The sequence below is a fragment of the Dreissena polymorpha genome, chromosome 5 (assembly GCF_020536995.1).
Source record: "Dreissena polymorpha isolate Duluth1 chromosome 5, UMN_Dpol_1.0, whole genome shotgun sequence".
Classification (NCBI taxonomy): domain Eukaryota; kingdom Metazoa; phylum Mollusca; class Bivalvia; order Myida; family Dreissenidae; genus Dreissena; species Dreissena polymorpha.
In genome coordinates this window covers 105,397,757-105,517,756 of record NC_068359.1, presented here as the reverse complement: position 1 = coordinate 105,517,756, position 120,000 = coordinate 105,397,757, and the positions used below count along the sequence as shown (strand labels likewise).

General features: G+C 35.2%; 1 protein-coding gene and 2 long non-coding RNA genes across 4 annotated transcripts; 1 reads left to right on the top strand and 2 right to left on the bottom strand.

Annotated features, from left to right (window-relative positions):
- Positions 1-758: 758 nt before the first annotated feature.
- Positions 759-2,134, bottom strand: LOC127832634 (uncharacterized). Its single transcript, XR_008027039.1, has 2 exons — positions 2,013-2,134; positions 759-1,149 (listed from the first exon to the last, which is right to left on the bottom strand). It is a non-coding gene; the product is annotated as an uncharacterized LOC127832634 (long non-coding RNA).
- Positions 2,135-8,654: 6,520 nt separating this feature from the next.
- On the bottom strand, positions 8,655-22,823 carry LOC127832633 (uncharacterized). Its single transcript, XR_008027038.1, has 3 exons — positions 22,707-22,823; positions 11,040-11,225; positions 8,655-10,252 (listed from the first exon to the last, which is right to left on the bottom strand). It is a non-coding gene; the product is annotated as an uncharacterized LOC127832633 (long non-coding RNA).
- On the top strand, positions 22,300-106,690 carry LOC127832632 (transmembrane protein 26-like). 2 transcript variants are annotated; one of them, XM_052358198.1, is made up of 5 exons: positions 22,300-22,401; positions 26,541-28,229; positions 99,745-99,934; positions 103,861-104,064; positions 105,110-106,690. In XM_052358198.1, exons 2-5 carry the CDS (start codon positions 28,039-28,041, stop codon positions 105,749-105,751), a joined length of 1,227 nt encoding a protein of 408 aa, XP_052214158.1. In that variant the 5' UTR covers positions 22,300-22,401; positions 26,541-28,038; the 3' UTR covers positions 105,752-106,690. The 2 variants fall into 2 exon arrangements, with proteins under 2 accessions (XP_052214158.1, XP_052214159.1); XM_052358199.1 differs by lacking the exons at positions 22,300-22,401; positions 26,541-28,229 and adding an exon at positions 86,704-86,750.
- The last annotated feature ends 13,310 nt before the right edge of the window (positions 106,691-120,000 follow it).

Genomic DNA, 120,000 nt, shown 5'->3' with positions numbered 1-120,000 from the left:
CATTTTAATACATTACGACCGCGAAAGGAAGATTTTATTAATTTTATTTTCGAAAGAAAATGATCAAAATCAAATATGGCGGCGATTGCTCCTGACAAAATGATGTCGATGCCAACTGAACTTACACACAGAGTCGTTCTAAACATAAATTATCAAAAAACTACTCGCCTTATCAGGCCTTGACACTAACTTTTTTGACAGGGTACCCGGAGGGAACCCTACTTTCAACTTTTGGTGGCCCTCACCCAAACTAGGGAGTCCTCTTGTTTCAACACACAGCTACTCTCGGCGTAAGGGCAAATAAGTACAAGAAGCATACTTGTACACATTTTTATTTCCTATATTCAATTCTGTTGCCATTTAAAGCAGACCCATTAAAAGCTCATAACCTTGTCTTGTAAACTTTTGATATCATGTATTTCATCAATATCATCAGCATCGTCATCCTTGTCATAATCATCTTCAGCATTATCATCTTCAGATTTGCCCTTCGCCGCCAGAACTTAGCGTTTCGGAAGTTCTTATTATAAACTTTTAAGAAATAAAAGGTAATTACGCGCATTTAGGGGTTTCACTGGCTCAACAAAACTTGTTGCAACTTTTTCGCGCCGTGAAAATTGTCGATTATTCCAACCTTATTAATAAGAACAATCATTAAAAAAAAACCTTACTACATTAATGTCATTGCCTATATTATCACTTCAAAAAGTATATTATTACATAAAAAACAATAAGTACCTTCATAAGTCATACCTTCATAAGTCTTAATAAGCTTTATTTGTATATAAATACCATTTTTTTCAACTTGATAAACAACACAGATAACCAAAATAATATAACAATGTTAACTTCAATGTATTAAACAGTATGCTGCCTAAATGTTTCAAAATTAATTATTTAAACATAGAATCACACCAATTTACATCATTTGAAAGGGAAAAAGAAATATAAAACATCAGAAAATAAATCATCTCACTTAATTTGTTAAACAGTTATATATGGTCATTTGGACATGTCATACATCAGCTTCTGTTGTTAAAACGTTTTCTGTTAGTGGTGGATGATTTCCAGGATCAATTAAATTATAGTTGTTCACGCCTATTTCCTGACAGAAAGGCCCAGATAATTACCGCCATCTATTCTAGTTGCCTGAAATAACATTAAGCATATATTTTAACATATCCGAAATATAGTACACCAAGTGAACGATATACTTTTTATTTAAGAAATTGTTGGTATCTTAATCAAATTATATCCTTCCAAGGTCATTATAATAATGGAACTATTAAACAGAAATGCTCACAAATACCTGTAGAAAAAAGTATATACCGGCATGTGTTAATATACTCTCTGCACTGTAGGTCGCTTACATTCGTCGAAAATCAATATTTACAACTGACAGACGCTGGCCGCTAAAGCTCAGTCGCGTGCTTTCGATTCGCAGTACATTTTCGGATAAGATTTTAGCGATTTTTTTTTATACGCCGCTCTTTAAAAATTGGAGGCACTTTTAAAAATTCAAATGGTCAATCAAGACAAAGTGGTTCTAAACATTAAGGGTTCCCGGAGGACCACCCAGCTTGAAAGAACTGGTGGTCCTCGCCAAAATCTGGGGGCCTCGGGTCCCCGGACCACCGTTAGTGTCGAGGCCTGCTTATTTGTTCATGGACGCTGCAGATTTTGATGGCGTCTTGATCTAGCCTTCACATCCTTTAGTTTGCGATCCAAACACAAGATAATCCGTAAAAATTATATAAAGCTTTGAAAATTGAAACACTTGTTGCAAACGGGACTTTCTTTGATAAAATCACAAAGACAAAGTTTATTCATCAAAGAAAATACCCTTACGTTTACTTACTTCTAAAAGCAAAACGAATAGACTACTGAACCAAAATACACACCATCAGTATGCTCTACGCACACAAATTCACATCAAAATAGGCACGCTTTTTCTGAAAATCAATAACACGAATTAGCTAGATCTACATGTAGATCTAAATCCTTCGTCTCACCGGTTCCATCCGAGGTAAGTAGTCCATAGAATATGCACTTTTTCATAATTACATCCACGAATCAATACATAAACACGAAAAATGCGAGTCTTCAATGTTTTATTCCCACTCCCAGACATCGCATACTTGTTTCGTTTACACCTAAAGTTTACTAAAGATGACATCACACAAATGACGCAATACGTATGTCATTTTATGACGCAATCAATCAGCTGATTAATTTTACGGATGGCGAAAAATTATGTCCAGCGACTAGATCTAAAGGTTGTAGGTTGTATTTATAATTTTAAAGCCAAAGTTTTCTCGACTCTAGAGATTTCTTTCGAAAAATCATTCAGTGGTTGAATAATTAAAAAAGTAGTCCGTGCACGCGACAGGTATATCCCACAGTGTTGGAGACAGGCTAGTATATTCCATAAGGTGTTATACCGTCAATGTCGCGGTGAAAATGGGATAAAAAAAATATATGTAGAGTAAGGTCGGGTAATATCGCCCGGTGGTATTTATCGGACACATTTAAATTATTGTTATTTCTATTACGTATTTGATAAAAATAACGTCATTTATGATGACATCATACATCAAACATAATTTCTTAGAACGACTTCTACCAGTTCCATTCAGCGCATTTTGTTTTCGGTCGATGAAAATCAAAACCGTATCTTAATGTGAGCGTCTTATCAACATCTGTAAGGTAGGTACCAAATAATTGTTAGTAATAAAACATCTGTTTAATGCTATAAAGTGCTAAAATAGTGAGAAATGATAGTTTGTATCCTTAATATAATGACTGTTAATCGTTAATGCCAAAAAAAATCACCGTTGTCTGTTTACTTGGATGGACGAAAATTGCCACTCAGATTGTCAATTGCGGGAAATATCGTCCGTGCTGAAGTAAGTATACCCCAACTATATATCTATTGCCTCTTTTATTTTGCAGAATCATGGCAAAGCAACTAAAAGTTTTAAAAAAGCGACAAACATATTCAGATGCCTATTTAAAACTTGCCATAACTATGGCAAAGAGTTGCGCTGTGTCGAAGCGGAAGGCAGAAGAAATGTTCGCGATCCCTAATCCACTCTAATGGACAAACTCGCAGGTCGGACACCAGAGCATAGAGCGAAACTTGGTCCTTCCACCGTCCTGACAGCAGCCGAAGAAAATGCATTGGTTGAGTACTGTTCAGGGAGGGCATCCATCGGTTATCAAGTAACACGCAATGAACTTTGCATTGAGGTGAAAACTATCATTGATTGTGATGGTCGCACAAACCTCATTCCAAACAATACTACAGGTAGGGATTGGTTTAATGCATTTGAATAGTGTGCACTCTGAATTAACTGAAAGAACCCCCATGAAGCTTGGACATCAATGAACTAAATGCATGCCCGGGTTGTATATCCGACGAAGGAGCTGCCGGTGAGTGGGTTCGCTGTAGTTCCTGTGGATCAGCATGGCATATTACCTGCACAGGGGACGCAATGATCTTAGAGATACCCACAGAGCAAGTTTACAACTACCCATTCCACTGCGAAAGATGCTTGTAACTCAATCGTACAATGCTTCTTTGAATTGTTTTGTGATTTTGTTCAGAACCAATTTTGTGAAAGAAAAGAATAAAACAAACCGTCAATTTCAGTACAAGAATTTGATTTTATTTAAAAACTTGTAAAGTGGACGATAATTACCTCAAGTGTCCGAAAACTGCCACCATACACCTTGTATTTTTGTTAGTGCATTCTTGCATCAAACACATTAAGACTATAGTAAGCATATCGGCATTTTCACGTTCAACTGCAAAATAACCTAAGTGTACAAATTGATTGCGATTAAATCGCAAGTTAGTGACATTTAATGCAAAAACAATGTTAAATGGGCGATAACTACCCACTTTACTCTAATGGTTATCAGGGCCGGATTAAGCTGTTTTGGGGCCCAAGGCTGCACATGTTACGGGGGCCCCTTTCCCTCTGGTCCCCTTCTGTATGTTGAAAATCATACTTCATACTACAACTACAAAGTTTTCAAGTTTCAAGTTTTTTATTGGAACATCGGCAAAATGCCTTTGACCATTTACATATTCAAGTTACAAAGATAAGAAAACTTGTATTTGTACACAGTTATTGACAGTTCATTCTAAATATAGGAAAACAAGTTAACCAATGTATAACTATTTTATTAACTGAACTTAACACACATGTTACATGTAACAGAGTCCAGCCTATAAGTCTCTTCTACGACACTTAAGTTGGCCAAAGTCATCGATCAGCTGTATAAAGTCTAGTTCTCGGACGACTTGAAATTAAATAGACAAAAGCCCCAATGCTGTCAACCTTTCCTGACTCATTGTGTTCCTCAGTTCATTTTTTCACACGTGATAATGTTGAAAATTACCTCTCACCTTGACAGTTATTAACTGAAATTGTTAAGTATATTCGTACAGCGATGGCAAAGATTGCAAAAGTTGGCTGTAGATAATCCCCATCTAACTTAAGCAGTACATTCATGTGGGTGATGGTTCTGTCTTGGTCCGCTTCTAAGATGGCTTTGAACTGAACGAACTCGTCAACAAAAGACGCCTCAATGTCATCTGGATAAGACTCCATAAGATGCGTTGCACATTTCTGTAGATCATCCAAGGTGAGAGACTCAAACTCTGTCATGAAACCAAACCGTTTGTGAAGACCAGAATATGCGTTCAACCGCTTGCGAAGTTCAACAATGAGACAATCAACCATGCCGTAGCATGTGCGAATTCGAAAATTGTCGCGTGCACTTAGCTCCGAATTCGCATCTGGTGTCACACTCTTGTCACGAAATAGTTCCCGCCGTTTCTTAAGCTTATTAGCATCCTTACATTCCTTTTATTGCAACAAACGCTTTGGCCTTCTCTTCAATGTCGTCAAACGTGTCCAGATGTTGTAATGACCATACGGGCAAGTCGATTATTAAACAGAGAAACTAATGGTATTGAAGTATTGAATGGACATACAACTCAGAAACAAAACGATAGCATAGTAAATCAAAGCGAACTGTAGGGCTTGCAATTGGATATACATCGGGAAACTGGTAAAATCACACAGGCAATTTCTACTGCAATCCCGATATTGCGTAATAGAGAAAGATCATACATTGGGAAACTCCATGGCATGCCTTTGGGGGCCCCTTAAAATTCGGGGGCCCAAGGCTGCAGCCTTGCTAGCCTAGTGCTTAATCCGGCCCTGTGGATAAGGTTGCCTTCGAGTAACCAGAAGGTTTCAGGTTTGCTTCCTTTTCTGGGAGCATTCTTCAGATCTTCCCATCAGACATACAAGAACGAGTTCTACACAGGAATCTTAAACTTAATAGTTATGACATAACATATATAAATTAGAGAACTATTTTTTATAACACTCATTCACTCTGAATTTCGGAAAACTGTTATACACCATATCAGCAGCACTTGCAACCGACAGAAGAGAGAGCTAGCATACGATTATACAATTTTACTCTGCATTCTTTATGTGTTAAGCAAACATGCAATGTCTACCTGTTTGACACAGTTTGTCAAAGTAGTATATATGATTGTATAGTATTGCTTGCATGTCTTTACGAATAACTACATAAATATTTTTAAACCAAGTACAGTGCGACCTCCTATTTCAAATCTAGGTACTCACTAACAAGCATTTGTTATTGAAAACATAAAGTGACATTTATTAAATTAACCCCATTTTATATGAATATCCAAGTAAGACAAAAGCACACGGTTGCATAATCAAAACAATTATATTAAACAAACAATCTAAGATAATCAGAACGAAATATCAAAATGCTTTTGCCACTGAATATCTAAATTTTTCCGGAGCGCATGGTATTTGTACCATAAAAAAATAGCGATGCGCAGCGTCCAATTATTTTAGCCAGGGCATATATTTACGACCAAAATACCAAAAGTGCATTTTATACATTCACTGCAGACATTAATTTAACATTGTTGGCCTCTAGTTTTAATGCAGTATGCAATTCTTAGTGGAGAAAACATGTTTGTCATTATTGTTGCATCTATCAGAATGTAGCAGTTTGTGCCCACTCGAACACGATCAGCCATCTATCATTATTAATAATCAAGTCAATAGATCTCTGACAGGAGTAGGTCAGGCAACATGTGAACAAGAAACAAAACTCATTAACTGAAGTTTTTTTAGTGACAATTTAGTTTATGTTAACCTCAATGCGTAAGTTGCTTGGGTTTTAAAATTCATAAATCTTGTGATATTTTAAGCTTATAATATTCAAGTTTAAGAATGATTGATGTTAATCGAGATTTAAACCGACATTTCTCCTCATGAAACATGTGAAGTACTTTTTTTACTTAACTACTAAGTATTGTAAGTTTCAAAAACTTCATTTGAATTCCTACACATTGACCAATAAGTATTGTTTCAGTATGTTTTGAGTTTCATTTTTAAACGTGCAAATAACATACGATAATGCATTCAATTTTTCTTTTCGACGAAAATGACAAAATCTGCGGACATGTCTCTTAATGGCGACCCGATCACACATTGATACATTGACATTCTTTGTCAAAGATTGCATTGAATAATTTGAAATTACTAATAAAGTTATCAAAGTACATCACTTATTATAACAAATTACATTAAATAAAAAAGGACCAACATTTTTGACATAGTCTATATAAGTTGCCATATTAAGTCTGTTGACGATTTGTGTATGGATAGATTTATAAAGAATAATTACAACAACACATTTCTGGTAACAAAGGTCTTATATGGATATGCTTTTTACATCAATTAGTCATTGTATAACAATGCTTGTAATAAATAGAACGGTAGTATCAGTCCTCCTAAATTATTCCTTTTATAACTAAAGTTAAATACATGTGACGTTTAACATTATATTTAATGAAACATTTTTCAATGCATAAACATTAAAATCATCATTTAGTCGTGCAAGACAGAACATATTATAAAATTTTGAAAATGACATTCTCACTGTTTCTGCCATACTATTTCATTTTGCGGTGTTATTGCTGATTAATTTAACGCGATGATAATATATGCAGTACGACTCATGTATATTTGACAAATGAAATCTCTCTGATATCAAAATTTACTTTCGAAAGCATGACATGTATTCCCAGATGTAACAATAGCTGCACACAGACGTGATGAAAATATCGGTGACATTTTACTACATGGAAAGACATACAAAGAAATAAACACGCGTTTTTTAGAAATACCGAAATCATGCAAGACAAATTGTATAGTTTGTGGAATGTTAAAAGATGTTTTCATAACAACCCAAGAAGTGAAATTTCAAATGAAACAATACAACATAACTGTTACTTTGGTAAATGGTATTTTTTGTAACATTTATTTTGTGCTTATTTAGGCCATATATAAGGTTTTCTAAGCAGTTTTCACTGAAAGGTGGACTCACGAACCATATAGTTTTTTTGCATGATCACCAGGTTGCTTTCGACAGGCAATCGCAATATATGCATCAAAATTCGAAAATTAAACCCCATTTCCATAACTGTTGAGCACAATAACCCCACTTTCAGTAACTGGTATTTATCCAAAAGACAAAGTACAAAGAGAAAAAAAACATGATTAAAATACGCATGTTTTGATATATTTTTTTAATTAGTGATGCGTTACTGTAATTTATGTAGTCACAATAAATTGTTCGGTGGCAAAGAGGAGACATGGAAAACATTTTTCTTTCCAATAGACGTGCGGACGTATTGCTTTCATTTACGCAGTAAATAATTATAGAAAACAGAGAAACAAATTCATTATTTCAAAATCAATTTACTCAACGTCTCGGTCAAAGACCTTCATCGGGAGTAAATCATTTGTAGTGAAGTAAAGGAAATGCCGTCACAATCACCTGACGTTAATTGCAACAATGTCAAAGTGTTACATACTTTTTGGCGTTAAAAATAACATGTAACCAAAATAACATATATCATTGTTACAAAAAGCATTTAGTTGATATATGTATATGTTATCTTATTAACTAGATTAATATGATTATATGTGCTACCTAATTTACGGGCAAAAGCTTTTTTTATAATCATGTATTTTTTAAATAAATATATGGACATTATTGTGTTTAAATAGAGGATATTTGTTGGATTCGGTGGAATATCGATTTCAATTCACGAGTGATCATAGAAAATATATTTATTCTTTGATCACGAGTGAATTAAAATCGATATTCCACCGAATCCAACAAATTTTCTTTATATTTTATGCCTTTTTTTCAATCGTTTCTATACATTGTTAAAGAGTTGAACTTAAGAATTTCGCTGGAATATTGTCGTCATTTCTACATTTCACAGTAAACAGTGAAAATTATCGATAATTTTCACGGTTAATTTTCACTGTTTGAAACAGCGAAATTATCAGTTTTAATTCACTGATATTTCTCTATAAACCACCGGAAAACATAAAATAAAATATTATAATTGTTTCAATAATAAAGTAATGCATCCAAAAAATGCAATCTTCAAACGAGTAAAATTTTCCTAGCTTTAAGATCTAGCATCTTATAATTTTGTGTGTTTTCTAGCCGCAGGAATTTAAAGCTGGTTCGGTGGCTGCGGTATAGATCTAACATAATATGTAAATAACTTTCTTATAGTTCCCTGTGCAAAAAAATAAGTCACAACAAATAATATACTGTATGTTAAATATTTATTTTGGATGAATAATTGAGTAATTTCGGTTTTCATTTAACTAATGACACTTTGTTCTAGTGGATATGGTGTCTGCTTAGTCACTGGGAGGTCTCTGTATTGATCCCTTAAGTGCGAGCGTTCTTTAGATCACCCTAAACACACTAAGTACTGGTCCTACCCAGGAAACAGTTTGTTTCATTAAATGTCTGAATTCAACTTAAGCTTGCTAAAGCAGTTGATTTTAGCATACATTGATTAAACATAATAAAATAATGTGATGTGTCAAATCAATTTTGATTGACAGGATTTTTTAATTATCAATGTATAATTATGTGGAACTGAATGACAGCACACTTGTTTTGCAATTAAAATATTTCATAAATACATGTATATTGCAGGGTTCTAATTTTCTTTCGCAAACTATTGTCGAATAGTTTTTAAAATTGTGTCGCCACTAAAAAACTAGCCATTTTGTAGCAATTCATAAATCACAGTCTAAACTGCATACACTTAGTTTGTAGCTGTATACATGTAGTTACAATTTGAATGCAATTAAACATAATGTTATATCATCTATATTTTTTCTAAATTTAAACATTCTAATAACACATGCAATAAAACATAGATCATCAGTAATCACATGAGCTTATTTATATGTCAGTCAATGTCTTTATTGGCTAAGCCGCTAGCAGAAGCATGTAAATGATATTAGTATATATATATTTAGTACATATATAAAAAGGTATGTGGTATTGTGTGGAGATACAAAACACTTCACATCATTTATTTGCACATAAAATAATAGTTACACAATAAGTAATACTTAAACACTGTCATCAACTTACAAGAATATTTACGTATATGAAATTACAAAGTGATGTTTTCTTTTGAAAAATTGTGGAATCAATGAAGTAACATTTCATTACCTATTACAAAATTAACAAATTATTGCTGGTTTTGCACTAGCGCATAAAACATTTATCATGGAACAACAAGTAACAACCAATTTATTAATTACACAATATAAAGGAAATCATATTAATGGCATTATGCATTAACTAAACAAGCTATTTGCTACTGTTTAGAATTTCACTATCTTACTAAAAATGATCACAATAGGTACTTAGTGCTTTTACATACTTGTGGTAAGTTTTGTATTACTAGTTTGACATTTATTGGCAGACACTTGTCGATATACAGACTAAATTTGCATGGGAACCATTATATTTCTTTAGCATAATTGACTTCAAATTGTTAATTTAACAACCCTTTGACGATGTTTGCACATCTGATCTTATAATGTCATAGCTGATTTTTGTTTATAGATAGACAGATATAGACTTTTCTATAAAAGTTCACACATGTTCCATCCATATAAACCAACAGAACCAATAAATAAGATCACCACAGCTAATAACTGTGTGTATAGCTTGGAAATTTTGATAGTTCAGAAATCCCTCCTTTGTTGATTTCTGGAAACCAAATCTGTCAGTTTTGCTCGATAGAATTGCTTGTGTGATGCCCAGTTTTTGCCTTGGCAAACAGCTTCTAAAAACGGAAAACAAACAAATATCTTAAAATTTGATAAATGATGCAGACAATTTATAAATGTCCTGTTTTTTTGTTGATTTCGAATCTGGAAGATTTGTTATGAAAGATTTTGGTACGAAAATTCAGAGGTATTAGATTGTGTGGTTTTGGGCCTTAACTTTATATAGTGATATGTAACCTTTCGGGATATCGGCAAAGTGCGAGCAGACGAAGTGTAAAATATACGTTAAAAATAAGCTAAAAGACTAAAAAGTTAAATCGGAATATCGTTAAATTTTGTGAATACATGTGTTTCTGATCGATAACAACCACATCTTACACGAATCTTGCTCATGATCACACGTAAAACTGTTTTTTTGAGAGCGAATGGAAAATGCGTCACGAAATCTGACAAGTAAACATTAGGGTGTCGTTATTGAAATACCGCGAGAAAACTGCGAGAATACAGATGCCAACTATAATGGGTAAAACAAATAATTTTGGATAATAATAACAATAAGATATCGAAAAGATCAAAGCAATTACATTCGAAAGAAATCGGAGATTCGGGCAATACATTTAAGACGGGTTATGTTTACCACATGTTATGTTTGGGAAAGACTGTCACTATCTGTAATGAACCAGTCTATGGCTTAAACCCACTGAAGGACGGGTAAAAGGAAACAAGATGAGTATTCAGGTTACAATATACCAAAAGATTTCCTACACAAATTCAATGTAAAAGCAATAACTTCAACAAAAAATAAAGTCAAACTTTTGCGCATAGAGACCCCCATAACCATACCTTTTCTTAAAGAGCATTCCGAGCCGCAATGATTTAGACAATAAAAAAGGGGGGTCATGCGTTTTGCAAGAAAGAACTCGATGCGAATCAGCGGTCACTGTTTTACAGCCATCAATTTACCGGGTTCGTACCAGTGGATGAGGGTTTCCCGCCATCTGTCAGTCAAAGTCTCATGTAGTCTTTAACCTTCAAGCAAATGAGTGAATTTCTGTTAAACATCAATGTTTTCCCTACCACATGCACAAAGAAACATTCTAAAATAAAGTCATGGCAAGTGCCCACACAGAAAATTGTGTCTTCTTATAAATGATGTTTTGGTTTTTAAAGAGTATAGCATTGCGCTCCCAAAAGATTTAGTATATTGTAACCTTCAGGGGAGACTTAATTCTGGAATGGTATATATGTAGCGGAGAAAAAACTTATAATACAAGAATATTTAGTGCGATTCGCTACACAATTATGATGTCATTTGTATACTTTTTCCTGAGGTATGTAGTTACATGTGATTAAGCATATGTCAAAGTGTTTTGATTATTTCAAGGTCATAAATAGCATCGCGAAAATATATGTCGCGTGTCAAATTTTTTATAGATGCATCCCCTATGTCTATTGTTTTCTCTACGCGGGCTTTTGCCCGTAATATGACATAATGCAAAGCCTCAAAGCGAACTCGATTAATGCATAATAAAAGAAACTAACAAAAAACTTGAATAAAGATAATATTTGAATTAAAGGCACTTCCTAGCAGAAGAACATGGAGTTCGGAAAAAGATATACATTTTTTATTTTTATGTTAATCAGCTATTAAACCACAAACGGGCCATATTAAAGGGTTTCATGTGACCTGACGAACTGATTGTTCGCCCAAAACCCCGGCCAAAACAGATTGTTACACTATCAGTTGCAAGCCTTGCAACCACAAGTTTACCTACGAAAGTCAGATCGGGATTTGAACCCGGAACCACCCATGAGCCATCTAATGATACCGGCCTAGGTTGCTTTACCAATTAAGCTATCTGACCTTTTGAAAAATATATAGGTAAACTGCAATGCTGTATAAGAGCATGATTTCCTCGCTTAGGGAAATTTTACAAGAATTACATTTAATTGAAATTGTGTTATGATTTAGAACAGTATATTGTCAGTTCAAAAGCTCACAAGAAACATGAGGTAATGTTTGAAAAGCCCACAAAAGCTTCTGTTTGTAAAATGGTGCTAATTTGCCGACTGTGTAGTTTAGATAAAATCACCTTATTGTGCACAAATCTGGTAGACATATATATGTTTCGAATACCAACTGCGGATAAGAGCAACAGAACAGTCCTTGTAACTAAATAACTTCAATATTTTTTATAAGTAATTATCTTAACCATAAAGTGACCTATACTTAAATAATTATGTATACCTGAAGAGAAGATATATAGATGAAAGTTGCTGTAATGCATGAAACTATAAACAAATTGTGCCGCAAAGAAAGATTGGTATATACCAAGGACATAGATATAGTTTGTATGTCATTGCCATTACCTCCTAAAAACACTAAACAATAAACTAGAACATACAATATAAAAATTTAGAACAGCCAACTGTGGCTACCTTGTCAATTATAATTTTTAGGTGCACATCATCGTCACTGGCATCAGAAATGATTTCTCCATGTTGCATACTGTACTTAGATTTCACAAGGGCCAGGCAGCATATTTGTTTTATTTTCCTTTTTGAGCATTAAAAGTCAAAGTTAGTTCAAATACCATAATTAAGGAATAAGTGCAATGTAGGTCAGCGACAATTAAGTCATCCACCAAAACATGTTATTTAATACCATTGATATTACACTTTTTCTAGTAGTAGAATTTTGATGATTTACGAGGTGGCACATCTTGTACCAAATAGAGAACATTGTCTATTCTCTCAAATTTAGTAAGTGACATTTTCTGTTAAATGAAATGTTGTCTTTTTGTTTACTGTCAAAAAAATATTTAAAAAGTCCAACGATCGGATTTGTTTATTGAATGAAACGCAGATTGTATCAGTTTATAAAGACAGTTTAAGCTTCAATTGCAAGGGCCTGCAGGGCCAAATATTGATAATCGATAATCGGCACCGGTGACGTCACGGCCAACGCATTACGTAATAAAAAATGGTGTCCACATTCAGTCTCAGCCAACGGTGATCAATTCAATTAACCACAACTCAACGAAAGAATCGAACATAATGTTTACGACACGTAGCACACAGTTTGGATAATACAAATATCGATTGATATTCACAAATGGAACAATGAATCATTAGTTATTAAAAAGCAGCATATACGATAGTTAAGAACATTGCACTTCATTAATTTCAACACCTTCTCTTGGATACAAAGTTTGAGTTTACCGTGCAGTATCATATATTGACTTTCCTTGAAATAATTATGTTCATGGAAGTTGTGTTTTTAAAATCAATAATATATTATTAAACTGGTTTTAACACTACAAAAAAGACATCAAATTAACATGTCATCCAAAATATTTTCATCCGGATATATGGTCACTTTCGACATATTTAAATAAAACCCGACTTTTTTCAGTTTATAAGAAAAACATTCATAACACATGTTCTTACTTCAATGCCTTTGTAAGCAGTCACCATCTGACCTGAAATGGCACTAAATGACAGGGTTTTACCTCATGTTTACAAGATGTTGTTGTTGGTCACAGCCAAACGGCCGCAGTAATCTCCACTGGTAAACTTCATATGTTCAGTTTTGTGACCCCCGGGGCCGGGTCAAATTTGAGCCCAGGGGAATAATTTGAACAAATTTGGTAGAGGACTATTAGATATCACTACATACCAAATATAGTAGCCCTAGGCTCTATAATTAAGAACAAGAAGATTTTTAAAGTTTGCACAAAATAGGCCTTATTTAAGCATATGTTCATTTTTGTGACCCCTGGGGCAAGGTCAAATTTGTTCCTAGGGGCATAATTTGAACAAACTAAGTAGAGAACTATTAGATGTCACTACCTACCGAATTTGGTAGAAATAGGCCCAATGGTTATGGACAAGATTTTTATAGTTTGCACAAAATGGGCCCAATATAAGCATATGTTCAATTTTGTGACCCCTGGGGAACGGTCAAATTTGATCCCAGGGGCTTAATTTGAACAAACTTGGAAGAGGACTATAAGATGTCATTACATACCAAATTTGGTAGCCCTATGCCATACAGTTATGGACAAGAAGATTTTTAAAGTTTGCACAAAATAGGCCTTATATAAGCAAATTTTCGATTTTTTGACCCCCCAGGGCAGGGTCAAATTTGACCCCAGGGGCATAATTTGAACAAACTTGGTAGAGGACTATTAGATGTCACTACATACCAAATTTGGTAGCCCTAGGCCCAATGGTTATGGACGAGAAGATTTTTAAAGTTTTCACAAAATAGGCCTTATATAAGCAAATTTTCAATTTTTTGACCCCCCGGGGCAGGGTCAAATTTGACCCCAGGGGCATAATTTGAACAAACTTGGTAGAGGACTATAAGATGTCAATACATACCAAATTTGGTAGCCCTTGGCCCAATGGTTATGGACAAGAAGATTTTTAAAGTTTACACAAAATAGGCCTTATATAAGCAAATGTTCAATTTTTTGACCTCCCGGGGCAGGGTCAAATTAGACCCCAGGGGCATAATTTGAACAAACTTGATAGAGGACAATAAGATGTCACTACATACAAAATTTGGTAGCCCTAGGCCCAATGGTTATGGACAAGAAGATTTTTAAAGTTTGCACAAAATAGGCCTTATATAAGCAAATTTTCAATTTTTTAACTCCCTGGCGCTGGGTCAAATTTGACCCCAGGGGCATAATTTGAACAAACTTGGTAGAGGACTATAAGATGTCACTACATAGCAAATTTGGTAGCCCTAGGCCCAATGGTTATGGAAGAGAAGATTTTTAAAGTTTGCACAAAATAGGCCTTATATAAGCAAATTTTCAATTTTTTAACCCCCCGGGGCAGGGTCAAATTTGACACAAGGGGCATAATTTGAACAAACTTGGTAGAGGACTATAAGATGTCACTACATACCAACTTTGGTAGACCTAGGCCCAATGGTTATGGACAAGAAGATTGTTAAAGCTTGCACAAAATAGGCCTTATATAAGCAAATTTTCAATTTTTTAACCCCTCGGGGCAGGGTCAAATTTGACCCCAGGGGCATAATTTGAACAAACTTGGTAGAGGACAATAAGATGTCACTACATACCAAATTTTGTAGCCCTATGCCATACGGTTATGGACAAGAAGATTTTTAAAGTTTGCACAAATAGGCCTTATTTAAGCAAATTTTCAATTTTTTGACCCCCCGGGGCAGGGTCAAATTTGACCCCAGGGGCATAATTTGAACAAATTTGAAAGAGGTTCACCACAGGAACATTCCTGAGAAATTTAATCAGATTTGGACGAGTAGTTTAGGACAAGAAGATGTTTAAAAAAAAGTTAACGCACGCACGGACACACACACGACGGACACAGGACCATGACATAAGCCCCGCTGGCCTTTGGCCAGTGGAGCTTAACAGTTTAAAAAATTGCAAATTTGTAAAATTTGAACTTTGATCGTTTTTGATGGTAAACGCAAAAAATAAATGTCAAAAACATGCAAATTTCAAATTTTACAAATTTGCAATTTTTGTTTTAGGATGCAATAAGAGGAATGTATCGAGCTTTTCGAGCTGTCATTGAGTTGCATTCATTGCTACACACAAAATAATCATATTTGTACAGTCCCAGACATGCAAATTTAAAAAAAGTTCAAAAATTGCAAATTTGTTAAATTTGAACTTTGTTTCTTTTTGATAGTAAACTTTATTCAGATGCGAAACGCAAATAATAAACGTCAAAAACATGCAAATTTCAAATTTTACAAATTTGCAATTTTTGTTTTAGGATGCTTTAAGAGCAATGTATCGAGCTTTTCGAGCTGGCATTGAGTTTCATTCAATGCTACACACAAAATAATCATATTTGTATAGTCCCAGACATGAAAATAAAAAAAGTTCAAAAATTGCAAATTTGTAATTATGGCAAACTTTATTCAGATGCGAAACGCAAATAATAAACGTCAAAAACATGCAATTTTCAAATTTTACAAGTTTGCAATTTTTGTTTTAGGATGCTATAAGAGGAATGTATGGAGCTTTTCGAGCTGTCATAGAATTGCATATATTGCTACACACATTGGAAATTTGTAAAATTTGAACTTTGCTTCTTTATGATGGTAAACTTAATTCAGATGCGAAACGCAAAAAATAAACGACAAAAACATGCAAATTTTAAATTTTACAAATTTGCAATTTTTGTTTTAGTATGCTTCAAGAGCTTTGTATCGAGCTTTTCGAGCTGTCATTGAGTTGTATTCATTGCTACACACAAAATAATGATATTTGTACAGCCCCAGACATGCAAATAAAAAAAATAATGAAAAATTGCAAATTTGTAAAATTAGAACTTTGCTCGTTTTTGATGGTAAACTTTATCCGTTATTTTATATTGATTTAAAAATAATACTTTTTAAACGATTGTATCGAATGCAAACTACTTTTACCAAAAACACGATTTACGAAATCGAATGACTTGTCGGAGCGATTACACAAAATTTACTCCTAATAATGCATGACAAACACACACTCCGAAATAAGTTTTGGATTCGTTCGATACTAAAAAATATTTAACTGTTAAATATAAATTCTCCACGACGGCATTGTTGTCCCTAAAATCCAGACAGTCTAGCTTAAACTGTGTTTCGTCACAGAAATTACGTCACATGAGATACGTCATAAATTGCGTTATAAATTGAATGAAAATTAAAGTACGGAAAGCCGGTTCTGTAATAAATAGAACAGTTAACCGTGATTTAGTATTAAAGCATACCCGTAGCCAGGGGGGTTGCGTTGGGTGCGTTGGCACCCAATGCTTTTTGACAAGTATAAAAAATGCGTACTTTTAGTTGCACCCAACGTTATTCGACGCAAAAACGGTTATTTTTCTTTTCCCTGAATCCAGTGAGTCTTCGTATTTAAGCGTTACAATAATGCTGAATTCAATAGGCTACCGACAGGTCACCATATAATTGAATTTCTCTATGAAGTCATTTCCAAGATAGACCGTGATTTTTATTTACAATTTTTAACCGCAGAAATGCTGAAATCAATAGAAGTTTTGACAGAAACATGTGAGATGATCTATGCTGTTATAATGAATTTAAACCGTTATAACATTTGATCAGGTGGACGTTAATGTTTAATGTTCATTAATTGTGACGGATCTTAAGCATAATGGGCAAATACGTCCTTATTTTCAATGTCCTGATATACACTGTTAAGGACTTTGAAACCAAAGCGCCAGTAGTTTGTGGTTATATGGTCTTTATGAAGCCTTAAGTTCTATATATTTATGAAATTCGTTAAAAACAGATTTTGTTTAAAAAAGTTCACAAAAGTAAAACTAACCAGTTATACCAGTTTGTTTCTTTTCGGTATTCAGGGTGCAGAATAAGCCCCGGTTTTCAGGTATATACACACGGGCTGGACAGAATGTAAACACACCGTTCAGAACTTTATTTTTAGAAATATGTCACGTTATTGTAATACATTTGCAAAAATCTTTAGTGCATAAAAGACAGTTTTTCTTGCGGTTTGTGCCGATCCTTGAGAATACGTCTGAAATCGGTGACAAAAATTCAATGTGCGTGAAGGATATTTGTACAGTATAAACATGCTTATTATATAAACATGCTTATTATATAAATTCTGATGTATTTCACAGTGACATACGCAGCTTAAAAAGCTATCTTTTATGTACTAGTTGAAATTCGTAAGATTTTTTTAAAAGTTGTTTTGAAAAAAGCAGCACTTACCGGTGTGTTGACTTCCATTAACAAAGTCACGTGATCCTGCACCCTGGTATTGATGCAAATTAGAGATGACCCAGTTTTGTTAAACAGTGTTTGTTGTACAATACACTATTAGCACGTTTAGAGCAATGCTAGGCCTCTGGTACTATCCATAGTAGCAGAAAAACAATTGTTTTGAACAAAGTCATTTATTTCCTTTTAGTTTGCTTGCCTTATGAATAGTAAAATGTTGGTATAGTAAAGTACACTAATTTTATAAAGATTCCAATAAATAATGATATTTTATATCGTTCTTATTGTTGATTTTACTTACTATAAATGTGTATGTGCGTTCATACTAGTGTCGGGCTAAACGCCGTTTAAAATAATGTATTTCCGTGACTGGTCGATAAAGGTGGTAAATGAAAAACGGTAATGGGAATTCATGTATGTTATATCATATACATGTCGATAAGTAACTGAGTATGGTCAATGAAAGGAAAATTTCATATAAAAATGCTCTACAACTTCAGTCTCTTCATACAGATACAAAGTCACCAGAATGCAGCGTTTTACGTTTCAATTTCAAAATGTTTCTTGGGGGAGGACCTTCAAACCCCCGATTGCAGGAGGGGAATACCCCCTCCCGCACCTACCCCCTTCGCCACTCCGTTGCTCAATAACATTCGTTGATGGGAAAATTCGCACCCCCCCTTTTCAAAACGCTGGCTACGGGCCTGTAAAGACGTTAATACCATCGTTGATTGAGGGCCAGAATTAATAATCGGCCCGCAGAGTGAATAATCGCCCCAAAGGCCGTAGGCAGCGAGGTATTAACCTCTAAGCGCTAAGCAAGAGAGATAAGTGTGAAAGTAACCGCAATAACCAACGCTCACACGTCGATTATTTCGATTCTAACACGATTTCATTAATAAGTTCTCCGCGATTTAAAGGTAATAAATGAGAATTATAGCGAGCTCAAAGAGCGAGCACTACGGTAACACGTGTATTTGACTGTACAGCTTGTTGTTTTGAAAAGTTTGGTAACTGTAGATTTACAGGTTCTTGTTTTGAAAAGTTTGGCATCTGCGCGCGCAATATCCGAACCGGATATCCGAACCGGAGACCGGAACTGGAAAATTTCGAAGTAAATAACCGGCGTCTCCTGATTGATCATAATGATAAAATAGATAAAAATGATCAAATTTACGGCTTTTAAATATTCTTAAATTCTTCTCTGTATTTATTGTGACTATATTTCAAATAACGCATCAGAATTCTTCGTGTAAAACGCTAGTTGTCTTCATTCCGGGAGTTCCCCGTTCGATGACGTCATCGCAAATTTTGCACTTGAATTCCCTTGTTTTTAACAAAAAAAGATTTTTTTTCGTTTTTGAAATCATCATTTCACGTTGTTTTTCTTTTTGATAAAAAATAAGAAGTATGCCAATTTATTAAATTATCTCAAGAAAAAAGTAAATGAACTGGTGGGCGGAGTCTTTAGCGGCTATGTTACAGTATGCATGTCAGGCTATGACAATAAACTACCAGAACGAAATTAATCTGTTTAAATACCATCAATACAAATGACTGCATTTTGTGCAGCGTGTGGTTTTTCAAAGAGATATGACAGAATACTATGTAGCCTCTTTTCCTATACATTCGACCACCTAAGGATTGAATCTCGGCATGTGCGTTGTAAGGAAATATGATGAACTTAAACTGTGCTCAATTCATAGCCTGACATTCATTTGATTTTATTTCAACACAAAAGTTTAAAACAATCATTGCATAAATATCGATTTACTTGCCTTTTGACCTTAACAACCGGATGTCAAAATCAGCTGGAGTTTCCTATACATTCGTTGCTTTTCATTGGCTCGTTTATTTGCGCACTGTGGCGGTGTCCTCGACGGGGAAATAAGTTGTGATGAAGAAGAACGAAATGCTATTTGATTTTTGAAAAAAAAGTTTTAATCAATTTTAATAATCTAACGATAATGCGTAATAAGCATGACCAGCAGTAGCTAGCAGATTTCACACTTTCAGTATTCAAACAATCTTCTCGTGGATATAAGTTTAACAATACTAACAAAACAATTCGGGTAGTAGTTTTCACACCACATACCCAGTAAATAACTTAGTCAACTTGAAAAAACAATTTGAAGAAAACATTTTTAACAGTGGGGGCAGATGAAAGTGTCTCCCCTTCGTAACACAGCCTTCTCATGACAGAAAGAAAGGTGTACCCAGTGACCGTATTTATCACACTGTCCTCAATTGACAATTTTCAAGTGTGCGATCATTCAATCCTTCTAGCGAAAACCGTTCACAGACACAACAAACGTCTGTGTCTTCAACATCAGACCACTCGTCAGACTCTGACAAGTCCATCCTTTCTTGCTGAAGGCCACTGGTGCTTGGTTTGGGGCTTATGTGAGAGGCCACGGGTGTCGGCTTTTGCTTTTTCGTGCCTGCCGTAGACACGACGGAGCTCGGTGGCAGGTTTTCCTTCTGCGAAGCATAAACCTCCATTTCTTCCAGGAATTTGTCACTGGTGATTTCTTTGCCAGAGGGGTTCGGCTTCTTAATGGAGGGAGGCGACTTTTTCTTCTGGCAGTTGCAGGGGCAGGGACACGTTGCTTTGACGGTTAGCTTCCGTTCTAAATATGCATCCACCGCATGTTTTCCACTCTGGATGGTCCTGCACTTCAAGACAGGTGTCTTATCTCGAAAGGCCTTGAACATCGGAGATGGCCTGCTTGTTCAACGGAAAGACGCCAGTTTTCTTGAAGGCCGAAACAATGTTCCATGGGCTCATTGCCTTCAAGTAGGCCTTACATGCAATGCGGGCCATGTCATACCTCGTGACAGCTTTGCCTATATTTTCTTTCATAAAGCTTGCACACTCGCTGTAATAATACCTCTTAAATGGCCCAAAGACAGCGACATCAAGAGGTTGCAGCAAGTGGGATGAGTGCGCGGGTAGGCAAAACAGGTGCATGTTTTTAGACCTCGCCCATCTGGTCAGTTCTGGTGTCGTATGGGTAGTGTGGCCGTCTAAAAGAAGTAGGATTGGCTGGTGTTCGTCGGTTCTGGCTGCGTACTTAAGGAAATGGTTTTCAAGGTAGTCCTTAAAAACGTCTGTCGTTGACCATCCGGAATCCGACACTGTAGCCCGTGCGCCCGGTGTCGCGCCTTCCATCAGCTCTTCGTTGCATCTCTAACCTGCGGATGACAACGCGCCGTATTTTTTTAGTTTATATATAATAGCGATGTTAGATGGTGTTATTAAGTTTTATGTTCAATTACTTATTGAGAACCCAAATTATTTACATACTCCTTTAGAATATTAGAATATGTATACAAATGAAACAATTATTACGAACGTTAGTAAATGAATTACTCTGTGTGTAATTTCAATCGCTTAAAGGCTTTTGTATGTTAACTGTGCATTAAAGTATGCATGCTTTGATCGCAAACATCTGAGGTCGCGGTGGTGTAGTGGATATGGTGTCCGCCTTGCGATCATGAGCTTGTGGATTCGATCCTTACTAAATTAAATATGTTTAAAGTAAACCTTTAAACACGAAATATGGGGGTATACAGTCTCCAGCAGCATTAGCAGCAGCAATCACTGTTGTTGTAGCGGAACGTGGTGAGGTCACAGCATGGGCCTTTTCTTTTGTCGGTGCTACAATATTAGGGGGGGCGGTGTTCGGGGCTTATGCCTGTTTCGTCCATGTTGTAAATGAGTTCTGGCCTATCTTGGAGCATGTGCAGAGCTACCGCCTTCTCTAAGTTTTCAAAATATGCCCCAATATGTTCGGGAGTGGTAGCTTTTGCCCTAGTTGTCTCGAGTGATTAAGGTTTTAGTGAAGACACTCTGTCACCCCATCGCTTCAAGAACGTGTAGGCAAGTTCGCCGGCTAATCTTTGCATGCTGGTGTTTGAGTAGCCGTAGCCTAGTCTAGCAGAATTTTCAGCATGCTCAACTAACCCCAACTCTTCCTCCGAAGAGAACAGCGTCTCCTTTCCATAATTGTCACTGTCAATTTGACCATTGACCCTATCTCGCAGGGTGTTTAATGGAATGCCATATTCTTGGGCAGCCCGACGGATCGATAGTTGTTTACTATTTACCTCAACCTCTGCTTTGAGTACGTTTTCTGGCAAATTATTCTTGTATTTGGAATGGAATTTCCTTGGGCTCTGTTATTAAAAATAAAAAATGATTTCAAATATTGTAAGATGAAAAGAATTGACGCTTTCATAGCGCTTAAATTGGATTTTAATTAACTGTGTCGCTGTTAAAGGCAATGCGCAAAATACAAATACCCCGTGTGCGGCCCCAATACGTCATCAGCTTTTGCATCAACTTGTTCACGTGACTTACAAAACAAGTCGACACCAATGTGGGACAAAAAATGTAAACATTTGTGTTTAAAGCATACTATAGCTTGAATTATTGATTTGAAGGTGAGATTTACGTGTAGGATATGGTTTAAATAACAGTACTTACCGTTTTAGTGCGCATTTTTCAGTTTTCACACGAGCAACAAAGCTTCTGTCTAACTTGCAAAGAATTCGGTCACGCGCGTTGCTCGGATGATATGCAAATTAACACGAATAAAAAAATAACGAATGTATAGGAATGGTCGAATGTTTAGGAAAGAAGGCTAAGTATCATTGTGTACTGGAATTTGTCCGACGCGTCATTAGCTTCATACAGTGACTAACAAGAGTTTATATAAAAAACAATTTAGTATAAACGTCACGCTTACCTTAATGACAACGTTAATCCATTGTTTTATAACAATAAAGTTGACAACTTTAATCCACGATATGCACTTTCACGTCTATTCTTTCATGTCTTTATCGAAACTTAGTTTAAACCACACTATTTCATGGTATTCTTATCGAAGTTTACATTTATGCATGATAAACACGCAATCCGAAATACGTTTTGAATTCGTTCGATGCTTTTAACAAATAGTTTAATGTTAAGAAACACCGCGTTCAACATGTCCTTAAATTCCAAAACTTTTGTTTTTCACCACAGAAATAACGTCACACGATTTACTACGTAATACATTTCGGAATAAAAAATCAAAGCGCTGAAGGATTTTCAAAATGAATAAAATACTATCTTATGCAATCGTATGATGATGTTTCGATTAAAATTAAATACAAAGAAGTGTGTTAATACAGAAAATGGCTTTATGTTATTCTATTGTATTTTAGCTAAAGGTGGGGATGTCCGACAAACTGCAGTTGTTTGCTCTTTTCACCTTTTTAATATTATAGTCACGGGAAATGAAGTTCTACTTTTTAAGGAAGCTTATCGAGTGGCCATGAAAAAAAAATAAATTCTGCGAACATTATGGTTATCTATTTACTAATGCACAGAAACAGTTTGATTTGATTCGATCCCGCGAAACATTTAATTTTCCTTTTATAAGGCCCGTTTGTTGTTTAATTGCTGATTAACAAAATAATTAAAAGTTCATTTCCTTATTTTTTATACCAGTCTTTACGAACTCCACGTTCTTCTGCTAGGAAGTGCCTTTAATAATTTAATTCAAATATTATCTTCATCAAAGTTTCTTCTATAAAACATTAATGGAGCTCGCTTTGGGGCTTTGCCTTATTTCATATTATTAACCGAACATGTTCCACTTTTCCGCGAAAACGTGACGTCACCACAACAATGAACATCAAATGACGTCGTCTTCATTCATAAACAGTGCGCGGACAATCAAAGTGACGTCATACTTATCTCTAGATTGGTTACCTCCCCTTATCTATCGCATACTCTCTATAAAGGGATCGGTACAAGCTAATTATACCGTTAATTTTAGAAACATATCGCGAGATTATTCGAGGTTCAGGGGAAGTAATCCGTGTACCATTTCCGGTTTATTTTCCCGAACTTTTTGACAGCTGACAGGTAAGAATAAAAGCTCGTTCTAGTCAAATAAGATTCATAATACATATGCAACTTGAATACTACATGATACATAATATCCTCGCGTTACTTAAAAGTGGAAATTTTTCATTTGTGAGAATGCGTATCTTTGTATTTGATCTTGTTATCAACGGAATGATAGAGAGATTAAACAAGAAATATCTTTTAAAAGATTTTCGGCGTTGATGTTGTAATGTTTGCGACCATTGAAAGGAGATGGAATGAAGCGACCATGTATTATAATGAAGGTAGTGAGTGATAATAAGATAATATATTTTACTGAATTAACAGGCTGCCGCCCCCAAACCCCCGCCTTTGTCGATAGTGGTAAACAACTGCGTACCGGTAAAGTGCAATCTAGCCTGTTTGTGTAGTGTTTAGTGTGACCGCTACGGCATGTAAACAATAGCTTCTTTTAATTGTAGAGACATGTGATAAATGCTATACTGTTTCTTAAACTAAGGAGAAACGTTTCGATGATATGTTTAGAGGATGTTTTGTATAATGACAGTTTTTAATTTATTGTAATTTACATGTAATTTACAATATATTCATATTTCAGTTCAAATGCATCCAATGTTTACGGTGATTTTTGTATTAATAGCCGATGCACAATTCGGATTTATTCATTTTGGACCTATCATGAATGAAGGTCATCTAAGGAGTGACGTTAAACAGCTACGCTGAAAAACATAATCTTGGAAACCTCGCGTGCGAACCATAACATCGGAACGTCACGTCACGAACGGCGCTACCGATTGGTCTTCGCGTTATCCAATTAAAATCGCCGATACATTAGCCTTTACCTGTTGTATATTATAGTCAACGGAGTCCACGGTTATATTCAACGGGGGACCAGTTAAACTTATCTCTTAACATAAACAAATATTTTGCTTATTGATTCAAATAAAAGGGAAATAACCAGATGCGTTATTCGAAATAAAGTCATAAGAAATACAGAGAAGAATTTTAGAATATTTAAAAGCCGTAAATTTTATCATCAATCAGGAGACGCCAGTTATTTACTTCGAAAATTTCCAGTTCCGGTTTGCGGTTCGGATATTGCGCGCGCAGATACCAAACTTTTCAAAACAACAACCTGTACAGTCAAATACTCGTGTTACTGTATAGCTCGCCTCGAGCAAGCCTGCGGCTTGCTCTTCGAGCTCGCTATTAAGTAAATAACACTAGATGATGCACAATTTAAGTTATTCTTAATAGCAAATTGTCTACCAAATGTACAGCTGGCAAACCCATTTGTTTCTGTAATATAATTACAATGTGTGCATCGTTTTCTGTTGCACTTCATAACTTAATGGATTTTTCTATTTTTATTAAGATTTGTATGTACTAAGATATCCAGTAAGTTTCTGGGTCTTTTGAAAGCCATTAATGGCTTATGACTATATACTTGATTCACAGTCTCATTAAGAGATAACTTAAGCAGATTCTAGTAATTGTTTAGAATTTTCTCAATGTTGGGCAGTAAATGGTTGTAAGAACATATACATGGGATAATTTTAATATTAGCTGACTCTTTAACACTAACTTCTAATACATCTTCCATAGAAAGATACACTTACGCACGAATTGCTGTTGAATGCTCGCGAATGCTTTCACGTGCGCACATAATAGTGAATAAGTGCACACGTATTCACCTATACGTGCACACGCATAAACGTTTACTTGCGTATGTATTGATGTGTATGTACGCATGTTTTACGTTTTGCGTGCGCATGTTTTACTTGAATATTGATATATTTATCACATGCGCACGTACTGCTTTCTTGTGCGCTCGTAATGCTTTTACTGACTTCATGTCGGAACGATTCAAAGGACGTTAAACGATATGAGGTCGATGCAGTGTGCAGAATCAACGTGGTTTTCAGGGGTTAACACACAGGTAGGACAGAATGTAAACACACCATTAAGAACTTTATTTTGGCAAATATCTCAATTTTTTTATTCATTAGCAAAAATCTTTAGTGCATAAAGGACAGTTTTTCTTGCAGTTTGTGCCGATATCTTATGGTATAAGAATAAATCCTTGAATACGTCTGAAATCGGGGACAAAATTTCACGTACCGTGAAGCATATCCGGGCAGTACACGAGGAATTTTTTAACAAGAACACATGCTTATTCAATAGAGTAATCCTGATGTATTTCACATTGCTATAAGCAGCATGCAAATCTGTCTATTATGCACTTGTTGAAATTCTTAAGAAAAATTGTTTTATTTAAAAAAAAACAAGCACCACTTACCGGTTTGTTTACATCCATTAACGTGTAATTGGGAGCCCCACAAAGTCCCGTGATCCAGCACTCTGTATTTTTTGTAGGGTTAGTATTCACTATTACAATCGCACGTGGACAAATAAGTTATACGTGTGCACGTATTTGAATAAAAATTGCCCATGTCCCCTCTATGCCGCCGTGAAACGGTTTAAACCTTACAATTAAATAATATGAATCCGTATCGCGCATATTTTTGTAAACTTTAATACCGCACAGAGTTAAGACACACTTATTGTTCATGGAAAAATATAGTTGGATACATTGAGTGTGATATCAACGCAGTCTAACAAACTAATTTTCGTAACCGGTGAGCCTTTAATCATTTTAGGCCAATTATTTTATGTTTTATTGCAGATGGCATCGTCAAACGGAGATCACCTTCAATGCGAAGAGTGCGGTGTTGCTTTATCGCGCGCATTCTCTTTAAATCGGCACATGCAGCTTCATACTGGAACCACCTACGTGTGCGATTGTCCAGGGTGCGGAAAAACATTCAATTTGTCACATTCACTGCAGCGTCACACCCGTTCCAACACCGATAGTCCAAAAGTTTGTTGGAAGCGTGGGAAGGTGTTCACTACGACGTTTGGCTAAACAAGCATGAAAATGAGCTTCACATAGGCAAGGCAACGAACTATTCGTGTAAACTGTGTGCGAAGCCATGTCAGTCAATATACGCTCTTCAACAATATTTAAGTACACATTCTGATCAAAAATAATACCTATAAAATATTTTCAGAGTCGTCCAAAACCTCATGAATACTTCGAATGCACAAATGCGGCCTTCCGGACCATGGAGAAGGAAAGCATGCCTGTGCAACATGCACCAAAACGTTTAAGACAAGAATGCTATTGAAACAGCACTTGAATAAACAGGATGTTCCGAAATGTTCTTTCCACGTCCGTTGAAAAATGTTTAAATGGAAGCATTGCATGAACAATTATATTTAGGAATGTGTTGTGGCAAAAAAATCAAGAGTTATTCTAACATCCTTTGTTGTAAAACTACAACTTTTGCCAATCTTACACTCTGATTATTTTATTGTTTGAATTCCTGCATTAAAGTTGAGTACTGCTGTCAGTTTTTGTTTTTGTTTAATTCGCGAAATTTCTATTCAACTAAAATCACGACGTTTTCTTAAATTAATGTGAGCTTTATCGGCTGTAATGTCTGTTATATATTTTTCAGTAACATAATTTTAGACGAATCACCAGGATTTATATTTTACTGAAATGAAGCAGCTAAAAAGTATGAACGGCGTTCACAAACACAATGAGCATTTTAAAATGTTAAACAATTGATCTTGAAATGTGTGAACTCCGTCAATATGGGAATCTTTCAAAGATGTAATCAGAGGTCATAAATTGCTTTACGCATTTATTTATACACATATCCGAAAAGAAATCCTATTAGATAAATGGTACCTATTTGATAATTACGTTGCCGTGTTTAAGTGTTCAAGAGTGTTTTATAGCTTAACACGTTCCTATAAAGCAAAATTTCTGCCGCAATATAAATTGTAATTATCAGCTACAACAGGATTTCTATTGGATTGCGTCAGATGCCTTGCAGCCGCGGAACAAAATAATGCGAATCTTCTATTGGAAAGGAAAGCACCATACGCCACTTCGCATTTGTGGAGCTTGTTTAAAGAGTACTATTTGTGTTTATTGGCATATTTGAGAAGGAATTAAAACTTTCTTCTATTGAAATAAGACTTGAAACAAAACCCTCTTGGGATAAACAGCGCACCACTACGTGGTAAAATGAAAAATACCATATATCAATGTATTTATTAGATTAATTGTGTACTGGACAAGTCAACAACAAGACTTCTGTAAGCGCTATAGGATGGGGTTTCTGACGTACGTTCGCGCTGTTGTTGTACGCTTGCTGTTTGCCTGTCACGGGATAGTGGCCATCTGGCGTCTCTACATGGTTACCGGTAGTGTATGGAGCTGGTATCTGAGTGGCGCCCTCTTCCTTTTGTTCCTCGAAACACTCGTTACCATCGCGAAAAAAAGAGGCCACGAATGGAAATGGTATGTAATCAGTGTAAACTGCATTTTATTCTTATTTTTCTTTTTTTACGCTACACATTTAATAATTGGTTAGTGTTATACAAATTTTAGTTTATTATGTGTGTCTTAGACAACCCAAACCATGAGCATAGGCAATTTATTCAGTTTTTCGTGGTGAACAAATAAACTTATCTGTATACGACATACACCTATTTATCCCAATATTTGTTGATTCTTCTGCATTTATTTGTAAAAAGTAAACAAAATAAAATTACTAAAAACTCACAAAAACACCAAAAATGACACAACTATATGACGATGATGATAATTATAATAATATAATCAATATAATAATAATATTTATAATTAAAGTCATACAACTCCTACTTATCTTCAATATTTTGAAATAATAAATGTAACTTATTTAATGAGAGAACATATTCTGAATAATACAAGTTTATTTTATTTGTGACATTTACGTTTTAAGACAAAAAAGAACTTAACAGTTTTAGCACAAGGCTAGTATATGTGTTTAATACTAAAGAGTGAAAAGAAAGCCATAACTTTGCACATAGATCTACCTCTCATTTCACTGGTGGATAATGCACGCGTAATTTGAATTATTTATTGTCAATAATGAAACGCAAAAATATATTGTATTAGTAAATGATTATATATATTTACTTGACACCAAAGAAACACTTGCACCCGTGAACATATTTTTTTATCACCACTATTAAAAAAAGCTGGTTTTGGTAGATTTGGTAGATTGTTGATTTTAATGCACGAGAGATCACAGACTGGATCAAAATAAATCTATTGACACCAATACATTTTTTTTGTTTATTTTTTTTTCACCGTTTTAAAATAGTTTAAATCTGTATCATTGTACATGTACTAGCATTCAAGTGTCAGCAGCGGCCCTTGCTGCCGAACAAAGCAACACTATTTATTAGTTGATAACACGCTTTCGTTGTGGGATCTTTGAAATGACTTCTTGATTGGACTTGTGAAATGTTCACTTTGACAGCTTTAGTAGTCATTAGCATTGTGTATTTCGACATAAAATGGTAGTATAATATACTTACTAGTTTGTGGACATATTGGCAAATATAAAAAGCCGACAGCAATCTCATTTGGACGTTTTGTTATTGAGCAACTGGCTGTGTATTGATTTCCCGATATTCGGCCAGAAATACATGATATAGAAATGAATTGAGAAATGTGCGGGTAAAGCAACGTACACTCAATCTTACAATCCCATTCATCTCTTGGTATGAAAGTTGAAAACTCGGAAAAAGTGTTTTACCTTTAAGCTATTTGCACACCTGTCTGCAAAAGCCATTATTACGCTGGAAGAAAACCCGTTAGTGCGCCTATGTACTGAGGGTTTTGTGGATCATTTTGTAAGTAATGGGTGAACTATTATTATAATAAGTCTTACATATTATCAACGTGTGACGATTTCTCCTGGTAATGATACAGACAGTAAACACAGTCAAACCAAAGCCGAGCTATATTCGGTATCCCCTCTTTTTACATCTTTACGTGTGAAGGAGCAGTCTCTGGTATGAGAACCGAGGCACGGGATATAGAGAACAACGCCAGCTTATAGTAAAGAAAGTATGTCATTTGAAACAAAAGATAATGCAAACATCCATTTTTCATACTTCAGTATATACCCGTCGGAGAATATAGCATCAACCAACAAATGTACCTAGCACAATGAATACCTGTTGTAGCTGCTTGCTACTAGGGTCTGTGTGATCACTTCTAGGAAAATTTACAAGTTATTTTTTTTAACGCCACATGTTTACAGAATGTTTTTGGAATCTTGGCTTAACAGTGGTTATATGTTATTTTGTTAGTTGCGTAACAGCTCAGAAGGTTACCCTTCAATTTCGTAAATCATCTAAAAAGCATAAAAATGTGTGTGTTAATGTGATGTGTACATAACTTTCCCCGAATCTTTACTAAACATGAACATATTATGTATAACTATACAATTTGGATATCATTGATATTTATCCGAAAAGGACCATGTGTTCTTTAGTTATTTCTTGCCAAAATAAATGGTGATATTGAGTTTTAGTCCATTATATGGAATTTGTAGGTAAATGTTTTTATCATAAAGTGTAATTTTCACTGAATTTTACCAATTTAGCTTTACAATGTGTTATTTTGTTTTGAGTATACACTGTAAGTAGGTTAACCTTAAAATGAATTCGTCTTGAATAAAGTATGAACGTTAGTTTAAGCAGCCAAATGCACTCTAGTCCGTTTGGTTCGAGGTCTTCTCTATGCCATAGTGTCAGAGATCGCTACTCCACCGTGTTAATGAAATGGCTTATCTTTTTGCGAAGGATAAGCAATAACCATGAACAGAAATTTCTCTTAAGAAGGTTGCACTTGATAACCACGTCTCAATAAAAAATACAACGTCAAATGATTTCTAGATTGGCTAAAGTAGATCAGACAAATGAGACGAAATGTTTCATAGAATTCCGTAAGTTTTAAATCACATACACTGGAGGCCGAACTGATATGTAATCAGGTGGCTGAGGATCGCGCTTTGGAAGTATACCACCTACATGGGATTGAATTATAACTCATACTATGTATGCACTACACGTAAGCACAGATAATATAACAATCAAATGCATTGTATTGAGAATCTCACATATGATTGACTAATGCTGCTTTAATCATACGGTATATAGGATGTTTGATAAATAACGATTGATTATTTGTAATCGTAATATGATACTGAACAGGTATCAATCATAGAGTAAAACAATGTAGACATGGAAATAGTGTGTTAGTGAAGAAAGCGCAGTTTGTGGTCTTTGAGATGACATAAAAGCGAGAACACGGGGTGTGCTATGTTTGATCATTATGAGATTGACCTGATGAGAGCAAAGAATACCTGAAAAACTGTCATGTTGTCGTTTAATAAACATGAATGAGTTTTTACTTAGAATACATTGCTCCCTGGATTTCTGTCACAAGCAAAGTTGTAATGGGAGTAGAAGAGAATGATGAACTGAAATAATAAAGCGAACACAAACATAACTCAAATTTGGAATATCACGCAAGGATGATAATAAGATAATAAGTCCAATTAATCATGTTTGGTACACACACATGTTATTAATAAAAAATGTAGCAGAAAATAAGAAACTGCAAACAGTGGCAAATATCAGCAGCCAACTTATTGTAATTACAATGAGGAAAATGTAAACATGTATACGATTATGTAAAGATGTAAACATGTATACGATGATGTAAAGAAATCGCATTTCAGCCCCACAAATACTCAAAATCAACGAATAGTTCGTAAAATATTTTGTAAAAAGAAGTGTACCCATAAAAAATCAGTGTTCATTATAGCAATAGCCAAAATTTCAACGCTAGATGTGGTCTGTTAATAAAGATTTAACGAGATACAAAATGCTCGTTGTTATATAATATATGATATAATAAAAATCTCGAACACTTATTTTATTACTATTATTAGTTTGAGTCAGTATTATAGTAATACTTAAATTGCTTTGATAGCAATGGTCAGTTGTCTCTTAAATGCAAACAATAATAATTTTAATGTGTTGCAGAAACCATAGATACTGCCTATTTGCCTATTTTATGTAAATAAAATGCAACATTTCAAATAATTTGAACTATGTTGTATTAATGTTACATAAAGGCTTAAACAAACACTTGCATATTCCTAAAGGATATTCTGAGGTCTATGTAGCAACATCTGAAAATGTTTCATAGTTTTACTGCCTCACAAAGAAAATATATTTAAGCATACACCTTACACAAAACTGTAGCAGCACACAGAGTTGTAAAAGTATTATGAGTTGTTACAACACATATAGTTGAAACAGCACACATAGTTGTAGCAGAACACAGAGTTGAAACAGCACACAGAGTTGTAGCAGAACACATAGTTAAAACAACACACAGAGCTGTTACAGCACACAGAGTTGGAACAGCCCTCATAGCTGTTACAGCACACAGAGTTGAAACAGCACAAAGAGTTGTAACAGCACACAGGGTTGTAACTGCACACTGAGCTGAAACAGCACACAGAGTTGAAACAGCACACAGAGTTGTAACAGCACACAGAGTTGAAACAGCACACAGAGGTTTAACAGTAAACATAGTTGAAACAGCACATCGGGTTGTAACAGCTCGCAGAGTTGAAACATCACAAAAAGTTGTAACAGCACAAAGAGTTGTGACAGCACACAGAGGTGTTACAGCACACAGAGTTGAAACAGCACACATAGTTGAAACAGCACACATAGTTAAAACAACACATCGGGTTGTAACAGCACACATAGTTGAAACCGCACTAAAGGTGGTAACGACACACAGAGTTGAAACAGCACACATAGTTGTAACAGCAAACAAAGTTGAAACAGCACACTGAGTTGAAACAGCACACAAAGTTGTAACAGCACAAAGAGTGGAAACAACGCATATAGTTGTAACAGCACACATAGTTGAAACAGCACTCGTAGTTGTAACAGCACACATAGTTGTAACAGCACGCAGAGTAACAACAACACACAGAGTTGTAACAGCATAGAGTTGAAACAGCTAACAGAGGTGTTACAGCACAGAGAGTTGAAACAACACACATAGTTGAAACAGCACACAGAGTTGTAACAGTACACATAGTTGTAACAGAGTTGTAACAGCACACAAAGTTGAAACAGCACACATAATTGAAACGGAACACAGAGTCAAAACAGCACACAGAGTTGTAGCAGCACACCGGGTTGTAACAGCACACAGAGTTGAAACAGCACAGAGTTGAAACAGCACACATAGATGTTACAGCACACATAGTTGAAACAGCACATCGGGTTGTAACAGCACGCAGAGTTGAAACATCACAAAGAGTTGTAACAGCTCAAAGAGTTGTGACAGCACACAGGTGTTACAGCACAAAGAGTTGAAACAACACCCGGGTTGTAACAGCACGCAGAGTTGAAACATCACAAAGAGTTGTTACAGAACAAAGAACTGTATCAGCACACAGAGGTGTTACAGCACACAGAGTTGAAACAGCATACATAGTTGAAACAACACATCGGGTTGTAACAGCACACAAAGTTGAAACCGCACTAGAAGTTGTAACAGCACACAGAGTAGAAACAGCACACAGAGTGGTAACAACATGCAGAGCTGAAACAACACACAGAGTTGTACCAGCATAGAGTTGAAACAGCAAACAGAGGTGTTACAGCACACAGAGTTGAAACAGCACACATAGTTAAAACAGCACACATAGTTGAAACAGCACACAGAGTTGTAACAGTACACAGAGTTGTAACATATTTGTTACAGCACACAGAGTTGAAACATCACTAGGAATTGAAACGGTACACAGAGTTGTAGCAGCACACCGGGTTGTAACAGCACGCATAGTTGAAACAGCACACAGAGTTGTAACAGCACATAGAGTTGAAACAGCACATATAGTTGTAATAACACACATAGTTGAAACAACACACATAGATGAAACAGCATACAGAGCAGCACAGATAGTTGAAACAGCACACATATTTGTAACAGCAGACAAAGTTGTAACATCATATATAGTTGTAAAAGCACACAGAGTTGTAACAGCACACGGAGTTGAAACAGCACACGTAGTTGTAACAGCAGACCGATTTGTAACAGCATACATAGTTGTAACGGCACACAAAGTTGTAACAGCACACAGTGTTTTAACAACACACCGAGTTGAAACAGCACGCATACTTGTAACAGCACACAGAGTTGAAACAGCACACATAGTTGGAACATAGCGATCATTCTTCTATACTGACACTTAACATCTGAAAGCTTCACACTTAAGCAAAAGGAAGCAGTATAAAGAACTGTTTGTTAAAAATTACTTCGGTTCATATTAAGTGACTATTATCTTTTATTGACCACTGTTTAAAAATCCTTAAAAACAGGCAAGTATATTGCGCATAATCTTCTTATGCGTTGTCAGTATGGCAATTTAAATGAAAGTATCTACAAGTGGAGAAAAATATTGACTAGAGTATTATGCAAGGACTATATTCTTACATTATGATTTATATTCAATGATATTTTAATGTGTTGCAGAAACCATAGATTGAGGAAAATATATGTTGAAGTATAAATTAGATTGTACGTGAAATTAATTGTGGTATAGAAACTGCATTTTTGAGTGAGTTTTAAAATGCATTAACTCAATATGAAGAATTTGTGGTTGTTTGACATAACTTGCTTCCGAACTATTGCTTTTCGGGTGTACTAGTTCACGAGTGTAATAGTCATATTCCACAGCGAAAATAAGCCCACGATTCTCTACGATTTATCACATTTATTGAATCGGGAAGACTCGTGACAGTCTACGATTCATTTACGACACTGGTACGATTGAGTTATGATGAATCGTGGGGTTCGGTTGAAGTCTTGCGAATAGGGTCGCGACTTCACTACGATGTGTAAGAATCTACTGCGACTGTACTACGAACGATGCAGATCGATCACGACTAAGCTAGGACCTCACCGAAAGCACCCATGAATTAGGTGCCAATATCTATTGATATTGATCAAAATCGCGAGAATCTTAGCGGGCTCGCAACTCACTCGGGGTAAACTCGTGAGAGTCTTGGTCTAAATCGCGAGAATCTCAGCGGGCTCGCAACTCACTCAGGGTGAACTCGTGAGAGTCTTGACAAAGTCGTAGCTGATTCGTAGACAGATCACGTGATCACCGATTTCCCGATTTAGTCACGAATTACCTACGATTCCATTACGACGCCCAAGAACTCACTACGACGCTGTTACGATTCAACTGCGAATAAATTCAGTCTTGGAGGTCCTGGCCAAATTGTAAACACGTTTAAAATCTGGCCACGATTTTTCGGGAGCTTACGGGTTGCAGGAATCACTTACGACCGGCCTACGACTAGCTACGAATGAGTAAGGACCTTCGCCGATGGAGCTACGAATGTCCCCGACCTCAAAATATTGGAAATCGGGACAAATCGTGGGGAATCGGGTCGTAGTGGAATACCCCTATTAGTTAACCAAGGTTTTATTAGCGAATGATCACGTGATTTGGTCAGAAAAGGACGTTTGTTTCGCGCTCTCATAAAACAATAAAAATGAATTGGGTTAAGTTGGTAAACGAGCGTTATCAGATTCATTTTTTCGTTCAAATCATTTGAGTAATATATAGTTATGTAATCAATAATGCCAAACAACCACGGAAGTAAGCGAAAAGAGAGAAATAGCAGTGGAAATAGTGGATGTGTAACGAACAAAAGTAAACAATGAAAACAAAAAGACCTGGACACATCACTTAGTAGTTTGCTGCGCCAAATTAATTCTGCTTTATATGAAAGTGATTCAGACCTTAGACAACCGGTGGATATATATGAAGTATTTGTTAGTGGGATTTAAGAATGGCAAGCTGGCGTTTAACACTATTTAATGCTTTGACAGAAACCATCCAACCACGCGTCCAACGGATTGGTTCAATGGAGAAGAAACAAGACGGTATCCAATTAATGGAGAAATTGGTAACAAACTTCGAAAAGGAAATAAGGAAGGTATGGGTTGCAATCGGTGATCGGGCGAAGGCCACAGAATAGCGGGTAAGCCGTTTAGAAGACAGGGTAGAGTTTGTAGATATTGGTTTTACCCTGATGTCTACTCGGGTCAGCGAGTTGGAAATTCAACGAGACGAGCTGTATGAGGAGGTGACATACCTCCAATCGCAGTGAATGAGGAATAAACTTATCTTTACGAACATGATCCCGAACCGGAAATGATCGCGCGGAACTTTCAAAACACAAACTGAGAGATCACATGAAGTCAGGCCTTAAGCTCTCTACAGAAAACGTGCATGCCATCCGGTCTGGTCGAGTGCATCGGTCACATGGCCACCCGATTTCCGGTAAAATGATAAATATTGTGGCAAAAACTGCACATTTGTCCAGGAACGAGAATAAGTGAGAAAGGAGTGAAGGGTTCTACATATTAAATGTTCTAGCAATTTCCGAATGCGGTAGAAGACAAGCGCCTGAAACTGGTTTAATTAATGAAGGACGCTAGGGACAAGGGGAAAAGTGCTTGGCAGGTTTATGACACCCTATACGTGGACGACCAACCGGTCAGGGAATAGGAGGACTTTAAGGGTGAGCTGTCGATTCTTTCATGAAACATTATTACCGGTATGCCAAAAACCTGTTTAGAAAGATAATCCACAGTACGAAATTAAATACGAATGGAACGATGCAAACTCAGAGCGCCCTTCCTACTAGGAATTATTGGATGTTTACCGCGTTTTCACAATATTTCCCAAAGTATTGATATATCATGTAGGGAATCTTTGAATAAAACTGTTTAAGAGTTTTCTGAATACTTCGTCCGTAGCAAATCCGTAGTTTTCTATGTGATTATTTGTCAATAACAAACATTTTTACTCAGAAGATACTGTTTCAAAAAATTGGTTTAAGAAAATTATAATGCGCGAGAATAATATATTCAATCACAACGCTTCTTAAATTCTGATAAAAAAAAAACTGTTTAAGAGTTTTCTGAATACTTCGTCCGTAGCAAATCCGTAGTTTTCTATGTGATTATTTGTCAATAACAAACATTTTTACTCAGAAGATACTGTTTCAAAAAACGCAGATTGGTTTAAGAAAATTATAATGCGCGAGAATAATATATTCAATCACAACGCTTCTTAAATTCTGATAAAAATATAATCAAAATATAGTACTTTTAATGGGACGAAAATCCTTTTATAAGAAAATCGTAAGGAAATGTAAAGATTCCAGTTAGAGACAAAACAATGAAAGAAATTGAAAGTCTAAACATATCTAAACCCAAAGATTTTCGGAAATATTTAAAAAGTAAGCAAAAAAAGAGACTATGCTGGTATTTCTATTGATGCATTTAAAGAACAATTTGCTAATTTAAGTAATGGTTTATCTAACTGCTAAAGGAAAGAAGCAGAATATTGTTTAAAGGGGCCTTTTCACAGATTTTGGCATGTTTTGAAGTTTGTCATTAAATGCTTTATATTGATACATGTTAACATTGGATATAAAAAGCTCCAGTAAAAAAATTCAAGAATAAAATTAAAAAAAGAAAAAAAAGGTAACCCTCAGCAGGGCTCGAACCACTGACCCCTGGAGTCCTGGAGTAAATAGTCTCCGACTTTGACCACTCGGCCATCCTTCCGGATACAATGACAGGCGTATTTTATACTTCATATCACCAATCCTCGTAGTTTCACAAAATATAACGACACAACATAACTCTCCAAATTATCAATTCGTTTCGCGTTGCAACGCTTTATAATTTTCGGGTTTTTAAATCGTCAAAAGATGCATATAATGGCTATTTTAGAGCATGGTAAATGTTCAGTATTACTGTTCCCTCACAAATATCATAACTAAAACGAAAAGTTGCGAATCTGACGCAATTTTTTTCAATTTTGTCAATTAAACCAAACCTGAAAAGGCCCCTTTAACACATCATAATTTCAATAATTTATCTAAATGTAATACTGAATATTACCAGCATATTACCGTCAGTGAAATTCACAGTGCAGTTAAATTACTCAAGTGCAACAAAGCTCCGGGAAATGACCGGTTAAGAAATGTGTATTTCGTAGAATGAATTGATATTAATTTTAAGTTCAAGGTACTACCCAGGAAGCTCATAAAAAAGGACACATACACGAGTTAATAATATCCGTGCTATTACGCTTGTTAGATGTTACGTGGTATAACGCTCGTTAGATGTTACGTGGTATTACGCTCGTTAGATGTAACGTTGTATTACGCTCGTTAGATGTTACGTGGTATTACGCTCGTTAGATGTTACGTGGTATAACGCTCGTTAGATGTTACGTGGTATTACGCTCGTTAGATGTAACGTGGTATTACGCTCGTTAGATGTAACGTTGTATTACGCTCGTTAGATGTTACGTGGTATTACGCTCGTTAGATGTTACGTGGTATTACGCGTGTTAGATGTTACGTGGTATTACGCTCGTTAGATGTTACGTGGTATAACGCTCGTTAGATGTTACCTGGTATTATGCTCGTTAGATGTAACGTGGTATTACGCTCGTAAGATGGTAACTTGGTATTACGCTCGTTAGATGTTACGTGGTATTTCCCTCGTTAGATGTTACGTGGTATTACGCTCGTTAGATGTTACGTGGTATTACACTCGTTAGATATTACGTGGTATTACGCTCGTTAGATGTTACGTGGTATTAAGCTCGTTAGATGTTACATGGTATTACGCTCGTTAGATGTTACGTGGTATTACGCTCGTTAGATGTTACGTGGTATTACGCTCGGTAGATGTAACGTGGTATTACGCTCATTAAATGTTACGTGGTATTACGCTCGTTAGATGTAACGTGGTATTACGCTCGTTAGATGTTACGTGGTATTACGCTCGTTAGATATAACGTGGTATTACGCTCGTTAGATGTTACGTGGTATTACGCTCGTTAGATGTTACGTGGTATTACGCTCGTTAGATGTTACGTGGTGTTACGCTCGTTAGATGTAACGTGGTATTACGCTCGTTAGATGTTTGTCCAAGCTATTTATCACAGTCTTAAATACACGCATAGAACATTTATGTACGGACAAAAAAACTATTTCGGATGCGTAATTCGGATTTCATAAAGGGTGTTCAACAGCAGACCCAAATTTTATTTTACATTCTCTTGTTCAGCCTAAACCTAAACCTTGATGATTGATGAACATTAAAGGATCTTCGTAATATACGTGGACATGATGAAATTGTTTAATTCGGTTGATAGATTTTCACTTTGGTTGAAAATATTTAAAAATGGTAGCGACGGAAAACTACTTCGAATTGTTAAAGACATGTACCACAAAGTTAAATATTGTGTTGAAGTATGCTCTTCATATTCTGAATATTTCAATAACGCTGTTGGTTACCAAGGAGAGGTAATTTACCTCTATTGTTTTCATTATTTGTTGAAGATTTAGAGGTTTATTTGCAGTACAGTAAAACGTAGGCTTAAGTATTGATGACTTAATTGTTATTTTGTTGTTGGTTGCTGATGATATGGCTATTACAGGTAAAACTCCTGATGAAACTCAGAGACATTTAAAACCTATGAATTCATATTGTTGTACGAAGGCTCTTACTGTTAATATAACATAAACGAAAATATTGGTTTTCGAAAACGTTTTTTTCTCTTATTTATTAATGCACTCTTATGAAGTCACCAATAACACAAAGTAGTAATGTACAAAAATGAGTGGTTTTACATTTTCATAAAGTACCAACTCTCTTAGCCACACGCATGCACACACATATTCAAAAACACATACATAAACATGCACGCATATACAGGCGAGAAAAGAAGAAAACATATGAAAGTAAATAACACAATATAAAACATAGAAGTAGAAATTTACATTTCTCTTATGATAAGTATACTTCATGTCTCACATATGTTCATACACACACACACATACACGCACACACATATCACTCACACTCTCTCACACACAACATATATTCTATTACATGTTTAACAGTTTGTATTATGGATAAATATAACAAAAATATTAATTTATTTCATCCTGTGTTTCTTTACTTTACAATTAACAATACAGTTGATAAAGAACTAACGAAAAGGCGAATAAATACGACAACGATTTTTTGGTAATTGTATGGGCATTGTTATATGAAAACTGTATATGAATATTAAGTCTCACTTAAAAAATATTGATGTGGATCCATTTTTGTTTGTGTGTTTCAATTTTGTTTCTAAAAAGGGCAATATCTTCTTCTGTTTGTATCCTTAACTTCAAATAATTTAAGAATATGTTAAAGTTTGGAATACATTTCTTTATTTTCATATTGAATATGAATACGTTTTGATGAACGTTTTTTCGAAAACGTGGGGAGCAATTAGCAAACGAAAAATGGACCTATAATAGCCAACCAGTTATTCATCATTTTAACTATAGAGGTACTACATTTAAATACACTGGGCACTTGTGAACAAACATTTAACATCTCAAGGTGAATGCATTAAAATCCTTAAATGTTCTATTTTTCAAATGCAACGACTTTGATCTTTCGTCAAAAACATTTCTTTTCAACTATGCGATACCAATACTTAACTATTCTTGTGAAGTGTTGGGTTATACCAAATCAAAGGAACTAGAACGCATTCAATTTAAATTTTGAACAACTATTGATAGTAAATAGCAATACGTGTTCTGCTGCAGTCTATGGTGAGCTGGTCATAGATGCATTAGAATAATTTAATATTGGTTTAAAATTAAAGACAGTGATAATATTATAATTAATTTGGATTATAACGAGGCTCACAAAGCCTGTATTAACGGGAAGATTAATTGGGAAACATATGTTAAAATATCTCTTTAATGATTGCGGATTCGCGTACGTGTTTGAAAATTATCAGTATGTTAACAAAAACATGTTAACTGAATTAAAATACATAATCATATACTGTTTTAAACAAGATTGGTTAAAATCACTTGCATGTCATGTTTTAATGTTGTACAAATTACTCAACAACGTTTGAGTATGAAAAATACATAGATGTTTACTTAAACGTCTCAGATTTTACTTCTGTAGATTAAGAATGTCATCCATTTAGAATTCAAACGGGTAGGTTCAGTACTAATCGCATTGCTAGGGAAGAAAGGTATTGTATTTGTTGTAGCTAACGTGATATATAAGACGAATAGCATTGTGTGTTTATATGCCCTTGTTAAGCCATATCAGTAATAAATAGATAAAATCTGATTATTTCAAGCGACCATCATATATAATATAAATTACTAAGCCTAATGGGACTATGTAAAAATAAGTTATATTTTTTGTTTGTTTAAGAAGCCCTGTCTATAAATTTTTTGAATATTATTCAAAATACAAATAAGACCAACTGATTGTCGTGTTCCGTGGGTTTTATTGCTTGTTTGTTTGTGTAAGTGTTTGTTAAATCGTATGCATATAATCTAATATATCAAATGTGTATAATAATTTAATATACATGCTATTATAATAAGCACAGTGATCCGTATGTATGTATATGTTTTTGTAATTTGTTAGATACTCAATTGTCAACATGTATTATACGTAACTCAAAATGTATCTTTATACAGATATGTAACACAAATGTCTGATTATACCATTTGCTGCCATATGCAAGCAACGCAATATATATTGGCTATTTCCTTCTTTTAATTTACATAACAATTCACGTGATACACGAACAATAACCAATGTGTATGTAGTTTATTTTCCATATATATTAACAGCAAAATATATGATTAATACATTGTAAAACGCGACTGTTTTTTTTTTTTCAGTACCGTCATGTATTATGATTTATTGTTTGAGCACAACTAAATTCTGTCTTATCATTTCTTTCACATGACATTTAGATATGTCTATTATAATATGGTTAAGACTGACGATGTGCTATGTATAATGCGCAATAAATATATGTTATATTCTGTTCTGTTCTAAACAGACTGTATAAGTTACATGGGTTTGATCTCAATACATACTCGTATGTACAACCGCACGCCCACAGGCTCGCACGCTCAAACGTAAACTAAATTTAATATTTTGTATTTACCTGCTTTATACATTTATTCCTAATTACTTCATGTAATGTTCACATAATATATGTAACACAACATTCATTTTAATGGAGACATTCCAAATATAAAACTACTACTTAAATACAGTACATGACAGAAACGTTTGATATCACATATCTAAAAAATAAATAACTGAATCGAAGCGAATTCTATTGAATCTGGCTGCGTTGAAAAACATCATGGTGGTTTCGATTCCCTTGTTACCGAAAGAGAAAAGTAGCAGATTCTGGAAACTGTACTCACACAAGATCACTTGCTTCCGCTAACATTGTAAGGTAGTAGCAGACGCATTGTCACAAGCACAAGTGTGTTTTATTTTGTACTTATCACAACCTAATATCAAATAGACATTGTAAAAAATGACATTGTCATTCTTGTCAAACCACCCCCTAGGTAAAACAAAATACTTGGTAAAAATATCCTTCAGCCGACGTGATGGAATATTCAGTCGAAGCATTTATACATGATTAAAACTTGAAATTTCATTAATGTAGTATATATACATATATTGCTTATTAACAATTCATACATTTTGAACCGAGACAGTGTTCCGAGTGCTCAGTTTTGCCAAAAGATGTTTTAAATGATAAGGTATTTATTTCAAATGTTAATTGAAAATTTTATTCAAAACTTGAATGAGAGATTTTGCAACTCAAACAGAGACAACTAATAAAGAAATATTGCAATGTTTAAATGTCAGCCTTCTTTAGATTTTTGTACAATACAAAGCTGAATAAGTTGTTTTTATGTCCCCCACCACTATAGTGGGGGACATATTGTTTTTGCCCTGTCTGTTGGTCTGTTGGTTTGATCAAACTTTAACATTTGCCATAACTTTTGCAATATTGAAGATAGCAACTTCATATTTGGCATGCATGTGTATCTCATGGAGATGCACATTTTGAATGGTGGAAGGTCAAGGTCAAGGTCATCCTTCAAGGTCAAAGGTAAAAAAAATCAATGCGGCGCAGAAGGGGACACAGTGTTTCTGACAAACACATTTCTTGTTTTCTAAATTGAGATGCTTTTTCAAAAAGGTTACATGTAGAAAGTGGGAGATGGGCTAAACTTCCCGGTCCAATTGGCTAAACGAAAATGTAATATTTTTCATAAATAAGAATATAAATTTCACTTTGTTTTAGATTGTAGGATGTATTCATAATAACGATCTCAGAATATACCATTTTATTACAGAAACCGACCTTACGTGATCGAATGTATCGATTTATTAACATCGAAAAATAAAACGTTGCTGCACAAATTATGCTGGTACATAGATAAATCATTTTTGGTAAGGGTCAGTAATACATATGTACCCTGTTGATCTAAGTACGTGCTAAATTGTAATTTAAAATGTACTTTCAAAACTGTATTTGGATCTATTTTATCAACTGTCAGTATTATCTTTTCAATGAAGGTAATATAACACTATCGTGCCCACTTATGAATGTCTTCATCGACAAAATGGTTGTAGTATACTTAAAAAAGTGTAATGTAAGGAATTAACCACAGCTATAATATCAGATTAGACCACTGTATGTACAAATCCTATATTTTATACTGCATATAAAGCAACGTTCGGGCCATCTATATTTTATTTCATAGATAGTCTAAATATGCTTGGTAAAATGCTTGCCAATCGTTATCAAACGTCGATATTCGGCTGCTTCCCAATCGCAAAAATCAACGTTTTTTCCCCAATTATGTGACCCAAATTTCCCCCCAAAATTGCCAATTTTTCACAATAAACATAATAAGATTATAATGTTATTCAGCGATAATATCGTAGAACGAGTGCCGATCAACTGACTTATATATTGGTTCGCGAATGCAGCGGAATATATACGATTTTACATTGCTATCCACACATCTCTATATTGCGGAGGGTACCGGCGATAGTCGATATACGATTGAGCACGCCTGTTTTACGTCATTGTCCAAGATGGCGGCAAGCAGAAGAGAAATTTCGATGAACGGCGAAAATGATAAATAACATTCAAATTAACAACGGATATCATATGGCTATTAAGGAATACTTTAATGCGTGTTTCAAATAACGCAATATACTACATTTGGGATAAAAACAACAAATATTTATAAGAAATCTGCACAGTGAATCTGTGTCACGGAAACCAGTGTTGGAATATTGGAGTTGAGTCTACTCGCAGAGTTAAAGCATTTAAGATGAGTATCGTTTAAATTGGAAAGAGACAAACATGATTTGATTTATATGTAAGTGGATCTGTATATAATTAGATACATATTCATATTCTGCTTTATTATGTTTGTCACGCTGTACAGTTTACTGAAACAGCATTGAACTGCGGATATCAAATGCAAGATGTTGAAAGGTAAACAAGTTAAATATAGTATTTTTACTTTGTTAAATACATCATTAACAAAACAAGAATACTAAAGCATGTTTGTTAATATTTGTTAATGGTTTCCCCATATGATATATACTTTAAAAAAGTACTGTATCAAACCTAATACACTTGGCGAGGTTACATGGCGCATTTAAGAATCTATAGATTATTGCAAGTTAAATATGCATGTTAAAGGGTATAACTAAACATTTTCTTCACTGTAAGAAGAAATTATAGCAGCACTTTATAATATCAAAATTCTGTCAAATGTGCACTTAAAAACAATTGTAATTATGTTACTTATCATCAGATTTATAATGCTTCATTTTTCCCACTTTCATGGTTTATCGCGCTAATTGTCCCATCCAAATGGCACAGGCTGTAACAAATAAAAGCAAAAAAAAAATCACTGAAAGTATACAAGTAAAACAAGCATTTATTAATTGTGTCACAATTATTTTTTGGAATTTTTCGTTATAATAATATTTTAAATACAATGTATTTGATGTAATGTTGTAATTAATTATGGCGCCAAAAAATTGCTCCTTAAACCAAGATAAAATGTATTGAAGATCTAGATATTCAATTTTTCTCATAAGAATAATGGATATTGAAAAAAAAAAACAATTTGTTAGCAATGAACTGTATAATAATGGTTCGATAAAGGAATTTTAATAATACATATGTAGAGTATAATATAACAAGAACATATCGGCCTACTCCTGACCATTGGATAAAAGTTACATTATCTTTGTGTACAGTAGAAGCAATTTTGTAAAAGTTATGGTTTGTGTGATGAAAAACCACCGTTCTCATAAATGTTACAAAGCACATTATGTTTCAATTGAAACACCATAATATTCAACCTTTGTTCCCTAAGGTCAAGATCTTGTCACATTTTACAAACATCATGGTATAAAGCAGTATGTATACTTGTTTAGCTCATGTTGTGAGTTGTCATCTAACTAACGTTATGTTCTAATGTAAATATAAGTCCAGTTCCCATGTTGTTGTTTTTCAAACCAACAATAACATGATACATCTTTCCCTTATAACCGACACAGTAAGTTATCTAACGGGCATGTTTTGTCTGCTCATTGTTACATGAATTACATCATCACCTTTTGACAAGGGCAATAGAAAGTACATGGTAGTCGCGCTTGATTACATGAGCATCGAAGTGTTGAACATGGGCTATCGCTTGTACACCCACATGTTATCATTTTAAGCACATTGAGTGGAGCTAAAGCAACATTTGATGCTATTGTAATTGGTAAAAGGGTGTTTGACACCTCGTCCTTTCGCCAACCATAATCACATGGATCCAGATCTGGTATGTCTGCATCTAATGAGGGTTTCCAAATACACGCCTGTATTTGAGCACGTTTCACATTTTCATAGAATGCTTCCGTGGTTGGCGGCAAGGTTGCTAGCGATGGCATAGCCTTACCCGACTTGCCTACCCTGGCTGCCCAAAGGGTTGTCTCATAATAGACATTTCCTCTGTATCAGGCTTTCCATAGCATGCTGAGACAAATTTGGTCGCTTCCTGCACAACTTCTTTCATACAAGCTGTCATATCGCCTAACAGTCTGATGGACTTGCCTGTGTTCAGCATCTTAATTACTGTACTCTTACCGATACCAAAATATCCAGCCACAGTGTCGCATCTAGATATAGCGTGAGCAGACAGCAAGTCGGTCACGATATTTATATGCTTTTGTTCAATTTTGCGAATGTCTATAACTGCTCTTTCTTTCGCCGGCGATTCCATGATGACCAATAAGAAATGTCAGTGTGTTCTGCTTCTACAGCATCAACCATTTGCCATATCATAATAACGTCAGCTTCTTCGTGGGTTGTTTTTAAATCAGCTCGATTGATTATGACACCTTTATATATTTCAGTGGGCGTATCATGATCTCCTTAACGACTAATTTGTGTGTTTGAGTGCACAAGTGGTGGAATTCTTTATATGTGCATAATGCTTTAAAAATCAGAGAGATCAGCTGTTGTTTGTTCTCAGTGACACCCAGCATAACATTCTGTGTTGGTAATGCCATGTCATCCGTTAGTTTGTACACCCTAGACCGTGAAACATAAGATTGTCTCCCTGACCTCGCCACACTCTTGGTGCTGAACTCCATGTATCGGTCAAACACTAAGTAGACATCACATTAATTCAGATTTTGTCTGATACATGATGTACAGTTGTCAATATAGTCACGAATATTTCCGTCTAAAGGCCAGTGAATGACATATAGGACAGCAGATCAATCAATTACTGAACATGTGATCTGGCTTTCAACGTGCCGCTCACACACTTCTACTTTTAATCTACTTTTAATTGATTCTTTAGCACAGATTTGGGTTTTACTATTCTGAATTCCCCAGTTTCAGTAAACATAGCAGTAGGTACTGGAGCCAATTAATGGTTTAGTATATGTTTAATGTGAATTTCCATAGAACTAGCTTGTTAGCCAATTACTCTTGAATAAATCAGGTTGATGTCATTCACTTTGGTGTCTGCAACCCTAATGTGCTTTCTAGACACAACCTCTGTCTCAACCTTTTTAGATATTGACCCATTTAAATTGTCCGGCCATGAGTTTTCGAATTCAATCATTTAGGCTTTACCAATATCTATTGCTTGATCAACATTAGCAGACAACGGTGCTATTGTTCTAGTCACAATGTTCACTAGACTGTGTGGATGCTTGCTTGGATCCAACGGATCAATACATTCTGTCAACTTTCTCCTAAAACTTGCTTTATCTTAAGCATCTGCATTAATCCTCCATCACTTTTCTTCTTTGTATTGCTCATTAATGTCCACTAAATTGGCACTGCTTATTTCTCTCAGATCTTCTTCCAAACTGCTGCAAATAAGCAGACTCAAACTCCAAACCTTGACAGTTTCAGGTTTAGATGTTGAACCTATAATTACCTTCTTGCCATGGCCATATCTCATAAAAGTTGTTTCTATAAACATGTCGCTCCATATGGCATTCCATACCCCCGGAACATGTCTCATGACATGCTCACCCTTTAAGAACTTTTCTTGTGCGCTTTCAGGCATTTTCTCCATTGACCACTGGTAATAGAGGCCATATCTCCCGTTGTTTTAGTGTGCAGCGGCAAAGATGTAGGGTAATATTAGCTTAACTGATGCCAAGTGCAGCGGCAAATCACGTTTTCTGTCTGCCCGAACATACATCATTATAAGAAATACTGCCTTAATCAAACAATCAACCCACAATGTAGACGTTCGCCTGACAGATGCTGTGTTGCTAAGATACATTTCTAGATCGTCAGATGTCTGACAATTTATTTTCGGTGAATACCTTGCACAGCAATTCCTCTGTCACAATTCGTAATTTCCGTACACTTTGTGGATATTTCTTCCCATTTAGGAGTTTGGAGACTCCAGCAAATGTTGACTCAAGCAGCTCTTCAAACCCACTGTTTGCCATAAGCGTTCCCACTGACCCAACAAAACTCATCAGGAAGTGCATTCCACCGAGACGTAGTACTTTTCGCGTGGAATATGACAATTAACCGTCAGACTGCATCCACCGTAAATATTTAATTTTCAAAGAAATCTAACCGCAATGTAGGTTTTTCAAAACAGCCTGAATACGGCTTAATGTCAAACAGTATGAACTGCGTAAGTAAACACAATCGAAAAGGTCACAACATGCTGTTCGCAAAATATTTGTCTATATTTACTTTTTTCTCATGAAATTACTTATTTCACTGCTTCAAATTGTGATTCTACAGGCATAAATTAACATCTTAATTGATTGTATGTTTTTTATTTTTATTTTCATGCATCTTTATGCAGACTCGTTTTCTTTTGCATATACAAGCACTGCGCTTTACTGAATTCACGCAACTGCAAATACATGAGCCCATGAGCTCTAACTTTGCAAAGTATAAACACATATATAATAAATGATGTTGTTTTACTTACATGTGACACTGCATTTGCTAAATGAGCTGAAGAAACATTCACCCATATTATTTTCGACTAAAACGTATTTCCACTGAACAAATAATGGTGATAGCAATAACAAGGGAAGTAACAAATCTTTAAACACGTTCACTTATCAAAGGGAAGTAACGTGTGTTAACTGTAATCAAATGTATTAGGAACATTATTAATATTTATTATTAATGTATTTGTGTAGTCCATGCTAACCAGCTGTTAATCAAACGGGTGTAAATCATTTGCGCTTATAAACTTTTTGCATTATGCAGTACATCTGTATATTAATTATAGTTTCTTAGTTTCCATGTCTGTAATATCTTCATGTTTATGTAAAATAATACATTTAAGGGACTTTAGTTGCTAATATTGAATGTTATTTACAAAATGCCTTTGTGAAATACGATAAGTTCAGTTTGAAGAGCATGAAATTCCTTTTCAACGTTGTGGAATCAAATTTTAACTGAACTTATTTGAATAAGCGATCATAATGGCAGCCATTTTGCGTATTATTTGGAATTTTATTTCGATGTATTCACTTCCAAAAAATTAATCATCATAACAATATTCAATTTTGGCCTGAACAGATCCAAAAGAAGGATAAACTCATTATTATATCACCCCTTACTTTAAAAAGCTGAACACGGCGGCCATCTTGGACGCCATCTTGGATTTCTCAAAACCCTCAAAGATACCAGCCCGGCATCATTTGAATCTTTCATCAGGACCATGTCCCCCATCAAACAACACTTTAACATTTATTATACACTTCAATGTCGGGTATATGTAATTTTCTGCCGGACTATGACTTTTTTTCTGTCGAAGAACCTGTATAATCACCGCAAACTGCTCGCAATAATAGAACACAAAGCATATTCAGAATTCTAGCAGTGATAGTGATCTTATTATGTTGTAAAACTTTACACGACTCCACGGAGAAGGAAAACTTACGATCTTACTGCTGTTATCCAGTGATCAGCATATATACCCTTGCATTTTTTTTAAATGTAAGGCATGTTTTGTAATAGATGTAAAATAGGAACAAAGTAAAATTGAAAAACATTTTGACCCTTATACCGCTTTATCGTAATTCAGCGCTCGTTTTGCACGTTGAGAGTAAAGATCAGCGGATCTGATAGACAATCCAACGTCTTCCAATGTGTCTTATAGAGAATACTAGGTCGGTGCCGAATAAAGCAAAGTTTATTTTGCGAGGCTTAGAAAATCTGAACCACGAGCCTTGGCGAGTGTTTCAGATTTTCGTGCCGAGCAAGATAAACTTTGCTTTATTCGGCACCGACCTAGTATTCGATTTATCCCATCAATTTTCTTAGTCGTAAATTATTTCTTTAAACATAGAATAGGAAAATCGAACTAGACGGAAAATCCCAAAGATATTTTAAGCAAACATTGTTTCATTATTTTAATCGTGTCGAGCCTAATACATTACAAAAAGATCAGTAACCAACCTGTTTTTCGTTTATCATACCTCTACGTCCCCGATTTTTAAGAAATAATGAAAAAAAGACACTAAAGAACTGCATCTTTAGCGTGAAACAACATGCATTGTGTCGTATGACGTATTAATAATGACGTCACGAGTACGCGCATAAATGAAATTATAGATGCACTGACTGATACTAATAAAGATCGATTGTACCACCGACCATCACTAGATTATACGTAAGGCAATACATGTATGTACGTTAATTACAAGGGTAAATGGTTAATAATATTGAAATATTAAGTTTAAGGAATAAAACGGTATACGTACGGACGCGGAATTCATTGAATTTACACTCTAGATAATGCAAGCCCCATGATCGAAAATTGGCTTGAGCGGTTAAGAGGAAGAGTTGAATGGCTATTTTAAATGACTTAATAAAATAGATGCCCATTAGACAAATATGTTGGCTAATTGAACTATAACTTACCGGGAAAATTTTAATTAGTAAATTGGTGTTTCATTATCGATTTATTACATACACATATTCACAAATAATGCAGTTTCAGAACTACGTTCAAACATGTCAACACATATGTGTATATTTTGATGATTTCGTCTTAGTCACATTAATAGAATATTTGAACAAGTTTTTACAATTTAAATTTACATAAAACATTCATTTACAAATGTATCAAACCGAAAGTGAGATCGTCTGTAGAAAGGCCCATATTAATTTCATCGAAAACGGAATAAAACAGCATAAGAGACGTCTGTAAACTTTAAAAAGTGTATTTACATCATACGAATTCCAGACTTACCGGTATATACATTCATTAAATTTTATAATAGCTGCATTAAACCGAAATCCACATCTAACCAGTAATATACAGTCAATGTCAATAAGTAAAGAATAGATTAAATGGGTATAAATAAATTAATAAATACAATTTAATAAATAAATAAAGTTTTGGGGCGCGGCCCTTAGTTATCTCTAGGGGTGTACTTTATTTACTAAACGGAAAGATAGAAGTCGTCATTTTAAAATATGGAAAATAACAACATCTCGTTTACACTAAATGTTCAGTATCTAAAAAGAAAGATAGCACTTAGACAATTTCAATGTGGTTAATATTTAAACATTCTAATATTTCAATAATTATGCACTTATAACTATGTACAGGAAGTGTCAGTTTAAAGACACTGAGTATGATATTCATATTTCATAACTAAGATTTAAACTTCCCATTTACATTACAATATGAAGTATGGGATAGAAAAATAATCAAATAAACTTAGCTGCTCCAGACTTAAATAAAAAAATATTGATAGACTTTCACAGCAAAAGAATTGGTTCGTGTTAGGATGCAATATAATATGATATAAGATTTAAATCTGGACTGTAGAAACATTAAATAGAATTTCATTATTGCAACATTAAACACGTAAAATAATATAGCCGCTTATTTAACACTCTCGTGTTCATTACGGGGCGGGAGGGTGGGTTTATCACCTGTATCCCATTTTTCTCATTGTCCATAACTTTTTCCTGTCAAATACACACCTCGAATGGCGAATACACGTGCAGCTTATATAACCCCCAAAGCGAGAAATCAGCGCATTTTTCGTTCTAACCAATTACAATACTCTTTATGTTAAAACATGCACAACACCAAAATGATACCATGTTTATCCATTTGAAATAATTTCAATATTTTTATATTTATATTGTTTGATAGACACACATTCTAGATGATTATTATAACACGTTCTAGCGACGCATGGTTGCAACAAAGCCTGCTCCAACGGAATTATAACTTGAACTTCAAGAAGCAAACGCGCTAATGCGTTGTTGCGGCAATGACGCGCGGACATAAAATGTATTCGTCAAATACTTGAGTTCTACAATTCCCTGATAATCTGTTCTTACAGCGGTGTTATGAATGCATAATAAAGAAAGTGCGTACTTTTAGCGATCAAACTCGCCCGCATATTCTATTCGGTATTAGTTGGAAATATGCATACCGCCGAACCTCATAAGCGGTGACTCTAATATCTCTTATATCCTTTTTAAATATACTTTTCCCTATGAAAAAAAAAGAACAACAACAAATTTTAACTGTTATGACAGATTGAAATACAATGTCATTGGCGAATACATGCAGTAAAAATTAACTCAGTACACAGTTCAATAAATAAGATATCAATGGAATACAATTAATAGAATTGAGTTTTATAAATATTCGATATGAGTCAAATATTTTTAAGATAATTCATTGTGAGTCAAAATGGATAGTAAATTTATTATTATTCCTACTACTGTTTAGCAAAAACTTACACATTCCTTAAAAGATACAAACAACAACGACAATCTAAATCATGAATTCATATAATACATTTTACAACATGAGTGGCATTCAGTAGCAGGATTTATCGATAAAAATCACTAAATATATTAGTTATATTGATGCTTAAGAAGAACATCCACCAAATATGTCATAGTCTGTGACTAGTTCATATCAGGTTAGTCCTTTTTAATGATACATTTAGACAGTACTATACATTAAGATTTAGTCGTATTTTAAATGCAGTCGGTCTATTATAATTACACCTTTTCAAAAAGCGGTGGCATACTTTGGTATTACAATTAGTTATAATGACAAGGAAGAAATCATCCTCTATATATTAACTGTTGCACAGTAATAATGTTCTGTTCTATGTAGAAAGTTAAAAAGACAAATCGACCCATTGCTATCCCCAAAGTATGAGATACTGTCGTAAGCGAGACAAAACGAGGCGGTTAGTCTCTTTTAGCAGTGTATATTGTACTGCTCTAAATAATTTTGTTCAATGCATATGTACATGGTTTAATAATGCTCTAGATCCGATGTCGGTTCTAAGTTTACGTTTACGTTTAGATATTCGCAAAGATTCACATGCTATATTGAAATAGATTTGATTAACTGTCAAAGAAACAATACTCATTTCAGAGTTGCAAACACGTGTTTGCTTATGATTTGTTTTATGAAACAATATTTTATTCAAACAAACTATGTAATCAGAATGTATTATTCTGGCAAACTATATGCATACATTTAAAGCGAGAGTGAGAAGAAATACATAAAGAAGAGAGTAGAGACAGTACAGGCAGAGATAAGAGAGAGAGTACAGACAGAGAAGAAGCGAGTGCAGAGAGGAGAGAAAGGGTACACAGATAAAGGAGAGTAAAGCCAGAGAGGAATGAGCGTACATCTAGAGAGGAGAGTGAGTAAAGACATGGAGGAGAGAGAGTACAGGCAAAGAAGAGAGAGAGAGTACTGACAGATAAGAGGGAGAGAGAGAGTAAGACAGAGTGGAGAAAAAGAGTACAGACAGAAAGGAGAGAGAGACAGAGAGAGACAGAGGGAGAGGCAAAGAGAGAGTGAAAGAAGAAGAGAGAAAGGGAGAGAGGGAGAGGGAGTGAGGGAGAGAGAGACAGAGGGAAAGAGATAAGGAGAGGGAAGGAGGGAGGTAGGGGAGAGAGAGAGAAGGAGAGAGAGTACAGGCAGAAAGGAGAGACAGTACAGACAGAGAGGGATGATAGCACATGCAAAGAGGAAAGACATAAAGGAGACAGAGAGAGAGAGAGAGAGAGAGAGAGAGAGAGAGAGAGAGAGAGAGAGAGAGAGAGAGAGAGAGAGAAAGAGAGAGAGAGAGAGAGAGAGAGAGAGAGAGAGAGAGAGAGAGAGAGAGAGAGAGAGAGAGAGAGAGAGAGAGAGAAAGAGAGAGAGTACAGACAGAAAGGAGTGAGAGTACTGACAGAGAATACAAACCTATTGGAGAGAGAGAGAGAGTACAGACAAAAGGGAAGTGAGAGTACAGACAAGGCGGAGAAAGACTACCGTCATAGATGGGCGAGAGTACATGCAGAGAGGAAAGCGAGTACATACAGAGAGGAGTGAGAGTACAAACAAGAGGGAGAGAGACTACAGAGATAAAAAAAGAGTACAAGCAGAGAAGAGTGAGAGGACAGAGACGCGCGACAGAGAGGATTGAGAGTACAGATGGAGAGGAAAGAGTACAGACAGGAAGTAAAGAGAGAGAGAGAGAGAGTACAGCCAAAATGAAGAGAGAGAGCAAAGACGGAAATGCATGTAGTGTAGAAAGAAAGAAGTGAGAGTGTAGGCAGAGAGTAATGAACTTAAAGACAGAAAGGCGAGAGCGTTACGCTAGATGAGAGAAAGAGTGATGACATAGAGGAAAGTGAGAGTGAACACGTAACAAACAAGTGAGATTGATAATGAGATCAGGCCAGACAAAGTGAGAGCGGTATTAAGAGGTGTGAGAAGAGACAAATATATGATAGACGTCGGGTCACCACGAACAGTACCCGATGATGTTTGGTTCCAAGAGGAGCCCGGGTAACTCCGTCCACTGGGCAGAGTTGATAGATCCGCAAAAGCGGACTGAACTATGAGTAGCGCACATGTGACGTAAAATAACTGTTTGGTTAACCTTTTAATAGCATTTCTCTATATTTTTAACTAACATTTGAATTTCTAAACATAAATGTAGAATTTAGTTAATGCAGAACGGCATATTTACCATTATATTACAATTATGGTTTCTGAATTAAATTGTATGTTAAATATGCATTCAATAGTTATTCGTATTTAACTTATCCACTGCATTTTGTGTTTGTTAGTTCATCATGCAGAGTGTTATGTTTCTGTTACTATATAAAATGCTCATGTAGCCTTTGCAAATGCGAATAAAAGACCTCTTTGTACGAAAGGATGTAGTGTGAAATGCGTTGTTCGCGGTAAAATTAAATTCACTTCCGTCTGTCGTTTCATAATACTAATTTCGTGGTTTAGTGGTAGCTCACTGGTAGCTCACTGGCGTCGCAACACCTTATATGGCAGGTTCGAGGCCGCGTTCCAACCTAAAGCACACGTAATAATGGACACTATATCGAAATTATTTCTTTTACTTATACTATTTATTCTAATATTTTATATAATTAGACTTAATTAACTTACTAACTATAAAAGACATCTCGGATATTACATTGCCCTTGGAGGTAAACTAGTTTATAAAGATTTATTCAGCAAATTAATTATTAACCCTTTCGAAGACCATTTCTTGCATGAGTTAATTAGTGCCATCTTGGCCCTCGTTTTATGTTTTTCCTTACCTGGTGTATTGAATATGCTTAGTTTTATGTTACTCAGTATCCGAATTAAATTGTGATTACTATCCGTACTGAGTCATGGTTTCATTCTCATGCTCAGTATTCATGCCCGGTGTAGCGTGAATTTCATCAGATCGTGAATAATGTCAGATAAACCGGAATTCTGAAGATTCTCACAGTTCCCCCGTGAAATTCTTCATATCAGTGGTCGTGAAATATGTCAGATCGATGCACACTAATAATTAACGATTTTTTGTCACAATCCAAGCCGATTAGGCGAATAACAAAGCGTTATTATGATCCTGTAGTCGGATATCAGTATGTTTCGGACGTTGAACGTAAACAAGTTTTCACAACAAAATAACAACACTAGTTATATCTCCATGCAAACCTTGATGAAATTTAAACGAATTTCGTATGTTATTTTATAAACTCGATGGTATATCTGTATTGAATGGTAAATACCAATTTTAATTCTTCGTTTACAGTGTAGCAGCGTTTAAATAACCGTATCTTTAGCCAAATTAATGTATCATTATTTAATATATTATTTGCATATAAACACATACACGGCAATTAATCACGGGCGCCACTACGTTTTTGAAATACATCATAAAAAGACCCAAATGAAAATAACTCCCAGTATAGAAAGTTAAGGTATATGGTTCTTGTGCACGGCAGTTCTCCTGATTAATATCTGAACACCCATGAAGTTCCATGTTGGAATCATGTATCGTATCTGATATATAGACCTGAACATTTACATCATTCAAAAGTAACAAAAGGCAAGAACTCTTATTTAAGAAGGTGAATGGTTATGGTTCTAATTGATAGCACTTCTTTTAATTGATATCTATACATCCATTAAGTTTTATGTTGAAATCTTGCATATTTTTCAGATTTAGCCCTGAACAGATACACCATTAAAACAACAAAGGGCAAGAACTGTTATTTAAGAACTTGTATGGTTATGGGCTTGTGCACAGCACTCTCCCTAATTGAAATCTTTCACCTATTAAGTTTCATGTTGAAATCTTTTAGCGTATCTGAGAAAGTAACACCATACAAGAAAAAAAGGCAATAACTCTTATTACATAAAATGTAGGGTTATGGTTCTTGTGCAAGGCGTTTCTCCTTTATATCTTTAAACTCATGAAGTTTCATGTTAAAATCTTAAGGTTTCTTATATATAGCCCTGAAAAGTTTGTAAAGACTGATGGGCGGACAACAACGACAACACTATATTAATCCGCCTTTGGCGGAGGATAATAACAATATTCAAGCAATAGCAAATAACACATATCGACGATATACTCTTCTTTTATTAAGACATCAACATTATCAACAGGTAAGCAGATGCACACATAATAAGTATTTTCCATATATTAGATTAGCAATGTTCTTTTTTTTATAAGTCAAGAAATGTGTTATTATTTTTACAAAGAAATGAACTATATTTGACTTCAATATCAGTATCTGTTTAATATCATGGTATAAACTTGGAGACTTTTCTTACGTAACACTTTTCAAACTTGAATAATTCACTTGTTAGTGAAGATTTTGATTTAAAATTTTACATGTAGTCATTGAAACGCAAAACTATTATAAATTTATTGCAATATCATCATTTAAGTGGGTTTAGGAAAAAGAAGTCTACTTTTCACAAACCCAAAATATTCTCACATGCGGTTGTCTCAATATTGTGAGGCAAGCAATTTCGAAACACTGAAAACAATAAAATAAAATTAAAAGAAAATTAAAAGAAATCGACATAGGTTTATAATAAAATGTTATACCAGCAAATTATGACACTGAAAAACAAAACTTTTACTACAAAATAATATAATGGAGAAAAGAGAATGCTTAGTTCATTATTCAAAATGTATAACACATTAATTGATTTTAAATTGTGTAGTCATTCTGTGTAACCTTATTCTCAGGGCCAGTTGACAAACAAAGTGGGACCCCATAACACAAATCAATTCGTTTATGTTCATTTTATAATGATTTACTAAATGCTTTATATATAATATGAAAATGTCAGGCTCTTAAAACCTATACATCAACAGAAAGGTATGCTGACTATGCTAAAACATTCCCCAATTATTTTGTTAAATTAAAATAAAGTAAACGAAGATTTTCATTAAGCATACATTATAATTATTTACTTATCAGTTTCAAGATAATTTATTACCAGCTAGAAAAATTTCCATTACGCTTTTTGCTGTTGGGTGATGATTTGACTCCAATGTTCATGAAAATTGGACTAAGTAAGTTACTTCGATAGTATAAACATGCTTTTTTCTTTTAACCTATTGTTTAGCTCACACGTCAGCCTAGATTTGATTGGGACAAATGTTCTGACCAAGTTTCATAAAATTCCACAATTACCAGCAGTGTTTTTACAAGGTTTCACTATAGCCATTTAAGGACAACTGCCCCCCCCCCCCCGACAGCTTTGTTTTCCAATGAACCGAAACAGTTTGTTTAATTTCAGACAAGATATAATTAGAACAAATTACACGACCTAGTTTCGTGAAGATTGGAATGAAAATGTGACTTCTAGAGTGTACAAAAATCACATTTACAGTCCAATCTTCTATACTTCACTATAGCCATATGCGGAAAACTGCCCCGCCCCTGGCAGCAATGGTTTTCAACGGACCCCAACCATTTGTAACTCTGACTAGATATCATAAAAAACAAGCAAATTTGTTGAATTGATATTCCCCACCAAATAAACTTTGTTTATGGATCGGTGTAAATCCCTTGGTATGGAGTAGAATCATTATGTGTAGGGTAATAATTATAATAATTAATAGGTAATAATTAAGTATAGGGTAATTGTTTTTAAGAATTGCAATTCTCCTCATTGACTATCTACATATCCATGAAGTTTCATGTTGAAATCTTGTAGAGTATCTGAGATAAAGCCTTGAAAAGTTACATCATACAAAAACAAGAAAGGGCAATAACTCTTAGTTAAAACAGTGCAGGGTTATGTTTCTTGTACTTGCACATGGCATTTTTTCCCATTGATTTCTACACACCCATGAAGTTTTGTGTTGAAATGTTGTATAATATCTGAGATATAGCCCTAAAAAGTTCCATCGTACAAAAGCAACAAAACCAAAAAGGACAATAACTCTTATTTAAGAAAGTGAAGGGTTATGGTTTTTTAAGCAAGGCACCTCTCCTCATTAATACCAATACACCCATGAAATGTCATGTTGAAATCTTGCATGGTATCTTAAATATAGCCCTGAAAAAAATCATCATACAAAAAACAAAGGGCACTAAATCTTATAATAAAACGTGTATGGTTATTGTTCTTGTGCATAGCACTTCTCCTCATTAATATCTATACACCTATAGAGTCTCATGTAGATATATTATATATTGATAGAGCCCTAAACAGTTTTGTGGCACAATGAATGACAGACCGACGTACAGACGGATTGACACGCCTAATGCTATATCCTCCACATTTGGCAGGAAATAACAAATGTTCTGAACAAGTTTCATGAAGATTAGCCTAAAAAATTGACTTCTTGAATGTTAACAAGTTATAGCCGTATACTGAAAATTGTCATGCCATATGGCCACCATGTTTTCCAATGAACAGGAACAATTTTCAAACTCAGCCGAGACATAATTAGAAATTTGTTCTGCCTAAGTTTCGTGAATATTGGACCATAAATTTACTTATAAAGTGTTAACAAGGATTCACTACAGCCATATAAGGAAAACTGCGCCGCCCCTTGGTGTGTGTGTGGGGGGGGGGGGGGGGAGGGGGCCCTTGGTGTGTGTGTGTGGGGGGGGCATCTTTTTCACTTGTTCAACAAACTCAGTGCTCCAGCTAAGATTTTTAAAGGGTTGGGGGCTAATCTTTTTGGAAATAATTTTGTAATATGTTTAAAGCGCAAGGGATATAAGAATTTGCATATCTTCAAAACAGCTTTGATTAGAAACTTCGAAAGTGTTGGGCAAGTCCTAAATATTGTTATTTTCAGCCCAAATTGTGTATACAGCTTTTCTCTAACTAGCATCATGTACTAGAAAGTGTAGGGTTGTGGTTCTTGTGAAAGGCAGTTCTCTTCATTAACATAAAAAACTATACGAAATCTTTCGAAGGACAAGAACACAGCAACATAATGTACTAACTAAGTAATAGAAGTAGTAGTAGTAGTAGCAGTAGTGGTGGTGGTAGTAGTAGTAGAAGTAGTAGTGGCAGGGGCAGCAGTAGCAGCATCAGCAGCAAAAGCTTGTAAAATGAATGGTACGTGATATCTGGATACTATTCAGTTAACCGAACCGGATATGTGCAATCTTATGCGCATATTTTTTTAGCGAAAGTCATTTATAAATAAGGAGTTATTATAACCGTACATGCACTAATATCGCTTTTATGTATTATTTCAGATAACATTTAAAAAATCCAGAAGACAATTAATGGTTAAGTACTAGTGTTTTCGCAACATATGCAACATCTGATAATGTCTACTATAAGTATATGCATATCTCCAATACAGCTTGTACTAGAACCTTTGAATGCGTTGGGCAAGTTTTAAATGTTATTTTCGGCCAAAATTATGTGCACATCTTTTCTCTAACTAGCATCATGTAATAGAAGGTTGGAGAACAATGTCCTGATACTTTCATGTTTAAGAGCACCCTACAGTGTTCATTCTAAATAAAAATAAAAATGGCAGGCCCAATTGACAATTGAGTACTGGAAGTTTCAATCTCTTTCATTCAGCCAAAATGAGCTTAGATAATGATCAAAGGTAAACATTAAGTCCCATGTGAAAAGAAATGGATTATCAAGAGCATACATGATGTCAAATATGGATTTATTAGAAAAGCGCCCAGCAAGTGGAGGACATGAACAGATGGTGGATATATATGGTATCAGCTTGGACCTGGTTACCTATAGCTTGACTGGATATACCTGGTCGCATCACTGCGATCGAAAAACAAACACTTAGGAGTGCATTCAGATCGGCTTGAACATGATCAGTTTTCAGTTTCATTATTAAGGTGCTATTTGGTAACAAACATGCCCATCTGTCACGAACGGCAGGGCGCGTCTTCAGAAGGGCAGGGCGGAGCAACCTTCCATTAAGGCCAAGCTAGAGCACTGGCAATCTGGAACCATTTTCGAACTCAGCCGAAATATCATAAGAACAAATGCTCTGATCAGGTTTCATGAACATTGGATAATAAATAAGACCTCAAGAGTGTTTACAAGGTATTACTTTAGCCATATAATGAAAGCTGCCACGCCCCATGGCTGCCATGTTTTTGACGGACCGAAACCATTATCAAAATATTGTAAAATAACTAAGAATTTTAACAAGATAAATGTTTACGATAGACAATGCCAACAGACAAAATTTGATCACAAAAGCGCACAATAAGCAAGCACGATTCGCTCAGGTGAGCTTAAATAAAATTGTGCCTAATTTAGTGTTGTTGCTTCATCTCTTTGATCTTGTGGTGATCATGAGGTATCAAATATTTTAATAAGTGTTAGAGATAGGACACACAAATAATTAGCATTGAATAAGTACACAAGCTGATATACAAATACTGCTTTTCATTTTGGTAATTATTGGTGTGTGTGGCCATTACACCAGTAAACTTTAAGGTAAACAATGAAATATCAAGAACACTTAATATAAATAAATTGAATAGCTTTTTTGTAAATTGCATTATGAATGATAACTGAAACGGTCCCTTAACCCGCAATCCGCTACTTTGGAGTTTATATATAATGCTCACTCCTGACTATCCAAACAAAACTATTAAACTAACAAGAGGGCCATGATGGCCCTGTATCGCTCCACTGCTGAAAAAAGGCTGAAACAATCATTCTCTGCATGTGCAAATACTTAAATATAGGCCCTTTATAGACACTTTTGTGACCCCCTGGGCTGGGTCAAATTTAACCCCAGGGGCATACTTTGAGCAAACTTTGTACACGACTTCTATATCTCACTACATACAAAATGTGGTAGCCCTAGGTCCTAGAGTTAAGGACAATAATATTTTTAAAGTTTTCACAAAATAAGCAAGATATAAGCGTATATAATGTTCAATTTTGTAACGGGTCAGGGTCAAATTTGACCCAAAGGGCATAATTTGAACAAACGTGGTAGAGGACTATAAGATCTTACTGCATACCTAATTTGGTAGCCATAGTCCGAATGGTTTTCGACAAGAAGATTTTTAAAGATTTCACAAAATAGGCGCTTTATAAGCGTTTATTCAATTTTGTGACCCCCCGGGGCAGGGTCAAAGTTGACACCAGAGGCATTATTTGGACAAATTTGGTAGAAGTTTATTAGATGTCACTACATACCAAATTTGGTAGCCCTAGGCCCGATGGTTATGGACAAGAAGATTTGTAAAGTTTTCACAAAATAGGCTCCATATAAGCGTATGTTTAATTTTGTGACCCCCAGGGCAGGGTCAAATTTTACCCCAGGGGCATAATTTGAACAAACTTGGTAGAGGACTATAAGATGTCATTACATACCAAATTTGGTATGGTACATACCAACGGTTATAGACAAGAAGATTATTAAAGTTTTCACAAAATAAGCCCTGTTTAAGCATATATTCAATTTTGCGACCCCTCGGGGCAGTTTCAAATTTTACCCAAGGGGCATAATTTGAACAAATTAAGAAGAGAACTATTACATGTCACTACATACCAAATTTGGTAGCCCTATGCCATACGGTTATGGACAAGTAGATTTTTAAGTTTTCCCCGTGACAATAGGCCTTATAATAGCATATGTTCAATTTTGTGACAGCCGGGGCAGGGTCATACTTGACCCCAGGGGCAAAATTTGAACAAACTTGGTAGTGGGCTATAAGATATCACTACATACCAAATTTGGTAGCCCTAGGCAAAATGGTTATGGATAAATAGATTGTTAAAGTTTTAAAAAAAAAAGCCCTCAATAAGCATATATTCAATTTTGTGACCCCCGGGGCAGTTTCAAATTTGACCCCAGGGGCATAATTTGAACAAACTAAGAAGAGAACTATAACATGTCATTACATACCAAATTTGGTAGCCCTATGCCATACAGTTATGGATAAGAATTTTTTTTAAGTTTTCACAAAATAGGCCTTATATAAGCATATGTTCAATTTTTTGACCCTCGGGGCAGGGTCAAACTTGACCCCAGGGGCATTATTTGAGCAAACTTGGTAGAGGACTATAACATGTCACTACATTCCAAATTTGGTAGCCCTAGGCCCAATGGATATGGACAGAAAGATTTTTAAAGTTTTCACAAAATAAGCACTTTATAAGCATATATTCAATTTTGTGACCCCCGGGACAGTTTAAAATTTGACCCCAGGGGCATAATTTGAACAAACTAAGAAGAGAACTATTACATGTCACTACATACCAAATTTGGTAGCCCTATGCCATACAGTTATGGACAAGAAGATTTTTAAAGTTTTCACAAAAAGGCCTTATATAAGCACATGTTCAATTTTGTGACCCCCGGGGCAGGGTCAAACTTGACCCCAGGGGAATAATTTGAACAAACTTGGTAGAGTAATATTAGATGTCTCTACATACCAAATTTGATAGCCATAGGCCCAATGGTTATGGACGAGAAAATTTTGAAAGTTTCCACAAAATAGGCCTTATATAAGCATATGTTCAATTTTGTGACCCCCGGGGCAGGGTCAAATTTGACCCCAGGGGCGTAATTTGAAGAAATTTAGTAGAGGACTATTAGATGTCTCTACATACTAAATTTGATAGCCCTAGGCCCAATGGTTATGGACGAAAAGATTTTGAAAGTTTTCACAAAATAGGCCTTATATAAGCATATGTTCAATTTTGTGACCCCGGGGTAGGGTCAAAATTGACCCCAGAGGCATAATTTGAAGAAATTTGGTAGAGGACTATTAGATGTCTCTACATACCAAATTTGATAGCCCTATGCCCAATGGTTATGGACGATAGGACTCTTGAAAGTTTTCACAAAATAGGCCTTATACAAGCAAATTTTCAATTTTGTGACCCCCTTGGCAGGGTCATATTTGACCCCATGGGCATAATTTGAACGAATTTGAAAGAGGTTCACCCCAGGAACATTTGTGATTAGTTTTATCAGAATTGGACTTGTAGTTCAGGAGAAGAAGATGTTTAAAGAAAAAGTTAACGCACGCACGCACGCACGGACGCACGCACGCACGCACGACGGACACAGGACCATGACATAAGCCCCGCTGGCCTCTGGCCAGTGGAGCTAAAAACCAATCTTAAGGGATGTAAATACTGTTCAATCTGGCCAGTGTTCAGTGGCTTGTGCATGCACAAAAAAACATCATTACATTGCTATCCTCTTGAGGAGATCAACTGTCTGACATCTCGCTGGCTAGCAGACTAAAATATCCATCGATTATCTAAATAAGGATTAAATAAGGATATGGTTTTCAAACAAAGGTCATGTGTGATTCATAACTAGTGTGTCAACAAGGTTTCACAATAGCAATATAAGGAAAACTGCTTTGCCCCCCTAGCCGCCATTTTTTTTTTGACAAACCACAATCATTTTCAAACTTGGCCAAGATAAGCCACCACATGAGCACCCTTATCATAGTTATTTCATATATTAAATTGATCTGACAACTCTTACTTCCATAAATAAAATTATACTGATGAGAAAGATAAAAACCACTACCACCTTCATCATCATGATTATAATTTCCTTCATATTGTTGGTCTGACGAGTCACATGTGAAGAAATAATCATGTACTCATAAGAAGACAAGTCTCCGCCACTAACACTTTTATTATCATCATTATTGCATACTTAAAGTTGTTCTGACAAATCTTACCGGCAGTGATAATAATGTTATCATGAGAAATACAAGTCACCACCACTACCACTTTCATTATCACCATTATTGCATACTTAATTTTTTTCTGACAAATCTTACCGGCAGTGATAATTATGTTATCAAAAGAAAGACAAATCACCACCACTACCACTTTCATAATCATCAGTATTGTATACTTAAAGTTTTTCTGACAATTCTCAGCGGCAATGGTAATCATGTTATCATGAGAAAGACAAGTCACCACCACTACCACTTTCATTATCCCCATTATTGCATACTTCTTCAAGTTGTTCTTAAAAATCTAAAAGGCAGTCATAATTATGTTATCATGAGAAAGACAAGTCCCCATCATTATCAACTTCATCATTATTAGTATTGCATACATGGAGTTAGTCTGACAAATCTCACTGGCAGTGATGACTATGTAATCATGTTATCACCACTACTACCTTTATCATAATCATAATTGCATACATAGGGTTGGTCAGACAAATCTCTCAGGTAATTATAATCCTTTTCAAATGAAAACGATATTAAATGCCTGTCATTATTAATGTGTGTAACATGACTATATATTGAATGTGCATTGTATTAGGACTTCGCAAACCATGTAAAAAGACATTCAAACTTCGCAGTAAACATATAACATATTTCTGTGGTACATGTTACTATTATATTCGGAATTTGAAGATAGTTATTTTATTTAAATATATATTTTAAAACTTGCCATTTTGCTTAGAAATTATTACACTAAAATTGTATACGTGTATATTTATCTTGATATTGAAAATGCTAGTGGTGGATATTTGATAACTAAGTGGTTAGAATTTATATTGTTTAAATGTAACCTAGTCAGAGGTGGATAATTGTTATAATTGTGGCAGGACATGAACCTTATAAACATCTGAGTAAGGTGCTGTTTTTGAAGACTTAACTAAGTCTCTCTAGAAATTACTTTAAAAACATCTGACCACACAAATTTACAATAATATTCAAATTAAACAGCCTTTACTTAAACAGATTTTTTCTTCCATTCCTTAATGAAGGTCAATTCTCAACTGTCCCTAAAATGGCTAAACACTGAGAACTGCTCAAGTATCTGGTGTCTGTAATATTTCAAGATAAGACAAGACAAAGGCACTATTTCAAGGTGAAGCAGTATGGACATTTTCTCTGATAAACCTAAAGAGAGAGAGAGATTTAAGAAATGTATAACCCATTGAACAAATAAACAGAGCCAATTAACAAAAGTTGATAACCAAAATGAATGCAATAATTTTAGGTTATAATAATGATAAAGGTTGTAATAGTGATGACTTTTCTTTCTAATGATAACATGATTATAATTACCAGTGAGTGAGTTATGTCAGACCAACGGAACATGTGCCATACTAATGATGCTGATGAAGGAGTAAGTTGAAGTTACGTGTCTTTGTATTAGACTCTTAGTATATGATTATTACCCAACTAGCACACATTTATCGGGCTGCAGTCGGTTCGATCTTGTTCTTATATATTGACCCAATATTGGCAAAACAGCACTAGGTCATTATGGTTTTTCCAATAGGCATTTGCGCAGCCCAATATCAGCGAGAGTATTTATTGGATCGTTATCGGTTATATGCAATACTCTCATCGCTCAGCCCATATCAGCGAGAGTATTTTTGGGCCGTTATCGGTTATATATAATGTTCTCAACGCTCGGCCAAATATCAGCAAGAGTATTTATCGGGCCGTTATCGGTTATATGTAATGCTCACATCGCTCAGCCCAATATCAGCAAGAGTATTTATCGGGCCGGTATCGGTTATATGTAATGCTGTCAACGCTCAGCCCAATATCAGCAAGAGTATTTATCGGGCCGTTATCGGTTATATGTAATGCTCTTTTTTTTTCGCTCGGCCCAATATCAGCAAGACTATTTATCGGGCCGTTGTCGGTTATATGTAATGCTCTCATCGCTCAGCCCAATATCAGCAAGAGTATTTATCGGACCGTTATCGGTTATATGTAATGCTCTTTTTTTTTCGCTCGGCCCAATATCAGCAAGAGTATTTATCGGGCCGTTGTCGGTTATATGGAATGCTCTCCTCGCTCAGCCCAATATCAGCAAGAGTATTTATCGGGCCGTTATCGGTTATATGTAATGCTCTTTTTTTTTTCGCTCGGCCCAATATCAGCAAGACTATTTATCGGGCCGTTGTCGGTTATATGTAATGCTCTCATCGCTCAGCCCAATATCAGCAAGAGTATTTATCGGGCCGTTATCGGTTATATGTAATGCTCCTTTTTTCGCTCGGCCCAATATCAGCAAGACTATTTATCGGGCCGTTGTCGGTTATATGTAATGCTCTCATCGCTCAGCCCAATATCACCAAGAGTATTTATCGGACCGTTATCGGTTATATGTAATGCTCGTTTTTTTCGCTCGGCCCAATATCAGCAAGAGTATTTATCGGGCCGTTGTCGGTTATATGTAATGCTCTCCTCGCTCAGCCCAATATCAGCAAGAGTACTTATCGGACCGTTATCGGTTATATGTAATGCTCTTTTTTTCGCTCGGCCCAATATCAGCAAGTGTATTTATCGGGCCGTTGTCGGTTATATGTAATGTTGTAATCGCTCAGCCCAATATCAGCAATAGTATTTATCGGGCCGGTATCGGTTATTTGTAATATTGTCATCGCTCTGCCCAATATCAGCAAGAGTATTAATCGGACCGTTATCGGTTATATGTTATGCTCTCTTTTTTCGCTCGGCTCAATATCAGCAAGACTATTTATCGGGCCGTTGTCGGTTATATGTAATGCTCTCATCGCTCAGCCCAATATCAGCAAGAGTATTTATCGGACCGTATCGGTTATATGTAATGCTCTTTTTTTTCGCTCGGCCCAATATCAGCAAGAGTATTTATCGGGCCGTTGTCGGTTATATGTAATGCTCTCCTCGCTCAGCCCAATGTCAGCAAGAGTACTTATCGGACCGTTATCGGTTATATGTAATGCTCTTTTTTTCGCTCGGCCCAATATCAGCAAGTGTATTTATCGGGCCGTTGTCGGTTATATGTAATGTTGTAATCGCTCAGCCCAATATCAGCAATAGTATTTATCGGGCCGGTATCGGTTATTTGTAATGTTGTCATCGCTCTGCCCAATATCAGCAAGAGTATTAATCGGACCGTTATCGGTTATATGTTATGCTCTCTTTTTTCGCTCGGCTCAATATCAGCAAGAGTATTCATCGGACAGTTGTCGGTTATATGTAATGCTCCCATCGCTCAGCCCAATATCAGCAAGAGTATTTATCAGGCCGGTATCGGTTATATGTAATGCTCTCTTTTTTTCCGCTCGGCCCAATATCAGCAAGAGTATTTATCGGGCTTATATCGGTTATATTAAATGCTCTCATCGCTCAGCCCAATATCAGCAAGAGTATTTATCGGGCCGTTATCGATTATATGTAATGCTCTCATCGCTCGGCCAAATATCAACAAGATATTTTATGTAGCCATTATCGGTTATATGTAATTCTCTAATCGCTCGGCCCAATATCAGCCATGTATTTATCGGACCGTTACCGGTTATATGTAATGCTCTCATCGCTCAGCCCAATATTAGCAAGAGTATTTATCGGGCCATTATCGGTTATATGTGATGCTCACATCGCTCGACCCAACAGCAACAAGAGTATTTATCGGGTCGTTATCAGTTATATGCGATGCTAACATCGCTCGACCCAACATCAACAAGAGTATTTATCGGGCCGTTATCGGTTACATGTGATACTCACATCGCTCGACCCAATATCAACAAAAGTATTTATCGGGCCGTTATCGGTTATATGTGATGTTCTCATCGCTCGACCCAACATCAACAAGAGTTATTATCGGGTCGTTATCAGTTATATGCGATGTTCTCATCGCCTGAATAAATAAATTTAAATTACACCATGATATTTGCTTATGGATTAATAAAAAAATAAATATAATTCCAACAGTTTTGTTTCCAAACAAAAACAGGCATTTATAAGGACAATCAATAATAATTTAATAACATGATTCTATAGTTTCATTATAGGGAATTTGTTCTCTATTGTATAAGATTTAAGGTTTATTTCAAATTATATACAAGGCCAATAGCTGAAGTGGACAAAGTTTCACATCACTGTTAACAAATAGAAATCATATGAACCCGAATATAGCATACCGTTGAATATACGATTTCAATATGACAACTTGAATAATTTCAACCAAATAAAAAGAAACAAAGAAAAAAGAAGGTGAAGTACTACAATTTTATATTTCAAATGACAGTTTAGGATATCAAGAGTATTTTATAAGTTATAGATTTTTCAGTGCAATAACAAATTTAAAGTTTTATCAAATTATCTTTTATTTCAACGAACCTAAATAGAAATTACTAGATGAAGAAAAATTTCTATTTTTTTTCCATAATATTTATTAATACTTCTTACATTTGTTTAAAACATTGCTTGTATGACAATATACAGTAAGTGTATCATACTATTCTTTATAGCAATGACAAGTTTATAATGTTGATTTTATATACTGATATTAACGCAGTATTCTAAACTACCTATTAGTCTTGAAGCAAAAAAAAATGAACGATCAAATTCCATAAATAAAATAACCCCAACCATTAACGGCATTTTTACAGTAGTCTCATAACTCCTCTTTCAGATTGTCTGTCCCAAAGAGTAAAACAGTATTAAAGGGATCTTTTCACGCTTTGGTAAATTGACAAAATTGAAAAAAGTTGTTTCAGATTCGCAAATTTTCGTTTTAGTTATGATATTTGTGAGGAAACAGTAATACTGAACATTTACCATGGTCTAATATAGCCATTATATGCATCTTTTGACGATTTTAAAACCTAAAAATTATAAAGCGTTGCAACGCGAAACGATTGAATAATTTGGAGAGTTCTGTTTTTGTCGTTAAATTTTGTGAAACTACGAAGATTGCTTATATAAGGTATAAAATACGTTAAATATGTGTACTCGGCGGAATAGCTCAGTAGGCTAAAGCGTTTTTACTTCAGGACTCTGCCAGGACTCCAGGGGTCACTGGTTCGAAACCTGCTCCGGGCAATGTTCTTTTCCTTTTTTAAATTTTATTCTTGATTTTTTACTGGAGCTTTTACGATCCAATGTTTACATTTATCAATATAAAGCATTTAATGAATAAGTTAAAAAATGCCAAAATCTGTGAAAAGGCCCCTTTAAGGCTAACTGCACGATATGTCATAAGATTTACAGTTATGTCTTTATAAAACTTGTAGACGCAAAAAAGTAATGAATTTTACGACTGAAAGGTGCGGAAAAAAATACGTTTTAAGTTATAAAATTAAAACAAAGGTTTAAGGATTGTTGTTTTTATTTTTCGCTTAAGTCACATATCCAGCGCATGAAATGTTTGTCACGAAGTGCACGTATATTAAACCACATAATAATGTTCGTATATACAAGTTTTAGTACATGTGGTTACATCATGTGTCCTCACGTTGCTTATTTTTAATGTATTCTTTTGTCATCTAAACATTTGATATTTGATCAAGATGCAGTTGTTTTTTTTCAAGAACTTCAAATGACACTGTTACATCTGTGTCATGTGGATATTGGTCTTATGGCATATGCAGCAAGTGTAGCTCAAGCCAAGCCTGCGCAATTGCATAGTCTTGTCAGGTTCTACGCTTTCCGCTATAAAAAAAGTCACATTTTCGCACAACGTGGATCTTTTAAAATCTCATTGCGTCTAGTAAATGGAACATTAAACCATCATACTTTCCGAAGAATTTTGAAGTAACAATGTGTTATTTATAGCAAACAGACAATTGTTGTAAGCCTTTTCTGGCTTATTTCTGATCGACCTATTTCGAAGAAAAACTCAGTCAATGCAAAAAGTACGTGGAGTTTGAAGCAAAGTGCTTGTTTAGTTGTGAAAAAATCGACCAAATATCGCCTTCCGTCATAACTGGCATTTGGACGTCGAGCATCACACTCTTCGATGATTTTAGGGTCATATTTGTGAAACTTTAAGCTGTTTTGGACATACTGGGTGGATTTTCATGAAATAAACGGTGATTAATCATAGATGGACGCTTCCTGCTGGCAACCACAACGACATATGTGTGCATTGTTTGATCTTTTATGTTGCTGCATAGTGTTATTCAATACACCTGTGAAATCATCGTTCGATACCTTTTCTTTTATTATATATATAAGGCCCAATGTTGTGTTTTTCAAGAACCTGTGGAGTATTTGTACCAAAGGATATTCCAGTCAAACATTATCCGCTATGCGCAAAGGGCAGTATCTTTATGTAAATGCTAAATATTTTGTTACTTATATAGAAAGTCATCTACGAAATTGCTGAGTTTTCAAGTAAAAAGAATACGTGATTAACTATCCAATGTACTGTTTACATTTATTTCAAATAGTTATCTTGAGTTGTCTGCTTCATCGTATAACAATACTTTTCTGGAGGTCAGTACTTTTAGGACAATAAAAAATGTGGACCACTTAGTTCAAACTTTATATATAATGTTTTGCCAACTGCCTAACCTCATAAATACCGACTTAAATTCTTTGATTGTGGAATTTATGTTTTACTTGGTCTCAGGTTTCATGTACACTACAATGTTACTTTAAATCTATGCCTAAGGATATACACGTCGTTATAGACTGCTTTTCTCTTTATCCAGTTTCCCTAGTGGTATTTAAATGTTTTTATTTCTATTAGGAGCTTAAAGCATAGATGGTCGTTGAACGTGTTTAAGCCACAGGATATCATCAAGCAAACCCTATGAAATATATAGTTATACAAAGGATACCGTCTTACATCTGAATAAAAAGCTACTGTACCATTTCATTGTTTAACAGTATACCCGTTCAATTTTAATTGATTTTTCCAGATCTACACACCGCACTAGAGTATATTAAATTTCATGTCGCAGATATAAAGGCTTATTCAATTCAAGTATTATGAATTAAATTGAATGAATTGATTCAATTAAAGAATGTAATTTAGAAATGGCGTCGACAAATAAATCTGTAAAGAGACATTTACGAACATTTAATAACGTAAGTTTGTTTTATAAATTATTTTCTGTAAGGACCTCACCATAAAACAGTTTACACCATATCAAAATACTATTGATTAACTGCATTGAATTCGTATCAAAGTATGTAAACGCTAAATGGTCATTTTAATTTGATTTTGTAAGGAAGGGTTTAATTATCGGCTGAAGAAACGACACATGTTGTGGTTCCGATCAGATCTTGTAAAATTAGGTAGACATATGTATAGGTTAACATTTTTGAAGTCGTAAATGCACCATATCGTTCTAATGTGCTGGAATGAGAAATGGTAATGTAAATGGTGTTTATAATAACTCTCAGATGAGAAAACATACCGTTACTGAAGGATTGGAACTTTCTTATCGTCAGAAACATTGCTTTTTATACGAAGTTTTACATCCGTTATTTTTTATATTTACAAATTATTAGTAAAAAATAAATAAATCAATAAACGCAGTTAAAATGATTTTACTCCATTTGAGTAAGCTTGTATGTACTTCTTTAATCCAGAAAAAGAAATTGACGTGTCCATGTTAACCATAGAGCAGTGCTTGTGATACAAACATTTTAGACAAATATTTACATTCATACCAATATATAATGAAAGACACGCTTGCGTGCGAAAATAAACCAAATATTGTACAATCTAAGTTTGATGTCTTATTCATAATCCACAAAAATACAGTGTTTCAGGCATTTATGCATTCTGGACCGTATCAGGCATTGTACAAATGTCAATTCTAGTTGCACAAATATATCAGATGTAACACAGAAAATACGATCTAACGAAATGAAATGTTTTTTTTTTAATAAAGCTTAATAAAGCAAAAGACTTAAACACTTAGAAACATTATTTAGTCATATATAACAATTTAAACCACTTACCGGAAATATCTGCCTTGGTAGGTTTTCTTACATAAAATACAGGCACATACATTTACTTATAGCATGCACACACATCTTTATGTTAACTTATTTAAACAAAAAGGGCATTTTTGTCTGAAATTTTGTAAGATATAGGCCCTTTTCCGTGCCCTAAAATTATGAACACAATGATATGTATGACGTTTTATACAACATCTTTAGTAAAAAAAATACAGATACGGAGCTGATGCAAGAACATTTATCCCAACCATGATTTGTTTTACGACTAAGGACATGAAAAAAAGTCATAAACAGGTTAAAATTATGATTCAGCAAACATCAAACATGTTACTGCCTCAGTGCTCACAAACTTAAGCAATATCTACTACCTAAGTCGATTTGATCTAGTGATTTGTTTTTCTTTCATTTATTATCAAGTGTATAACTTACTGACTATACTTACAGATCGTTGAGACCAATATTAAGATTAAGATTCATGAAGACACGGAAAAAGTGGCTTCTGAAATATTTTCATTGTTAATATTGATGATTGGCGAGGATCGCCTAACAACAAATGACAGTCGACTGAAAAAGGGATCACAAACAAAATACATCAAATACATAAACAACTACATATAAAAACAGATAAATTGCTGTAGTTTTTTAATTTAAATATCACGGTTTATATTTCTAATGGACTTTATCTTATTCATGTAAGTAGGACATTTTTGCCAATGAATTCTCGAATGGTTGAAAAGCAGAAGGAAAGCAAGACGTGTGGCCGCACGGATAATAATACGCCTAGGGTTCAGGATCAAATCAAAGAATCCACAGCAGTAACTTAAACGAAACCCGAAAAACCCGAAAAAGAACATTCATTGCTTTGAATAAGACTGAATACATGTGTAAGTACATCGCGACAATTATTACTATTATTTACAAAATTCTGCGGTTGATCAGTAATCGCCTTCCGATATGAAATTTGAAAGAAGCTAAATCGAAAATAAGAAACAATTGTTGAATAGTCAACTTAGCAATCATGAACATGATATCGTTTTATTTAACTAGATCATTCCTATAAGTAGACACCTCCGCGGTTGGAAAAAGTCACATAGGCATCAATTGTCTTTTTTCTACAATAAGTTGATGAAATTACAATTTCACTAGTAAATGCCATGTTCCCAAAATAGTTCCTCAAAAGTCCATGAGCTTGATTCAATAAATATGAATTAGTAGCCGACATGTGTCATTTACCAATTATTCCTCATGTAGTGTAAATGTATATTGATGATATAATATTCCATTATGTTTTCATAAATGAAGTAGCCATTGTTCAATATAAGTTATCAATTATACTGATTCTAGTTGTCAATTGCTATTAAGGCAAAACAAAAAACACAGGTGGGCCGGTCAACTCATACCTTAGTCAACTCGCTCGTGTTTTTTGGTCAACTCGCACTTTTTGAAATATTCAGAAATAAATGTAGGATATAATATGATCAGTAGTTTATAAGTATCAATCATAGATATGATATGTCTTGTTTAGTTATCTGAATGTACGGTTGTCACAATTTACGTCTCTTTTACACCCGTGGTCGGTCACGGGTTAAATGTCTGTGTTTAAGAGGTGTGAAATGTTTTGTATTAAACGAACAAGAATTAAAATGGCCAAACATTAATCAATTCAAGTTAATTGGTATGATAAATAATCAGTTGTAATTTAATGTTTGTCACAACAAGGATAATGGTGTAAAAGGTGTTGTGTACCGCGTGTATAAAAGAAAAACATGTTTTATTGCTATAATGACTACAAAAGTTATATTTATCATACACGTTTGTGTTGCAATTTTTATAAATGTAGACAATACATGAATGTTATTTGTCATCTTATGACAGCATTATAATGAGTGCAAAATTAAATAAGCCAATTTCATTTATTAAGTTTATTCAATTTGGTGGTTTCTTGACACAATAAGTAGGTCACTAAAGTGCCTGTACTGTCGCAAATCACCACGCCAACAAGGCATGGAAGTTGCACCAAGAGGGCAGAATTTGGTGTATTACCACCTTACAGCTGCCATAAATCAAGCTGGTGTCATAAAATAGTCGGTCCTGTTTGTTTCTGAAGTAATGTTATCAGTGATCTACTGTTATAAATTTTATCTGCACAGACAGTTATAAAACAAGCAGATTATCTGTCTGCAGATATCATTGCAACAGAATATACAACATACTGCACCAGCAGGAGAGTATTGACAACTTGATTTGAAATAAAATGCAAAATAAATAAATGTTGACATGGTATTTTTTTATGATATAAATTCACGAGAGTTTAGAACACTATAATTTCGTCATATTTATAGAGATCACGGCATATCGTTAAGACACATTAAAGACATATACATCAATAACAGAAATGAGATAATTTTCACTTTGAAGTAAATGGCGACAACAACGAGATCAATTACGCAAAAATACAAAATCGTGTGAATGGTCAACATCGGGTTTCAACGAAATGGCCCTGTTCGGATAGTAGTAAAAGAAATTAAACACATAGTCTAGACAATTCTAGTTTTGATGACGCGACATTAACTTATGATTCATTTATTTCAAATAAACATTATTTGTTTTGGCTACGTTGTTTAAGTGTTAAATTTGAACGGTTAGTTTGGACTTAAAATCGAACATCGATCTGTTCATTATTTGTCATTTATAAGTGTCTGATTAAATCATAATTCAATACTTAAAAATCAATCAAGATACGCCGTCATGCGTGTGTACTAAGAAAACCATCGATATATATGTCGATCTTTACTATGACAACAGCTGATATCGATTCTGTTGTTATAAACTACTGCAAGTGGTGTTTGATTACGTCACTTCCGGTTTGAACAAAAATGTCGACTCGATCGCGAGGTGCGAAAATACGGCATAGGTATCGGCTGTATACCCGCTGAATACGTTGGTTTTAATCGAAAAAATGGCATGGATATACATTAAAACATTATAATCTCACATAAAAATTGTATATTTAAGGTTTTTAAAACCGCTGCCGAGGATCTTTTAAAGTTTATTTCGACAAAACAAAAGTTGTTTGGGTAGGTAAAAACAAGTTTAGTTTCAAAAGCATTAAAACTAGATGGAATTAAATTGGAACAAACACACATTGACATGCTTTGCTTAAAGTTTCAGGTTAACATTAAAAAATAATAGAACTTAATTACGCTTACACAAAAGGAAAACTCAAAAGATTAAAAATGGTCTATAAAGTTTTAAACACCGATAAAATGTGTTGTTCAACTTGTTCAGACTTAAGCTTACCGGTGTAAAATCATCTCCTTGTGTTTTTGCTACACACATGCTCTGCTGGCTAATATCAATGAACTGTTGTTTTTTTCATGTTCAGTGGATTTGTAAACCAAGTATTTGCAAAAATATTCTAATAAAATAATATATAAGGGAGGTTTAAAGATGACATATATGTTACCTTGTGTCTGTTCTTTTAAGTGTTCATGGATGCGTAGACTTTTCACTGGGAATGGAAAATGAATACGTATTGTTAATTCAATAATTGATTTTCAAAAATTATACAACTGTGGCAGTCACTATTCTGAAAACTTAATTAACAAGATACAAAATGAACTTTGGAAAGATACATTTAAATCATTTGTTGAACTTAGTAGAAAAGATCATCTTAAAAATCAGCTTTGGCTTCAGAATTAACTATTATATAACAAAAGCATTTATTGTGTTTGGGACCTGATTCAAAATGCTGAACTTTTAGCCACTTGCAGTTTTAATGTGTTTTGCCAAGTTTATAACTTCAAACCAAACTTTTTATATTTCTATGGCATTATGTATGATACAATTAACTGTGAAGCTCTACTGGGAACTGCTTTATGAAGCCGTTAATAAGCCTATTGTCCATCTTAGTGTATACAATGGTAACAAAACCGATGTATGGACAATTACGAAAAATAAGTCCGCATAAGTATGTATTAATAAATTGTCGACCTTTTTAAATTGTATAGAAACAATTTAAAGAATGATGACATATTTTTCAGTGTCTTTTCGTACAACGCGAGATACCAATTTACAGGGGTTTCAATATAGAATCGTAAATAGATTCAGCCAACTGCATCCTTTTTACTGACTGTTAAACTATATATCATATATTTTGGTAATGTAAGGATGTCAATAAGTTAACAACATAATTATTTCTAGATGAAATCTTTTTTCGAATTGTCAAAATACGCATTTCTATCTTTTGTGACATGCAAATGCAAACGAATCCTTAAATTTAATGTTTGTTTTGATCAAAATGTTTATTTACAATTGAAAAATGAACCAAACTAGACCTACTCTTAAAGCACCTGAATCACACTTGTCCTTTCATTGCCATGTACACAATTAAATTAACTATTTGAATGATTAATGTCAAAGGAAAGCTATGGAAATATTGCTAGCTCTTGAAGCAGTAGCTGTGATAGGGGACTTAAGAGGTCACACATCGCCAATTATTGGTCACACACATATTTGTGTACTGTAATGTAAAAGCTATTGACGATCAAATGGTTTAGAATTTGTTATACTATGCACAATTTGCTTGCGATCTAAGTACGGTGTGGAGTTGAATGCCATCGACCCTCACAAATATTGTTTGTATTTTAATGTAAAATCTTTTGATGATACACTGATATAATATGCATAAATTGCTTTCAAAATGTGTGTGGTGTGGAGTGGGATGCAATAACACACATATATATGAAGATAATAACATATATTGAACGGTAGAAAAAGAATACCATAACTTTAAGTAGTTCATAAGAAGTTCTTATGTATTTATATATATGGTGTGTAATAACGCATCATACAGCACGCGGTCACTGCGGTGTTAATGTGTTTTTTAACGACAATATGTTATAATGGAATATTTATCACAATATTTGTATTTTAGTCGGAAATTGTTCTGGTATGTTATTTCTGACCGCCACGGGGCAGGGTAGTTGTCAAGTTATGAGCATCGTTAAACCATGTGAACTATTAACGTCACTTGTTTACGCAATTATCACGAACATTCATGCCATATAAAATTGTATTGTTATGATATAATGAGATTGAAAATGCTTCTGGCCATTAAAACACATTAAATGTCTATCAAGTCTTAGGTTAGCGCCTTATGGCCCATTTCCATCTTGTATAAAGCACACACATATTAAATGTTAAAAGTTAAATTTAATATTTAAAGTTGGCTCTGGTTCACCGTTCGCCAGCGAGGTAGAAAGGTAATCGTAAACCTTTATTAAGTATGCTGCAGTTTTAATGAAAAATTTTGCTATATCTGAAAATATTGTTTGTTATTTAACTAGAACCATCTGTTGTGAATAGAAAAATAAAATAACATAAAAATGATGGGTCACCAGTGTAGTAAATTTTTATTCGCACTTGAACAACAAGCCTATTTCAGCATAAGAACAATTCACCAATAAGGTGATAACATAAAAACTTGAGTACATTAATGAGAAAACTGTTGAAACAACCTGTTTTTCTCACAAAATATATAAAACTGATTTAATTTAAATACAAATTAATTTTTTTAAACATGAATCGATTGATTTATTCATGTTTTTTTTTATATCAATTTTGAAACAAAAACAACAGAATTTCACATATAAAAATTAATAAAATGCATAAAAATCATTATTATTTTTACATGCCTTCATGTAGCTAGATTTTGTTCAAATTTACCCAAATGTTTTATGAGTTATAAATTAATAAAAATATAGAAAGAAAAACATTGGTCACCACGTTCGTTTTGCAGTTTTACTGCATGAAGTAAAATACTATTAAAAAAAACATCGGGTCAAAACACATACTAGAACATGTATTGCTGTATGCCAATGAAAAAGTAGATTAACATGTAAATGAAACCACACATCATGTAAAGCAAGATCATTAAACGTAGCTTAATAAAGCATCCAACTGACAACAAGATATACATCATTCATTTAAATGGGCATATCGGCGATATTGATAGAAATTTTTGACATGTCTTGACCAGTTTATTAAGGTATGCCAATGCAAAAATAGATTTGAATTTAAATGAAAATATGTGTAGCAAAATCGGTAAAATTAGGATGATACAGAACCAAAAACAAAAAAAAACACAAAAACACACACACTTAAAAACACAAACAAACTAGATGTATAGAATACATGTAAAGGGGCATATCAACATTATTTAATTGTAATGCTTGACATTACTTGATCAATTCATTGCTGTTTGCCAATGAAAATGTAGATTTAAATTTAAATTAAAACACACATTATTAATAATGTGTATTGAGAACTTAAAAGTTAGCTTAATTACGTATCCAACTTCAAACAATACGTACAGAATACACTTAAAGGGGCACAGCAACGATATTAGTTGCAATTCTTTACAAGACTTGACCGATTCAAGGCATTCCATTTGTATGCATAAATATATTTTTATAAGCAGTAACAGATTATTGAAAATGCCATGAACCATTTTTATGTTCACAGTTCGCTTACGATAAAAACATAATCCTACACAAGTTTTGCATTTTTATGAAAACTGTTACATACTACAAATATGTTTTCATGTGAAGAGATATTACAGAAAGCATTGATCTGATCTACATTGACTCGCATTTTCTAGAGCACTAAATGCATTTAAAGGACGTGCGCGGAAGTTTACATAATATTTTTGACATATAGAATATGTTTTAAGTGTGTTCAGCATCTTTTGCTGATATAAAAATGAAATGTAAAATCGTTGGTGACTGGTATGACTGGTGTTGTTATTTTGTATTGGGCCTTAAATAATACGATTATTTCAACGTGCGGGTTCACGTCACAAATATTTAAAGGGTTGAATTGAGCATAAAAGTGAGAAAACTGTTGCAACTAACGTATTTCTCTGTGTGTATATATATAATTATTATTAATATTTGATCTGAAACATCAAATTGATAACAACAACTGATACGTTACAATTGAAAACAAAACTCGCAGTCAAACAATAAATGCTAAGTTACAACACAGTTCATCACAACTGAAAATGCACTTAATGGTGTTTCCAATGCCCGAGGTTCCCGTGTGCTACACGTGGTTGCACGTCGAAGTACAAGGTGTCACAAAAACAGAAAGTAACATTTAACAATATCAATGTTTCTTTTAAATCAATTGCTAACAAAAAATCAACATTTTTTTTGCGAATCAAATTGTTTCGAGAGAAAAAATATGCGAACAAAAATCAATAATATTCGCATATATATATGGCAAGATGCAACCACACCCGCACATGGTCCAAACGTCGTGGATAAATGATTGTATTCATCAGGTATTCTAACTAGTAAATGATCTTAAACAACACTTCGTGAAAGTTGCTATCTTAAGCTGTTGTCTGAGAAATTAAAATGACAAAAGTGTTCCGATTTATCTTTAAAGCATAACATTTAATGTATATAAAGATTTTAATTGTAATTTATATGTAGGCAAATATATTTTGATTACATGTTTCAAATATATGATGATTCAATACCAATTTACTTAATTCTAAGGAAAACTGTTTTAAACAAGTATTACTTGCGACACATTATTGCTTCATTATACATTATTTCTTGATAGTTTTCCTTTATTTGACATGCATCCCGTTTTTAAACAGCTATCCGAAAAAGCATACACCTAATGCGCAACCGGTGTTACAGTAAAATAATTTGCATGAAACTAAACTGCCGCGTACGTCCTTGTGTTTATTAAGTATCGCTTTACGCATGCGCATTATCGATAGCAGTTATTAAATGCATTACAATCCTCATTTTATGCGATTATTGTTCGAACGATTTCAAATAATCAAGCTCAAATTTACTTTTCATTTGAAAATTTAATTATAAACCTAACTTTTTCTGTTCTTACACCGCAGTAAATGTAGTTTGACAAAAGGTTATTTCGACTTAATTCATTCCAAACGATCTTTATGATCGTCGATTATGTGCCCCCAAACGTATCTATTATACTTAAAAAGCATAAAAGTTGTCAGTGTGTTGAGCAATTTACTACCAAATTCCTCAAGCGCTTGAATTCAATTAAACATATGTCATCGTCATGAAGAGCATATGTACATGTACATGATCCTATTGCAGCAATGCCACATACATGATTAACTGGAACAACATACCATAAATAAACAACATTAAAACACGAGCTGCAGGATGTTTGAATTTCCGTTTCGTCTAAATGTATCGAAATTATTAGCGAGTTGTTGAATGGTGCTCATGGGAATGCATGACTGGCACTCAATGATTGATTGAGTATTGTGCTCAATTCTCCTATTACATTATCTGGCGGCGGTCCCTCTCCTTGTGGACGCAACCTCTGCGAGATGATAGGCCCTCAGCAGAGACACGTATAATTAGTTACAGTTATTATACCGTCAGTCCTACTAGTAGTAGTACGGTACATGAAACCCGAATTGCACTTTTTTCTTGAATATTGGTTGGCAAAAAGTCCTATTCACGTAGGTCTTAAACAAGTTATTAATTTTCAGTAAAAAGCGAACATAACTTTGATTAGACTCGACAACTACAGAAGTGTCATAATTTATGCGTAGTAAATCGATGTTGTTCTGAATATTGTTTTTTGCATTTTTTGCTGCATTTCATCAGAATGAAATATAAATAGTTCCATGTTAGTATCAATTTTAATGAGGTAGTAAAGGTTGTCGTATAATATTATAATTTGATATCGATGACTATAAATTCAAAGCGCATTTTAAATCTATTATTGGCTTCCAGATTATAGTTATCAATAAATAAACTTAACTTTGTATTTACACGAATTTTACAGACTAAATTCCTGTTTACGAATCCTTGGCGAAATTGCAAAAGTCAAGATGTATCCCTTGTATATATATTCTAGTATATTATAGAAATAAATGAATTCCCTGTTGTCAGAATCCTTTCCTTGACAATATCAAAGACATATTTGAATAAGTGATAAATATCTAGGTCACCAGTTCAATAATGCGACAAGGTGTACCTTGAACTCAGGTTAGCGCATTAGAGCCTTTATTGCACTCTTGCTATTTCTAACTATTACTATATATATGTTTATGATATTGTTTTTTTTGACAAAAAATAAGTTTGTATGCGTAAGTTATATGTGAATAATGTGAAACTACACTTCCAACAATCGTCCGTGTGTGTGTGTGTGTGTGTGTGTGTGTGTGTGTGTGTGTGTGTGTGTGTGTGTGTGTGTGTGTGTGTGTGTGTGTGTGTGTGTGTGTGTGTGTGTGTGTGTGTGTGTGTGTGTGTGTGTGTGTGTGTGTGTGTGTGTGTGTGTGTGTGTGTGTGTGTGTGTGTGTGTGTGTGTGTGTGTGTGTGTGTGTGTGTGTGTTTGTGTGTGTGTGTGTGTGTGTGTGTGTGTGTGTGTGTGTGTGTGTGTGTGTGTGTGTGTGTGTGTGTGTGTGTGTAGTAGACTCTACCAATACCGTGAGCGTGCTTGATAATATGTATGGGCATGTGACCAAACCAGTGAACGTGCTAGATTATATGTATGTGTTATTGAACATATATTCATACACCTACAGCAAACATAACCTTCCCGTCTTGAGAATTTTTTACAAAGGACAATTCGCTTCTTACTTGTGTATAAAAATACAAAAAGAAGAGAGAAATAAATAAAATAGTTATTTTGACAATCTGTCATCTTCGTTAGCATCTTCTACAACGTTTCTGCCATCATCGGCATCATTTAAAATACATATCTGCCTACTACGGCATCAATTTTTTTCGACGGGGTCAGTTTGGACGCCTGTGACATGTTCATGAAACAACTCAATGGGCGGATATTCGGCTTACGTATCCCTAAGGGATAAATGCGTAAGTATATACAACGAATATTAGTCATTTATTTCAAACTTGAGATATTTTGGAAAAAAAATCAGTAATTTTCAATGATGTTTCGGAAACTGTCACTTTTAACTCGTTCACATTTCTTTAAAAACTTGAAAAACGAGTCCAAATTTACCTGGTGGCGTCCTCAGTCAATGGACAAGATGTTCGTAGCAATGAGTTTGGCCTTACGTGCGTGATATAATTATACCGACCGAATTTATAACCTACCTATTGTTCGCGGTCGAGCCCAACTGTCTGTCTTCGACGGCACACTCTGTCATCGAAGTGACGCGTAATACGGTGTGTCAAATGTCGCAGCCTCCAGCTAAACGCAGAAGCGTAGAGCTCACGTCGCGTAGGTGGAGAAAATTAAGCTGATCACGGAATCAACTTATCAACAAAACCATCTTTGAAGGTAAAAATTAAGTCTCGAATTACGTAAACGAAAATTAAAATTTGATTGCAACTGCTATAGATTTATCCATTTTATTAAACCTTTTAAATCTTTCTTCATTTTGAAACGGGATCAATGGGATAAAAAAAAAAGATCTTTGTTTTTTAGTTTTACCATTGGCGTCAAAGGGGCAGCGTATTTTTAACTTTATTTCCTTTTGCAGACACTCGGCGAGCGCTTCAAGATCGGGAAGTCAACGGTCAGCGACATCTTGAAGAAAAGAAACGTCTACCAGGAGCAGTGGGAGAGGAATGCGTCCGGCTCCAACTTCCGTTTCGTCAATGAGTGCAAGTTCGACCGACTGAACGAGCTGACGTGGGAGTGGTTTAGTCGAAAGCTGGCCCAGAACTTCCCTTTGTCTGGACCTGTGATCCAGGAGAAACAAGCAGCTTCGCAAATGAACTGGGATACCACGACTTCAAGGGGTCCAGCGACTGGCTCACCGTCTGGAAGTCCCGCTACTCAGTAAAGGTGTTCAAGGTGTCCGGGGAGAGTGCTGAGGTGGACCAGCAGACAGTCAGGGACATCAAGAGCCGGCTGACATCATACAGGGATACAGCCTGGAGAACATCTTCAACGCCGATGAGACCGGTCTCTTCCACAAGGCGTTACCTGACAAGACCCTGGCTGTGCGCGGAGACGGTACAAAGGGAGTCAAAACACAAGGATAGGATAACCATCCTCTTCGCTAACAGCGCCACGGGAGAGAAGCTGACACCGCTGGTCATTGGCAAGGCAGCAAATCCCCGCTGCTTGAAGAACGTGCGACGAGAGCGTCTTGGTGTAACTTACGTCAGTAATAAGCGTGCGTGGATGACGTCAGCTGTGTTCTCTGAATGGCTCGGGGCGTGAATTCAGAGATACGGAGGAAAGGACGCAAGATCCTGTAATTCCTGGACAACGCTGCGTCCTACACCGCCGACATGAACCTGAGCCACGTCCAGACGAGCTTTCTTCCGACAAACACTACGTCCCAACTGCAGCCGCTGGACCAGGGAGTTTTTCGAGCGTTTAAGACTGTCTACGGGAGGTTCATGCTGCGAGCGCTGCTGGCAACAATAGAGGAGACTGACGACGCTGTCAGCGTTTGTCGCTCAGTGACAATCCTGGACGCCATCAAGTGGACAGTTAGGGCGTGGCAGGCAACACAAGCGTCAACGATCCAGAAATGTTTCAGAGCCTGCGGATTCACAGCGGAGACCACGGAGACGAGTACCCCGACGACGACATCTCTCTCGCGGACCTGGTCTTGCATTTCCGGTTCCAGTTGGATGGGCAGACATCATTTGACACAGACGTCAAGACTCATGACACCTAGTGGGAAGCAGACATCGTTAACTGCTATAGAGAGGACTCCCCCGACGCCGCCGATGATGTGGACCAGACTCAAGAGGAAACGCCGGAAGTGCCTCCAGTGACTCTCAAAGATATCCGCGACTTTGCTCTCCGTCTGTAGCGGTACGGACTAGTCCATATAAACGGACTGCCAGAACCTTTGATAATTTTTGCTATGGCGGCTCTGGCAGTCCATATGCACCCCTTCATAAACATGGGTGCAGTTCAGCGCAGAGAATCCGTGCGCTTCACTAAACAGACGTCGTTAGAGACAAATTAAGGAAAATAATGAATAAACTTCATAAACATGTTAAATTTACCTGAATGGCAACCTACAGATGTTATCCTTTGCATGCACCCTATAAAAAACGACAATGTTTCAACACACTTTCCTCGCTGACATGTTTTATGTTTAAATTTGAAACAGTGTATTCTGTATCGAATAACACATCGTTATCGACTTTGTAGGCTCCAACACATAACCCGACGTGCAAAATATTGGTGTTCTGCGACCTAACCAATATTGGGTAAATTTTCCAATATGGCGGATACAGCGTACGAAAGCAAAACTAAGTCAATAAAAAGCAATTATTTATTGTTTTAATGGTACCATTCGTATGAGTTTGTGGTTTAGACAGGTACACGTTGATAAGATCTTGCAGTTTCAGTGTTCCTTTACCATTGCATTGTTGATTAAATTTTGCACCCATGGGCAAGAGCCGGCGCATTGCAACTATCAGCTAACCATTGGGTTATAAAGCTGAGAGTTGAATTATTGCAACTACGGTACGGACATGAGACGGATAGTAACATCCTGGCAACTGCAGACACCCTCATCAACAGTTCAGAGATTAAGATCGTGAAGCAGAAATGTGCACTGAAGCAGAGAGTGATCTCGGACTTTTTCAAGAAATCGTGAACTTCGTGCATGTGTAGGTTTTAACAAGACTTGCTGAGATTATGAATGTCTTGAAAATATGACGCTGTGTGTGTGTGTGTGTGTGTGTGTGTGTGTGTGTGTGTGTGTGTGTGTGTGTGTGTGTGTGTATGTGTGTATTTTGTGAAATGTGTTATGTCTTCAATAATAATTCGTTTGTCCACAACAATTGTATCTGAGTCGTAGATTTTAATTCGTCAAAATTGTCTATGACGCTTGGCGCTTCCTATTTGTAACAAATAAAACTTCATTAATTCAGAGCTATTTATAGCGAACTCGAACACGACACACTCGCCTATATAACAAATGTCACGTACGCTTGTACATGTATACAGCACCACGCTCACTTTGGGATTAATTAAAACAAGTCGGTATGGAATGGTTTTTGCTTTAAATCGAATAAAAACACAATTTTTGAAGAATACTTTAAACATAAACATGACATGAGTACAGTTATCACACGTTGCATGTAAATGTATATGGTTCGTTGTATTCTTATATGATTTTGTACACAATGCATGCAATGTATATTTCGTCAATATGCCTACTCTTTAAGAATATTACACCTCAGAGATATTGGTCCTTCTATATCTATATGACCGGTTTCAGTCTGTAAAATGCGATAGAGAAACCTAAGAGATATGGACCGGTCACTATTTTTGTATATGGACCGTTCGGGGTTACACTAAATGTGCACTGTGTTGAAGCGTTTTATTGAACAGCATTGACACTATTTCAGCTTTAACAAGAGTAAAAAACAACAACTTAATTTAGAATAAACGAAACGCTTATCTCAATGCCAACGTTAATCCAATGTTTATAACAATAAAGTCGAAACGATATCCCAGTGTGACCAAAATTCGACGATGTAACGGTTACATGAAGCAATATTTAGCAAATAATGAAAGAAATAATGTAATGTTTAATAGCACAAAATAATAATTTTAAACTCGGCTGTATTACTTTGAAATGATTCCAAGACAATATTCATCCATTTAATCAATACAAATAGAACATCGTCGAATTTAGGTGTCGTCGAATTTGGGTTGCGGTAGGATATTCACTTCCATTTTCTATTCCTCCATCCCTTTATCAAAACTTATTTTAAATAACACTATTTTATTGTATTCCTATCGAAGTTGACATTATGCAGACCTGTTTACCCTACCGATTGCTTCTCAGTAGTATGGAGGGCATCTCTCAGTAGTTTTGGGCTGTTGTCAGTAGTTTTAACCTTTTCAATCATTTTGAGCATTAAAACATCATGACTGGGTCACATATCAGTTTAATGGTAAATAAAGCATTAGATGAATTTACTTGCAAATAATTTAATCTGTTAAGTGATTTTTTTTTTGCTTTTATTTGTTACAGCCTGTGCCATTTGCATTGGGAAAATTAGCGTGATAAACTATGAAATTGGATAAAATTGCGCGATAAACCATGAAATTGGGAAACATTAAGCATTACAAATATGATAATAAGTAACAGAATTAAAATTGTTTTTAAGTGCATGTTTGACAGCATTTTTATATTATAGAGTGCTGCTTTAACGTCTTCTTACAATGAAGACAATATTTAGTTAATATCCATCCACATGCATATTAAACTTACAATAATCTATAGATTCTTAAATACACCATTTGATCACAAGCTCTTTAAGAGTAGCTATTAATTTAATTCAGTATTTTTTTAAATTAAATATCATAAGGGGAAAACATAAACAAATATTGACAAACACCCTTTAGTGTTCTTGTTGTGTTAATGATGTATTAAATGGAGTTAAAATAATATATTTTATTTGTTTACCTTTCAATATCTTGCACTTGACAACCCCAGTTCAATGCTATTTCATTAAACTGTACAGCGTAACAAACATAAAAAAGCAGAATATGCATATGAATCTGAGTATAAACAGATCCACTAACATATAAATCATATCATGTTTGTCACTTTCCATTTTCGAATGATACTCATTGTGAGTAGACTGAACACCAATTTCCAACACTCGTTTCCGTGACGCATATTCACTGTGCAGATTTCTGATAAATATGTGTTGTCGTTTTTTATCTCAAACGTAGTATTTTGCGTTAATGACCATAATTATGATACCCGTTGTTAATATGAATGGTATTTATTATTTTCGCAATTTCTCGTCTGCTTGCCGCCATCTTGGACGTGTGTAAAAACAGGCGTGCTCAATCCCGTTACATCGACTATCGTCGGTATTCTCCGCAATAGAGAGAGAGATGTGTAAACTGAATAGCAACGTAAAATCGTATATATTCCGCTAAATTTGCGAACCAATACGTAAGTCGGTTGTTGTTCGGTGAAGACTCGACAAGATCGATCAGCACTCATTCCCCGGGAGGTTTGAATTTTAACGTTTCTTACTACACAAGAGCCAAAATGATTATGATTGTTAAATTACCCGCAAACAATAAGCAAAAGTACGATTAAAAACTGAAATTTGACCATTTTGATCGATGGATCCGTAGTTTTTCAGTACAAATCCGTAGTGCGTAGTTTAGCCAAATAATCCGTAGTAACTACGGCGAATCCGTAGGAGTAAACAGGTCTGCATTATGTATGATAAACACACAATCCGAAATACGGTTTGCATTCATTCGATGCCGTACACAAATAACTAACTGTTAAAAAAACACCAGGTCCGACATCCAGAGAATTTAACCCCAACTGGAATATTTCGTCAGAGAAACTACGTCACACGATATACGTCATCGTTTGCGCATTCAGCTGCATGAAAAATAAAAGTACGGAAAGCCGGTAAAACACTGTACAATGATACAGGGGACACTCTTCGGTGTAATATAAGAAATAGTAAACTCCACTTCGGTCCCAATGGCTTCGGTCCATATACGGTTTGTGGCTGCCTGGCTGGTCACTATAATGCCATAGGGACCTCAATGGGGTTTACTATTTCTTAAATAGTGACCAGCCAGGCAGCCCCAAATAGTATATGGACCAAAGCCGAGCCTGAATTGAGGTTTTCTATTTCTTATATTATACCGAACATTTTTGTGCAGATAAATGTCAATAGAAATTAAAATAAATAACACAATATAAATTTCATAAATATTTATTAGTTACTATTAATAATGTGTTACTTGTACCGTATTATTGTTGTGCGCGAGTTGTCTCTCTGCGAAAGTTGGACACGGAAAAATTCGCTTCTTTATACATAATTCATTTTTATTGTAAAGCATTTCACATATGGTGATACATTTCATATAGAGATAACTAAAAATCTCGTACGAATCGACAGTCAGTGTCGCGTTTTATATCCATATAATGGTATAATGCACATCGTCAGTCATCTCGACAGTCATTACCGCGCTTTAGATCCATATAATGGTATCGTACACATCGACAGTCAGTGTCGCACTTAAGATCCATATAATGGTATCGTACACATCGACAGTCAGTGCCGGGCTTTCGATCAATATCGTGGTATCGTACACATCGACAGTCAGTGTCGCACTTTAGATCCATATAATGGTATCGTACACATCGACAGTCAGTGTCGCACTTTAGATCCATATAATGGTATCGTACACATCGACAGTCAGTGTCGCACTTAAGAACCATATAATGGTATCGTACACATCGACAGTCAGTGTCGCACTTAAGATCCATGTAATGGTATCGTACACATCGACAGTCAGTGTCGCACTTAAGATCCATATTTTGGTATCGTACACATCGACAGTCAGTGTCGCACTTAAGATCCATATAATGGTATCGTACATATCGACAGTCAGTGTCGCACTTAAGATCCATATAATGGTATCGTACACACCGACAGTCAGTGTCGCACTTAAGATCCATATAATGGTATCGTACACATCGACAGTCAGTGTCGCACTTAAGATCCATATAATGGTATCGTACACATCGACAGTCAGTGTCGCACTTAAGATCCATATAATGTTATCGTACACACCGACAGTCAGTGCCGGGCTTTCGATCCATATAATGGTATCATACACATCGACAGTCAGTGTTGCGCTTTAGATCAATATCGTGGTATCGTACACGTCGACAGTCAGTGTCGCGCTTAAGATCCATATAATGGTATCGTACACATCGACAGTCAGTGTCGCACTTTAGATCCATATAATGGTATCGTACACATCGACAGTCAGTGTCGCACTTAAGATCCATGTAATGGTATCGTACACATCGACAGTCAGTGTCGCACTTAAGATCCATATAATGGTATCGTACACATCGACAGTCAGTGTCGCACTTAAGATCCATATAATGGTATCGTACACACCGACAGTCAGTGCCGGGCTTTCGATCCATATAATGGTATCATACACATCGACAGTCAGTGTTGCGCTTTAGATCAATATCGTGGTATCGTACACGTCGACAGTCAGTGCCGGGCTTTCGATCCATATAATGGTATCATACACATCGACAGTCAGTGCTGCGCTTTAGATCAATATCGTGGTATCGTACACGTCGACAGTCAGTGCCGGGCTTTCGATCAATATCGTGGTATCGTACACATCGACAGTCAGTGTCGCGCTTTAGATCCATATAATGGTATCGTACATCTGTAAGTCACATGTAAGGCAGTGTATACCGCACTTAAGATCCATATAATGGTATCGTACACATCGACAGTCTGTGCCGCACTTAAAATCCATATAATGGTATCGTACACATCGACATTCTCTGTTCCATTTAAGATGAATATAATGGTATCGTACATATCGAACTTCAGTTCCGCTCTTTAGATCGATATAATGGTATCGTACACATCGACAGTCAGTGACGAACTTAAGATCCATATAATGGTATCGCACACATCAACAGTCAATGCTGCACTTAAGATCCGTGTAATGGAATCGTACACATCGGCATACAATGGCGCACTTAAGATCCATATAATGGTATCGTAGATATCGACAGTCTGTGCCGCACTTAAGATCCATATAATCATAATGGTATCGTGCACATCGACAGTTTGTGTCGCATTTAAGATCCAAATAATGATATCGTACATATGAAAAGTCTGTGTCGGATTTAAGATACATATAATGGTATCGTATACATCGACAGTCTTTGCCGCACTTAAGATCAATATCATCGTATCGTACACATCGATAGACTGTGTCGCACTTAAGAGCCATGTAATGGCATCGTACACTTCTACATTCTTTTTCTCACTTAAAATCAGTTTTTGGTATCGTACATATCGACAATAAGTGGCGCACTTAACATCCATATAATTGTATCGTACACAGCGACAGTCTGTGTCGCACTTAAGATCAATTTAATTGTACCGTACACATCGACAGTCAGTTCCGCACTTAAGATACACATAACAGTATCATTCACATCAACAGTCAGTAAGGCACTAAAGATCCATTAAATTGTATCGTACACATCGACAGTCAGTGACGCACTTAAGATTCATATAATGGTATCGTACACAATGACAGCCTGTGTCACACTTAAGATCCATAAAATGGTATCGTACACATCGACAGTCAGTTCCGCACTTAAGATTCATATAACGGCATCATTCATATCGACAATCAGTGAAGCAAATAAGATCAATATAATTGAATCGTACACAGCCACAGTAAATTCCGCACTAAAGATACATATAACAGAATCATTCACATCGACAGTCAGTACCGCATTTAAGGTCCATATAATGGTATCGTTATTATTGACCGTCTGTGTTGGAGTTGAGATCCATATAATAGTATCGTTAACATGTAATGTCAGTGCCGCACTGTATATTTATATTTAAGAAATAATATTTTTCTATTATGGTTTGTTGTCGAATAACCCACAGTAAGGAGTATAGATGCGTAGGAATCAAATCACGAGTCCGAAGCACGAGTGATTTGATAACACGCATCTATACAACTTACTGTGGGTTATACGACAACAAACCATCAAAGAAAAATATTATTTCGATTCTAACACGATTCTGATTGATTTGGTTCAAGCTTTAGGACGTGAACTATATTTTTCAATACTCCGCCCTTCTTAGTACAAAGTTCACTATTTAGTGACGTCATTGAATTGTACAAACATATGACGTCGTTTTCATTCATAAATATTTTGCAAATGACGTCACTTTCATTGAAAACAACAATCGTAGAAACTTAATGACGTCACGTTTATTGATGCTACTGAAAAGCTGACATGCTATAAATGTTTTCTGAATTACGCTTCCTAACCAATAACATTCTTTGTAGGTGTGGTTATGCCACTTATCACCAAATATACAATTTGTTGTTTCATTACATTTATATACATGCTACATTTATTGCATTTTTTTTAGGGCGGGTTTTAGCACGTGCATTTTACTGCAATATTTTCTTTATTTATTCGGAACTATTTTCGAAACATTAAGCTCCGCCCATAAGTTATTGCAGAATAACCCACACTTGATTTCCTTCTTTGTCTATAGAAAACAAGTCGCGTGCCGTGTGAGAATATGGTATAATACACATTGGCAGTCCGTTTCGCATTTTAGATTCATATAATGGTATCGTATACATCGATATTTAGTGCCGCCTTTAAGATTCATATAACGGTATTATACACATCGACAGTCATTCATACACGTTAGACTTATATTATGGTATCATACATATCGCCAGTCATTATTACATTTCAGATTCATTTAATGGTATCATACATATCGACAGCCATTAGAGCAAAGTACCCTAATTTCGACAGTTTAAGGTTAAAATGTGTATACCAAATTATTTGATCGGTATCCTCCTTACTTCGACATACCACTAACTTCACCTATTGCATCCTGTGCTTTTTACTGTATACTGTCAGGTAAGGATGCTTTATACGTATCGTACTTACTTACAATGTTAACGAAGTATGAGATCGTTATTTCGACATGGTGCCCCTTATTTCGACACCCCTAGTTTGTTTAAAAAAAAAAATGTAAATGAAACTTATATTCTTTCAATGGAACAGAAAATACACTTCAAATTAATATAATGGTATTATACATATCGACAGCCATTCATACACGTTCGACTTATATTATGGTATCATACATATCGCCAGTCATTATTACACTTCAGATTCATTTAATGGTATCATACATATCGACATCCATCTATACACTTCAGATTCATATAATGGTATCATACATATTGACAGTCATTCATACACTTCAGATTCATTTAATGATATCATATATATCGACAGCCATCCATACACTTCAGATTCATATAACGGTATCATACATATCGACAGCCATGAATGCACTTCAGATTCATATAATGGTATCATACATATCGACAGCCATTAATGCACTTCAGATTAATATAATGGTATCCTACATATCGACAGCCATTTATGCACTTCAGATTAATATTATGGTATCATACATATCGACAGCCATCCATACACTTCAGATTCATTTAATGGTATCATACATATCGACAGCCATCCATACACTTCAGATAAATATTATGGTATCATACATATCGACAGCCATTTATGCACTTCAGATTCATATAATGGTATTATACACATCGACAGTCATTCATACACGTTAGACTTATATTATGGTATCATACATATCGACAGCCATTCATACACTTCAGATTCATATTATGGTATCATTCATATCGACAGCCATTTATACACTTCAGATTCATATTATGGTATCATAAATATCGACATCCATTTATACACTTCAGATTCATATTATGGTATCATACATATCGACAGTCATTCATACACGTTAGACTTATATTATGGTATCATACATATCGACAGCCATTCATACACCTCAGATTCATATTATGGTATCATACATATCGACAGCCATTTATACACTTCAGATTCATATTATGGTATCATAAATATCGACATCCATTTATACACTTCAGATTCATATAATGGTATCATACACATCGACAGCCATTCATACACTTCAGATTCATATTATGGTATCATACACATCGACATCCATTTATACACTTCAGATTAATATTATGGTATCATACATATCGACATCCATTCATACACTTCAGATTCATATAATGGTATCATACACATCGACACCCATTCATACACTTCAGATTCATATTATGGTATCATACATATCGACAGCCATTCATACACTTCAGATTCATTTAATAGTATCATACATATCGACAGCCATTAATGCACTTCAGATTCATATTATGGTATCATACATATCGATAGCCATTCATACACTTCAGATATATATTATGGTATCATACATATCGACATCCATTCATACATTTCAGATTCATATAATGGTATCATACATATCGACATCCATTTATACACTTCAGATTCATATAATGGTATCATACATATCGACAGCCATTCATACACTTCAGATTCATTTAATGGTATCAAACATATCGACATCCATTAATACACTGTAAATTAATATTATGGTATCATACATATCGACATCCATTTCTACACTTCAGATTCATTTAATGGTATCATACATATCGACATCCATTAATGTACTTCAGATTCATATAATGGTATCATACACATCGACATCCATTAATACACTTCAGATTAATATTATGGTATCATACATATCGACAGCCATTCATACACTTCAGATTCATATAATGGTATCATACATATCGACATCCATTTATACACTTCAGATTCATATAATGGTATCATACATATCGACAGCTATTTATACACTTCAGATTCATTTAATGGTATCATACATATCGACATTCATTCATACACTTCAGATTCATATAATGGTATCATACACATCGACAGCCATGTATACACTTCAGATTCATATTATGGTATCAGACATATCGACAGCCATTCATACACTTCAGATTCATATAATGGTATCATACAAATCGACATTCATTCATACACTTCAGATTCATATAATGGTATCATACATATCGACATCCATTAATGTACTTCAGATTCATATAATGGTATCATACACATCGACATCCATTTATACACTTCAGATTAATATTATGGTATCATGCATATCGACAGCCATTCATACACTTCAGATTCATATTATGGTATCATACATATCGACAGCTATTAATGCACTTCAGATTCATATTATGGTATCATACATATCGACAGCCATTCATACACTTCAGATTCATATAATGGTATCATACATATCGACATCCATTCATACATTTCAGATTCATATTATGGTATCATACATATCGACAGCCATTCATACACTTCAGATTCATATAATGGTATCATACATATCGACATCCATTTATACACTTCAGATTCATATAATGGTATCATACACATCGACAGCCATTCATACACTTCAGATTCATATTATGGTATCATACATATCGACAGCCATTCATACACTTCAGATTTATTTAATGGTATCATACATATCGACATTCATTCATACACTTCAGATTCATATAATGGTATCATACACATCGACAGCCATTTATACACTTCAGATTCATATTATGGTATCAGACATATCGACAGCCATTCATACACTTCAGATTCATATAATGGTATCATACAAATCGACATTCATTCATACACTTCAGATTCATATAATGGTATCATACATATCGACATCCATTAATGTACTTCAGATTCATATAATGGTATCATACACATCGACATCCATTTATACACTTCAGATTAATATTATGGTATCATGCATATCGACAGCCATTCAAACACTTCAGATTCATATTATGGTATCATACATATCGACAGCTATTAATGCACTTCAGATTCATATTATGGTATCATACATATCGACAGCCATTCATACACTTCAGATTCATATAATGGTATCATACATATCGACATCCATTCATACATTTCAGATTCATATTATGGTATCATACATATCGACAGCCATTCATACACTTCAGATTCATATAATGGTATCATACATATCGACATCCATTTATACACTTCAGATTCATATAATGGTATCATACACATCGACAGCCATTCATACACTTCAGATTCATATTATGGTATCATACATATCGACAGCCATTCATACACTTCAGATTTATTTAATGGTATCATACATATCGACATTCATTCATACACTTCAGATTCATATAATGGTATCATACACATCGACAGCAATTTATACACTTGAGATTCATATTATGGTATCAGACATATCGACAGCCATTCATACACTTCAGATTCATATAATGGTATCATACAAATCGACATTCATTCATACACTTCAGATTCATATAATGGTATCATACATATCGACATCCATTAATGTACTTCAGATTCATTTAATGGTATCATACACATCGACATACATTTATACACTTCAGATTAATATTATGGTATCATGCATATCGACAGCCATTCATACACTTCAGATACATATTATGGTATCATACATATCGACAGCTATTAATGCACTTCAGATTCATATAATGGTATCATACATATCGACATCCATTTATACACTTCAGATTCATATTATGGTATCATACATATCGACATCCATTTATACACTTCAGATTCATATTATGGTATCATACATATCGACAGCCATTCATACACTTCAGATTCATTTAATGGTATCATACATATCGACAGTCATTCATACACTTCAGATTCATATAATGGTATCATACATATCGACATCCATTTATACACTTCAGATTCATATAATGGTATCATACATATCGACAGCCATTCATACACTTCAGATTCATATAATGGTATCATACATATCGACATCCATTCATACACTTCAGATTCATATAATGGTATCATACATATCGACAGCCATTCATACACTTCAGATTCATATAATGGTATCATACAAATCGACATTCATTCATACACTTCAGATTCATATAATGGTATCATACATATCGACATTCATTAATGTACTTCAGATTCATATAATGGTATCATACACATCGACATCCATTTATACACTTCAGATTAATATTATGGTATCATGCATATCGACAGCCATTCATACACTTCAGATTCATATTATGGTATCATACATATCGACAGCCATTAATGCACTTCAGATTCATATTATGGTATCATACATATCGACAGCCATTCATACACTTCAGATTCATATAATGGTATCATACATATCGAAATCCATTTATACACTTCAGATTCATATTATGATATCATACATATCGACATCCATTAATGTACTTCATATTCATATAATGGTATCATACACATCGACATCCATTTATACACTTCAGATTCATATTATGGTATCATACATATCGACAGCCATTCATACACTTCAGATTCATATAATGGTATCATACATATCGACATCCATTCATACACTTCAGATTCATTTAATGGTATCATACATATCGATAGCCATTCATACACTTCAGATTCATATTATGGTATCATACATATCGACAGCCATTCATACACTTCAGATTCATATTATGGTATCATACATATCGACAGCCATTAATGCACTTCAGATTCATATTATGGTATTATACATATCGACAGCCATTCATACACTTCAGATTCATATAATGGTATCATACATATCGACATCCATTTATACACTTCAGATTCATATTATGGTATCATACATATCGACATCCATTTATACACTTCAGATTCATATTATGGACTCATACATATCGACAGCCATTCATACACTTCAGATTCATTCAATGGTATCATACATATCGACATCCATTAATACACTTCAGATTCATACAATGGTATCATACATATCGACATCCATTTATACACTTCAGATTCATATAATGGTATCATACATATCGACAGCCATTCATACACTTCAGATTCATAAAATGGTATCATACATATCGACATTCATTCATACACTTCAGATTCATATAATGGTGTCATAAATATCGACAGCCATTCATACACTTCAGATTCATATAATGGTATCATACATATCGACATTCATTCATACACTTCAGATTTAAATAATGGTATCATACATATCGACATCCATTAATGTACTTCAGATTCATATAATGGTATCATACACATCGACATCCATTAATACACTTCAGATTAATATTATGGTATCATGCATATCGACAGCCATTCATACACTTCAGATTCATATTATGGTATCATATATCTCGACAGCTATTAATGCACTTCAGATTCATATTATGGTATCATACATATCGACAGCCATTCATACACTTCAGATTCATATTATGGTATCATACATATCGACAGCCATTAGTGCACTTCAGATTCATATTATGGTATCATACATATCGACAGCCATTCATACACTTCAGATTCATATTATGGTATCATACATATCGACAGCCATTCATACACTTCAGATTCATTTAATGGGGTCATACATATCGACATCCATTAATACACTTCAGATTCATATAATGGTATCATACATATCGACATCCATTTATACACTTCAGATTCATATAATGGTATCATACATATCGACAGCCATTCATACACTTCAGATTCATTTAATGGTATCATACATATCGACATCCATTAATACACTGTAAATTAATATTATGGTATCATACACATCGACATCCATTTATACACTTCAGATTAATATTATGGTATCATGCATATCGACAGCCATTCATACACTTCAGATTCATATAATGGTATCATACATATCGACATCCATTAATGTACTTCAGATTCATATAATGGTATCATACACATCGACATCCATTAATACACTTCAGATTAATATTATGGTATCATACATATCGACAGTCATTCATACACTTCAGATTCATATAATGGTATCATACATATCGACAGCCATTCATACACTTCAGATTCATATTATGGTATCATACATATCGACAGCCATTCATACACTTCAGATTCATTTAATGGGGTCATACATATCGACATCCATTAATACACTTCAGATTCATATAATGGTATCATACATATCGACATCCATTTATACACTTCAGATTCATATAATGGTATCATACATATCGACAGCCATTCATACACTTCAGATTCATTTAATGGTATCAAACATATCGACATCCATTAATACACTGTAAATTAATATTATGGTATCATACATATCGACATCCATTTCTACACTTCAGATTCATTTAATGGTATCATACATATCGACATCCATTAATGTACTTCAGATTCATATAATGGTATCATACACATCGACATCCATTAATACACTTCAGATTAATATTATGGTATCATACATATCGACAGCCATTAATGCACTTCAGATTCATATTATGGTATTATACATATCGACAGCCATTCATACACTTCAGATTCATATAATGGTATCATACATATCGACATCCATTTATACACTTCAGATTCATATTATGGTATCATACATATCGACATCCATTATACACTTCAGATTCATATTATGGACTCATACATATCGACAGCCATTCATACACTTCAGATTCATTTAATGGTATCATACATATCGACATCCATTAATACACTTCAGATTCATACAATGGTATCATACATATCGACATCCATTTATACACTTCAGATTCATATAATGGTATCATACATATCGACAGCCATTCATACACTTCAGATTCATAAAATGGTATCATACATATCGACATTCATTCATACACTTCAGATTCATATAATGGTGTCATAAATATCGACAGCCATTCATACACTTCAGATTCATATAATGGTATCATACATATCGACATTCATTCATACACTTCAGATTCATATAATGGTATCATACATATCGACATCCATTAATGTACTTCAGATTCATATAATGGTATCATACACATCGACATCCATTTATACACTTCAGATTAATATTATGGTATCATGCATATCGACAGCCATTCATACACTTCAGATTCATATTATGGTATCATATATCTCGACAGCTATTAATGCACTTCAGATTCATATTATGGTATCATACATATCGACAGCCATTCATACACTTCAGATTCATATTATGGTATCATACATATCGACAGCCATTAGTGCACTTCAGATTCATATTATGGTATCATACATATCGACAGCCATTCATACACTTCAGATTCATATTATGGTATCATACATATCGACAGCCATTCATACACTTCAGATTCATTTAATGGGGTCATACATATCGACAGCCATTCATACACTTCAGATTCATATAATGGTATCATACATATCGACATCCATTTATACACTTCAGATTCATATAATGGTATCATACATATCGACAGCCATTTATACACTTCAGATTCATTTAATGGTATCATACATATCGACATCCATTAATACACTGTAAATTAATATTATGGTATCATACACATCGACATCCATTTATACACTTCAGATTAATATTATGGTATCATGCATATCGACAGCCATTCATACACTTCAGATTCATATAATGGTATCATACATATCGACATCCATTAATGTACTTCAGATTCATATAATGGTATCATACACATCGACATCCATTAATACACTTCAGATTAATATTATGGTATCATACATATCGACAGTCATTCATACACTTCAGATTCATATAATGGTATCATACATATCGACAGCCATTCATACTCTTCAGATTCATATTATGGTATCATACATATCGACAGCCATTCATACACTTCAGATTCATTTAATGGGGTCATACATATCGACATCCATTAATACACTTCAGATTCATATAATGGTATCATACATATCGACATCCATTTATACACTTCAGATTCATATAATGGTATCATACATATCGACAGCCATTCATACACTTCAGATTCATTTAATGGTATCAAACATATCGACATCCATTAATACACTGTAAATTAATATTATGGTATCATACATATCGACATCCATTTCTACACTTCAGATTCATATAATGGTATCATACATATCGACATCCATTAATGTACTTCAGATTCATATAATGGTATCATACACATCGACATCCATTAATACACTTCAGATTAATATTATGGTATCATACATATCGACAGTCATTCATACACTTCAGATTCATATAATGGTATCATACATATCGACAGCCATTCATACACTTCAGATGCATATAATGGTATCATACATACCGACAGCCATTTATACACTTCAGATTAATATTATGGTATCATACACATCGACATCCATTTCTACACTTCAGATTCATATAATGGTATCATACATATCGACAGCCATTTCTACACTTCAGATTAATATTATGGTATCATACATATCGACAGCCATTCATACACTTCAGATTCATATAATGGTATCATACATATCGACACTTTAGAGTTATTTTCTTATATTTTCAGGTTCTGTCCAAGTGTTTTCTTCTATCTCTGCAGTGTTGTACCTGCAATATGGTTTTTAGAACTTCATGAAATGGAAGAAAGAATTACAGTGAGGGAGTCACCGGCAAGCAACTCCACCAACCTCACCATCGAACCCAGCGGGAGAAACAGTTCCAAAGAGTCGCTTGATCTTAACTTGGAAGAGTTAGGTGTAAGTTGTCTTATTTCTTTAATCAAGTCATTCCGACATCGCAGAAACTTAAACATGAGCGTTTTACCGATTTAGTGATTTCCGACTACACCTGTTTTTCGGCGTAGCTGTCTGATACAATTGTTTACCGTAATCGATAGCCAATTATATGTTGTAGATATTTCGCATCCTTTGATTCGAATAGATAAATCTTTGTTTTCATCGACCTTATGCATCATTTAATTAGTGTACCGTTCATGATGTACACCGTTGAGTGTTGGGAAATGTCCACATTCTCAAACTGCATAGCACATATTGACACAATTGTTGTCCAGTTACAAATACGGATAACTATTGCATTATCGGCGTTGTAATATGAATAACTTGGTCGATATGATTGACATTAATCCTGTAGATTTGTTGTTACCTGTATTACCCTACACACTAGGACAATTAACATCATTTTATGTTAACAATCAAATAGTTCAAAAATATTCAATTAACCAATTAAGGGCGCTATACCGTGCAATGAGTATACTATTTCACGAAGTAAATCCTGTCTCGCACCATATCAGGATCAGTGCCAGGTCAGTCAACCTCTAGTAAATCGTTAATCAGAGGAAGTACTAGTGAACAAGTTGAACTGTTTGAGTGTTTGAAAAATGTTCTTCAAACACACGCGCGTTTGTTTGTTAGCAATGTTCTGTCAAAATACATCATATACAAGGTGCCATTTGACATCTCGCCTGAACGATGATTACCTAATTACATGGCTTAGCGGTTAGAAAACCTAGACAAGCTAACACCAGAGAATCTTTTATGCCTATAGAATGCCTATAGATTACGCAATATGCCGGATGATTTTTATTGACTTTTTCACCCCCTGTAACACTGATAAAAGGGGCTTGTGTCATTTATTTATTATGCAAATGCAAAAAATATTGGTTCATAAAGACCATTAGCTACATGTGTAACGGGTATTTCGATACGTTAAATCTAACATTAAGTACGTTTAATGGCAGGTATTAGTAATAAATTAACACCTCTACACTGGTATTTACCTATGTTATTTACTAAAAATATTAACGAAACATATTTTCACATGTATTTGACAGGAAATAGCGCTTTATAACTTGGATTTCGGTTAAGTTGTACACGCTTTCTGATGCCGAGCGGGTACCGAAAAGCCCAATGTTATTTCGTATAAAAGTGATAAAAAAATAATGGTTAACATTGCTTATGGGACATTTATCAACCATTATAATTTAAAGTGCAAAACAAAACAATCAGTTTGGTCATTTTCCGATATAAATTAGCGTTTTATGAAGGGTATTTCGACCAGGCTACATAATAATGCTACCTGTATAAGACACTCGCGTAGGTACCGACTTACCCAAGTTACCGGTTGTATCGTTTATAAATAAGTCTGAAGCGATAGCATTTATCGATACGTTTTGAAAGAAGTAACATGCACTTGCTTTCAATCGTTTCTGACACAAAACAGCGATTTATAGCGGGTATTCGTTAAGTTACGTTAGGTGAGTCCCAATATTCACTATTATTTTACATATACACGTTATATAATTCATACTTAATATTTCTTATCTGACATTTTCATTTTTTATTATGCCCCCGAAGGAGGGCATATAGTGATCGGACCGTCCGTCCGTCTGTCTGTCTTTCCGTCACACTTTGCACTTAGGTTTCGCATTTATTTTTCGAAAAATGCTCATATCTTCTATGTCGCTTCAGATAGCAACTTGATGATGGCATGCATGTGTATCTCATGGAGCTGCACATGTTGAGTGATGAAATGTCAAGGTCAAGGTCATCATTCAAGGTCAAAGGTCAAATATATGGCTTCAAGGCGGCGAAGAAGGGGTCATTGTGTTTCTGACAAACACATCTCTTGTTTAATAAATCATTGCTCTATAATGGGTGGGGGAGAATTTCGGTAATTACACACATTGAAACTTTCACTCACACTTATCAAGATAACATTTCCACGTTGGAAAAGTTGTTAATTCAGTTCATCTAACTTTTCTTTCTGGATACCGACTTAAGTTGCATAAACCGTATAGACACTCTGTTACCATATTTCATGTCCGTTTTTTTTTCGCACAAATTAAACGAAACTCGTTGAAAATTGAGAACTAGGCATTTGGGAAACTTGTCTGAGGACAGGTCGTTAGCAACCGGCGAGCCCGATTTATCAACGCTGATTGTCGATCGGTATTTAGAATCCGATTGTTATATGTCAATTATATTGTGTTTTGTAGCGTTCTAAGTTCCCTAATTAGAAGTTAAAGCACTATGGATTCATACAAGGCTGTGCTGAATGCACACACATAGAATGATGTTATAGTCGAGTATATGTTCACGTGGACAATGATCTTATTTAAGTTTGTTTGTCCGTTCTTATTCAAATGATACAATCTCACTAAAGACTTGATCCCATTATAAACTAGTACCTGCCTGTAGAGTAAGCAAATACTTGCTAAGCCGATATACATGTAGTCTTGAACGTTATACAATTTTCACTTACACGTACCCAATTATTCCATTATTTGTTTTCACAATTCTTTAGTTATTTATAAGTTTACTAAATTTCTCAAACCATGTTTTTCTCTAGGCTATGGACTCGTACGTGTTTGTAAAGTGCACAGTCACGGACCAAACTAGTTGCGTACCGTCTAAATACGTTTCTGGCAAGCGATCGTTTATCCCATTTAAAAGTATTAACGTTGTAAGACCAAGCACTTTAACAAGGTGCAGCATCACGGTACTTTGTGGGGTTCCCCCTTTTCTTTATTCTGTATGGATTTAATCACGACTGTTAGTGGTGCTTTATTTCAAATAACTTTTTCTAAACAAATTGTTATTAAGAATTTTAACAAGTGCATAAAAGACAGATTTTTATGCTGCTTATGGCAATTTGAACTTATCAGAATAACTTTATTTTATAAGCCTGTGTTCTTGTTCAAAATTCGATTTGTACGTTACGAAAAGTGAAATTTCGTCAACGATTTCAGACGTATTCAAGGATTTATTCCTATACCTTAAGATATCGACACAAACTGCAAGAAAAAATGTCTTTTATGCACTAAAGATTTTTGATAATTTATTTAAATAACTTGCGATATTTGCAAAAATAAAGTTCTTAACGGTGTGATTACATTATGCCCAGCTCATGTGTAAACCCCTGAAAACCCCGTTTATTCTGCACCGTGTAAAAGTCAAGAACAACAAGAGGTTTCCCATAGTATGGACTGCTAAGAGGTTGTGGAGTGCACAAAAACTAACTTTATCGCATGAAACAGGAGGCCATTACAGACTCAAGTAATTGAGCTTAAAGGGGCCTTTTCACGTTTGGGTAAATTGACAAAATTGAAAAAAGTTGTTTCAGATTCGCAAATTTTCGTTTTAGTTATGATATTTGTTAGGAAACAGTAATACGTTGTTAGGAAACAGTAATACATTTACCATGCTCTAAAATAGCCATTATATGCATCTTTTGACGATTTAAAAACCCGAAAATTATTAAGCGTTGCAACGTGAAACGAATTAATAATTTGGAGAGTTCTGTTGTTGTCGCTATATTTTGTGAAACTACGAGGATTGCTTACATAAAGTATAAAATACATCTGGCATAGTATTCGGAAGAATGGCCGAGTGGTATAAATGGTAGACTTTTTACTCCAGGACTCCAGGGGTCAGTGGTTCGAGCCCTGCCGAGGTTTACCTTTATTTTCTTTTTTAAATTTTATTCTTGATTTTTACTGGAGCTTTTTGTATCCAATGTTAACATTTATTAAACTAAAGCATTTAATGACAAACTTCAAAACATGCCAAAAACTGTGAGAAGGCCCCTTTAATATGGTTCTTAAAATAATTTTATGACATTCTAATAAATCGCATATAAGTTAAGTGACTATTTTATGTTGTAGCTGAATATTTCGATTCCAATTGCGATAAGCGCAGACCTGTGGCTGCGTGTCCTGGAGCAGTTTCTGCTACTGATGCTAATAGTGGGTCGGTGGATCCTACCCAAAGGCTCCATCTCGCACGACCAGCTCTCACAGCTACTTCTCGTGTACGTGGGAACCGCGGCAGACATCGTCGAGTTCTATGAGGCCTTCAGCGAGAACGAGGTCGTACCGCCGGCAAGCAAACACCTACCTTATCACAAATTGCTCCGTTTGTCAGTATTTTTATCAAACGAAAAACGTTTGGAAACTTAAATGATAAGAGCGAAATGCGCTTTTCACTTTTAGAAATTAAATCCCCCTTAAGCCAAGGGCGAATTTCTTCCGGCTTCATCATTATGCCGTCCATAATTCGTTTGTTCGCATGCTATACCAAATTTGCGCATTTTGTGAATGACCATACACTTTCGTTTGGAATTTGTATTTGGCTTGATCTGACAACTTCAACTAGTTAAATTGCCCCTTTTCATAAAGATGACAACTGTGCCCTTGTTGAACATAAATAGTTTAGAGACTTCATTTTTTTCACCAAATCTTTTGTGACTTTGACATGTTAATACAATCAGCTGAACTGAACCAAAACTGGACAGAAATACTGTAGCTATTATTTTTGCTGGTGCCATAATTATAATATAGTTACTAATATTATTCTTAAATTAATAATATATGTATGAAATGATGTGAGTTAAATAAGCTACATTTAACCAGAGACACCAACAATTGATTGAACAATTGATTGAAGTACAAAATAGTGTAGCGTTACTAAGTTTACTATTGTGCTGACTCATTGACATGTCACCGACAAATCCATTTACCGTTTGCCCAATAATAATGCTCTACTTATTTTAATCCTATTTTACATCTATCATTTTTTGCTATATACCTGATCTAACTCTTTTTGCATAGTGGAAAAAGGACTACTTATAATGCAGATATCCTTATAATCAAACCTATGACGAAGCGACGATATATTAAATCTCTGCCAGTGATCAGGCGCGTGCGTTGGGTAATCACGGTCTGCCGCTCTTGTTTGCTTGAATGATAATTAATATGCATCTAATAAAGTCTATGCGTTTAACTTATCCGGTAAATAAGTGTGATTTGCAAAGGACGGTAAAACCTGGAATATAGTTAATGAAAATTGGTATGTTTTACGTGTTCGCACAACTTGTTAACTTTTCTTACTGATAATCATTGGTCTTGTTTACAGGTGAAGTACAACCGAATGCTTTGCTACATCATTCTGGGTATCTGGACATTGTCGTTACTGCAGTTTACACTTGTGCTGACCGCCAGCAAGGCGCGCCGGGATCAGATTGGTCTGCCGCTGCAGATACGGGACGACTCCGATCAGGACGGCTGTTGCAATCCTGAGCTGTACGGCATCGTCACGTCCATTATGCTGCAAGACCTTCCGTTCCTGTGTGTCAGGCTCATACTCATTTTTTGGTTTCATGTTGTTTCATACACAAACATGTTTTTCACATCTAAGAATTCTTTAGTCATTATTTTACTCATTTACCGATTGATCGTTGTTCACGGTGAAGCGCAAAAGCGAAGAAAAAAGCATCGCCAGCCGTTGAAATCGCATTCAAACCAGAATGCAAATGGGAACAAACAGTTGAAGCAAATAAGAGACAATGGTCGGTCCAGGAGTACTCCGAATGTCTGTCAAACCGCTGTGAACGATTCTTTGCCGATGCATTTGAAAAAAAAGACGGAATGTCAAAAGAAAGGTAGCACTTCTACTTTAACATTGCCCACAATTTACTCTTCCGATCCTAGTTTGAGGAATTTGGAAAGGTATCGCAGAAAAAGTGGAACACCAAATTTACTGTATAACGCAGAATAGGCGTGTTATGATATGACGATACTGTATGGTTAGAAACAGAAACTAAAACTCGATGTTGTAAACGCCTTGTTGTTGCTGTTGTTGTTATAATATTTTATGTTTGAAATATTCGTTTTATAAGTCCAATAGCACATTGTTGGAGTATTTACTATCGACCACTCGCCATTTGACCTAATGTTCTTTCCCAACCGTTGTGTTGAATTTAATATGTCATGCTTAAACATATTTTATTTTGTATGATATGTAATTGCTTAAATGTCTATTGTTGTGTAATGCTAGTGTGGCATATTTTGTTAAGTAAGGTAGCTTAAGTGAAGAACATAAACACAATACAGTAGTATTACACACTAGTATATTCGGCAAATATGCATGTAATGACGTCTTATAACGTAGACAATATATTTAATTTACTATATAATATTTACTGTATGTCTTAAATCCTGACAGACACATGGGACAACTTTTTTCATCGTTAAAGGGACCTTTTCACAGATTTTGACATGTATTGAAGTTTGTCATTAAATGCTTTATATTGATAACTGTAAACATTAGATCTAAAAAGCTCCAGTAAAACACAAGAATAAAATTAAAGAATGAAAAAAGTAACCCTCCAATGGGCTCGAACCACTGACCCCTGGAGTAAAAGTCTAACGCATAGGATACTTGGCCATCCGTGCTCTTACAATGAATGATGTATTATATACTTTATATAAGCAATCCTCGTAGTGTCACAAAATATAACGACAACAACAGAACTCTTTCAGGTTATTAAATCGTCAAAAGATGCATATAATGAATATTTTAGAGCATGGTAAATGTTCAGTATTACTGTTTCCTCACAAATACCATAACTACAACGAAAATGTGCGACTCTGGAACATTTTTTAAGATTTTGTAAATTTACCAAAACGTGAAAACGTCCCTATAAGATCGCGATTAAACCTTACAAAACATGCTTACTCGCATTTATTAATAAATCAAAACCGATAAAAACAAGCAAATTCGTTGAATTGATATCCCCCGCCAATATGCTTCTGGACACTCACACAAAGTTTCAATTAAATCCACCAAAGCACTTCCAAGATATGGCTCCAGACACACAAAAAAGCTTTTTTTTCAAGATACAAAGGGCCATAACTCTGTTATTAACGCTTGATTGGTCATTGTCGGCTCGGGTACTACTCACATGTACCCCGGGTACACTTAAGTATACTTACATGTACCCCGGGTACGGTAAATACACTTAAACGTACCCGGGAATTTTAACGCTAAATAAGTCGTTTTCGGCTAAAAAAAAACCATGTTTATATTTATGTCAATTTTCTATTTAATGGCCTCTTTATGATCGAAACTCATATTCAAACAGCATGTTGATGAAGGTTTTTTTAAAATATAAGTTTGTTTCGTAATGGCAATAATCGGTAGCGCGTTTTACGACATTGGATTTTTGGCGGGAATTAAACTCGGGTACAGTCTATATCGGCCGGGTACGTTTTAGTATATTTACCGTTCCCGGGGTACATGTAAGTATACTTACATGAACCCGGGGTACATGTAAGTAGTACCCGAGCCGACAACGACCAATCGAGCGTTATTAACAGATGGTGTACAATGCCATTTGGCGTGCATCATCCTCTTATCCATATATATACTCATACCAAGTTTCAATGGAATCCGCCAAAGCACTTCCAAGATATGGCTCCGGACGGACGGACGGACGGAAAGACGGACGGACAATTCCAAAACAATATCCCTCTGCCTATGACGGGGGATAATTACTATCGGTAGACTAAAATAATAAAATACGATAAAGCCACTATGTTTACACTCACTAGATGCAGTCTGCATCGGTCATAAATCTGTGGATGAAAATGTGTGAAATAAAATCACACGATGTAAACAAACCGTTTTTTAATAAAGTATATTACAACAAGCGGGTTTCATAACAGGCGATTATTTAATGGACTTGTTCCATCACGTATCCACGTACCACGTATACTGCCTTCAATTTTGGAACATTGACGATTTCTGGTCACTTGGTATATATACAAGGCCGTTAGTCACGCGCGCCACCTCTTGTTATGCCCCCTTTCGAAGAAAAGGGGGCATATAGTGATCGGACTGTCCGTCTGTCCGTCTGTCTGTCTGTCCGTCTTTCCGTCACACTTTGCGTTTAGGTTTCGAAAAATTCTCATAACTTCCATGTCCCTTGAGATATAACATTCGTATTTGGTATGCATGTGTATATGGACAAGGCCTTTCCATACGCACACAAATGTTTACCCCTGTGACCTTGACCTTGAACTTAGGGTCCGCGTCTAGGTTTCGAAATCTGCTTTTAGGTTTCGAAAAATGCTCATAACTTCTATGTCCCTTGAGATATAACCTTCATATTTGGTATGCATGTGTATATGGACAAGGCCTTTCCATACGCACACAAATTTTTACCCCTGTGACCTCGACCTTGAACTTAGGGTCCGCGTTTAGGTTTCGAAATCTGCGTTTAGGTTTCGAAAGATGCTCATAACTTCTATGTCCCTTGAGATATAACCTTCATATTTGGTATGCATGTGTATACGGACAAGGCCTTTCCATACGCACACAAATTTTGACCCCTGTGACTTTGACCTTGAACTTAGGGTCCGCGTTTAGGTTTTGAAATCTGCGTTTAGGTTTCGAAAAAAGCTCATAAGTTCTATCAAGCGTTTATAAGGGGCATAAGTCATCCTATGGTGACAGCTCTTGTTTGAGATGCATTAATAAATGAGCCAATGCAACTTTTGAGGTGGCGCTCAGGCCCGGATGTTTTGAAATTTCATGGATTCTTTTTACTGGGTGATTGGGTTTTATATGTTTTTTCGACATATTTCGCATTCTTTTTAATATCGGACAATGTAGTGCGAATCAGCGAAGATTGATTCAACCAAAAATGTACACAAACATACATTCTCAACCCATTTAAAAACGTGAGAAGCTTTATAAGTTGTGGTACGGTGGAGTTTTAAAAAGCAATTAGATGAGTTTTTCCTGTGTGACGAGAAAATTTCCACCTAATTAAAACACTTACGGCATCAAAAGATTGCGTACAGCATCTTTTAGATGCTGCATGCACAAACATGTTGGCTTCTTGTCGACGTAGTAGATAATTTTGCAATTTTCCAAAAGAGATGGAGCCAAATGCTAAGGAGATGGCGCTAATGATAGGAGGTGGTGCTAATGCAGGATGTATCAATTAACGGTCGTATCGCAATGACATTATCACATGACGTACATTTGATAGATAATGTTGTTTGTTATATTTAATTTATTTTTCAACGAAGGACCAAATCTTAACAGAACATAAACATATTTTATAATAAATAGGATGTAATTTTAAAAAGTGATCAACTCAATTAAGAAGTCTCCAAAATGAATAAAACATATTGTACGATATATACCAAAAATGTGTAATACTCAATAAAACCAATAACGTAATGATCAACATTATCAAAAATATTCATCGACAGCAATAATTGTATACAGTATGATAATACACGAAATAAATATAAGATAATACTTCTTCTTGAAACGATGATTTGTGTCCCTTAATCCAAATGCTTAATTTGCTAAAGGGCCAAGGTCAACGAATCTTAATTGACATGACGCCAGGACGATGATCGCTCCGCCCACTTAATCACGTGGCTCAGCGGTTAGCAAACCTAGACAAGCTAACACCAAAATGGCTTCTTTGCCTAAAGACTGCATATGGATTTACGCGATATTCCGGATGATTTTTATGGACTTTTTGACACCATATAACACTTGTAAAAGGGGTTTGTGTCATGTAGTTATTCTGCAAATGCAAAATATACTTTTATAGAGAACATCAGCTATTTATAACGGGTTTTTCGGTACATGAAACACGCTCTCATACGCTTGCGCGCTTACCGAAATCGAACCTGTTACTACCTGTAATGGTGGTATTAGCAATAAATTAACACTTCTTCACCGGTATTTACCCATGTTATTTACGAAAATATTAACGAAACATCCCCCCCCGTGTATTTGACACGAAATAGCGCTTTTAAACTAGGATTTCTGTGAAGTTTAACACCGAGTGGGTACCAAAAAAGTGATATTAATAATATAAAACATTGCTTATGGGACGTTTATCAATCACTTTAATTGAAAGTGCAAGACAACACAATCAGTTTGGTCATTGTCTGATATAAAGTAGCGTTGTATGAAGGGGAATTCGGTAAAGCTACCAGTATCAGACGCTCGCGCAGGTACCGACTTCCCACAAGTTAACGCAATAGAAACATAAAATCGTTTTCACTTGTTTCTGACACACAAAAAACTCGATTTATAACGGGGATTTCGTTGAGTTACGCAAAGTGGGTATCAGTATTCTCTATTATTCTACATGCATACGTGATATAATTCATACTTAATAATGCGTAGTTATTGCTTACATGACATGTCCAGTTTTTGAAATAAATTAATGTTCTAAAAGGGTGATCTCGGTAATTCTACAAATTGAAGCTTCCACTCGCTATTGTCAAGACCGCATTTCCGCGTTGGAAATGGTATATATTTAATTAATGTAACTTATCTTTCTGGAGTTACATTAACCCTATTTACACCGTTTTTCGCCATATTTGATTTCGTTTTTTTTTCAAACAAAAAATAAACGAAACTCGTTGAAAAGAAAAGAGAATTAGGCATTCGATCTCCAAATGTGTATTCAAAGCGTTCATTGGTGACACCACATGTCTGCACATGTGTAAGATACCGTTATTAAGATAAGATGTCACGTGTCACCTTCTAATAACATGCATAATGGCAATAAAGTGCATTTCTATCAGAGTAATAAAACACAGCTTGAAATAGGCTTTATGCTGGGTTTTATTCTCTTAAAGTAATGCAGATGAACATTGCTTCTATTAATCACCTAGTAACTGATAAAACTATTTAAAAAAACATGAACTATTATGTGATGATCAGATCGATAACATAAACTATTTAAATCTGCTAGTTTATTCTATAAAAAGATATTGTAATTGCCTTTGACAGTGTTGACGTTCAGTTGTTCGTGGGGACGACCGCATGCATTTATACATCTCTTACACTTCTCAAGATCTCTTTTCCGCTTTAGAAACGATATAAATTTAATGCCACCAACTAATCTTTCAGGATATCGATTGTCCGAGTTACATGATCCCCATTGAAACCGTTTAACCATTTTTAATCTACGTTTTTTAAAGAGGAAAACAAAAGAAACTCGTTGAAATAAAAGTGAACCTAGACATAGCTTGTCTAGGAAAATGGCGGACAGTTCGTTGCTAACTAACGCGCTTGATTAATCGTTCGCTGATTGGTAGATCAATTCTTAGATAAAGATTTGATTGACAGGCGGCGACATGTCAATTAGGCTCATATATGATGTTTTCCCCACTTTCAACTCCAAAATATGAAGATAGCACGGTCTTTTTTCCGATAACTTTTGTGTATAATATATGTTAAATGTTCTTATCTTACAAAGACGAACGTTTAAAGCCATCAAGACATTATTACACAACTACTTTTTTGTAATTAAAAACGCACACGACTCAAATGTGCTGAAGAACTCAACTTACAAAAAATAATGTAAGTACTGTAACCATAATAAAAACCCTTATTAAAACAAAATATTTCACTTAAAAATAGCTTGAAATATGCATTAGCGTCACCTCCTTATCTGAGCGCCACCTCCTTGGCATTCGCTCCATCCTTTTTTTAAAAACTGCAAATTAATCTATTATATCGGCTGGAAGCTGATGTCTTTGTGCACGCATTAACTTGTTACATGCTCAAAGCAATCGTTTTATGCAATGAGCGATTAAATTGGCTGGTATTTTGCTCGTCACACAGGCAAAAGACATCGATTTGCTTTTGCGAATTATATCATGCCACAACGAAATTATCATGCCACAATAAAGGTCCTAACGTTTCCAAATGGGATGAGATTGTATATTTCTGTACATCATTGGATGACTTTATAATCGCTGAATCGCACTACATTGGCCGATTTAAAAAATAATGCGAAATATATTGAAAAAAACAAACATATAAAACCTTATCACCATGTAAAATTATCCGTTACATTTCAAAACATCCAGGCCTGAGCGCCACCTCGGAAGTAGCATTTGCTCATTTATTAATGCATCTCAAAAAGAGGTGGCGCGCGTGATTAACGGCCGTGATATAGTAGTGTGGGAAAAACATACAGCAAAAAAATGCAAACAATGTGCATCTTTAAAATGAATTCGGTTTAAAAACAAAATCGTTTGAAATCAATATTGTAATGCTCTTTTATTTCCTCTGTAAAAAACACAATATGAGATTCGACATTATATTCCACGGGAGGTTATAGTGGATGTCAAAGTAAACTTACTAGTAAGTCATTAATGTATACAAAATTGTTTAGACAGAATAAATTTTTTTTTTAGTAAGACTCAAGTGCGCAGTCTTTAAAGGATAAATTGTGACGTCATAGATAATTTCTTTTTATGCTCTCGAAAGGAGTTTGAGCTCTGTTCGTCCGTCCAACATCTTGTTCAACTTACTCGAAGTATTGATAGGATTTAAATAATACTTAATATAGAATAACGAGCTATGAAATTTTAAGCTTTTTTTAGAAGAGACTTTCATTACGTAGAATCGTTTTTGTTGCTATCTTTTGAGACACACACACATATTTTAATGCACACGCATATGTTTTTAGCGGAAACCTGTTTTCTATATTAAGCAACTGTTTCTTAAAATTCATCAAATGCTCCCCATATGCAGAAAAATGAATAAATGTTGGTTCCATGTATCTTTGCTTTCAACACAACATCTCAATTAGTTCTAGAGAGATAAAGATAAAATCACGATCTATATTTAATAACTGTGACCTTTACCTTTGGATCTTTACAGTTACCCGTAACCCTTCACATCACACCACACATTATATCCCATTTAAGATCTTAATATAAGGTGTTTATGGACGGAGTATCAATACAATAGCTTAAGCTATTGTTGAGATTGTATATCACACGCAACTCTTGTCTTGCCCATAATGTAAATACCGGAGATTCAAAATGCGACGTGTTTCAAGTCTGTAACGGTAAATGGTTCCGAATCAGCCACTCTTAAGGAAGCGATGGAGGATCTTGGGCAGAACAAGGTTTCCAGTTTACACTCTTGCAACTTACACACATCCGTTATACAGTCTGCAAACATTTAAATATAGTCGGTATCCAGTATTTTTGTCAAATATACCTGATTGTTAAACTGGGTCCAGCATACAACAATCTTTCGTAGGCGTCAAGTACGTCCCACGTGTTCTTTCTGCATATTCGTTAAAAACGAAGAACAAATACTGCTACACTATTTGTTTTCCTTTCATATCTGTTCACATCAATATGTTATTGAATTCTCCAAATATCTTTCATTTTCGAGTAAGGGGCTTTCATGTGTGTTGGCTCTGTTTCATCCGTGTAATAAACACAAATTGACAGTTTGTTGCTCCCAACTGACCAGCTTGACTCTTTTGTAACAATCAATTGTTTGTTCTATTGTTCCATAACACGTTGTCTTCAAATCTAACAACGTGTGCGAATGTCTGCTGGATTCTGTTCTGTCGGACATTTCCGGTTCTCTTCAAGCTAAGAATTTCATTGACACAATTCACACAAAGAATTAAAATTATTCGACGTTTTAAGTCAATGGTGCACTATTTGACTGTCGAACCATTTAATAATTTGTTATGGTGTTTTACAAGTTTAACGTTTAAAAAAAAACTTGCGAGACAAGTTGAACTTTGCATGTTTTGACGTGTATTTTTTGCGTTTTCGTATCTACATATAGGATTTTACGTTAACAAACGAGCAAAGTTCAAATTTTACAAATTTGCATTTTTTGCACTTTATTTTATATGCATAGCTGGATGGCATACAGCTTCGATTCTCAATTGGTGACCAGACAACGCCATGACAGAGGTTAGAGAAGGGGATAGTAACTGGCTGCACCATTTAAGTGGTACTATTCGTGATGGGCATGAACCTAATCATCAATGCCGCGAAGAGGGAAACCAGAGGACCAAAAACAGCGTCAGGTACATCTCCAATCCAGCAGGGGGTTCATGGATGACCTGACCATCACTACCACACCACATGTACAGGCCTGCTGGGTACTAAAAACCCTAGAGGACACGGTCACATGGGCACGTATGAAGTTCAAACCCAAGAAGTCAAGGAGCCGGATCATCAAGAAGGGAAAGGTCACCAAAAGATTCACTCTACATGTGCAAGGGGAAGACATACCATCCAGTATTGACAGTCCAGTAAAGTGCCTCGGCAAGTGGTATGATGCCAGCCTGAAGGACACTAACAACATCAGTAGAGTAAAAAAAAACAGCTCAAAGATGGCCTGAAGCTTATAGACCAGACAGGACTTCCATGCAAGTTTAAGGCATGGCTGTACCAACAAGGTTACTACCTAGGCTTATGTGGCCCCTTATGCTATACGAGATAGCTACAAACACTGAAGAAGGATTCGAGAGAGTAATCAACCGGCATCTCCGGCGATGGCTTGGTGTCCCTCCTAGCTTCACCAGCATTGGACTGTATGGCAGAACCAACCAACTTCAACTCCCAAAGACCTCACTAGTTGAAGAGTTCAAGGTCGCAAAAGGAAGACTGGTGGTAACCCTCAAAGAGTCATCAGATGACATGATATGGTAGGCAGGCATCGAGACACGCACAGGGCGAAGCAAGCCAGGCAGTCGCCCAGGCAGAAAGCAGGCTACGACACAAAGCTATCGTAAGAATCACAGCTGTATGAAGACAAGGCATTGGCAGTACAAAACCACAACGCTGAAGCACAGACGGTAAGAAAGATCGAAGCAAAATGGTCCAGCAGGAGATCAGGCTTACAGAAGAGGAAGACAGGCGCGCCAGAGCAGTCGGGATGGGAGGACAGTGTGCATGGACACAATGGCATACCACAGAAAGACACCTAACATGGACAGACATTTGGCACTACGAACCACTACGACTCAAATTCCTACTGAGATCCGTATATGATCTGCTGTCATCTCCAATCAATTACACAGATGCGGGTTAGTGGAAGACCCAAAGTGTCAGCTGTGCGATACACAAGGAACCATGCAGCACACCCTCCCATCTTGCCAGACAGCGCTAACACAAGGCCGCTACAGATGGAGGCATGACACAGTCCTCAAGGATCTAGCAGACATACTAGAGTGGGAGAGAAGGAAGACAAGACCAACCAACAATCTAATTCGTCAAGGAAGGACAAACTGCCAAGAAGACAAGAACCACAGCAACAGCTATCCTTGATAAATCAGAGCGTTGGGAGATGAAGGTCGACCTAGGAAAACAGCTGGTATTTCCAGACATAGTCCTCACCACACAGAGACCAGACACAGTTATATGGTCTCCAAAGGACAAGAAACTGGTGATAATAGAACTCACTGTACCCTGAGAGACTAGGTGTGATGAGGCCTATGAGCGGAAGATGGGAAAGTACAATGAGCTACAAGAACGGTGTAGAAGGCGTGATTGGAGTGCCTGGCTGTTCCCCGTGGAGGATGCAGAGGATTCCCAGCCCAATCTGTATGGTAAATGCTCAGCAAACTTTGGAGGTGACAGAAAGAAGGGCTGTAGACAGACTTGGACAAGCAGTAGAAAAGGCATCCACCTGGCTGTGGATGATGAGAGAGGAGAAGAGCTCGACGCTAAACACACTGACCCGGAGTGTTTGGCCAACACTGCGGATACGCTGTCCGGAGATAGTCCTGGGATTTAAGGATAGAAACACTTGTTGATGGGCAGTTCCCAGCTGATGAGTAAGTGCTTTGTGCAGTAGCATCTGTATTCTACACATGGAGCGATGAAAACATGTGTTTCAAGCGAGGAGTACAACGGTAAGAACAGTTTATTATTTAACTGGGGCAGTAAACATATGAAAATTTTGTGTGAAGCGATGAATACAACTCAAGAACAGTTCGAAGAACTTGATACTTTACTCTGATAAATCCTATCAAGAAAATTGCAAATTTGTAAAATTTAAACATGTTTTTGACGTAATTTTTTTTGCGTTTTCGCATCTGAATTAAGGGGTTTTACCATCAAAAAACGAGCACAGTTCAAATTTTACACATTTGCAATTTTTGAACTTTATTTTATTTGCTTATCTGGAACGGTGAAAACATGTGTTTCAAGCGATCAGTACAACGGTAAGAACAATACGAAAAGAGTCATGCTTTGCTGTTTTCGCATCATAATTAGAAAATTGCAAATTTGTAAAATTTGAACTTCCTATGTCTGTGGCGGGTGACAATCGTTCATTTTGAGTGATTTCGCAACTAAATAAGCGTGTTTTACCGTCAAAAAGAAGCAAAGTGCAAATTTTACAAATTGGCGATTGTTGAACTTTTTTATTATTTGCGTTTCAAGGACTGTACACATATGATTATTTTGTGTGTAGCATTGAATACAACTCAATGAGAATTCGAAAAGCTCTTATAGCATCGTAAAACGAAAATTGCAAATTTGTAAAATTTGAATTTTCATGTTTTTGACGTTTATTTTTTTTGCATTATCGCATCTAAATGAAGGGTTTTACAATTACAAACTAGAAAAGTTCAAATTTTATAAATTTGCAATTTTTGAACTTCATTTTATTTGCATAATCTGGAACGGTGAAAAACATGTGTTTCAAGCGATGAGTTCAATGGTAAGAACAGTGGGAAAAGAATCGTGCTTTACTGTTTTCGTATCATAATTAGAAAATTGCAAATTTGTAAAAATTGAACTTGATATGTCTTTGGCGGGGGAAAATCGTTTATTTTGAGTGATTTCGCATCTGAATTAAGTTTACCATCAAAACGAAGCAAAGTTTAAATTTTACAATATTTGAACTTTTTTTATTCGAATTTCTGGGACTGTACAAATATGATTATTTTGTGTGTAGTAATGAATACAACTCAAGAACAGTTCGAGAAAACTCGATACATTACTCTGATAGATACTATAAAGAAAATTGCATGTAATTTAAGTTTTAAATTGAATTTAGAAAATGCTTTGCAGCTAACAGGTTATCACGTTTGTCAAGTCCACTGAAGTAACATTTTTATTTGCATATTTCTATTTCGAATTATTTAAAACAGAATTAAACTTGTAAATATTTTTGCTATATGAAACTTTGAAATTTTAATCATTTCAAGAAGAATCATTAGCAGATAATAACATTACACTTGGAATGTGTATAGAACTATTGCCCCATTTTTATTTTTAGGTATTATAACTTTTCTCTATAAAGCAAACAGTAAGTACATGTTGTTTCTTAATGGCCAATCCAGCTTATTAAAGACAAAAATGAAATTGGATGGGGTGGCAGGGATTTCTTGTTGTATTAATAGATCTAGGTTGACGGGACATTTCAAACTCGTTTCAGCATAAGGGCCATTTATAGGTGAATCTTAAGATTTTTAGTTCATTACTGCTTTAAAATATGAAGTGATGTTTCAAAGTACATGTATGCATATATGAGATATAACATTCAGGCACAAATTGGGTACACTTTTTTACACTGGTGTTGTTGGCAACATCAAGTATTTACTGTAGTATGTTGTAACTGACCAGATACATAATAAGTAAAAGCTTTAAGTTGAAATTATTAAGTCTTTTTTATTATCATTGCATATCATTAACTGAGTGTGAAGTAACTTGATGAGTATTCATTTCAGTGCTATCAAACATATACCTAAATGGAGACTTTTTCAGAAGGTTGTATTTTGTTGCAAGTATGCATTGTTCTAAAATAAGGTCACAGAACAAATGGATCACACAAGTACATGTAGGCAAGTAAAAAATGCGTTTCACAAGTACGTATTATACAGCAAGAATGACACGCAAGTAAAAAATCACACAAGTATACTTACGTTGGTACTTTGTCCAGAGCATATCTCAAAAGTATCAGAGATACAAACTTGAAACTTCACAGGTACATAGATCTCATTGAGGATTGCAGTGCACAAGAACAATAACTCTTGTCATAATATTTTTTTCAACACCAGTCAATAATTGTATAATATATCATTATTGATTCATCATTTGTATACCGTTATTTGGTTATGTACATGTATATACCATTACTGGGCCATCATTATATACTAATATTGGGTCATCATTTTATATATTATTACTGGGTCATGTATATATCATTATTGGTCCATATATATACTACAGTGTTCTGCCGTGGATGCGCCCTTTCGTTACTGGCGCAAAAAACTAAGATTTGTCCCCACCCGTTTTCTGTATATTGGTCCGCGGGCGAACATGAATCAGGAATAAAAACTAATCGATTCAACTTGTAAGTCGGTAAAGTAATCAAGTGAATGTGTAACTAGAACAAACTATTTCATTGGACATGACGTCATTTCGCAGCCAATTGTTAATTTATTTAATATTAACACTCAATTTCATTGGTAAGTTAAGATTATAACAACCAATCAGATATCAAGGAAATTTCCAAACCTATCAAAAAGGCGTAAAGTGACCGGCCGAAGAAAACAAAATCCAATTTTTTTTTCCTCCGGCAAGTAAAATTAGAAAATTTGACAATAATTTTAACAACCCAACAGAGTCTTCCCAAGTCCCAACATCGTTTAGCAATTACGAAAAAAAGTTTGCCCCTAAACGTACATTCCAAGAAAATTTGCTTCGAAAATGTCCTTGGTCACTGTTTGACAACAACAAAATGAAATGCAGATTGTGCATAAAGCAAAAAAAAAGAAAAAAGAAAACGCCTTTACTATCGGTAATTCTAATTATCGAACAAGTCCAATGACCATAACTCTGTTCAAAGTTTTGTAAATATGTTGACAACTGTTTGACAGTGTTAAAAAGTTTTTTTTTATTGTTCCAGTTTTAATAACAATGTTATAACCTGTGGACTGGCTGTAAGAAGTTTAAGCAAGTTTAAGAGTTCAAGTAAAAGGTAATTAGTTTCCACAAATTTAATTCTGCTACAAATATATTTCTGTGTCTCCATATTTTTCCTTTTTGTCCCCACTTTTGTAATCCTAAAGGGTCCCTGTCCCCAACAGTAAAAATTCACGACAGAACACTGTATACCATTATTGGGCAATCGTTTTATATACCATTATTGGGTCATATATATATACTAGACAGATAGATGGATAGATATTCTTTTATTCTGTGTATTTTGTTGTATGGTACCGTGCCCTCGTATCAATCGGTTCCTCATATAATTGTGAGTACATTAAGAAATATACCCTCTAGGATGACGTCACACGCGTGGTCTCCGAGTATTTAGTACCATGTGTGGTGGTACACACGGGTGGATGGACAAGTGCAATGCTTAATAAAAATGATGGAGAGTTCACTTGAGATTACTTCCCCTACAAGTATATTTGCAACATTCACCCCATTAAAGATAACAAGACTTCATCAAAATAAATCTTACCTCTTTAAGCTGAAATGAATTTTAATTCAAGATCGTCCTCAAAACTGAGACTGTCTGAACAACTTCCATCGCTGCTTCTTCCTCATCTGGAAAGATAATAAATTAAGTTCGGTACCAGAAGTTGGCAAGGAACTTTTAACGTCAAATTATTGTTTACAAATTAAATTTTACCAGTTTCTAGACCATTACTTTTTTATCACAAGTTATTAACCAAGGTGAGACAGTGTCATATTTATTTCATTACAGTCAAACCGAAACTTCGTTGGACATAAAACCTTTGCCAGACATTTCAGGAATGTTCAATTGAGATTTCATTATCGTAAGTCCAAAATGTCCGATGAGAAACACCTAATATTTTCTTGGTAATTTTTGTAAATAAATGTAATGGAATCCTACTTTTTTATTTTTGGCATGCATATATTTATCATTGTCTTTAATATTTCTGTGGCGGACAATTACGATAATTTCCATTGCCATCTCATGTCTTTGACAGAAGAAGCTGAAGAAGTTCCAACTCTTAGTCTTTTAGCCATGATAGTATAAACAAGAAATATCTTAAAACAAGAGCACCTAAGGTTTTAGCATGACGCGGACGGCGGACGTCAGAGGGCGGACGACGAGCTGGCTATGACAATACCTCAGATTTTGTCTGAAAACGCCGAGCTAAAAAGATATACAGTGTTGATTGTGGTTGGAGTTGGTGAAAGGTAAAGAGTTCAATGAATGAGATC

What these genes read in the sequence shown, in the direction of transcription:
- LOC127832632 (XM_052358198.1), top strand. Translation starts at nt 28,039, where the DNA reads ATGGGGTTTCTGACGTACGTTCGCGCTGTTGTTGTACGCTTGCTGTTT. An exon ending in AGAGGCCACGAATGGAAATG is followed by an intron (nt 28,230 to 99,744) that starts GTATGTAATCAG and finishes TTATATTTTCAG; the next exon opens with GTTCTGTCCAAGTGTTTTCT. An exon ending in AGGCCTTCAGCGAGAACGAG is followed by an intron (nt 104,065 to 105,109) that starts GTCGTACCGCCG and finishes TCTTGTTTACAG; the next exon opens with GTGAAGTACAACCGAATGCT.